At 35.2% G+C, this 144,179-nt stretch overlaps 5 protein-coding genes across 7 annotated transcripts; 3 read left to right on the top strand and 2 right to left on the bottom strand.

Moving 5' to 3' along the window:
* Positions 1 to 40,499: 40,499 nt before the first annotated feature.
* On the bottom strand, positions 40,500 to 70,659 carry LOC128237500 (ras-related protein R-Ras2-like). Its single transcript, XM_052953085.1, has 6 exons — positions 70,521 to 70,659; positions 63,007 to 63,094; positions 56,644 to 56,746; positions 54,570 to 54,678; positions 51,391 to 51,509; positions 40,500 to 47,688 (listed from the first exon to the last, which is right to left on the bottom strand). The coding sequence occupies exons 1-6, from the start codon at positions 70,632 to 70,634 to the stop codon at positions 47,616 to 47,618; spliced, it is 606 nt and encodes a 201-aa protein (XP_052809045.1). The 5' UTR covers positions 70,635 to 70,659; the 3' UTR covers positions 40,500 to 47,615.
* Positions 70,660 to 75,381: 4,722 nt separating this feature from the next.
* LOC128238093 (uncharacterized) lies at positions 75,382 to 79,202 on the top strand. Its single transcript, XM_052953667.1, has 2 exons — positions 75,382 to 75,477; positions 75,987 to 79,202. Exons 1-2 carry the CDS (start codon positions 75,382 to 75,384, stop codon positions 79,200 to 79,202), a joined length of 3,312 nt encoding a protein of 1,103 aa, XP_052809627.1.
* A 693-nt stretch (positions 79,203 to 79,895) lies between these two features.
* On the top strand, positions 79,896 to 81,008 carry LOC128238092 (uncharacterized). Its single transcript, XM_052953666.1, has one exon. It carries the CDS (start codon positions 79,896 to 79,898, stop codon positions 81,006 to 81,008), a length of 1,113 nt encoding a protein of 370 aa, XP_052809626.1.
* Positions 81,009 to 82,689: 1,681 nt separating this feature from the next.
* Positions 82,690 to 83,883, bottom strand: LOC128238091 (uncharacterized). The gene has a single exon (XM_052953665.1). The coding sequence runs from the start codon at positions 83,881 to 83,883 to the stop codon at positions 82,690 to 82,692; it is 1,194 nt and encodes a 397-aa protein (XP_052809625.1).
* Positions 83,884 to 103,097: 19,214 nt separating this feature from the next.
* LOC128239052 (inner centromere protein A-like) lies at positions 103,098 to 120,135 on the top strand. Of its 3 annotated transcripts, none has more exons than XM_052955491.1 (19): positions 103,098 to 103,171; positions 103,377 to 103,534; positions 104,082 to 104,189; positions 104,479 to 104,562; positions 106,760 to 107,525; positions 107,901 to 107,960; positions 108,329 to 108,483; positions 109,353 to 109,492; positions 109,716 to 109,872; positions 111,266 to 111,391; positions 111,653 to 111,830; positions 112,075 to 112,184; positions 113,099 to 113,266; positions 113,586 to 113,661; positions 114,167 to 114,372; positions 116,797 to 116,905; positions 117,243 to 117,448; positions 118,131 to 118,261; positions 118,465 to 120,135. In XM_052955491.1, exons 2-19 carry the CDS (start codon positions 103,389 to 103,391, stop codon positions 118,653 to 118,655), a joined length of 3,117 nt encoding a protein of 1,038 aa, XP_052811451.1. In that variant the 5' UTR covers positions 103,098 to 103,171; positions 103,377 to 103,388; the 3' UTR covers positions 118,656 to 120,135. The 3 variants fall into 3 exon arrangements, with proteins under 3 accessions (XP_052811451.1, XP_052811450.1, XP_052811449.1); XM_052955490.1 differs by having other exon boundaries at positions 104,476 to 104,562; positions 109,719 to 109,872; XM_052955489.1 differs by having other exon boundaries at positions 104,476 to 104,562.
* The last annotated feature ends 24,044 nt before the right edge of the window (positions 120,136 to 144,179 follow it).

Here is a 144,179-nt window from a genome sequence, read left to right as displayed (position 1 = left end):
CAGAATGTCTTCCTGTTTCAATGGCCAGGTGATGCGAAGATCATCTAATATTAGCCATACATCTTCGAAACTTATTCACAGTAATACATTTCACATATTTATTTACACTTAAACACGATTTTACATGCACATAAAATTTATTAAGTTTCTTTTTTTCTGAACAGTTATGATTCCATGTTTGAAGATGTTGATCTCTTAATCTTGTACCATATTCAGCAAGAAAAATACATTGATTGTATACATACTGGTCTTCCTAAATATAACCAAAACCTTTTCTGTACAAATTCATGCGTTATATACTAACCCAGTTTTTATAAATAAACTATCATACAATTTCAACATATCGTTACATAACTTAACATATCTATCATCAGTTTTTAATTTTTAAAACAATATTTAACACATCGTTAAGAAGCACATATGTGTAAAGGAAAACGCTCTAGATCACCCCAAATCGCATCATTGCATGCTTTAAATGATACTTTCAATTACCTTTTACAAGCATATACGTGCACATTTTGAATAACATTCATTGGAGGCATGCCCCAAAGTTCAGCACCATATAGCATAATCGGTGATATTTTTGTATCAAACATTTTAAAAACACATTAGAGTTTACTAAAGATAAAGAATCAATGCCTTTAAGAAGGCAATGTAGAGCTTTCTTAGCTTTAAGAGCGGAGCTCTGAGGCATTTTGAACAATGGCAATGTACTACTTAAATATATTCCCTCATACGTAAACCCTGACACTACCTCTATGACTTCATTATTATAGTTCTACTGTTTTAATCATTCAACTCATTTATAAAAAGTGAAAACAAAATAGGGCTTAAATTACAACCTTGTTTTAAACCAATTGGATAACTAAACGGCTCAGTAACGCCTTCCTTGCATCTAATACACATTTTAACATCAGTATAAATTGCTTGAATGGCGTCTAATAACCTTTCTGTAATGTTTTGTCTGAATAAATATGGATATAACTTATACATATCTACAAAATAAAACGCTTTCGTAAAATTCACAAAGCAACATATATTTTTTTACCCTTTGTACATTAGTATTTGCTTACAAAATTAAAGAAAAAAGCATTATCCTGCGTGGGACTCTTTTATAGTGTTAATTGCTTGTGTATAAAATGTAAGTCTTCTATTCAGAATACTAATATATATTTTGCAAAAAACTTCTACAAGGACTAAGCTTATATAATTATCTGGAGTATCAATACTTCCCTTCTTATGTACTGGTATTATGAAAGACAGGGTGCAGCCTTTTAGAAATTGCCCAGACATTGAAATATGATTAAAATTATGTATAATATATGGTAACAAATAATATAATCCATATTTAAAATGACCCGCTTGTAGCTCTTCGACTGAAGCCTTTTTAACTTTAATTAATTATTTCATAGGCTTCAATTTTTAAATTCTATATGATGTTACCTATGCTATCAACATCATTGTTAGAGTTTTTGACAATACGCGTATCATTAGATGCTTCAGTCTCAGGTTGAAATAGATTTTTGAAATTGTTTAGCTATTCCTCACCACTTATATCCGGATCAGGCATTTGTCGTCCGGTTAAAAGTCTTATTTAACTCCAAAATAACTTTGGATTAGTCATTGATATAAGTCAATATACGAGAAATAGAATGCTTAACAACAGTCTTACCAAAACCCCTCGATATGGACTCGATCCAGCCTGTATATTTGAGGGCTATTGTTCGACATAATGTATAGAACACAACATACTTGGTCCAAATTCACTAACGTCCTGATTTTGTGTTTGAGACTTAAACGCAGAACATCAACATTTTAATTTTGTATTTAAACTGCTATTATCGGAGCAAAGAGGTTAAAATATTATGAAGGCGTTTCAAATAATCTGTTCTACAAATACGCACACATTATTTGGTAAACATGAGGTATACTATGGATATTTTGAAACATGTCTGATTTTTAAGCTTGAGTGTAAAACTCAGACTCAAGACAATAGTCAAAACGGACCCTAATGCACTCAAACAACAATTTCCAATTGTTAAAGGTAGTACCATTATCGGTGTTTAAGGTGTCGGTATCCACCCTCTACTGTCAGGTCAGAGAGGAGAACAGCTCCTGACGTTTTCAAGGCGTTTACCTTATTCATTCGAAGATGTTCTTCCGTCATGGACTCAGTTTGGTACTGTTCTTCTCGCCTAACAAAAACTACGACTCCCTAGGTAGTACAAATATAGAAAAAAAAATATCACTCAATAATTATCATTGTGTTATAAACACCAGATACTAACTGTTTCGTTTAAAGTCACAACATACAGAAGCCATCGCAGATTTCCATATAAGACGATTTTATGTTGCAGCAGTGGAAAATAAGATTGACGTTACGTCATCATTAAATTTGTAAATTAAATGATGACGAGCATCTTATTTTATCTGTGTTTAGTGACGAAGGTTTTAAGAATGTTTTTCAAATCAATAGGACATATCACGTTTTCCTCTTATGAATAAAAAGACAACTTTACTGATTTATTCAAATAACTCTTTTTAAAACAAAGTGAGAAATATCCGTATGACTTGTTGAAATATAAGCAATTATTGTTTCCACTTAAATTGTTTGCAAACATGCGGAGTGCAATTGTTAAATTGCACATAACGGAATTGTGTGATAAAGAAAAAATATGTGATCGCTTTGTCAAATCGGAAACAAGGAAAATACAATAGTAAGATGATCTGAAGTGAATTCGTACTGATTAAAAATGGGCACAAAATCTGACGCAGGCAGTTGGTATTGCACCATTGGCAGTAGGCGGAACCCGCGAAAGTTGAAATTCTTGATTAAGTCTAGTATTTAAAGATTGCCAATCTACAATGTCATTGGCTGAAAACTTAGGTTCTATTCTCAAACGTGATAAAAGCAATTGAAATATATCTTTCATGAAGAAAATAGTTTGATGCTTTTCGATGAAATGGGGTTTTAACAGTGAAATAACAACAGTGAAAATATCAATTTGATATTTTCACTACAAAATAAGGATTGAACATATCAACTTTCAGAACTACTTTTAAATTTCTCTGTAGTTACTTTCCCTTGATCAATACAGAACACTTCACCTTGAACCAGTAAATGTTGGCAAAAAATGTTTATAATTTACAGAAATGTTTTATAAATTTATATAAATATATATATGGAAATAAACAAGTTAACGTTTATTACCGGTTATCCCGTTTTTCGAACGTTTTATTGATATTGAAGCTGAATGTTCGAACATTTGCTTTCATTCCAAACAAATAACAGACGAAAACAACTGTTCGAACATTAATAAAATTGTTTATCATCGTTCAAATGTATTTTGAACTGTTTGCCGTTGTAATACGTAAAACGAGCTTCCCGGAAAATTCACTCAACAATTTACAGATAATGTGATATTTTTTACCCCACCCTCGCATCAAAATTTGAAAATAAACTAGCGTGGCATTCACTCTTTACCTGGAAAACAAACCTTTTTCAAGCGACTGGTCTCTGACAGTAAGATGACTTAACGTTTATGTATCATGAATGCAGTCTTAAACTTAGAAAAATGTTTAAAATCCAATGAGTATCCGCATTTTTTTGCTAACACATTTGCCCCTCCAAATTTTCATTCATTAAATGGCTGCGTAATAATTTGGTTATGTAGTCATGCCCCACTTAAAATAAAAGTGTTTTCGTTATATTTTGGAACATATGTGCACTTATAAAACTTTATTGATTACTGTTCATAAAAGCTTTGCACTAAAAAACGAGCGAATAATAAACTATAAGAATGAATAGCAGAGAACTTTTTCTCAACAAACTGGAAATAGAAAAGTTGACAGATATAATTTTGCGTTAGGGGCGACCCACGGGTAGCGGAGTAAATAGCACCCTTTTCAAAAAAGGGGGTAATTAAGAAATGAATTAAAAAAAGTAATAAAACTCCGAAAATAAGCATTAAAGAAACAGAAAATGAGTTAATTTCAGTGTATTTTATTTCAGTGTAAACATATTTTCACGAGTCTTTATCTTTTGAATCATAATATGTCCAGGGGCCGTATTCAATAAGCATCTTAGTAACAATTTTCAACTTTGTGAAAATTGCCTTTTTTCTAATTTGAATTTTAAGAAAAGGAACAATGTTAGTACACCAACAAGCTGGTATTTGAAATAATCGATGTAAAAAAATTATGAAATTTTCACTAAGATGAAAATATTCACTGAGATGCTTATTGAAAACATTCCAATAAAACAGCAATATTTGACGTCGAGAAAGAAACCTTAGAAATTCTAAAATCAGTAAAAATACGATTTATTTTTCATTTGTTGAAGTCATTATAAAGGCGTGTAAAAGTTCTTTAATATAAAAATACGCTTCCCTTATAGATAAACAGACGGATATAGCAGTTCAAACGTCACACAGGTAACGATTTCCTTTAAGTTTCAAAATTTGATATGTCATAAAATTCTCCTGTAAGCCCTGATTTGTTCATAAATTTCGAAACATGAATTGTGACAGGAAAAAACAAACAAATGTGCTTTTAGATCAGAGTTTGCCCGGTGTTCTTAAAAGCCGCAAATGCAAGAAATATATCATTTTTTGTATGTCTTAAAATTGTCCACTAGCGTCAAATTCTTGAATTTCAGTGGCAAAAGTTCACAAAAGGTAGTATCATTATAACTTTTCTTAGACGGCTGTCCCTCTGTGAACAGTACATTATTATTCATTTTAGGGAGTAACACTAGTTATAATCTACGCTGCAAAACTGCTACATATTTGTACAATGAGTCAATTTTCTCGCTATTTTGTGATGACATTTTTAAAACAGCAGTAAATATTTGCTTCTAAACAACAGTAAACATATAATAATCTGATCGAAGAATAAAGAAAATGACTTTGTTATCAAATCGGAATATTGTTATGTAAGTCATTTTTAATATGTTTAGTTTACAAAAAACACGGTCTATGAATGATATTTCTTCCAGTGAATACAGAATATGTAAAAAGTTGAGTTTTCATAGTATTTTTGATGCATTTCAACGACTCTATCAATTCACAATATTTTTTGCGTCTTACTAGTCAATTATTTTCACAGTTGCTTACTAGTCCAAAAAAGTACGTGGACTGATTGTTTACGATTTTTTATATCGCAAAACATTTATGTTAGGGATTGGAAGAATCCCATTTTGAACGTCTATTATTTTAGACTGAAGTTACGTGCGTACTAAAGACAAAAGATTTCAGCTTTTGAGACACGAAGCAAGGATATTTTTATAACACTTATACAGATAGCATATTATGTTCATAAACCAATATCATAACCGCCATTCTTTTGAGCATATAATAAAATAATATTTTATACCTATTGGAAGCAAATTTTACAACGTATCTGTATTACAAAAGCATCTAATTCCGACAATACAAACGCATTTAACACTTAATATATTCGTTAATGCATAATTTCGACAATAGGGGTGGGAAAGTATCTAAATAAAAATATAATAAATGTGTCTGTAAGCCAAGATGTAAATATCGAAGACCAATAGGAATGCTGACAGAGTCCACGTGGGTAAACCTGTTAATAAATCAGATGAAAACTGACACAAGTTGCGTATATAAGCCTTAACAATTAATTCCATATGTACCATTGCGCAAATCTAGAGCAGAGCAAAAGCTATATTGATAAAACATAAGAAAAACTGACAACTGTTTTTATCTCGGGAACTATGCGTGCAGTCCGGAATCGAATGCCTTCGGGCGTGGTTTACATGGATTCAGCCAACACCGTAGAATCAATGTGCTTTGGTGAGGAGTGGACTAGCGCCTCCAGCTTAGGCAGCTCCGGGAACAAATTCGGCAGCGACAGCTCCGTACCGGGAGCGTCTATGTTCAAAATGCTCACAGACACCGAGCTGCGATCAATGTTTGATAATAAGTTTGGTCGAGAAACGAGCGATAGCGAACAGCTTGATATTCCGGTGCCAAATTACAAGAATGAACAAATACTCCAGCCGGTCAGCGCTTTAACTAAACGTGGCAATAAGAACAAATTTATGGCCCCTCTTCCTGTGGAAATACAAACACAACTGCAGCGAGTGAGGAATAACAGGCAAATGAAGAATCACACACCAAACATGTTTAAAGACAATTCAAACAGCGCGAGTACAAAGAAAGTTTCATACACAGACAGGGTGTATAAAAGACTAGTTCCCGCACATAAACTTCAATCAAGAGCGCAGCCATACTACTGGTTAAGTTTTTCTTACATGCGAAGTAACAGATCCAGCATCGACATGCGAGTACGTCAGACTGGGGCTCGACCGGACCTTGCAATGTCGGCAATATTCTCTAAATTAACGCTCGAAATGACCGTTTACCCAAGTCCAAACAGTACTATCAAAAAGACAGTGACTCTAAAGAAATCCTCGACGGACAACTCTTTTCGAACGAGTTTCACAACTTTCCCTTTGTCAATGGACGGTGAAGCGAACCAAGATGGACCATTCCGGGTACGGTATCGCGTCATCGTGCATAGGTGGCTGGTAAACAGAGAGGTGGTGGCACAATGGACGGACACTCTGAAAGTCGGTTGTGTCGAAGAAATCATCACACAGTGGCATCGAGTAGACTTTAAATGAACAACACTTTTACACTGATATGAACGTTTAATTTGTTATACTTTTATTAGATATCATTGTGGAAACCTTGTAAAATACCATCTATGTGAAATAAAATCATCAAAATACGTTCTTCTTCTTATTATTTTTTATGTCTTTTTCATTTGTATAAAATTTGGAAGAAATAAGTGTAAGAAGTATTTCGTAGTTCAGATAATAGTTGTTGTCAGATAATGTATTTGTATATGTGCCAATTGGTTTTTCAATTGTTTATATATCTGTTTGAAAAGAACGTAGTTTCCTTCAACATCAACCACTGTGTCAACACGTAATACTGGTGTTATGAAATCTCAACTTGTAACGGTTTTGAGACAACATTGGCACGGTTAGCCCTCGAAGCATCACACATTAATCCTAAAAATGGCAATAAATGCAATTTAAAACATAATTATAAATTCTAAATTTGAAGAATAGTAAAACTAATTACTGTAATATCAAACTATCTTGTTCATCTGCAGCCAATTGTATAAACGTGGATAAGTCCTAACCAGCGGTTAAATCTAACCAACTTTTATACAATTGGCTGTCTGGTTATTTTCAATTGAAAAGTGTCCGGCTTATTTAACGCACCTCAAGACCGCCCGTTTAGAACTTAGATATCAAAATATATCACGATATGATTTTCAATATTGGTATATGACATATTAAAACGAATGAAATATGTTAATACATTGCTATTAACAGTCTGTAGAAATTTGTTGTTTTGTTTATGATAAGTTTCTGGATATTTTCTGGATATTTGCTAATGGTCACGTATACAATATCATATTTACCTAAGATATGTACAAACAAATAAAATGTTATTAGCACTGTTGATTCAGATGTATGAGTATACAATAACTGTTTGAAATGCTTTCCAATAATTACGTTTACAAGACAGCATTTAACCTCAATGACAGTAAATACAAACACAATTATATTAAAACATCTATGTAAAATATATGTGCATGTATACAATGACATTTCTAATAATAATTCACTAAATGTATACGTATACAATTAACATTTAAAAGGACACAATAAAATTTCATGATTTTTTTAAATATTGCCTTTCTTAATGTTATCTTTTTTAAATTATTAGCTACGTGGCCCAATTCCCCAGTTGAAAAAACGCCAAAAAATCGCTATCTTTTATCTCCACACAAATCATATGCTGTTTTTTTTTGTTTTGATCATTTAAATCAAATGAGTTAAATATACTAATTTCAAAATTAAAAAAGGTTCAGCCTACATTGTGCCCCGTTAATTGTTTTGCTCAGGGTCACGTATTCAAGACCACAGTTCAAAGCTTGCCTAAAAATTAAGCAACATTAAATTTCTGTTTCATTTTTTGGAACTAAGCTTCATCTTTGTTGAAGTACCAACACTTAACGACGACTCTTATCCTTTGTGTAGTGTGTGTATGTAGATGTTTAAGGGTTAGATGGATGCCTTTTGTCATCGGGAGACTAATAAGGGCACCCTTCTGCCTTTATAGAATGAAATGCTAAAGACTGTCAATGTTTTTAACCAAAACATTATAGTTATTATAAATGAAAAGAAACTACAATGTATACACATATGGCAGTCAAAACCTTCAATTGAACACACTACCAGGTACGTTCTCGTTCCTCACAGCCCTAACAATGTGCGCTTATTATCCTCAGCACTGTTCTTTTCCTGCAGTACCCTGCCCTTTTACTGCAGCTTCTTTGTTTAAAAACTGCTGCACCCTGCCCCTTTACTGCAACACCTTGCCCTTTTTCCGCAGCACACTGTCCCTTTTCCATAGCATCCTGCCCATTTAGAAACCTAGCTAAAACCCTTGTGTGTATGGTGTTGTTGATATGTTTTAATATGGACCTTTTTTCTGCAGCACCCTGCCCTTTTTCTGCAGCACCCTGCCCTTTTTTTCTGCAGCACCCTGCCCTTTTTTTCCTACAGCACCATGCCCTTTTTCTGCAGCACAATGCCCGTTTTGCACCACAATGCCTTTTTTCTGCAGCACCCTGCCCTTTTTTCTACAGCACCATGCCCTTTTTCTGCAGCACCCTGCCCTTTTTTTCTGCAGCACCCTGCCCTTTTTTTCCTACAGCACCATGCCCTTTTTCTGCAGCACAATGCCCGTTTTGCACCACAATGCCTTTTTCCGCAGCACCCTTCCCTTTTAAAAACCTGGCTTAAACCCTTGTGTATATGGTGTTGTTGATATGTTTTAGTATGGCCTATAAACCGGATTGCAGATTATTTGTAGCTACTAGGCTACTAGCATCTTGAGTAAAAAACATGAGACAGAAAAAAGTCATTGTGATATAAAATTGCTAATTTTATGAAAAGCTTATCGTTGATGAAATTTAAAACTTTTTACTTTAATAAAGTCATTGTTTCAAATTGTTTCGATAGAAATGATGTTTTGTAAAAAAATAAACTTTGATTGTCTGAGTCTAATACACAGATCAAAGACGTCTGTGAATAATTGTGCTATGGGGTTGCCCAATTCATTTTATACAGTCAAAATAAAGCAAAACAAAAACAGAGATAAAACAAGTAGCGAAAGTTGTTTGTTTTGATTTCAGAGCTAACCATCTCCCCTGTTTTCTTCCAGACAATCCTGTCCCAACAGTTAGACGTTCCATAGTTTCATAAAAACTGTCCTGGCGATGTGAATATCTGCCGAATCACCGCACCTGCAACGGGAATGTCGGTAAGTTCGTAAGCTAACATATCCATCCCTGAGTTAATACAAGGCTTAATATTTTTTTAGTTGAGTAAGAAAAAAAAGTTTGCTTGGGAATGATTGTGGAGATGATTTTTTTTGCAAGTATTAGTTCAATGATAATAGTCTGAAGGCAGTGGTTAATTTACAACAGAATATACAATTTGTATAAAACTATAATAAAAAAAACAGGAATAGAATGTGATAAAAGCAATGAACATTTATTTTATAAAAAAAATGTATCTTTTGAAATAAAATATGTCCAGGACTTTTATGGACGTCATTGCTATATAATTCTAATGAAACAGCCATGTTGGACGTCGTGAAAGAAACCGTGTAGATTCTGACACAAGTAAAAACGATATATTTCTCTTTTGTTGGAATTTCGGAAAGAATATTAAATTTTGTCATAATTAAGGATTGTAAAAGTTCTTGAATATCAGAAAACGTTTTCCTTACACATTTACTGGCGGAACCGTCAATAATGTAACGAACTCCTTTCAAGTTCAAAATTCGGTATTTCATAAAATTATCTTGTAAGCCCTGATTTCTTCACAAAATTAGAAACAGGAATTTATAAAGCCTTGATGGTGTGACACAAAATAATATTATACAGAAAAGCAAATGCTTTTTTTGCCGTTTGGACGGGATATTGTATCTTAAACGCCGCAAATGCAAGAAAGATATTTGAGTTTTTGTGTCATAAAAACTGTCCACTATCGTAAAATTCTTGAATTTCATCGGCAAACGTTCAGAAATGGTAGTCTCATAATAGCTTTAACTAGACGGCTGTCCCTCTTTGAACTTAACACAATTATTCATTATAGAGAGTTAAACTATTTAAAAGTCTACGCTGTAAAATTGCTTCATATTTATACAAGGAGTCAATTTCTCGCTAAAACATATTATGAAAATTTTCAAAATATCAATCAATATTTGCTTCAAATCAACAGTAAACATATACATATAATCTGAGCACAAAAGTAAGTAAATGAGCTTGTCAACATATCTGCATATGGGTAAGCGAGTTTTCCTTGAGTAACCTCTAATATATCTTGTATTTTTGTTGCATTTCAACAGTCTATATATCCTATGTTTGGCGACTGACGAGTTCATTTATTCACAGTTATTTACTAGTCAAAAAATACGTGGACGGTTTTTTTACGATTTCTATTACGACAAATCCTTCACGATGTTTCGAGATTGGAAGAATCCTATGTAAAGCGTCCATTTTTTAAACTAAATTTATTTACGTGCACCCATAGGCATTTTCTCTTTACATATTTCAGTTTCTTAGACACGAAGAATGGTATTTTATATCACTATTCTATTTATTATATTATGTTTCATTATTACCCGATACCATAAACATACCCATTACTATATTGACTATACCTTTAATAAAACTGTATATTAATTGGAAGCAACAATTACCACGTAACTATATTATAAACGCATTTAACACTCAATGGGGCAATTGTTCAGCACTTTGTTAAAGTTAGCAATGTTGTTAACTTTATCTTTGCGAACTTTCAAATAATTACAGTTCTGGAAGTTTAATGGATAAACTGGTGAACATATCAACAACGGTAACAGGAGCCGGAAAGCATCTAAATCAAAGAATAATAAATATGTATGTAATCCCAGATGTAAATATCGAAGACCAATAGGAATGCTGACAGTGTCCACGTGGGTAAACCTGTTAATAAATCAGATGAAAACTGACATAAGTTGAGTATATATAAGACTCAACATTTCATTCCACATGTACCATTGCGCAAAGATAGAGCAAAGCAAAAGCTATATCGATATTATATAAACCAACTATTTGACAACTGTTTTATCATTGGAACTATGCGTGCTGTCCGGAGACGAATCCTTTCAGGCGTGGTTAATATTGATTCCTCGAGCTCCGTTGAATCAATGTGCTTTGGTGAGGAGTGGACTAGTGCCTCCAGCTTAGGCAGCTCCGTGAACAAATTCGGCAGCGACAGCTCCGTACCGGGAGCGTCTATGTTCAAAATGCTCACAGACACCGAGCTGCGATTACTGTTTGATAATAAGTTTGGTCGAGAAACGAGCGATAGCGAACAGCTTGATATTCCGGTGCCAAATTACAAGAATGAACAAATACTCCAGCCGGTCAGCGCTTTAACTAAACGTGGTAATAAGAACAAACTTATGGCCCCTCTTCCTGTGGAAATACAAGCACAACTGCAGCGAGTGAGGAATAACAGGCAAATGAAGAATCACACACTAAACATGTTTAAAGACAATTCAAACAGCGCGAGTACAAAGAAAGTTTCATATACAGACAGGGTGTATAAAAGACTAGTTCCCGCACCTAAACTTCAATCTAGAGCGCAGCAATCCTACTGGTTAAGTTTTTCTTACATGCGAAGTAACAGATCCAGCATCGACATGCGAGTACGTCAGACTGGGGCTCGACCGGACCTTGCAATGTCGGCAATATTCTCTAAATTAACGCTCGAAATGACCGTTTACCCAAGTCCAAACAGTGCTATCAAAAAGACAGTGACTCTAAAGAAATCCGCGACGGACAACTCTTTTCGAACGAGTTTCACAACTTTCCCTTTGTCAATGGACGGTGAAGCGAACCAAGATGGACCATTCCGGGTACGGTATCGCGTCATCGTGCATAGGTGGCTGGTAAACAGAGACGTGGTGGCACAATGGACGGACAATCTGAAAGTCGGTTGTGTCGAAGAAATAATCACACAGTGGCATCGAGTAGACTTTAAATGAACAACACTTTTACACTGATATGAACGTTTAATTTGTTATACTTTTATCAGATATCATTGTGGAAACCTTGTAAAATACCATCTATGTGAAATAAAATCATCAAAATACGTTCTTCTTATTATTATTTTTATGTCTTTTTCATTTGTATAAAATTTGGAAGAAATAAGTGTAAGAAGTATTTCGTAGTTCAGATACTAGAAGTTGTCAGATAATGTATTTGTATATGTGCCAATTGGTTTTTCAATTGTTTATATATCTATTTGAAAAGGACGTAGTTGTCTTCAACATCAACCACTGTGTCGACACGTAATACTGGTGTTCTGAAATCTCAACTTGTAACGGGTTTGAGACAACATTGGCACGGTTAGCCCTCGGAGCATCACACATTAATCCTCAAAATGGCAATAAATGCAATTTAAAACATAATTATATAATTTGAAGGATAGTAAAACTAATTACTGTAATATCAAACGATCTTGTTCATCTGGTTATTTTCAATTCAAAAGTGTCCGGTTTATTTAACGCACCTCAAGACCGCCCGTTTAGAACTTAAATATTAAAATATATCACTATATGATTTTCATGATATTGGTATATGACATATTGAAACGAATGAAATGTGTTAATACATTCCTATTAACAGTCTGTAGAAATTAGTTGATTTGTTTATGATAAGTTTCTGGAAATATTTGCTAATGGTCACGTGTACAATATCATATTTACCTAAGATATGTACTAACAATTTCAATGTTTTTAGCACTGTTGATACAGATGTATGAGTATACAATAACTGTTTGAAATGCTTTCTAATAATTACGTTTACAAGACAGCATTTAACCTCAATGACAGTGAAATACAAACACAATTATATTAAAACATCTAAGTAAAATATATGTGCATGTATACAATGACATTTTTAATAATAATTCACTAAATGTATACGTATACAATTAACATTTAAAAGGACACAATAAAGTTTCATGATTTTTTTAAATATATATATCTTAGTGTTATCTTTTTTTAAAATTTATAGCTACGTGACCCAATTCCCCAGTTGAAAAAACGCCAAAATATTGCTATCTTTTATCTCCACACAAATCATATGCTGTTTTTTGTTTGGATCATTAAGGTCAAATGAGTTAAACATACTAGTTTCAAAATAAAAAAATAAAAAAGGTTCAACCTACATTGTGCCCCGTTAATTGTTTTGCTCAGGGTCACGTATTCAATACCACAGTTCAAAGCTTGCCTAGAAATTAAGCAACATTGAATTTGTTTTTCATTTCTTGGAACTAAGTTTTACATGTACATTCAAATGTTTTTGACAATACACGTTAGAAAGGATGTTTATTTCAATTTTTAGGACATCTGTTTCTTTCTCAAATAGAGTTGGGTATTGCGATACCTTGGTTTCGTTGGCATCAGCTTCATCTTTGTTGAAGTACCAACACTTAACGACGACTCTTATCCTTTGTGTAGTGTGTGTATGTAGATGTTTAAGGGTTAGATGGATGCCTTCTGCCCTCGGGGGACTAAAAAAATGACGTGCGGCAGGTATAGGACGTTGACGTAACTTCCTGTTTATATTGTTTGTTTATATCTACTGATGAAGGCGTTAGGCCAAAACTTTTAAGATAATAAACTTTACGTGTTTGGGTGGTTTATTTTATTCATGTCTATAGAATAAGCATTTTTGTTGGCATGCCAATCACTATCTCCCTTGAATGATATTTTCGCCTAAGTAATGAACCCAAAACTATACACATGAATGGTGTCAATATTCTTGAAGTGTCTGTTATAATACCACAATCACACTAGGCCACGTTCCCAATACGTCCTAAAAAATCTGGCAGGACGTAATCAGAACATGGTCAACGTAAGAGAAACGTAGTAGACACCGATAAGGACGAGGTATGGTCTTTATGGACGTGATGGACGTGAGCGGACTTCGAACATGTTAAAAAAACGTACTGAGGACGTGGTCCAACCAGGACGTAGTAAAAACTTAATGAGAACGTATGAACGACGGCAAGGACGTAGTGACGGCGAAACTTAAACCTAGTAGGAACTTGATTGAAATGCCTGGCAGGGACGCAGTAAGGACGTAGTATGAACTTGAGGAAAGCATTTTTTTTAAGAATTTGACCGCGTCCTCGCTGCGTTCGTCGAAATTGCCAGGACGTAGTGCGGTCTTCATGGACTTCGTCTAGTGTGATGGGGCTATTATTAAGAATGATGAAAAAAATGCATAGCAACAAAAAGCACCTTTCATTTCATGCTTATAATCAAAGGCCTCCGGCCCAAAATACATACTATTATATATATATATATATATATATATATATATATATATATATATATATATATATATATATATATATATATATATATATATATATATATATATATATATATATATATATATATCATTAATTACAATACAGTGGTGTCATTGCTTAATACAAATTGTATACAAAGTTCAATATTAATCCGCCATTTTTAACAAATAAAAAAATAAATATTGCCACTTGTCTAATAACAAAACCATTATCTGACTGTAGGAGTCTGTAAAAGGCATGTAGGTCAGATCGACCGGTGTACCAGCTATATAAAATCTTATTTCTTACAGAAGAGAACCTCGGGCATATGAAAAACGCATGAAATTCATCTTCTAGCAATAGCCTGTTCTCGTTTATTAAGCAGAACGCACATATTCTGTCATTTCTTTCTATGTTAAGATGCCGGTGTTACGTTGTAAACTGACCCCCATAGAATAATGACCCCCCGGTCATTATTTTAAATAGAATAGTGACTATGTGGAGTCATGTGGGGGAGTCACAGCAACTCTTCATTCATACTATGACCGAGGGGTCATAATATTATGACTCCCCCACACGTAGAAAAATGACCCTCACATAGAATTGTGACCCCCTAACCCTAACCCATCTAAGGTACACTTACAACATAATTATCCCCACCGATAAGCATCGGAGGACAATATGGTAATGGCACCCGTCCGTGCGTGCGTACATAACATTTTTGTGACCGCAACTCTTCATTCATTATTGGACGGAATTGATTCAAATTTCAGGGATTACTACTACCGATGCCTAGATGTGCAGGAAGAAAAAAAAATGGATTTGCTCCACCTGTTCGGGAGTTATGGCCCTTAAATTCGAACAACATCTTATTGTCATGGGCGTCATAGGTCATAAAACATGGGACTTCCCCAAAACCGATTTGCATATTTTATGCCTTATATTGATATATTTGTTTACTTTTTCTGCTTAAAAACGCCTGAAAAGTGACACAAATACCCCAAATCCAAAGAAGGATGTCTCTTCAACAATATACTGAAATTTGAATAATTTCTAACGACGAGGAGCGTCACAGGTTATAAAACCACTGGGCTACCCCACACCCGTTTCGCCTATTTTTGAAGGTATGTATGAGTGACATATATGTGACATAAAGAAGGTTAAGGGTATTTGACATCACGTTCAGGGGTGGCATAAAACATTGTGCTTTTCCACGAATGAATTACAATCTTGCACTCCAGAAAGTGAAATTTTACCGTCAATAGCATGTTTTCGTAATGAGCCCGCGAGCCCATGCTATTACGTAATTAGTGCAACATGTATGATGCAATAACGAAATGATGTTTCTTCTAAAATTTCGGACAAAATCACCGTTACTATAAGTTCCAGAATGCTTACACTACATTGTAAAGAAGGTAAATTAATAATTATATACATGTATGCGTAACATAATGCGACGTCACAAAGTTACAAGGCTGTTAAAGGTACTATCTCAACGAATCTTGGTAAAATCTTGGAAAAATGAAACTTAAGCCTGTTGAAATACTTGAAGCATGATACCTTTATAGTTTATAGGTAACAAAAAGATTTAGATCTAAACATGTTCTAAACAAAAAGTAATGCACCTTTAAAGAAAAGGTTACGTGATCTATGTTCCAAGTATGTTGTACCGTGTACCTTGAAAGTTGCAGGGGTTTCAAGATGCAAAAGTATTCCTTAATCTACCTCTATTCTATTAGGTCATCTGTTTCTATAGGCAAAAGTTTGATACGGCGAAACAATATCCCTTTGGTGAGACTTATTCGCTTTAATAGGCAAGCTAGCTGGCGGAACGTCGGTGGTTTTACCCAGGTGCCCGCCCGAGCCCGAAAATTGCCCGGAGAGGCACCTGGGGTCTTCCTCAGCGGGGACTCTTAGTTATATTGCTGTGATGTCAGCTGTAGACGCAGCAGCAGCAGCAGCAGTAACAACAACAACAACAAATATAAACAATAGAAACACGAAAGTGACTTGAATTGTAAAGAGTATGTTAGTAAAAGGTTAGGTGGGGGTCAATATTTTTATAGATTAAATCGAGGGGTCATTATTTTATAAGGGGTGTCAGTATTTCATAGAAAGGGGTCATTATTCTATATAAAATTATGACCGGGGTCATTATTCTATGGGGGTCAGTTTACAACGTTACACCGGCCAACTTCGGTATTTAACCGGTGACTTGAAGACCTAAATCGCGCGAGCGCACGAACAAATTTATGTGACAAGTTTATGGAAATATTTCTCTACCTTTTGTTACCCAATTTGTTCTTCCAATATCGTCTTGACGTTTTAACATAACGTAACAATGTTTAGGGTAGCTATGGATTTGCATATGCAGAATTTTACAACGAGAAAAGTTTTACATAACGAACTTTGAGCTCGTTCGAGTTCAGGGGCGTAACTACAACCCCAGATCTCCGCTCCAAAATGGGGACCACCATAGAGTCAAACAGTTTTAAAAGTTCTTTGAAATTAAAGCGACCAAATGGTCTTTTTTAAGATTTGATAGCGAAAACTGCTTTTCTGGCCTTCAATGTTAACTGGTGTTTTGCATATGACCAAGAAAGTTGCGGGGGGGGGGGTTAAAAAGTAGACCCATATATTTATACATAGAGGTTGCCTTAACATTTTGACCTTTGTATAACCATGTTTTATAATTACTCAACGGGCCACCGTTTCGAAATACAAATGATTTCAGTTTTCATTAAGTTAACAGTCATTTCTGCGTTATCACAATACAATATGTATTCCGATATACGGTTAGGTTGCAATTGTAATTTCAGCAACATCGTCTGCGAATATCAGACATATAATGTCGGGAATATCATTTGTTATGAAAATTCCTCTATTAAAATTTTCCCTTTAATAAGAACAGAGGTCGTTTATATATAGACTAAAAATTATCGGCGAACTCAAATCTCCTTGTCTGGTACATATGCTGCAAATAAAGACTTCTGATAAATTCCTCTTTTCTACTCTAACGCGCGCGGTCAAATTTGCATACATTGATACAAGAACATTTCATATTTTGCCACGAATGCCTTAACTCATCAAACTAGCAAACATGTTTTGGTGAACTAACGAATCAAATGCCTTTTTTAAAGTCGACAAACAATACGTAAAACCTCCCCCCAGGCTTTGATGTATATTTCGTTATCATTGATTGCAAACAGAAAATATTATCTATAGTAGAATAACCCGTGCGAAAACCCGCCTGCGCCTTTTCAATAACGTCGAACTCCTCCGCTCAACGTGTTAGCCGATCATTTATTATACCAGAAAATATTTTGTACATGGTTTTGATGAGAGAAATGCTCCTATAATTAGCTGGATCGTTTCTCGAGCCTGACTTAAATATAGGCACCAAAATCATCATAATAAACGTGGAATGACAGTCAGTTCAACAATGGCTTATTTAAGGTGTTAGTGACAGAAATACTAGAACAAGCCAATTATATAATACCAAACTGTTTGGCAAAGTCTGTAGAATATAGGAATATAGAACTGGTGGCATAAGTTACCAACACGTCGTGCAGACAGAGAAGTACAAGATGGCTTCCGAAGATGGCCCCCATAAATTACCAATTCAGCAAAAATGTTTGAATATGACACTACATGTTCATATTATATTTACATGGATATACTTCTCTTAAAATGTTCTTCAAATTGACACACAACATTAACCATGTTAAGGTCAAATTATAAAAGGTCACTTCATTGACAGGGTATAAAAAAACTACATTAAATATTTACCATATGATTTAATCTTTTATTTCTAATTCCAGGGGCAAATGTTGGGCATGTAATCGCAAGATATATCTATGGGCGTGATTAGGCCAATTGGTATATCCCAGGCGTTATGCAACACGGTTGTAACTCGATATGGAATAGAATGTGTTGAAGCAATCTTGCCAAAACCCCTTGATATAAAGTGGAAGTCGAGGATGTATGTTTGAGGATATTAATCAACTTGATGTATATAACTCAACATACAGATGCACTAAAACAGGTGTGAATATCTATATGAAAAACTACAGAAACAAGCTCAGTAGCCAAATGTTTAAACATAAACCCCGTTTAATGGCACAGGGTTAACGATAAAGATACAGAACACACAAACAAAAAAAATACAAACAAGAAGCACAGAAGTTTTCACGTGTTTAAGGTACATGTAGTACCATTATCGGTCCTGATAGCTGCACGTGTTTTAGATGGTGTCGTAACCGCCCTGATATTTTAGGTCAGACAGGTCCTGGCGTTTCCAAGGCGATTAAAAAAACTGTCGTTACTGTCACAGTTTGTGCGGCAACACCTTTTTTTTGAGTTATGTGTGAATCTGTGCACCAATAAACAAGGTTGGAGTGGTGTCGGTATACGCCCTGTTATGTCAGGTCAGAGAGTACAGATCCCGGCATTTCCAAGGCGATTAAAAAGAACGATGTCGTCACTGTCACATTTGATTGTTTGTGTTATGTGCGTATCTGTGTCCCAATTAATAGGATTGGAGTGGTGTTAGTATACGCCCTGAAATACCCACCTGTGAATCTGTGACCCAATTAACAATGCTGGACAGGTGTAAGTATACGCCCTGTACGTACTGAAATACTCACCATGTTTTAGTTTATCGTTTATGATAAAACATTATAATAATTATTCTTTAAACAATCAGGGGGTCCAACGTGTTTTGTGTAGTGCGAGAAAGTTTTATGCGGTTTTTGTGTGATGCTGAATCAAAATTAGCGTGCGTTAATAGAATTGTAATTAAGACATGGGCTGTTAGACAGGTTAAATTTTATAACAAAATGCATTTTGTTATCCAACAAGCAAATTCGTTGAATTGATATACCCCGCCTGATTTGGCTAAGTCAAGGAATGGAAATCAATTGTTGGTGATATATATATATATATATATATATATGAGTTTGAGTTTGATTGCAACTGTTTGAAAAAAATAATTTTGTATATAATGGAGCATTTTTAATTGACCAAGACACCTAGTTTATGACTCCATGTTACCCAGTTCCAAACTAATCTATGATTTTATCAAGGCAAACAAACTGATCAAGTTTCATGCAGATTGGTCCAGATATATTGCAAACATATAGCCTCTAGAGCGTCCACAAGGTTTTTTTAAGATTTGACCCAGTGACATCATTTTTGACCCCACATGACCTACTAGTTTCAAACTATTCCCAGATTTTATCGAGGCAAACATTCTGATTAAGTTTCATGGAAATTAGAGCAGATGTATTGCCTCTAGAGTGTTCCCAAGGTTTCTGTATGATATGACCTTCTGACCCCATGTGACCCAGTTTCGAAACATTCAATAACAATCAAGGAAAACAGTCTGATTAAGTTTCATGAATATTAGATTGCCTCTAGTGTGTGCTCAATATTGTTTCTAAGATTTGACCTATTGACCTATATGACCCACTTTAAAAACTGAGTCGAAATTTAACCCAAGAGAACATTCTGACCATGTTTGAACATAATCCGACCAATCACCACCATATAATAGTTTCGGACAAGATTTTTGAAAGATTTGACCTAGTGACCTATTTTTTATCACATGTGACCCAGTTTAAAACATGTCCAAGAGTTCATCAAGGAAAATATTCTTATCAAGTTTCATGAATATTAGACCATACAGTATGCCTCTAATGTGTTTCAAAGATATTTGACATAGTGACCTAGTTTTTTACGCCATGTGCCCCACTTTTACAAGCGGTCCATATTGTATCAAGGGGTACATCATGACCAAGTTTGAACATAATCCAACCAATCATTTCCATTCCGAACAAAAAATCTAAGATTTGACCTAGTGACCTAATTTTCAGTCATATGTGATCCAGATTTAAATAAGTCCAAGCTTTCATTAAGGAAAACATTCTGATTAAATTTTATGATTATTTGACCATGTATAATGCCTCTATTATGTTCCAAAGATTTTTCTAAGATTTGACCTATTGACCTAGTTTTTGACCCCATGTGACCCACTTTTTTAAGTGGTCCATATTTCATCAAGGACTACATCATGACCAATTTTGAACATAACTTGACCAATCATTATCATGATATGGTTCTGGACAAGATTTTTCTAAGATTTCACCTAGTGACCTATTTTTCGATCATATGTGACCAAGTTTTATTTACGACCAAGAGTTCATCAAGGAAAACATTTTGATTAAGTTTCATGAATATTTGACCATGTATAATGCCTCTAGTATGTTCTAGTTGAAATGTTACTATGTCGAATGGATTAAAATTGGCCTTTAAAACAGAAATATATCATAAAATGAATTGGGAGTCCATAGTCCATTGTGTTTATTGAACTGCATGTATTAAAAAGTGTAATGATTTCATGCATTATCACTAAAATTACTCTCATATATAGCGATATACATCACATATATTTCTATTTCAATTGTGAAACTTTTGGTTATCGAGGCAATTTGTACCCTTCATTTAATACTGCTGGAAAAGAAAAACACATGAATTGAGTTTTTTGATAAAGGAGGTCTTTATACAGATATAGGGTTTATATGAATGCAATAACAGTGAAAACAATTTCATTGAAATTCTGACACGTCATGACTTTTGACCTTCTTAATAATAATATGTGACCATGACCCTGTTGAAATACATTTTGAACTAAAATGAAAACTTATTTGCCACTATTGAAAATGTATAGCAATTTCCATATAGTTCATGTTTTATTATGTTTTAAGAATTTTTATCAGAATTTGAACCTTAAAAAATAACTTAAATGAAAAGTTCTGACAAGTAATTTTAGTTTATTTCGCGGATGTATTTGCAATAAAACTCCACCTGATCTTGGATTATTAGAATTATAACTGAACGGACTAATATTGTTTTTTCATATGTAAACAACAACAATATCAATACAAACATGGTACATTATATACATATTTTTTTTTAAATATCATAAGACATAATGCTTTATCTGTGATAAGCTTATTTTTTGTCACTCTTTCCATTTTAGATATTGAATTGTTGTGCTTAATTTCAGTATAAAAGGTGGGGGCAAGTGCATAAAAAAGATTCTGAGGGATAAACTGGTATTTTATATTTGGTTGTTTTTGTTGTTGTTTTTTAACGATAAAAAATATATATATTTATGTAAATGGATATTTTTATGATGACCTTTTCACGTTCAATATATACACGTATGTGTAAGTACCTTTTAAAGTTACGAAAGTTTGGTATCACTTGTCGATATTTTGAACAGAAATTGAAATATTTCATCAATAGAATAAAGTATGTGTGTAGCTGTGTTTACTCTAAATAAAACTGTTAATAGATTAAGTTCAACAAGTATACCTTAAGTCTGAAAATAGGTCTTTAGGTTATTCCACAGATCTTGTATTATAATGCACTCCTAAAACATGTGATTTATTGTTTCTTCATTGCTGGACTACATGGCTGGAGTTAGATTTTTTGCATTTGAACACATATCTGTTTGTAGGAATGATTCTATTTATTATTTTGAATTGAAATGCTTGGATACATGTATCAATTGTAGCTATGTAAGGCATTATGTAAATTTCCTTCCAATTTAATTCGTTATGAAAAAAACGGTTACTCATTTTCATTTGTACTTTAATTCTATATTATTATTTTTATCTGTGTATTTAATAGCATTTTTGATATTTTGATTTGATTTGTTCAAGTATTTTGACATATATTCTGATGAAATTGTAACATTTGAAGATTTGAGATTATTTCTTTTTATATTTTGTGTTATACTATAAGTCAATTGTAAATATATTTTTAAAAATCACCGTTAGGAATTTGGTAAAGAAATTACATGTTATCATATAAGTAGAATTATTTCTTTTCTCTCAAGTCAAAAATGTGTTCGAGGTAAAGTAGTATTCCCTTTTCATGCCATTCTTTATAATATAAAGACTTATAATTACATTTTATAGATAAATTGTTCCAGATGATGAATTTTCTGATATCAAGAATGTTACATGAGTGCAGGGTATTGTGCAAAAAATACGTTATGACCTCATATGTTCTTTATGTCTTTTTCCTAAAGTTTACATTCAAATATAACACTTCCACCGTTTTTTTCTAATAGCTTGTGAACATTTTTTTTTCCATTTACCATATCTTTATTTTTATCAATGAGTCTTTTTACCCAGCTTGCTTTGATAGCATGTAAGAGATGTCTATCGTTTAGAAGGTTAAGTCCACCGTTTTCCCTGGAACAATATATTTGTTTCCGTTAGATTTTATCAGGTTTATTATCCCAAATAAGGCAAACAGATTTTATGATATCGTCTATCATTTAATCTGGTGGATTTGGTAGCATAGTGAAAAGGAAAACTATTTTTTAAAGCGCGAACGTTTTAACTACAGAGACTTTTCCAAGCAGGGTTATTATTTTTCTGTGTTGCCACTGTTTTAGACATTTTTGAATTCTTGCACTTTAGGTATAATATTATTGACAAAACACTAATGAATTATTGTTTGTAAATGTTATTCCTGGTGTTTTTGCTGATGTCGAGGTCCATGCAAAACGACTTCTATCACTGAGTTTTATTTTATTTTATTTTAAACTTCCGACTTAAAGTACCGCTGTTTTGAAGAATTTACGTTTTAAGCCCGGCGTAACACCAAACTCGTAAATTGAATGTATTAACTTTTTGTATGAGGTTCAACTACATTGTTGAAAAAATGTAACATCGACTGGAACAAAAGTTTGTTTTATTTGAGTGTTTTTACTTCGATTGCTGGGCAGAAATCAGTGAAATTTGAGAGTATTTTGATACACATGAGAACCAGAAATGACGACAATGTGTAACCTTGTCGTACCTCGTTCTATTGCAAACTTTCAGAAAGGTGACCATTATTTAGAAAAAATTCTCTGATATCAATGTAAAATAATTTTATCCAGTTGATAAGTTCATTTCATAGATTGAATTGTTTAAGACATATTATTATAACTCGTGTTCAACGCTGTCAAAAATTCGACTGTTAACACATCTCAATCAGGACTTTTATTTAAGTTCATATCTTTTAATGCACCTGTGCATTCAGATTCAGTTAACAAACCTTCACATTTCATTTTTTCTTCATTGTGTAATGTTTATAGCATCAACGCAGTTGCGCCTGTTTTTTTTTGTATAAATGTTACACAGTTAAAATATCTTTAATATCGGTTAATATAGTTTGGTTTGCTCTAATTTTTGTAATCGTTTTTTTGTTCATAGTGACGTTTTCAAGACAAGCAAAAATACTATTGTTTTCGTTATGGTCTACGTATTGAGCTTTTGATCGTAGTATCATTGAATTAATTGTTTCTGTTGTAATACTATTTAATTTCTGATTTAGCAAACTTATTTCATCAACAACACTGTAATTTTTATTCGAGCGTGCATTTTCTTTTTTTCTTTTTCCGATTAATTCATTTTCTTTCTTCTTTTTCGGCTTAATGTAAGTAGGGTATATAATAAAAATGTTTCTTATGGTTCATTTGATTAGTCACAAAAGGGTATAGCGGTTATACTTATTGTTAATTTCTACAGTTTTCCTAATTGCAGTTTTTATCTATTTTTGGTACTTCGTGTGATTACTGATATTATTGTTTGTCTTTAAGTAACCTGGTCTTTATTTTTCAAACTTCGATCATATTATTAGGCATTGTATTGCGTAGATATTTGGAGGTAAGAAAATAGTCTAGACAAGAGTAAATTATTGACTTAATATTAGAATGCGAGGTTAATGGGTTCAAGTCTGGATTATTTTCGCGTCAAATTTCGATCATATTACAGTTTGAACTCATTGTATTTAGTGTTGATGAACATTTGTTTTATTAGTATCTGTCCAACCATTTTTTATCGATAAACGGATTAAGTACATTGTTGAAATCATCGCCTATTATAAGTTTTTGTTCATTATTGTTAGCTACACAATTTTCTAGTTGATCGAATGAAGATGTCTTGTCATCGTTTGGCAATATACATTTACTATGGTTATATCTTTATTATTAACTTGTATATCTAGAGTAATTAACCCAGCTACAAACTCATTAAAGTTTGCAATTAATATTATGCTGCTTTTATATGAGCCACATTTGTTGTGGCGTTAATTTTCCCTAAGTATTCTTTGGACACATTATTTAATACATTGTGTTTGATATTATAGCATTCCATTGTGATACGTATATGAGACTCGAAATTATACCAAACATACAAACACAATAGAAAACTCAGACTCAAGTATTGGTATTAGCACATTTCAGTTTGTTTAGAATATGTTTGCCGAGCAATTTTGACGAATATTGGAATGATCACCTAACGCAACAGAGAAAGAAGACATGAACACGCTTTAATTAACAACTAAAATTTAATAACGAGCAAAGTAATTTCAATTTTGTAATATAAAAAAAAAATTAGTACCCTGAATAATGTCGAAAATTCACTAAATATCTTCATTTTTAAAAGACTTGATAACTTTTCTAAGGAACTTAAAATTTACCACAGATCCCATATCAGTTTGCCCTTATATAAACAAATGAAAATGTTCCAAAATATTCAAAAATAACTTAAGGAATTCTATGAATAGTTTGTTGTTCGTCATAAAGGGAAAACAACGTTTAATTTAGTTATTTTAACGAATTTAGTACAGTTGTCTATCATTGAATATAACATTTAATTATGATATTCTTCAGAATTGAAGGATATGGTAGTCAGAAATTAATGACATTAAATGGGAAATTTTAAAAGTTTACGTTATTATTAATAATTTAATTACCAGTCTTTATTAAATATTATTAGCCAGTAAAAGAACAAATTATATTTATGATTATATTGTAAATGCTATTATTTTGTATAAGACAAAGTCTTTTGGGTTGTACATATGAAATATTTGAAGATATCATAATGTTATTATGTCCGTTCATTACTTGTTATTTATTGCATATCTTTTATGTATTGAAATGTTCTAATCATGTATCATATTGATCTAATTTGAACAAAATAATAATGTGTATAATATCATTTCTGAATAAAACTTCTTCTTCTATAACAGCGTAAAACAAAATAACCTAGGTGCAAATTTTCCAACTTCGGTAAATTCGAACCAGGGGTAAATGTTAAGTATGTAAACGCAACATATATCTATGGACGTGTCCGATTAGCGTGCTTAGGTCAATTGGCATATCGCTTAATCGCTTAATGCAAGACGGGTGTTAGTCAATTTAAATTCAAACATTTATTGCATGAAGGCCTCCAGCCCATATACACATATGCATGAAGACTAGGACTAGTATTTTGTTGGTATAAAAACTTCTCGTATAATCTTATTCAATGGACATTTGATAACAAAATGGTATTCATCCTCTACATGGTTTTTACATAATAAACAAAATCTTACATCTCTAGCAATACCAGAATGTCTGCCTGTTTCAATGTTCAGGTGATGCGAAGAGCATCTAAAATAAGCCATACATCTTCGAAACTTGTTCACAGTAATACTGTTCACATAATAATTTACATTTAAACACGATTTTACATGCACATAAAATTTATTAAGTTTCATATTTTCTGAACAGTGATGGTTACATGTTTGAAGATGTTGATCACTTTATCTAGTAACATATTCAGCAAGAAAAATATACATTTTCTACATACTGGTCTTCCTAAATATAACAAAAACCTGTTCTATACAAATTCATGCGTAATATACTGACCCAGTTTTTATACCCTAACTATCATACAATTTCAATATATTGTAACAACTAAACATATCCATCACCAGGAAGTTTTAAAACTTAAACTAATATTTAAGACATCGTTTAGAAGCATATATGTGTAAAGGAAAACGCCCTAGATTTTCCAAAACCGCATCAATGCATGCTTTAAATGAAACATTCAAATACCTTTTACAAGCATACACGTGCACATTTTCAATAACATTCATTGGAGTCATGCCCCAAAGTTCAGCACCATATAGCATAATCGGTGATATTTTAGTATCAAATATTTTAAAAATCACATTAGACTTAACAAAAGATAAAGAATCAATGCCTTTGAGGAGGCAATGTAGAGCTTTCTTGCAGAGCTCTCAGACATTTTAAACAATGACAATGTACTACTAAAATATATTCCCACATATGTAAACCCTGATACATGTACTACCTCATTATTATAGTTCCACTTTTCTTTTCGGGATAACTGCCCTCCTCTTTTAAATAAAAATTTGTTGTCTTATCAATATGGACTTGCACTTTATTAACAGAACAGAATAAATCAAGGGAGTTCAACTGCCTTTGTAGACCGATAACAGTATCCGACAATAGAGCAACATCATCTGCAAACATAATAAGGAGCACTTCTATATCGGACGGGAACAGCTTAACACCATGTGCTCCACATCTTTCTATATAATCATTCGACTCATTTATAAAAAGTGAAAACAAAATAGGGCTTACAACCTTGTCTTAAACCAATTGGACAACTAAACGGCTCACTAACGCCTTCCTTGGATCTAATACACATTTTAACATCAGTAAAAATTGCTTGAATAGCGTCTTATAACCTTTCTGTAATGTTTTGTCTAAATAAACATAAATATAACTTATATCCATCTACAAAATCATACGCTTTCTTAAAATCCACAAAAGCACCATATATAATTTGTTACCCTTTTTACATAAGTATTTGCTTACAACAGATTATAAGACAAAAACATTAGCAACTGTGCTGTAACCACATCTTAATTCTGCTTGATACTCTTTTATAGTGTTAATAACTTGTGTATAAAATGTAAATCTTCTATTCAGAATACTAATATATATTTTGCTGTCTACAAGGGCTATGCCTCTATAATTATCGGGATTATCATGACTTCCCTTCTTATGTACTGTTATTATGATAGACAGGGTCCAGCTTTTTGGAAATTGCCTAGACATAAATATATGATTAAAAATATGTAACATATATGGTAACAAATAATATAATCCATATTTAAAATGCTCCGCTTGTAGCTGTCCAGCTGAAGCCTCATTTAACTTTAAATCATTTACTGCCTCTATTATTTCATAGGCTTCAATTTTGGAATTCAATATGATGTTACCCATGCTATCAACAGCATTGTTAGAGTTGTTGACAATACGCGTATCATTGAATGCTTCAGTCTCAGGTTGAAATATTTTTTTGAAATTGTTTAGCCATTCCTCACCACTTATATCCAGATCTGGCGACATGATTACGAACAGTCTCAAGTCCAAGGTTAGACTCAGACTCAGAAAAGCTTTTTTATTCAAGAACAAAAAATATATTTATTCCATTTCTTTTACATTTCTTTGGTAAATAATAGTAAAACATTCAAAAAATAATATATTTCAGCAAATTTCACCATCAACGCTTTGATAGAAGGAAAATCACAATGAAATGAAGTTTTGCCGTATTGAGTCTCGAGTCTGAACTCCGACTTGAGACTGTTCGTAATAACTGCCCCAGACATTTGTCTTCCTCTTAAAAGTTTTAATTTACTCCAAAATAACTTTGGATTAGTCATTGATGTAAGTCAATATAGAAATAGAATGCTTAACAACAGTCTTACCAAAACCCCTCGATATGGACTCGATCCAGCCTGTATATTTGAGAGCTATTGTTTGACATGATGTATAGAACTCAATATACTTGGTCCAAATTCACTAACGTCCTGATTTTGTGTTTGGGACTTAAACGCAGAACGTCAACATTTTAATTTTGTAATTAAACTGGTATTATAGGAGAAAAGAGGTTACAATAGTATGTAGGCGTTACAAAAAATCTGTTTTACAACTACGCACACATCATTTGGTAAACATGAGGTATACCATGGATATTTTGAAACATTTAAGTTTTATAAGCTTGAGTGTAAAACTCAGACTCAAGACATAAGTAAAACCGGACCCTGATGCACTCAAACACGTTAACAATTTCCACATGTTAAAGTATATTACCATTATCGGTGTTTAAGGTGTCGGTATCAACCCTATACTGTCAGGTCAGAGATAACTGCTCCTGGCGTCTCCAGGGCGTTTACACTATTTATTCGACGGCGTTCTTGCGTTATGGTCTCAGTTTAGTACTGTTCTTCTCGCCTAACAACAAACACCGACTCCTTAGGTACTGCAAACATAAAAAAATAGTATCACTCCAAATTATCATCGTGTTATAAACACCAGATACACACTGTTTCGTTGAAGGCACCAACATACATAGACGATCGCAGATTTCCATAAAAGACGATTTTTTGTTGCAGCATTGGAAAATGAGAGTTAAATTTGTAAATTTAATGACGACGAGCATCTTATTATATCTGTGTTAAGTGACGAAGGTTTTAAGAATGTTTTTCATGTAATCAAAAGGAAATATCACGTTTTCCTCTTATGAACAAAATGACAACTTTACTGATTTATTCAAATAACTCTTTAAAATAAAGTGAGAAATAAACGAATGACTTGTTGAAATATAAGCAATTATTGTTTCCAGTTAAGTTGTTTGAAAACATGCGGAGTGTTATTGTTAAATTACACATAACGAAATTGTGTGATAAAGAAACATACGTAATCGCTTTGTCAAATCGGAAACAAGGAATATACAATAGTAAGATGATCTTGAGTAAATTCTTACTGATTAAGAATGGGCGGAGTGAGCATATACAACCTCATTGGTCCACACACAATCTGGTATCGGATCATTGGCAGTAGGCGGACACCCGCGAAAGTTGAAATTCTTTAAGATTAAGTCTAGTACTTAATGATTGCCAATCTGCAATGTCATTGGCTGAAAATTTAGGTCTCTAAATGTTTGTTTTTTTCCATTTAGCTTAAGATGTAGTGAATGCAGAATACGTAAAAAGTATGAGTTTGCATTGTATTTTGGATGCATTTCAACAGTCTATAAATTCACAATATTTTTTGCGACTTACGAGTTCATTATTTTCGCAGTTATTTACTAGTCCAAAAAAGTACGTGGACTGCTTTTTTACGACATTTTATATGGCAAAACATTTACGATGTTTAGGGATATGAAGAATCCAATTTTGAACGTCTATCATTTTAGACTAAGTTATTTACGTGGTGACGTAAGAAAAATATATTTTCTGATTTCAGCTTCTTAGACACGAAGCAAGTTTTTTTTATATCACTTATGTAGTATATTATGTTCATAAACCAATACCATCATCATAACCATAATTATTTAAAGCATATCTTTCATATTATTGTATATTATTTGGAAGCAATATTTACAACGTAGCTATATTGCAATCTAATTCCGACAACGGTAACAGGGACCGGAAAGTATCTAAATCAAAGAATAATAAATATGACTGTAAGCCCAGAGGTAAATATCGAAGACCAATAGGAATGATGAAAGTGTCCACGTTGGTAAATCTGTTAATAAATCAGATGAAAACTGACATAAGTTGCGTATATAAGCCCCAACATTTTATTCCACATGTACCATTGCGCAAAGCTAGAGCAGAGCAAAAGCAATATCGATAACATATAAGAAAAACTGACAACTGTTTTATCACGGAAATTATGCTTGCAGTCCGGAGACAATTGCTTTCGGACGTGGTTAACATGGATTTCTCGAACACTTTAGAATCAACGTGCTTTGGTGAGGAGTGGACTAGTGCCTCCAGCTTGGGCAGCTCTGTGAACACTAACGGCAGCGACAGCTCCGTAGTGGGAGCGTCTATGTACAACATGCTCACAGACGCCGAGTTGCGGTCACTGTTTGATAATATGTTTGGTCGAGAAACGAGCGAAAGCGAACGGCTTGATGTTCCGGTGACGAATTACAAGAAAGAACAAACACTCAAGCCGATCAGCGCTTTAACTACACGTGGCAATAAGAACAAACTTATGGCGCCTCTTCCTGCGGAATTACAAACAAAACTGCAACGAGTGAGGAATAACAGGCAAATGATGAATCACACACCAAACATGTGTGAAGACAATTCAAACATTGAGAGTAACAAGAGAGTTTCATATACAGACAGGGTGTATAAAAGACAAGTTCACGCACCCAAATGTCAATCTACAGGGCAGCAATCCTACTGGTTAAGTTTTTCTTACATGCGAAGTAACAGATCCAGCCTCGACATGCGAGTACGACAGTTTGGGGCTCGACCTGACCTTGCAATGTCGGCTATATTCTCGAAATTAACGCTCGAAATGACCGTTTACCCAAACAGTCCAAACAGTGCTAGCAAAAAGACAGTGACCTTAAAAAAGTCCGCAACGGATAACTCTTTCCGAACCAGTTTCACAACGTTCCCTTTGTCAATGAACGGTGAAGCGGACAAAGATGGGCCATTGCGGGTACGGTATCGCGTCATTGTGCATAGGTGGTTGGTAAACAGAGAGGTGGTGGCACAATGGACGGACAATCTGAAAGTCGGTTGTGACGAAGAAATAATCACACAGTGGCATCGAGTAGACTTTAAATGAACTATACCTCTACACTGAAATAAACGTTTGATTTGTTATAATTTTATCAGATATCAATACAGATACCTCGTAAAATATTATTTATGTTAAACAAAATGATCAATATATGTTCGTATTATTATTTTATGTCTTTATCTTTTCTATAAAGGTTGGACGAAATAAGTACAAGTATTTCGCGCTTCAGAAAAATACCGGTGTTATGAGATGTCAGCTTGTTACAGTTTGTGACGGGAAAAGTATCGTGTAATGCAACATATGATATACAGAATTGCAAATACGTACAGCAGCCTTCTTTGTTAAAGTCTAAGCGCAAACATAAACGTTCGGTAAACACAGCTATTTTAAAATGCAGACAAATTAAATGATAAAATGATAAATGCAAGAAGTTCATACTGTGTAGGCGTTTTTTATTAATTCAACCAGCAGAGTTATTACAATTATTTTCGGGAACTGTCGATTTTCAGTTGATAATGCTGTAAAAAAACTATAACTAATTGAGTATGTGTTACGTGTTTTACTTCACACTGTTGAAATACATTTTCAACTTGAATGAAAACTAATTAGTCAATATTTAAAATGAATATCGAATACATATTTAAAAACAAGAGGCCAAGACTCTCATCCGTCCCCGTCTAATGATAGGCTCACCAAGCAAGGCAAATTAGATAGTACATATTAAATTTGATATTCCCTTATATTACTAAATGGCTTATCGCATAGGCTCATTGAATGTTAACGGAATACGGAATAAAATTAAGCGTGAGAAAATATTTCACTATCTCAAGCAGAAGTCTTATGATATTGTATCTTTGCAAGAAACGCACTGTGCGAATGAATCCGAAGCTTCTCTATGGGCTAAATCATGGGAGGGAAATATTATTTGGAATAATGGCAGTAGCCAATCAAGAGGTGTCGCAATTTTAATTAAAAAAAATAATATTGACCTACATATAGTTGAAAATAGTATCTATAATGACGAGCACGGTAGAATTATATCGTTAAGAGCAACTCTCTCGGAAGGCTCTTATTATCAACTTACTTATGTATATACGCCAAATGCCGGCAATGATCGGAAATGTTTTTTCAATAAATTAAAGCACTCGTTAGGAAACAATTGTAACCATATTATTGGAGGCGATTTTAACTGTACTTTCGAAAATAGCCTCGATCGGAAAGGAGCTGCAACTGTCGATGTAAAAGCAAATGAAGGGTGTCAAGAATTAAAAGCCCTGTGCAATAAACTTAATTTAGAAGACGTTTGGCGTCGAAGAAATCAGGGCACCAAGTGCTTCACCTTTATAAGAAATAATGCAAAGTCCCGTAAAGACTTCTTTCTCAGTTCAAAAAGTATTGATGACGAAATTGAACAATGCAAAATTGTACCTTATATTTTTACAGACCACAATACAATTGAAATTAAAATAAATACCGAAAATGTAGCTCGCGGACCGGGACTATGGATGTTCAATACAAGGTTATAAAACGACACAGATTAGCTTCTCTAATCAAAACATTTTGGTCATCATGGAAACATAATAAAACGTCACATGCTAGTTGCAGTGAATGGTGGGAAATGTCAAAAATTAAAATTAGAGCTATCACTTTAGAATATTCCCAGTCAAAAAGCCGCTCCAAAACAAATATTAAAAAACTAGAACAAACACTCTCGGAATTACTATCTGAAGACCTCACTCCCGAAATAATTGAGAAAATATCAAACATTAAGCAGCTCATAGCGGACTATTATGATTCAAAGTTAGAAGCCCATAAATTACGCTCGAAAGCTAATTTAATTCAGCACAACGAAACGTCGTCAGACTTCTTTTTTAGTTTAGAGAAACAACGCGGCAAAAATAAACTATGGCATCACATTAAAACAGACTCGGGGACGATTAAATATGGTATAGATTCGATATTAGAAGAACAAACAAAATACTATAAAAAGCTATCAAATTCTGAAGGCACTGATTCCGTCTGAATGGGCAGACTTATAAACAAATTACCAACAAAACTTTCTGAATCAGATAAAGATAAACTAGAATCAAATTTAGCTTGAGCTTGACAACGTAATTAAAACTTTTAAACGTGGGAAATCCCCCGGGGAGGATGGAATCACTGCCGAATGGTACCAATTTTTCTGGGATATTATAAGAGAAGATTTCCTGATGGTAGTTAATGAAATATGTGATAATAAAAAACTTACTGACTCTCAATATAAAGGTAGTATATCATTAATTTATAAAAACGGCGATAGAGACTTGCTTAAAAATTGGCGGCCGATAACATTGCTTAACGTTGACTATAAAATAATTTCAAAATGTCTTTCAGAGCGCCTTAAGCCGATGCTTCCAAATCTTGTTCACACCGATCAGAAAGGTTATGTAAAAGACAGGTATATTAGTGAGGCGAACAGATTTATACAAGATGTAATAAAATACGTCGATGAATCTAATGAAGAAGGCATTATAATCTTTCTCGATCAAACCAAAGCCTTCGACCGGGCTGAGTGGTTATGGGTGGAAAAATGCCTAGAAAAATTCAATTTTGGCGAAAAGTTTAGGTCATACATCAAAATGATGGTATACGGCTCTAAAGCTGCAATAAAAACCAACGGTTTCATTTCCGAGTTTTTCAGTCTATCTCGTTCTATTAAGCAGGGGTGCCCGATCGCCCCCCTGATCTATATCCTCCAAGCGGAAGCCATGGCAACTGCGATCCGCCAGGATAACAATATTGAGGGTATAAAACTTCCCTTCCGCAATACGGATAACAGAGAAGCGCGAATCAGCCAATTTGTAGATGATACTCTGGTTTCTGTTTTTTATTGCCCAAATGTTCATTCATACAAACATTTATAAATGACATATATATGTATACCATTTAATACAATCGTTATACTAAATAATATCAATGTGAACAAATAAATATTGATCTAACTCTTTGTTTGAAAACTCCTATTAGCGTTTGGGACTTGTTTTCTAAAAAAAAAGGTAGACAAAAAAAATAAAAAAAATGGAAGAGGTGGTGTGTATTTGATGTTTCGGAATAGTGTTCCTAACATAAATGTTAAATTTAAAAATGAAAAAAAAACTACTAACTTTAAAAAACCTACTTACTTTAAAAAAATCTTATAAAGTACAGTTCATTGGTGGATATTTCTTTCAAATGCGCTTTACAATACTACTATATACTGGAGCTGTTTTACTAAGATAATAAGTGTTCTAATTGTTGCCATCGTCTATTTTAGGTGTTGATTTTATTCTTCATTGTTGCTATTGTTTTCTCTATTTTTAGTCGTTTATTGAGATATTGGACAAACATGGCACATGTTGGTATCTTTCCTTCACATTTTGATTTAAAAATGAAATATTTTCCTAGAAGTATCATAAAATTTATTTGATAACCAAATTTTTCTTTGTTTGGCATTAAATCACAAAAGCTTATGGTTTTATATGATAGTTCTCTAAAGCTCACTTCATTGAAAGAATTTGTTATGAATGTTCTAAATTCACCCCAAAACGTCTGCGAAATATGACATTCCCAAAACATATGGATGTTTGAGTCGATGTTCATTACACAAAAATCACATAACCTTGATGCAACAATATTGTACGTGTAAAGCTTATCATTGTTTGGAAGGATAATCATTATGTATTTATATTGGAATTCCCGAAGTTTCGTATCTATTGTTAGTTTGAGCGCCTGTGTGTACACATTTTTCCATTGTATAGAGTCAAGATCAAATTGAGATTCCCAGTTTTCTTCTCGAGTTCTATTTTCAGGTTTAAGTTGTATAATAAGATTCTTGTAGACTATTATACTAATTTTTGTATTTTCCTCCATTTTATCTAAAAGTAAGTTGGTGTGTTATATGATATGCCTTCATTTTTCAACCGGGTTTTCCAGTCATCAGGAATACTGCTGATTAAAGCATGGTATATCAAAAAATCATGTGTACCAAGATCGTATAGTCTCGATAAGTCGTTAAAGTCATAAAAAGTTTTTTTTCTGTAGTCATACAAATGTTCGACATATTTTAGACCCCTATTATGCCATTCTTTGTAAAAAAAATATTATTAGGGAGTTTTATTTTGCTGTTGTTCCATATAATTTCTTTTGCTACGATCGCAGTATCCGTCTTGTATGTAAACGATGCCCATGATTGTATGACTTCTAGAAGAAAAACAGATTTTAATTTAAGATTTTGAGTGCTTTTCGGATCCAAACAACTTTTAAAAATTAGATCTTCTCCAAACTGTTTGGTCATTTGCATATACAATTTAACCCATATAGATTGTTTGTTTAAAACAATTCTTTTTACCCACCTTGCTTTAATTGCTTTGACAAAAATAGATATATTCAGCAATTTTAAACCACCATTTTCATATTCTTGAATTATTTGATTTCTTGATATTTTATCGGGTTTTCCATTCCATAAGAATTTGTACATTTTGTTTTGTATCATTTTTAAACATGTTTCAGATGGTGTTTCCAAAACAGTAAGTGGGAACAGAAGTTTTGGGAACGCAAACGTTTCCATCTCAACTGTGCCGTTGGTAAATGTTATGCCTAGCGCAGATGTGTGGGTGATTTGCCAATTATATTTCTTACAATACGGTATGTCAGCGTATTTAAGTGGACCTAATCGTAAAACTGCACATTTAGCGTTATTTAATATTAACCCTGAAACTTTTCCAAAATCGTTTAGACTAATCATAAGTTCTTCGAAAGATTTTTATGTTCCATCAATAAGGAAACTGGCATCATCAGCAAGTAAGGTTTGTTTCAGTTCTGTATTATGTACATTTATACCTTTAATATTTTTGTTTGTATTGAGTTCAACAGCAAGCGCTTCTATACAAATAAGGAATAAGTACGGAGATAATGGGCATCCTTGGCGTACACCTTTCTTAATGTTGAAAAAGTCAGAAAGATAACCGTTGTTGGTAACACAAGCCATTGTATTTTTATAAAATAATCGAACCCATTTAATTATATTTTCACTGAAATTAAATTTTCTAAGACATTCAAACATAAATTTGTGATCTAAGCTGTCGAATGCTTTGTTAAAGTCTGAAAAAAATATGAGGCCATGTATATCATTTTCATTTACAAAATTAATAGCTTCTTGTAAAATACGAACATTTTCCGCAATATATCTTCCTTTTATAAATCCTGTTTGTTCAGTACCAATTATATTATTTAGCAGGGGTTTTATCCTATTAGCAATTGCTTTTGAAGCTATTTTATAGTCAATGTTTAATAAGGAAATAGGTCTCCAGTTATTGATGTTACTTGTGTCCTTGTCTTTTTTTGGAAGAAGTGTTATGACGCTTTGTTTTTGTATCTGAGTAAGATTGTCGTTGTCTAATGAAAAAATTGAGTGAGTCTTTTAGATAAGTTTTTATTTCATTCCAAAACATTTTGTAAAATTCTGCAGTCAAACCGTCAGACCCTGGGCTTTTATCAAGTTTTTTTTATCTTTAAGAGCATTATAGCATTCAGTTTCTGATAAATGTTCAGGATGCATGTTTTCTTCAGTAATAGTATTTGTAATGTTTGTCAGAAATCGTGAATTAATAGATTCTTCTATATTTTCGTCCTGTCTGTATAAAGATTCATAATACGACTTTACATACTCTAATATTTTATGTTTATCAGTTTCTGATACTCAACTTTTTTGCAGAAATGAAAAATCTCTTCGGCATATATTTCACAATTTATCGGACTATGAAAAGGCATCCGGATCTAAACTAAATAAATCGAAAAAAACCGGTCTGCTTATAGGTAGATTAAAAAAAAACTCACCGAAGTTTAAGGACATATCGTGGACAAAAAACAACGTTAAAACCCTTGGAATTCACCATGGATATAACTTTAACCACGATCTTATTTATGATTCTTTCATCGCTAAAATAAAATCTTGTATTAACATTTGGAAATCACGCAACTTAACGCTGCAAGGGAAAGTATTGATAGTAAAAACGTTTGTTATATCTCAGCTTCTTTATGAAATCGAAATAAACGGTATACCGGACAAGTATTCGCAAATGATTGATAAAATTATTTCGGATTTTATATGGGAAAATAAACAACCGTTAATAAACAAAACTACTTGTCAATTACAACGCGATCAAGGCGGCTTGAACATGCCAAGTATAACCGTTATTTGTAAGGCATTAAATGTTAAATCTATTTACAGATTAATTCAATCTGAACCACAAAATTGGAACACAATAGGCAAATTTTATCTGCAATCAGAAGATGACAGATACGAAGATAACTATTTTTTATGTAAATGCTCGTCATTAAAAAACATGAGATTGTCACTCGGGAATAATCCCTTCTATATAAAGGCTATTAGTGACTGGTGTGATTTTGTCCACTTATTGACAAATAATGACTCAAACATGAATACACGGCTGTTCGGAAATCATTTAATAACCTTTCGCAATAATCCGTTATTTTTCTCATCCTTCGCAAAGAGTAAATTAATAAATCTCGAACATATCTGGAGTACTGAACAGGAAAAATTTCTAGATGATAAAGATTTATACACGCAATTAAAATACAAACGAAACTGGATATCAGAATGGACCACAGTTAAAACGGCAGTTACAAAATGTTTACAAGCCGATAAAGCTAAACATACTACAAACATACAAATAAAAATATCTGACAACATCCAACTACGCCGAAAAACAGGCAAAGATATAGACTACTACGATTTAAAATTAAAGGACATCCACCAACTGTTTAATAGTAAAACTTCAAAGTTAGGAAGTGAACGAAAATGGGATAATATTTTAAATATTTCCCTTCCGTGGACCAAAATTTGGAGTTGTCTTTACAAATCAAAAGCGTCATTAAAAGCAAAACAGTTGCAATTCAAAATATTACACCAAACGATTTTCACGCAGCAAAAACTTAGCAAAATGAATTATTCAGACGGACTATGTAAAATCTGCAACAGTGAACAAGAAAATTTAATTCATCTGTTCTGGAAATGTAAGCACGCGCAAAACCTTTGGCAGAAAATAATTCCGATTGTCGAAAATATAGCCTTAAACACATTTGAAATAGAAAAAAACAAACCAACTATCAACAGCCTTGCTTGGACTCTTTATTTTTCCAACAAAATGCAAAATAATAAACACTATACTGTTAGAAACAAAGTGGCGTATGTGGAAAAGTAGAAACGGCATAAACTATGAACAGAAATACACAGATATTAAGCTGATATTACTGGACATTAAAATGTCTACTATAGACCAATTAAAATGGTCTGACAATAACCGGTCAGTAGAACTAGTTAAAGAGTACTTTATTATTTGATCTCTCATTTTAGCTCTTTTTTCAGAATGTATGACACCACGGACCTATAAACCATGGTTAATAGGTCCGTGATGACACTTAGTCAGACACCTTAAGGACTGTTGTCATGTGTAAACCTGTATAAGTGTTTACCAGCTTTACTATTAAGCTTTAGCTGTTATTTATTTATAATTTGTTGATAAACATCCGTTGCCTTATTTTACTCATTTTGCTTTCGAGAGTAAAATAATATCTTATTTCGGATAAGAAAAACAAAATCATACGAGTACAATGTACATTTTTATATTGATCTCAATCATTAAAAAGGCACTTTTGAAGTGCATTGTACCTGCTGCTATGCTTTTACCACTTTTGCTTTCGAAGGTAAAAACATTTCAAACTCAGATTTATTAAACATATGCAATATATAGTACTGCTATTCTAAATATCTAAACATTTTTGTTAAAACTGTAACTTGATAAATGCATGCACTTTGAATATTACTGTTTTTGAATGTTGTAAGGGCCCATGGGGATGGCCCCGACCCCATGGTCCCTATTACGGGGCAAATAAAAGGGGTCCTCGAGACCTCAAAAAGAAAAAAAAAACAAGAGGCCAATGCGGCAACGCCGCATTAGATGCGGAGTTTTTATTTGACTATGCAATTTTGCAAACCTAACATTTGAGCTAGTGACCTATTTTTTTAATCAAAAAGACCAATATTTATACTTATCAGAGGAATGTTCAAATAAATAACCTGATCAAATTTCAGGAAGATCAATAGAAACCAATTCACATTTTACCCCATATGACTCACATTCACTATAGCCTAATATACAATGCAGACGACTTTTCGGAACAAGATTCATAACAATTGGAAAAATATTTCTTCAAATTTGACCTAGTGACTTAGTTTTTGACCTGAGGTGACCCATATTCACAAATGTTCAAGACAACATGTAGACAAGTATTTTGACAAAGTTTCATAACAATTGGATAACACCTAAGATTTGACTTAGTGACAATTTTATTTAACCTGAGGTAACCCATATTCAAAAATGTTCAAGACAACATACAAACAAGTATTTTTCGAAATAAATAATATTCTAATTGTCCAAAATAACTTGAAGTGACAACGAACACTTAAGCTAATCCCAAAACTACTATCCTGAAACCGTTTTTATTTCAAAACTATTTCTAGTTCCACTCGCATCTAAAATCTTACGGCGCCAAACAAGAGTTCCAGACCAGAAGATATAAAAAATAAATGGCATTTTATAAGCTCTAAAAGTATTCTCAATACCATGGGAACACTTAATTCTGCCTCTCCAGCTAACATGCCAAATTACAGTGTCATCTTGCCTACAGGACCATATAGTACTTACAGTACTTTGATTACAGTATTTGATCATTAATTTATCCTTAGTAAGTGAAGCTTGTACAATACTTGACCATCATTATATCCTTAGTTTCTAAACAGATGAGGCTAGTCCTGAACAATGTTCGCAAGTTTGGCAAAGCAACGGTCAAGTTAGAGAGGAAATTTACAGGTCATTTTGATCAAATATTGAAAAAAAAGTGACTGAAGCAATCAGGCTGGTAATCAAGCTTATCCACATTAGTATGCCTGTAAACATGGTACTAAAGTTTGGTAAAGATAGGATAACAAATGGCAGGGAGCAGTCATGGGTGGTCATTTCTTGTCACATTTTGACTATTAAAATGCTAAAACTCAACAGTCACAAGTAGTTTAAACTTATTTATTTAACAATGATTGTGAAACAAGTTATTACAACATTAATCACTCACTTTGGCACGATGTAACGCAATAGTGTGGTCTTGTGTTGTGGGGGAAACCGAAGAACCCGGAGGAAACCCACTTGTCCAACCTGGTGATCACAAACCAAACTCACATGCGCCCAGGCCAAGAATCGAACCCAGGTCGTCTAGGTGAGAAGCGAGTGCGCTTACCTCTGCGCTAACTGAACAAACTAATGATGCTACTGTGCTAACCGGACAACCAAGTGACAGTTACTGAAGGTTGGTCATTAGACTTATCATTATAATTATTTTAGCCATAATATTGTGGCTAAGTGTCATGGGGAATGAACAATTAATGTTAAAATAACTAAACGGCTTCTTTGGGTGATGCCATAGTACTAGTATGTTCTTTTTTCAAACGGTCATATAAAAATGACTAGGTTTTCATTTCATAATTATGTGTTTATTCTTGTCATAAATAATAAATACAATACTTAAATATTACAGGAAATGGAATAAAATAGCACAAAGCAGACCTGGGTGTTCTACTGAAGCACTCCATGGCTATCATATCACTATAAAAATATCAAACATAATAGAGACACCACAGAGAACAGTGAGCATTTTTTAATTATTTTCAATTGTATTGTCCCAAGTTGCAGAAATTATACAATACTGTAATCAATCAAATGTACAATTTGTGTTGTACTTTTTATAAGAATATGATTACTTTAATGTATCAAACTCAAAAATTAACTTTCAAAAATATAATCTTTGCCTCGCTGCACACAGCTAATGGGTTGAAAATTAGGTTAAAGGGACTAAACACCGGATGGTCCCAAAATTGTTTATATGTAAAAGTCACGTGATAAGAACTTATAAATATATCGATGAGTTTTTTTTAATTAACTGGGATTGACATGGACAAAGTAAGTTTTTAATTTCGAATTTGAAAAATATGCAAAACCTTTGAAAGATACATGAATCGTAGGCAATATTATACATCAGTAAGTAAGATTCAATCAATTTTATTTAAGTTTTTGACAATTTTATTTTTTTCTTGCAATGGTATCATCTGGTGTCTAGTCCCTTTAAGTCTATGTTATCATATATATACAGAGATTTGTAGATAAACAACAAAACAATTTACACATTTGAAAAATTGTATTTCAATTAAAAAATCATGTTAACTTACTGAAAAAACTTGAGAATATAATTATTATATATCAGGAAAAGTATCATTAAACAGACTCATTTATGTTGTTTTGGGTCTGTCTGAATCCAAGGCATCTAAAAATATGTTAGTGTGAAATGTGAACAAAAGGCTAGTGTCAGAGATAAAACATCACCAAATGTTAAAATTAGAGCTCTATAATTAATCCGAAATGTTCTGCTTTGCCAAAAAGCATAAGTAACGTTATTGAATTATTTCAGTGATGGATTTACAAAATTGTTCTTAAATGCATCAACAGCTAGTGATCTTGTGTAGAAAAACAATGTTATTAATTGATGTATTAGAAACAATTTTATCAGTATGACCACAAGTAGAAAATAAATATTACTTACTGATTTCCTAGAAACAATTTTATCATAATGACCACAAGTAGAAAATAAATATTACTTACTGATTTCCTAGAAACAATTTTATCAGGATAACCTTGTAAAAAAATTTTTTCACAACTGTTTTCTAAGAAACAATTTTATCAGAATGACCACAAGTAGAAAATTAATGTTACTTACTGATTTCCTACTAACAATTTTATAAGGATGACCTTGTGAAGAAAAATAATGTTAATAACTGTTGTGTTTGAAACAATTTTTTTTATTTCATGAGTAGAAAATTAATGTTACTAAAGGCAACATTACAAACATTTTATAAGGATGGCATTGTGTAAAAAAATAATGTTACTTACTATTGTGTTAGAAACAGACAACAACCTTTCGATTGAATTTATTTGTTACTGCATAATCAAATTTTAAATGAAAATGACAAGGTACGCGGACCATCTCACTGCCCATGACAGTACCCGATGACTAGATAATGTAATACAAAATGTAGACTCCAGTATAGAAATCTACTGGCCCGTAAATTTTGATCCACTAAGAAATTAAACCTAAAAGCAGGTTCGCAAATGCATCTATTCACAGGATTTCACCCTTGCATTCAATCTCAAACATTTAACATATTCAAAAAATAATAGCAGTTTCCATAAGGGACTCAAAATTAGTCCTTCCATTAAAAGAAGGTATATCCAGAAAAGCTGCAGTCACTGCCTATTGTTTTCCTTCATTGCCTAGCAACACTTGCATTGAGACTGTGATTTTCTCTTAAATTTAAGATCAATTTCTTGCCAAGACAACATTCTTTGACTGGCGTAAATAACATAAAACAATTACTATTGTTAACATGTATGTAGGCTTCAGCTGTCCTTGTCCTTCACCTGTCAATAGTTAAAGCTACAAGGACAAAGAATTCAAAACTCTATATGAAATGTATTAGCTGTCCTGCAAAATATGCAAAAGTATTAAAAAAATAACATTTATGCAAATTCTTAATCAGTCTATTCAATTGCTAAAGTATAGTATTGTAAAAAAGAATAAACGTGGACATTACGTTATAAAATCTAGGACTCGTTATAAAATCTAGGACTCATTATAAAATCTAGGACTCAAAATAAAATCTAGGACTTGATTCCTGTCCAACTATTGTTACATATAAGGCATGTCATGTAATACTCTAGCTTAAATATTTGATGAAAAAAGCAAAATGGCGGAAATTGAGATGTTCATGTAATGGTAAAAGTATACGAGCATGAAACTTACCGTATTACTGTGGTATTATGTTCTACCAATTTTGTATGATTATTTCAAAAGAATTGTAAAATGTTTAGATAACAGTTAACTATTCTATTGTAACTATAATTTATGTTCATATGGTTTTATTAACGATTGATTCTTTCTTTTCAAGCATTCATATACTGCATAAATGCTCGGCGTCTACATTTTGCAAATTCATAAAGCTCGTTAGCGTTTCTTTAAAAATTTGCAAAAATGCGGCTGAGTGTTATACTGTATGAACACACAAACAAGAAACAATTTTTATAATTACCTTTTTTGCTTGATTAACAATTCAGGTTGTAATAATTTTCCCTTTTATCAAGAAAATTATGAAGAATTTTTTAATTCATGTTTTACATATGCATGACCCAGGTCTTTCTTGCAAAACTCAGCCTACAGAGGTCATGAAAACTCAACCCTTTAATGCAAAATGAATGCAAAATTTATCGAACAGAAAATCAAGTGCGAATATAAGTATTGCAACACTCACAGAAGCCGAATACACGTACATGTACATCTAAGCTCAACAGTCGCATCTTTCGGAAAACAAGCATAATTTCATCTCAATAGAATGAACAAAATCTGATGCAAAAAAGGCGCAAATTAAATCATGGAATGGTTGCAGACACACTCAGTTTAGACAGCACATGTGTACATGAAATAATACAATACATTAGTGATAAAAAAAAACATAAAGAAGATACGAAATAAAAAAAAAATGAAACAGATTTTTTGTTATTGAAAGGGCAATAACTTTGATCATGCATCTAAATATGGGTTAAGATAATTTGATCTTACATTTTTAATGCAAAAAAAAATGAATATTAGTATAAATAAAATTGACATGAAAAACAAGATACATGTTACTGTCTTATTTTCACGTGATATAACATCAAAGCTTTAAAGCATAAATTTGCTGAAATCTGATACAATCCTAATTATTTGAATATATTTCTGTCACATAAATTGTTTTTTGGTTTCATATTTCTCTATCTTGTAATTTACTGCATACATGTCAACAGAATGCTCATGTTAAAATATCAATCATTTTCAAGGAAAAATGCAATAATTGTTGAAATTTGTTTTTAAAAACCAACGGTTAAACAGCGAGGTAAAGACCTCAACATTTCATAGAAACATGTGGGACAACAAATACATCTAACTAAGGAGGCAAGAGTCTAGTTTATAATATCATTAAATATAATACTGGTTATGTCTGGTTACTGAAGAAATAATCAATAAATAAAATAAATAAGTTAGTTTTAAACCAGTCGTTAATGAGAACAAGAGCTCTTTAAGCAGGTACAGGGGAATGTCTGTTTTTCTCCGTCCGTCAAAGGCCATAGCTTGAAGCGTATCTTCGGCACAGTAATACGGTATTTGTTTTGTGTATGTGTGTTATGTCATAGCAAACAGTTGTTTCATATAACTGGCTTTCACCGCGTTAATGGGATTCAAGGTTTTCCAAGCCTTCAATTACAACAAAAAGCCTATGACATTCCCTTAATTGTTTTCCTATGGAAAGCAGTATGATTTTAAAACACTGAATAGAATAGCAGTAGAATGTTAAACAAGGATGCCAAATAGTGAATTCCAAAAGTCGTCTATTTTTTTAAATTTGAAGAAGGTGCATAGCTGGTTTAATTATCAAAGTCGAAGTTATGGGCCTTGCAATACATGTGCAACATCTTTAAATGATGACATTTGAATATCTTGAATGGTATCGGGGATGGCTAAGGTTTAAGGTTTAGCACGCCTCTGAAGTCACCAAGGCTATAACAATACCGCGACTTTCAACTTTGAAAAAAGATAAGCTAAAAATTATTATTAAAAAGTTTAAACACTTAATGTTAAGAATCAACACACTTCATGCTGCCTATGCTACAGGCTAGTCATGCGTTATTGCTTACATTGATACGAGTATTATTTAGTCTTCATATACAGTCGAACCTCCTTTCCTCAAACTCACTTGGCTCTATTTCCTCATTGGCTCGAACCTGATCAAAAGGACCAATTTCTTTATACTAAATGTAAGCATTCCCGCTTTGCTAGAACTCCATGAGGCTCAAGGTATTTTCGCCAGTCCCTTGGAGTTTGAAGAAAAGGGGGTTTGACTGTATATGCATAATTGAACACATTATTTAACTAGATCAATAAACAAACAGGGGGGATTTGTTTGTTTCAGTGTAAGATCACAATATATTTCACTGAGTGAGCACCAAAAGCTATATTTTATCAAATGTTTATTTTGGTGTTCCACGAGGTGCAATTCATTGTGATTTTACACAGAAACAAACACTTCTTTTTTGTTTCATTATATACTTAAAAGGATATAAAAGGATATAAAATGAAATATATATATTTTTAGAAAAATGTGCACACTTGTATTAATTTGAATGTAATGAAATAAACATCATTGAAATTATATCCAAGCCCTGTTCCTGCTGATGTCTTCATTTGAAAGAAGAGTTTTACATTTCAAAACAGCAATCAAAATGATATCTTCACAGCTAGACATTGTTAATAATTCACTGATTAATCTCTGTAAACATCGGAAATCTATAGTAAATGGAGTACAATCTATCCAGTCATGTTTTGACCTATTGTGCGCTTATTATTCAATTGTAGAGCTAAATACTAATAAACGTAAAACAAAAATAATATGTATGCTTGTTTAAACACTTAAATTTTTATGAAAATTTAACAATATTAAATCTTTTTCAGTCTACCAGGAAAGAAATGTAGACCTGAATTGAGATCAATATTATATACCTTGTCCAGATGACTGTGTTTAACATATAAAGGGTATATTGTTCTTCAATATACTAACGATAATAATCACTCTTACCAAAGCACATATCATACATATCAAATAGCTGGTTTTGTAATTTTATAAATCTTATTTGGGGTCACTGCTCTCAGATTCCTCGCCTTCTTGATCGGCAACAATGAGTTCAAATTCATCAGAATAATGTTTAACTACAACAGTGTCAAATTTGTTCCTAATTAAACATATAATTTGTAATTATCAGTAAAAGGCATCTCAAAACAGATTTTGTCATATACATAATTATGAAATATTTCTGAATAACAAACAAAACTAAAAGTGAGCAATTTCAATTCATATAAAGACTATCGTAAATACAGTGCAAATACTCTATAGCAAATGTCATGTATCCGTTAAATAAAACCCTTAATTTTTGTTAGTTAATAGCAATGATTGTATAAATAACAACATAAAAAGCTATAGTAAAACAAAATACAATGCATTTACACATTCAAAGTAGTGATATAAATTGTGTACAACAGAACTTTACGGTCAGAAACATTACAAGGAGCTGACATATTCAGTAGTTTCAGGCAACATCTTCTGCCTATACAAACAATGAGCCGTTTGTGTCAGAACTTTGTTAAAGTTAAAGTGGTGTTGGCGTCATTGTTGCCAACTTTCAAATCATTTTACTGCTCTGGAAAATTTGTTGGATATACATATGTGGATCTGCTGTATTTCTTACGATATTTAAGACAACTCTTTCAGCTGAACTTGTTTATATCTGGGTATGTGAGTCCATCATCATGTCCATCAGTTCACGTTAAAAAGTTAACAACGATGTCTTTAACTCCATTTTTAGATTTAACAAAGTTTTGAACAATTAGCCAAGTATTGATTGCGCTTACTTAAGTATAATACACATAGAAGTTTCTAAATTAACTTCTCCCATACACAAATGAGCTTGAGTCATCATATTTCATTTCCTAGAGGCAATAGCCTTGCCTTTCTGGGATCGTCTTTTGTCTGGACATCTTCCTCTGATACAGAGCTAAATTTCTGTTTCCAGTTTGACAGCATTGTTTCCACAGCTTTTCTCTGCAGTTCCAGGGCATTGATCTGTGAAAACTCTAGCACTTTTCGCTGCTCATTCAAATACAATAAGCCTCTAAACAATTGTCCCATCGGAAAATAATAAACCAGGATAACTTTTTTCCTTGAGCAAATACATTCTTTATTCTTGCTCGGACTTCAACATGCTTTCTCAGGACTGATAGCAGATTGAACTGAAAATTCTAAACCTAAAATGAAGTTAGAGGCCTCAAGCAGGGCCAAAGGGCTTTGACCCTTGTTGAATTGTTTCCTTAGTATTTTATGATCATTTTTAAAAATTTAAATTCTTACTATATAGATGTTTAATGCAAATGTGAAATTGACAGCTCTCAATTCTGATATTAAGATTTATCCTGAGCTAAAACATCCCTGTTATTACAAAGATTTGTTAAAAGGGCTTGTTGAATTGATATTATATGAAATAAAATACATTTAACAAACTATCAGTATTTTTTCTTCTTGATAACATTTGGACTAATATTATAGATTACCCTTAAAAGAAATATGGTACTCGCTTAAACTAAACGTAATTGAAGAAAGTAAAAAATGATTCAGTTAAAAGATTCAGTTAAAAGAGAAATACAGGTATAAGAGGATAATATTTCAGCAGATATATGATTTTTAAAGTCATCCCTAGCTGAATAGTCAATGTTCAATAGCTTTAGCCTTTGACCATGCACTTCAAATGCCTTATATCCAAAGTTCAGCACATAGGAAATATGTTATCCTGGTGAACCATTGTAACCTAAAGGACCTTGTTTTAGCACATATAAATATACTGGCACTTCAATGACATTTTATAATTGTCTTTAATTTAACACAGTTCCTTGTTACTGTTATAATATAGCACATCGGGACTTGGATTTCGTCTTCACTTTTACTGGGGGACCTTCATTGTACTCAAATTGTCTGAAATTATAAAAATGACCATTGGGTTTATTTTTTCATTCAAGATTAAACATGTATGTTTATAAGTAAAGGTGACATGAAAAAGAGTGTAAATATTGGATGTATGGTCTGTAAATCTGAGCCATTTGGTCCATTGATCTGAGCCATTTGGTCCGTTGATCTGAGTCATATGGTCCATTGATCTGAGCCATTTGGTCCGTTGATCTGAGCCATTTGGTCTGTTGATCTGAGCCATATGGTCCATTGATCTGAGCCATATGGTCCATAAATCTGAGCCATTTGGTCCATTGATCTGAGCCATTTGGTCCATTGATCTGAGCCATTTGGTCCGTTGATCTGAGCCATTTGGTCCGTTGATCTGAGCCATTTGGTCCGTTAATCTGAGTCATATGGTCCGTTGATCTGCGCCATATGGTCCATTGATCTGAGCCATATGGTCCATTGATCTGAGCCATATGGTCCATTGATCTGAGCCATTTGGTCCATTGATCTGAGCCATTTGGTCCGTTGATCTGAGCCATATGGTCCATTGATCTGAGCCATATGGTCCGTTGATCTGAGCCATATGGTCCATTGATCTGAGCCATATAGTCCGTTGATCTGAGCCATTTGGTCCATTGATCTGAGCCATTTGGTCCGTTGATATGAGCCATATAGTCCATTGATCTGAGCCATATGGTCCGTTGATCTGAGCCATATAGTCCGTTTGATCTGAGCCATATGGTCCGTTAATCTGAGCCATATGGTCCATTGATCTGAGCCATATGGTCCATTGATCTGAGTCATATGGTCCGTTGATCTGAGCCATATGGTCCATTGATCTGAGCCATATAGTCCGTTGATCTGAGCCATTTGGTCCATTGATCTGAGCCATTTGGTCCGTTGATATGAGCCATATAGTCCATTGATCTGAGCCATATGGTCCATTGATCTGAGCCATATGGTCCATTGATCTAAGCCATATGGTCCATAAATCTGAGCCATTTGGTCAATTGATCTGAGCCATTTGGTCCATTGATCTGAGCCATTTGGTCCATTGATCTGAGCCATTTGGTCCATTGATCTGAGCCATTTGGTCAATTGATCTGAGCCATTTGGTCAATTGATCTGAGCCATATGGTCCATTGATCTAAGCCATATGGTCCATAAATCTGAGCCATTTGGTCAATTGATCTGAGCCATTTGGTCAATTGATCTGAGCCATTTGGTCCATTGATCTAAGCCATATGGTCCATAAATCTGAGCCATTTGGTCCGTTGATCTGCGCCATATGGTCCGTTGATCTGAGCCATTTGGTCCGTTGATCTGCGCCATATGGTCCGTTGATCTGAGCCATATGGTCCATTGATCTGAGCCATATGGTCCATTGATCTGAGCCATTTGGTCAATTGATCTGAGCCATTTGGTCAATTGATCTGAGCCATTTGGTCCATTGATCTGAGCCATATGGTCCATTGATCTGAGCCATATGGTCCATTGATCTAAGCCATATGGTCCATAAATCTGAGCCATTTGGTCCATTGATCTGAGCCATATGGTCCGTTGATCTGAGCCATATGGTCCATAAATCTGAGCCATATGGTCCATAAATCTGAGCCATATGGTCCATTGATCTGAGCCATATGGTCCATTGATCTAAGCCATATGGTCCATAAATCTGAGCCATATGGTCCATTGATCTGAGCCATATGGTCCATTGATCTGAGCCATATGGTCCATTGATCTGAGCCATTTGGTCCATTGATCTGAGCCATTTGGTCCATTGATCTGAGCCATTTGGTCCATTGATCTGAGCCATATGGTCCATTGATCTGAGCCATTTGGTCCATTGATCTGAGCCATTTGGTCCATTGATCTGAGCCATTTGGTCCATTGATCTGAGCCATTTGGTCCATTGATCTGAGCCATTTGGTCCATTGATCTGAGCCATATGGTCCATAAATCTGAGCCATTTGGTCCATTGATCTGAGCCATATGGTCCATTGATCTGAGCCATATGGTCCATAAATCTGAGCCATTTGGTCCATTGATCTGAGCCATATGGTCCATTGATCTGAGCCATATGGTCCATTGATCTGAGCCATATGGTCCATAAATCTGAGCCATTTGGTCCGTTGATCTAAGCCATATGGTCCATTGATCTGAGCCATATGGTCCATTGATCTGAGCCATATAGTCCATTGATCTGAGCCATATGGTCCATTGATCTAAGCCATATGGTCCATTGATCTGCGCCATTTGGTCCATTGATATGAGCCATATGGTCCATTGATCTGCGCCATTTGGTCCATTGATATGAGCCATTTGGTCCATTGATCTGCGCCATTTGGTCCATTGATCTGAGCCATATGGTCCATTGATCTGAGCCATATGGTCCATAAATCTGAGCCATTTGGTCCATTGATCTGAGCCATATGGTCCATTGATCTGAGCCATATGGTCCATAAATCTGAGCCATTTGGTCCATTGATCTGAGCCATATGGTCCATTGATCTGAGCCATATGGTCCATTGATCTGAGCCATATGGTCCATAAATCTGAGCCATTTGGTCCGTTGATCTAAGCCATATGGTCCATTGATCTGAGCCATATGGTCCATAAATCTGAGCCATTTGGTCCATTGATCTGAGCCATATGGTCCATTGATATGAGCCATATGGTCCATTGATCTGAGCCATATGGTCCATAAATCTGAGCCATTTGGTCCATTGATCTGAGCCATATGGTCCATTGATCTAAGCCATATGGTCCATAAATCTGAGCCATTTGGTCAATTGATCTGAGCCATATGGTCCATTGATCTGAGCCATTTGGTCCATTGATCTGAGCCATAAATTATGGTCCATTGATCTGAGCCATTTGATCCATTGATCTGAGCCATTTGGTCCATTGATCTGAGCCATAAATTATGGTCCATTGATCTGAGCCATTTGGTCCATTGATTTGAGCCATTTGGTCCGTTGATCTGAGCCATATGGTCCGTTGATCTGAGCCATATAGTCCGTTGATCTGAGCCATATGGTCCGTTGATCTGAGCCATATGGTCCGTTGATCAGAACCATATTTATCATTGATCTGAGCCATGGGGATGCACACAAGTCTGCCATTTGAATTTAAGACACTTGGCTTCAAACAGCTAACAAAAAAGCTAAGTCGCTTAAATGCATTAAACTTGTTGTGATAAAGACAATCCTTTATAGAAAAAGCGACATACTGTCCCTCACAGCAGTGAACTAGTACCTGTAATCTGTTTCTCATTGTTGTGTCACTCAAGGGCAATTCAATATCTTACTGTCTATGTGATTTAAGTAAGTTTTTCATAAACAAAGTCAATCCTGCTTATTTTTTAATAAAACCTTCCTATGATTAACAAAGTTTTACAGTTTTCGTAAGATTTTCTAATATGTTATTATCACTGTGATTTTTGTATGAAGGCTGATGACAAGCCTTATTGTGCCCACACAAATAAATATAATGATGGCATAACTAAGCGGAATGCAAGACAATAACTTCTAACTTTTCAAAGCTAACGCCACTTTTCCACGTACAAGCAATAAGCCTACACACGGTCAGATTAGTGATAGTGTTGACAAATTGATATGGTCTAGAAATGGAAACTATACTGCTAGTGTGTTGGCTTATTGCTTGTACGTGGATAAACAGCGTTAACTTCGAAAAGTTAGCATGTTAAGGTGTAATTACCTGACTTTCCTGACTAGATCATAGAAGGCCTGGTCAACATTCATCCTCATTTTGGCACTGGCCTCTATGTGGCTGATAGACAATTGATGGGCTAGCTCCTGTCCCTCCTCAAGTTTAATCTGAACATGGAAACAGAGAAATTTAGTTTACAATGAAATATTTACATTCACCTAGTCATTTGTTTAACTTGATGATTATATTGTTTAACCCACAAGGATGTGATGACGTCATTGTTAATTTCAATTTTGCGCTCTGATTGGATAAGGGCAAGTCATTTTATCAAATGTATATAAAGTTAAATTATCGGCTATTTTTTTTATACAAACAGGCTTGGAATAAAATTTACTAAAATAGATTATTATTATTATTGTGAAACTCATGACAATTTAATTTTTGTGTTAATATCTTTTTGATAAATAAGTCAAATGCATTTACTTAGAATCCAATTCTTTGTCTCTGTTGCTTTCGAAGTACAGAGAATGCTACATGACTGATATTTATAGCAAGAAAATATTAAACAAGAGCCGTCGTAAGACAGCGCGCTCGACTATGCCGCTTTGCCTTAGAATACAATAACGATGTAATAATACCAAGTTTGGTCTCTTTATGTCAAACCTAACTAAAATTATTCCATACATAAGGTGACTTTGATGCTGCCCTCCCACCAGCCTGCCCAAACAATGACGCAAGTCATTCAAATAACTTGATTTCCCATTATGAAAATGTGGTTAAGAATATACAAATATGCCTTTCAAAGGAAATTTAAAAAAAAATAAAAAATTCAAGGGCCATAATTTGTATTTAGGCTTAAAACGGAGTTATGTTTCTTGTTGTAAGATGGTCGTAAAGAATTTTGAATTTTATCAAGTGCATTTAATGAACGGTATAGAAGTTTTTTTTATTAAAATCCCAACTTGCCCTTAACTTTTACTTGCCTAAAACTTTAACCTACGACAATCAGGGGCCATAACTTGTACTAAGGATATGGAGTTATGTAACCTCATTGGGTGATGGTCCTGAACAATTGTGTGAAGTATTAAGTCAATTGAATGAAGGGTATAGAAGTTATTAAACAATATCCCAACCTGCCCTAAAACTTTAACCTAAGTTCCATAGTCAATCAGGGGCCATAATTTGTATAAAAGATAATATGGAGTTATCTAACCTCATTATGTGATGGCTCTGAACATCTGTGTGAAGTATTAAGTCAATTGAATGAATGGTATTGGAGTATTAAGTGAAAATCCCAACTTGCCCTAAAACTTTAACCTGCCCTAGAACTTTAACCTAAGTCAATCAGGGGCCATAACTTGTATTTAGGATAATATGGAGTTATGTAACCTCATTGTGTGATGGTCCTGAACAACTGTGTGAAGTATTAAGTCAATTGAACAAAGGCTATAGAAGTTATTAATAAATATTCCAAGTTGCCCTAAAACTTTAACCTTAGTTCCATAATCAATCAGGGGCCATAATATGTGTAAAGAATAATATGGAGTTATCATCATGTGATGGCCCTGAACAACTGCGTGAAGTATTAAGTCAATTGAATGTAGGGTATTGGACTTATAAGTGTAAATCCCAACTTGCCCTAAAACTTTAACTGGACGCCGACGCTGGGGCGAGTAGTATAGCCCACCTATTCTTCGAATAGTTGAGCTAAAAATTCAAGTTTGGGATCAAAATATCCCATTTATCAAATTATATTATTATTATTTGGCTTGTGCATAATTCTGCAATCTTTAGAAATGTATGTGTAATTTGTAATAAAACATGTATAAACATCTAGACTTATATATGGTTTTGACATATAAATAAGAAAACATAATACGACAAAAAACAGTATTTCATATGACAAGCAGTCACTTTTCTTTATGGATTCTTTTTAAAATATATAAAATTACAGAGCAAAACCCTACCATGTATGAAATTATAAAGCTCAGTTTTGCTTTTAATGGGTTAAACATGATTTCACATGATAAGAGGAAAATCAAATGAAAAAATCATTGTGTTTTTTAAGTTCTATTCTGTTGTCAACAGTTTAATTCATGTAAGGAATCTCTGACATACACAGTCAGGTCCATAATGTAGGAGGAAAATACCGCTTTTTAATGTTTAAAATTACATTTTTTGTCCAATTGGATGGCAATATTTTTCAAAATTGCTGTATATTGATTTCGGTAAATCACCATGAATTGTTTATTATTTCTTTAACCTGGTAATACAACTGTTTTAAACCTTTCATTATTTTGTACTACTGCACATGTGCAGAGGCGTGGCTAGTCTGGAGATTTACAGAATCTGGAAGCACGGGATTTCAACATGTTTGGGTGGGTAAACGAACAGCCATTACTATTACGAAATCTTATAGGTGGAATAAGTTCCAACACCGTCAACTTCAAAACTTTTTGCAACGTTCTGTGAGTTCTTGCCATGGCAGGTAACCCTACATTTACCAATGACAATATATTGTTTAATGTTTTTTGTCTTTAGCATTGTACGTCTCTTGTTTGGTGTATGTTTGGATCTTGGTTCAATGTAAGGCAACTGGGCTTGTCCATGTGGTTTACATTGTCTAACTTTGATAGATTTTCAGAGGGGGGGGGGGGGGGGGGGGGGGAATGAATCCCCAACTTGATCTTGAAATGCACTACATGTAAGTGCACCTGATTGCCTTTCCAGGACTTCATGTACAACGTACAATTATCAACACCACTGCTATGACGATACCTTGACTCTCAACGAGAAACAAAGAAATAAAGGTTTGTAATAATATTCACTGTCAGAAAACTACATTAACAATTAATGATTTACATAGATATACAGTTTCCGTTTATTAGCAATTATAATCTACAATATCATAATTTGAGATCATTGAATATTTTGATACATTTATGTAAATGATTTTATCAAAAGGAAATAATTTTGTAAGATATCTGTCTAAATATATTTACAATGCTATGTAAGACGTTCAATCAGCATTGATCTAGTTGCTAAATGTAATCATTTATGAAATACTTCATAGAATATTTTGTTTTGTGCATTATGTAATAGTCAAGAGCATTTTGTATTTGTTACTTTACAACTTGTGTACATTGTTCTGAGTTTTTTTAAATGGCTAACATATTGCAGAAATTGCCAATATAACTTGAAAGTTGTCCATAAGAAAGTGAGGTTACCTGTCTTTGGTGATCGAGGTCAGATTTGTTGCCGACGAGAATCATGGGAAACTCCTCCCGGTCCTTCACACGCAATATCTGCTTGTGGAATTTGTAGATCTCGTCAAAACTAAAAAAAAAACTATTATGAAATATTTAAGTAAATAAAATCATGAAAGTAGTGTTGTGTTGATAAATACTAACAGTAAGTATCTTGCCAGCTTCATACTCTTTGGATCTTTTTTTTTAAAAGCTTGTTGCAGAGTTTATTCAAAGATTGTTTAATGCAATTCTATAACTTAAATAGTATTTACTCCTGAAAGATAGAATTAACACCAATAAACAAATCACTATTTTTTAACTCATTTCAGATTAAAATGATAATCAAAAGCAATAAATCTATGTAAGGAATATTGAAAAATAATTATAACAAGTTACAAAATGATATACAAACAATTAAAGGCCATGATTAAAAAAATCTGTAATCAGTAGAAGGTTTATTGTACCTTTATTTATTATGCAGGAAAAAAACAAAAACCCATATTTTTATAGAATTTTATGGAAGATTAATTTGATATGCCATATGGATGAGCTATTAAAATGCCATAATTTCAACACTCGAAAACCATTCAAACAGGAGGAGAGTGTTTAATGATGTTGATTGAGGATGAGGTTGAAAATGGATATTGTATTTCTGATAAAATCTATAACTAAAATGGAAACATTAGACTGCATGTGAAATAGATATTTGTAAAAGATATCCACACTTTTGACATCATTTTTTTTATATATCATTTGAGGACATATTAGGCTTTAAAACCTCAGTCTTCATCGTAACTGGGTTGTCCGAAGCCCGGGACAAGTAAATACTGTTTCGGACAAGTTAAAATTCCTAGGTAGTTGCCCGAATGGGCAAGTGCATTTTTCCGAAATTTAGATCTCTCTGTTTTCATGATAATTTCTTCAGCAACAATTCACAAATCCTGATTGGACGTTATTATTATATTGAAATATTGGCTTTCGTATATTTATGCATGAATTGGATATTTTGGGCAAGTAAAACTATTTTTGGGCAAGTGGTTTCTTAAATTACTTGCCCAAAAAGACAATTGCTGAAAAAAATTAAGGCAAAGACTGAAACCTGTTAATGATAATAAATACACACTATGAAGACATGCACTCGAAATATTATGCGACAGTTATACATATATGTCATATTTCTGAGAGGCTTCCCAGGGGATTTTGGTCTGAATTCCAGGGGATTTTGATATTACACCAGGGGATTTTTACACGGCGAAATTTTGCGCAATATCAACATTAATAATATAAGAATAAATACAGACAAACACTCTCATTACAAGAATTTTTGGACTAAGTCATCATGGTCCTTCATGGAATTTCACACTCATAATATTATGGATGCTTTCCACTGTGAACCTTTAGCAAGTTTAAAAAAAATTAAAAAAAAATAATTGTAAATTCCAGGGGATATGGATCCCCCGGCGGGGGACTAGGGGATTGGCGGAATTCCGGGGGATTTTTCCCCCCACCGGGGGATATGGCATGTATGGTTATATAAATTTATATCACTCTGATACTTGGTATGTACACACATTTGTAATATCATCGTGATGGGTAGTAGTGATTAACCTAATTTTTATTATATTTACCGGAGTCAACTATTTTTTAGCCCAGTGAATTTTTGGGGAATTATTTTTACTGCCTGTACCTTGCAAATTGGGAAAAAAGTTGACTTTGGGAAAAATACAAAATCAGGCCAAAATAGCTAATATAATGGCAAATATACATGTTTTAACTCTTTTTATGCATACATTACCCCCGGTATGCTGTGAAAGAGTAAGTCTTGTCAAGATTTTGTTTATATTTCAAGAAATTCATTGCTTTTTTAATCATGAATGACATTTGCATTTATCAATTGGGATAAAATTATAAAAAATTTGGGAAAATGGACAGTTTTTCACAAGGGGAAACAGCCTTTAGAAGGCAGTAAATTATATAAAAAAATCACTGTAGCCCATCTGTTTTTTGAAAAAGATTCGCTATTGTCATTGCTGTTTTTGACACGTTATGTTACCTGCTCCTGTCTGTGACGGAGTACACCAGGAGAAATCCCATACCAGACCTCATGTACTGTTCTCTCATAGCACTGAACTCCTCTTGGCCAGCTGTATCGAGGACTGAAACACACAGATAATATACCTGAATTTATGTCTTAATTCATAATTTTACTTTTATTTTAAAATAATAAATATAACATATTTAAATAACATATAACAAAAACATGGTGGGCATTCATTGGAGCCATAACATTTTGTTATGCGTTGAAAATGCTCCAATGCATTTTCAATAATAATTTCCAGTGGGTAATGGATGTAAAAGTATATATAAAAATCTAAATCTGAGAGTAAAATAGTAAAAATCTGGATTTGTATAAGCATTCACAAAGTTGAGCCTATTGCACCAAGTATAGACAATAAAGTTCTGAAATTTTTATATCGAGGCAACCTAGCTTTTGTCAATGAAAAACTACCTTATAACCAAAGCTTTTAACAGAGCCATACATCAACACTAACAAGCTTTGTTATAAATAATATACTTTAATGATCAGAAGCAGTGTCCGACATTGTCAAGGTTTTTTAATATCATCCCTATAGAGATGGGAACGACTAGTAAAATTGGTACTACAAGAGTACTCAGACAATCTTCCGATCGAGTACTCATGCTAACTCAACACCAAACAGCGTACATTTACACAACTTGCTGCCTGCTTCTCGTTTGAAGTACATGTAATTCCAGTCATCAAAATTATACTTTTGGATGAACAAGCCCGAATTCTTATACTATTGCTTGGCATCAATTTTTTTAACAAGCCTGCTATATAAAATTTAGAATTCGAGCAAGCCAGGAAGACATTTTACCAGTGCAGGGCTTGCGGCCTATAGCTAATATCGACCACTGTAATTCCACGCTGCGGACTATGCGGGCCGCATAATTAATTGCATATATGTTTAGTTATTTACTCTACAAAATATTATTTCAGAATGACAGTTCTTCATACTGTAATATTGTATTTTACCTCATTAATACTTATAATTCCTCATTTAAGATATCCACCAATCAATTGTGATGATGCAAAAATACGCCCATTTACGAATCAATGCTCGTTACTAATTTGCTCATCAGCGTCCATTGTTTGGTGAAAACCCTCTAATTGGTAAACAATATAATTGTGTAGGAGATGTACTGCTATCAAAACTTCGCTAATTGGCATCAGTGCTAATTGCAAATTAGGGCCCTTTGTTTACAGTTTGTATACTCTCACAACTACTGTTATTTAATTTGTTTGGGTCAATTGGTCCATTGTGTACATAGAGGGGATAAGAGGGACCATACATTGTCTTGTTGGCAACGCACCAGTACCGTTACATAGTCTGTACATCTTCTGTATATCATGTATTTGCTGACTTCTCTGACATTTCTTTTTCGAATACTTGAGTAGTGAATTAGTATTTGGGTACTCTAACGATCGATAGTGTATTTGGGTACTTGTTTCCATTCCTAATTTTCTCATAAGAACTATTTAAAGAACAATTTGACTATTTACATAATCTGAATCACTGTGCAAAAATTATTTTTCGATTCTTCAAATAGTCGAGGTTGAAATATGTGAAAGAAGAAAATTACAATTGCCGGCAACTTTCCACAGGCCACAGCATGCCTATGTAATAAAACACCAAACAAGAAAATGAGGTTCCCGGGTGTTCTTCATTTCTTTCCTTAAAACCTTCATACGTTTTTGTCCAAGAACCCAAATTAAAGGGGCATTCCGAATGATTTGGACAATAATCGTTCATATAATAGTCTGTCTGTTTTTCTGATTAATTGTTTTATCATATTTGCCAAGTAACAGCAAGTAATGGTTGTTAAGTGTTTACTTACAAAAATGAATGGTTTGATGCCACACAGTTGCATAACCATTTCATCTTGTGTTATTCAGTACATACTAACAACCTTTTACTTTTTTTAGTGCTCTACATGATATTAAATCAACCCACTAAGTGTACCAGTCACTGTTTATATAAATTGCTTTGCATCATTTAAATTTTCCTCTGGGTACTCCAGTTTCCCCACAACACAAGACCACACTCTCGCGCAACATTGTGCGCATCATAGTGCCAATGAGAGTGATGAATATAAGTTGCAATAGCTTTTTTCACAATCGTTGTAATATTAAGTAAGTTTAAACTAAACTCAACCAATATAACCGCTGACTGATGATTTACTGAAATAAATGTATTGGAAATCTTGAGAAATACTGCCTTCTCATTGGACAAAAGAAAACATTGAACACTAAACAAGATAACAAGGTCCCTGGTTTCTTTTAATCTTTCTTCCGCATACTTAATATCCAGGAACACCAAAATCTGGTGCTTTCCCCCCGGGGTTGGGCTATAAATAGTTAAATAGTTCCTGGTGAGCCTATTTTTCTGATTTATTTTGGTATTAACTTCATGTCTTCATACTTTTCAATTGAGGAATTTCATCAAAACATTAAAATAAATGTAAATGACATATTGACTGCATCCGCTTTAAACACATCTTAAGTTTCCAACATCTGTACAAAACATTGACAATGATTGTGAAATAATCTAGCCATCATTAATGTACTAACTTTACCTGTAAACAGATATGCGTGAAACAATTACAGTACTCTTTAGAATCATGAGTGTACCCAAAACTAGGAAGTGATAAACACTTATTGCAAACAGTAAATAAATCACATTAGTATAAGTATTAACACATTCACAATGATGTTACCTCTCTGGCAGTCAACTGTTATTTTGATAATGGATAATAATTGCTCATAATGGGAAATAAACATAGTTGTAAAGTATGCCCCATCCCCATGCTTGTATTTACATAGTATCTTAACCTTGTGTCAATAAACTTTACTGCACAAAAAATAATTTGTCATGTCAAAAATGTTGGTCATCAAGAAAACAAGAGCACCCCTGATCCAACGTAAAGGTTCATCCGTTTTTTTTTGGTAAAAAGGGCATAACTCAACATTTTCAATCATTAAAGCCTGAGTCATGGACTTCAATTTCCTTTAATTAAATTCCATCCAGTACTTTTCAAGTTATGCTCCACAAAAAAGTAACAAAGGGCAATAACCCTGAACACAGATGAAATAAAGTTAAGGTTCTTGTATGCTGCACTTCTGCTCTCATTGTGCTTTACCATTGTATGAAGTTTAATTAAATTCCATCCAGTAATTTTAAAGTTATGCTCCTGACAAGTGAAATTGCAATGGACATTTCGACCGACCAACCACAGGGAGACTCCAACATACGGTACCCCCTTAAACTTTCTTTGTCTGGAGAATAATAAGCCTGAATTCTACAACTATTGTTTAGTGTCAAAAACTTTCAACAAGCCCTATTATATAAAATCAAGAATTTGAGCAGGCCCGGAAAGCATTGTACACGTGCAGGGCTTGTGCTAATTTCAATCACCGTGGTTATGCACAATTCTCGTATTACTTTTGTACTGCAGTTAAATAGGAATGGCTCTGGACTTTTCCCCTTTCTTAAAGTTCAATTACTATTGTGTAACTTTCCTACTCACTTGACATAATTTTCCTTGAAGCAGGCCTGCTTGAAGGAGCATATTTAAAAAAAATCAAAATAACTAACAGGTTGAATAAGGTCTTTTGAAATCTTCTCTGTATCCATGAACTTATTACCAAAACATGGCCACAAAAAGATAACTTCATTTGGAGCATCTTCCCACATCCAACAATAGTTTTCAAAACAATAACAATAAACATTCAACTGTTGACAACGTCTGTTTCAATGTTGACATTTTTGACATTGAATCTATATGTTGCCGAACACTGATCAAAAGCATCTGTCAACCCTAGTACAGTGGATAAGGTCCCCGTCTGCAGACTGGGTTTCAACCCCATTTGTCGGCCAATTTTTTTTTCTATGTTTTATTTTCTAATTTTCTATTTTATTATCACAGTTATAAAATTGATTCAATATTTTAACTTTAAGAAAAGTATAAAATTTGAATACATGATAAAAGCTTACATTATAATGTCCATTTAATATCTGTCCAGCAGTAACTAAGTTAGGACTACAGACAGGACGGAAATAAGGATGCTCGGAGGGGCGGACAATTGTAAACTGTGTGGTACTTCAGTTAGTTAGTTCCAATGCATTGTATACATCATACAACATTTTTCTCTTTTTTTCGCTGTTTTATCATACGGAGTAAAGTCCCTTTAAAACCTTCAGTTTGGCGTGGGATAAAACAGTATTTTATTCGTTATGAGTGATAACAAGACAAGTGGACAATTTAATATTAGTAACAATGATCTTTGGATGCGAAGTGGCAATTTCCTGTGTTGGCCAGCCACAACCAACACCAAGTGTCTTTAAGTGGCTCAACCACATGTCACTACCGCTTTCAACACTTTTGATATATGATCTAGTACTTTATTGCCGGTTTATTTTTCAGAAAAAAGAAGAAGTTAAATACACTCAAGCCTTATTCCTAGCCAGTGACTGTGATGACCAGAACTTTATAATTCAGCATACTTAAAAGCATTTTCAAAATGTTTTAGGTTAAATGTATTCTATGATTTATCATTTATAGCATTACATGAGATATTTCAATTTGGTATTGAGAGTGCTCTAGTGGTAAATGTGTCTGCCTATCACCCAATAGGTTGAGGGATTGAATCCCAAAACGTCAAATTTTATTCCTAATTTTGGGGACCTGGTTTATATGTCAGGGCATACTGGTGTATGCCTAGGTATGCCCCTGCTTTATATGTCAGGGTATACTGGTGTATGCCTAGGTACACCCTGGTTTATATGACAGGGCATACTGGTGTATGCCTAGGTACACCCTGGGTTATATGACAGGGCATACTTGTGTATGCCTAGGTACGACCCTAGTTTATATGACAGGGCATACAGGTGTATGCCTAGGTACACCCTGGGTTATATGACAGGGCATACTTGTGTATGCCTAGGTACGACCCTGGTTTATATGTCAGGGCATACTGGTGTATGCCTAAGTACACCCTGGGTTATATGACAGGGCATACTGGTGTATGCCTAGGTACGACCCTGGTTTATATGTCAGGGCATACTGGTGTATGCCTAGGTACACCCTAGTTTATATGTCAGGGCATACTGGTGTATGCCTAGGTACACCCTGGTTTATATGTCAGGGCATACTGGTGTATGCTTAGGTACGACCCTGGTTTATATGACAGGGCATACTGGTGTATGCCTAGGTACGACCCTGGTTTATATGACAGGGCATACAGGTGTATGCCTAGGTACGACCCTGGTTTGTATGTCAGGGCATACTGGTGTATGCCTAGGTACGACCCTGGTTTATATGACAGGGCATACTGGTGTATGCCTAGGTACGACCTGGTTTATATGACAGGGCATACAGTTGTATGCCTAGGTACACCCTGAGTTATATGACAGGGCATACTGGTGTATGCCTAGGTACAACCCTGGTTTATATGACAGGGCATACTGGTGTATGCCTAGGTACACCCTGGTTTATATGTCAGGGCATACTGGTGTATGCCTAGGTACACCCTGGTTTATATGTCAGGGCATACTGGTGTATGCCTAGGTACACCCTGGTTTATATGACAGGGCATACTGGTGTATGCCTAGGTACGACCCTGGTTTATATGACAGGGCATACTGGTGTATGCCTAGGTATGACCCTGGTTTATATGACAGGGCATACTGGTGTATGCCTAGGTACACCCTGGTTTATATGTCAGGGCATACTGGTGTATGCCTAGGTATGCCCCTGGTTTATATGTAAAGGCATACAGGTCTATGCCTAGGTACACCCTGGTTTATATGTCAGGGCATACTGGTGTATGCCTAGGTACACCCTGGTTTATATGTCAGGGCATTCTGGAGACTGCCTATGATTTAATTGTCAGGGCATACTGGAGGATGCCTTAAGGGATGCCCCTGATTTGAAAAGGGTTAACCATTTTTCTTGCTGTTTAAGTAATAGTTAAAGAATCTTCAACCCAAGCTATTGAAATTATACATACCAAAATAACACTATGGATATAATATTATGTTTAATAGTAGTTACTGCAGTGTACAGTTTCTAGTGTTGCCAGAAAGAATTGACTGCCGTTATGGACGGTTCAAATGGCAATTGGGCCAGTTCAAATTTTAATAAAGTACAATAAATAGTATCGGATCGGTTTCTCTATCATTTGATAAGGTTCAACCTGAACTTTTTAGAAGCCTGAGTTTTGAATATAATGTGACAAGCCACTTTTGGAGGCAAAATAAAGTAAACTCAGCATTTACTTCTGAAACAGGTCTTCCTGTTTGTATTACAATATAATTCTGACAAATCCAACACTTACTGTCCAGCCGTGCCACATCTCCATCAATGACACACTGCTTGGCGTATGAATCCTCAATGGTAGGGTCATAGTCTGTCACAAAATATGACTGAAAAAAAGAACAAAAAAACGATGTCATATACGGTAATTTGCAGTTATACCGAAAAAAGAAATATAAAAGTAAAATTACCGGTAGTGATATTTAAACATTGTATGGTTCAGTAAAGCGCAAATATATCAACAAAAACTACCACTTATTGAGAGCAGTAATTGTTGTATATTTCAACTTAAGTTTTATTTTAGGCAAGTGCTGTTCAACTTTCCAAAACAAGAGTGCTTTCCAACACTTTTAAAATGCACTACCTTGTATTTCAGCTTAAATCAGCTGCTTGATGGTCAAAAAGTGTAATAACTTGTATAGGAAGGTTGTCATGGAAGGCAGTATCAAGGCCTAAAATAGCTGCTTGATAGTCACACAGTGTAACAAACTGTACAGGGGGGCTGTCAAGATGGCAGTATTTAGGTCTAAATCAGCTGCTTGATAGTCACACAGTGTAACAAACTGTACAGGGGGGGCTGTCAAGATGGCAGTATTTAGGTCTAAATCAGCTGCTTGACCATCACACAGTGTAACAAACTGTACAGGGGGGCTGTCAAGATGGCAGTATTTAGGTCTAAATCAGCTGCTTGACAGTCACACAGTGTAACAAACTGTACAGGGGGGCTGTCAAGATGGCAGTATTTAGGTCTAAATCAGCTGCTTGACAGTCACAGAGTGTAACAAACTGTACAGGGGGGCTGTCAAGATGGCAGTATTTAGGTCTAAATCAGCTGCTTGATAGTCACACAGTGTAACAAACTGTACAGGGGGGCTGTCAAGATGGCAGTATTTAGGTCTAAATCAGCTGCTTGACAGTCACACAGTGTAACAAACTGTACAGGGGGGCTGTCAAGATGGCAGTATTTAGGTCTAAATCAGCTGCTTGACAGTCACAGAGTGTAACAAACTGTACAGGGGGGCTGTCATAGAAGGCAGTATTTAGGTCTAAATCAGCTGCTTGACAGTCACACAGTGTAATAAACTGTACAGGAAGGCTGTCAAGGAGGGCAGTATTTAGGCCTAAATAAGCTGCTTGACAGTCACGCAGTGTAACAAACTGTACAGGGGGGCTATCAAGATGGCTATATTAAGGCCTAATTCAGCTGCTTGACAGTCACACAGTGTAATAAACTGTACAGGGGGGCTGTCATGGAAGGTAGTATTTAGGCCTAAATCAGCTGCTTGACAGTCACAGAGTGTAATTAACTGTACAGGAGGGCTGTCATGGAAGGTAGTATTTAGGCCTAAATCAGCTGCTTGACAATCACGCAGTGTAATAAACTGTACAGGGGGGCTGTCATGGAAGGTAGTATTTAGGCCTAAATCAGCTGCTTGACAGTCACAGAGTGTAATTAACTGTACAGGAAGGCTGTCATGGAGGGCAGTATTTAGACCTAAATCAGCTGCTTGACAGTCACACAGTGTAATAAACTGTACAGGAAGGCTGTCAAGGAGGGCAGTATTAAGGCCTAAATCAGCTGCTTGATAGTCACGCAGTGTAATAAACTGTACAGGAGGGCTGTCATGGAAGGCAGTATTTAGGCCTAAATCAGCTGCTTGACAGTCACACAGTGTAATAAACTGTACAGGGGGGCTGTCATGGAAGGCAGTATTTAGGCCTAAATCAGCTGCTTGACAGTCACACAGTGTAATAAACTGTACAGGAAGGCTGTCATGGAAGGCAATATTTAGGCCTAAATCAGCTGCTTGACAGTCACACAGTGTAATAAACTGTACAGGGGGGCTGTCATGGAAGGCAGTATTTAGACCTAAATCAGCTGCTTGACAGTCACACAGTGTAATAAACTGTACAGGGGGGCTGTCATGGAAGGCAATATTTAGGCCTAAATCAGCTGCTTGACAGTCACACAGTGTAATAAACTGTACAGGGGGGCTGTCATGGAAGGCAATATTTAGGCCTAAATCAGCTGCTTGACAGTCACGCAGTGTAATAAACTGTACAGGGGGCTGTCATGGAAGGCAGTATTTAGACCTAAATCAGCTGCTTGACAGTCACGCAGTGTAATAAACTGTACAGGAAGGCTGTCAAGGAGGGCAGTATTAAGGCCTAAATCAGCTGCTTGACAGTCACACAGTGTAACAAACTGTACAGGAAGGCTGTCAAGGAGGGCAGTATTAAGGCCTAAATCAGCTGCTTGACAGTCACACAGTGTAACAAACTGTACAGGAAGGCTGTCAAGGAGGGCAGTATTAAGGCCTAAATCAGCTGCTTGACAGTCACACAGTGTAATAAACTGTACAGGAAGGCTGTCAAGGAGGGCAGTATTAAGGCCTAAATCAGCTGCTTGACAGTCACACAGTGTAATAAACTGTACAGGAAGGCTGTCAAGGAGGGCAGTATTAAGGCCTAAATCAGCTGCTTGACAGTCACACAGTGTAATAAACTGTACAGGAAGGCTGTCAAGGAGGGCAGTATTAAGGCCTAAATCAGCTGCTTGACAGTCACACAGTGTAATAAACTGTACAGGAAGGCTGTCAAGGAGGGCAGTATTTAGGCCTAAATCAGCTGCTTGACAGTCACACAGTGTAATAAACTGTACATGAAGGCTGTCAAGGAGGGCAGTATTTCCACCTAAATCAGCTTCTTGACAGTCACACAGTGTAATAAACTGTACAGGAAGGCTGTCAAGGAGGGCAGTATTAAGGCCTAAATCAGCTGCTTGACAGTCACACAGTGTAATAAACTGTACAGGAAGGCTGTCAAGGAGGGCAGTATTAAGGCCTAAATCAGCTGCTTGACAGTCACACAGTGTAACAAACTGTACAGGGGGGCTGTCAAGATGGCTGTATTAAGGTCTAAATCAGCTGCTTGACAGTCACACAGTGTAATAAACTGTACAGGGGGCTGTCAAGGAGGGCAGTATTTCCACCTAAATCAGCTTCTTGACAGTCACACAGTGTAATAAACTGTACATGAAGGCTGTCAAGGATGGCAGTATTTAGGCCTAAGAGTCTGAGTCCCGGTAATGGTCATTTAGGGATACTTATTTATCAGTTAACATTGGTTTATAAGTATTTCCTGTAACACTGACAACTACCACTTTCATGGACTTAACCTTTCCTGTTCCCATAAAGATCATCATAAAATAAACAGTGTGTGTATACCACGTGATAAATTACGTCATAAATGCTACGTCAGAAGGCAATATTTAGCTTCGAATGACGACATAAAACAAAAAAAACTTCACTTTTTCTTCACCATTTCCGATGAAACATAGCGCAGTCTTCGCCTCTTAAGGAGCCCCTCATTCGGTCTTTTACCAGAGTTTGATTGAGAGTCTAGTTTCTTCAAACACTTCGACAAACCTTATCACAATACGGCAGTCTGATCGGGCACTGTCAAAATATTATGTGACGTCATTTATCACGTGGTATACAAACACTGATAAATAAAACACACAGTGTTGTTGAACTACATTTGTTGGATGTTTATAAATAGAAAATGTGCAGTGTGATTAGAAAACATTTTTGAACGTAAATTTTGTAAAACAAAATTCTGCAGCCAAGTGGTAAATTTAAATAAAATAATTATTACTATAAACTTCATGTACATATGCATTTTTAAAAGGTTGACATTTGGCAAGACATAAACAATCAAGTTTTGAATATAAGTTTGTTTAATTTCAATTCCAATTTAAATCACTTATCTGTATTAAACATCTGTTCATCAAAATTTAGCAAAACGTTTTTAAAATAATACATTATTTTTGAAAGTATTTTTTTCTTAAAAGTGTTCGGGATTTGAATACTCCATACTGTAGGGTTAACTGAAAGGTGGTATACTGTTACCATTTTCCTCATAAATTGAAAAAAAACAATGCTTACATAGATGTTAACTCATTAATCAAAGATGTTTCATATGAAAAGTTAACTAGCTAGGACAAAAAATCTCAAACATAATTGTAAAAATGTGTTCGGATTTGGACTCTCAACCAGTACATACACAAGTAGGATAAGGTCCAACGTGCAAAGTTACAAGCAGGATAAAACCATTGTGAATTTTCTTTACTTCAGGGCAGCCACAATCCTGTCTGAATCCAGGTCAATTTGGCCCAATTACCTATTCAGTCTGGTCCTTTCGGACTCAATTACCATTTCAGTTTTATTACGCTTAAAATATCATTGCCAAGTTTAGTTATGATTAAACAAATTATGTTAAGCAAAAAACATGACACATGTAGCAAACTTAACTACATTAAAGAAGCCATAGATCTAACAAATACTTTACGTATACAATAGCAGTACTCTCTTTCCTCTCCTTCATAACAATGTTAAACATTTTTTTATCTTTACATGTAATAACATGTTTTTTTATATCCTTAAATAATGTTAATTTATACTTATTCTGTAATTCTCTATAGTTGAAATTATGTATTAATGAAATTTTGCCATATTTCTGTTGTTAATGGCCAAAGGCTATTTCATGTGGTTTGCCGATAAACTTTGAATTAATATCCTTTGAAAATTTTCAATTACCAAAGGTGTTTTGGTGCTTACTTTGAACACTTTAAGGGCTCAAAATAATCCTCAAATTAGGTGTAAACAACGGCATTCCACAGGCACGCTTCCTTTCTGAATTGCAACAGGCCGAAAAGGTTATTGGGCTGAGTTGACCCGACACCTCCAGCCCTTAACAGACATCAAAAGAAGGAGCTGTGATGAGAATCTGTGGAGTTGGTTTCACAGGACAACAAAGCTACAGATAATGTATTACCTAAAGTGGATTGTATGCCAATATATGTAATTTTGTAAAGTGTACACCTTGTCTTAATTCAATAAAGTGCAATGGTAATTGTTTAAGTTAATAGGCACATTGAAGTGCAAACATGCATGTACCGTACTTTACATACAAGATCCTAAAAGCAAACTTTAATTAAAGGTTTTAATTTGATATACTTCCCTTTGCTAGTCAAAAGAGATCACTGCAAGTGATTTTACACAGGTTTAGCTGCCATCTTTGGTATGGTCAAAACAGTTGTTCACGAACAGGTGGTAGATTGATCATAGTAATTATGGTACGCTATTGTAACAATCTGAATTCAAGCCTTTTCTTTGATAATCACGTTTTTCGCCTCATTTTGAAAGTTACATATATCAAGGATCAGGTGCTTGAAATGCCTCAGCAGGTAACAACACTTTTCATTTGGCGAGGATTATTTGATGTTAAAAAAAACAAATGTTTCCAGTTGTTTACAAAATTGCATATCACTTCCGCTTGGAATCCAATAAAAAAACTTAAATATAATTATAAAATAAGGACTACAGGCACATAACAAGATTTTGATATTTGGCGCCGGCGAGCTTATACAATTTTACAAGGAAAAGCTAATTTCACAAATGATTTCATGACTGAATGAGTAAGGTACATTGGCCTATTTAATCATGGAGTTATGACAATGCTTATATAATATTATATTTGAATTGTGACTATCCTATTAAACAAGAGCTGTCACAGAGACAGCGGGCTCGACTATTCCGCCGCTTTTCAATGTAAGGATTGAAACGTTTTGGCGAAACAAGCATGGATCACTGTTAGATTAGATTTCAATGCAATACATGGTGTGCTGAGATATTAACATAAATGTGGTTCCATGCAAAATTTTAACGAGAATTTCTAAGTCTTATAATAAAAGGGCCATTATTTGCAAAATACAGTTATCTAACTTGGTTATTCCATTAAGTTGGGTGGTTGAATACCATTGTATAAAGTCTCAATGCAATACATCAAATAGTTGCTGAGATATTATCCTATGTGTGCTAACATGCAAGACCTTAACCAGAATTTTTAAGTCGCATAATAAAGGGGCAAAAAATATATATTATAAAAGATAGAGTTATCTTACATGATTAAATAAGAAGGTTAAATAGATGGGAGCCTGTGTGTAAAGTTTCAATGCAATACATGATGTATTCGCTGAGGTATTGACTTAAATGTGGTTACATGCAAAACCGTAACCAGAATTTCTATGTCGTATAAAAAGGGGCCATTATTTTAATTTAATGCAACCTGAGTTATCTAACTTGGTTATTTAAGTAGATTGGATGGTTGAGTACCATTGTATATAGTCTCAATGCAATCCATCAAGTAATTGCTGAGATATTAACCTTTGTGTGCTTACATGCAAAACCTTAACCAGAATGTCTAAGTCAAATAATAAAGGCCCATAATTTGCATTATATTCAAAAAAGTGTTATCTGGGAATACATATCTAATGTTTCAATGCAATACATGATATATTTGCTGAGATATTGACTTAAATGTGGTTACATGCAAAACCTTAACCAGAATTTCTAAGTCGAATAATAAAGGGCAATTATTTTGCATTAAATGTAAACTAGAGTTATCTAACTTGGTTAATTAAGTAGGTTGGATGATTGACTACCATTGTATAAAGTGTCAATGCAATACCTCAAGTAGTTGCTGAGATATTAACCTATGTGTGCTTACAAGCAAAACCTTAACCAGAATTTTTAAGTCAAATAATAAAGGGCAATTTTTTGCATTAAATGCAAACTAGAGTTATCTAACTTGGTTAATTTAGTAGGTTGGATGGTTGAGTACCATTGTATCAAGTATCAATGCAATACCTCAAGTAGTTGCTGAGATATTAACCTATGTGTGCTTACACGCAAAACCTTAACCAGAATTTCTAAGTCGAATAATAAAGGCCTATTATTTGCATAATATTCAAATAATTGCTATCTAACTTCATTAATTTAGTATGTAAGATAGTTGGGAATACATATCCAAATTTTCGATGCAATAAATGATGTTTTTAATGAGATAATGACAGGTGCTTACATGCAAAACCTTAACCAAGGTGTGACGCCAACGCCGACACCAGGGTGAGTAGCATAGCTCTCCTTATTCTTCGAATAGTTGAGCTAAAAATTGAAAAATTCATGAAATAATACAAGAATAAATAATAAATATTAAATGATCACTCAATTTCAACAGAAGAACTGAAATTTATTATAAAAAAAATTAGATATCGTCCAAATTGCGGTGAACATCTTAAAAAAACTCAAGAAGTGTCTGGGAACTACTCGCCTTCTTGTAACTACACAAACAGATGTTTAATTCATATCATAATTGCACATTTAAAAGCATTACTCACTCCTACAGAAATGACTTAGTTCAATATGATGACACTCGCTTTGAGGGTTAGACTTAAAAGGGCTAGGCATCGAGTTTTAGACAATCTTTTAGAGCAAAAAACATGTCTCTCTAATCCACCGCTAAAGACTCTCCCAGCTTTTAGCAAGTCATTTTTTTTTCTCAAAATCTGAACAAGTTTGGGTTTGTTTGTGTGACTAATTAAACTTTATCATGTGTTTTTGAATTAGCTGTGTTATTTTACACACTTACACTGTTAATGAAATAACTGGCATACATTTACAAGTTCCGGCATACCTGTATAAACTGAATTGTAAGAGCTGATTTTCCCACACCTCCTCCCCCTACTACAACCAGTTTATAATTCTGGTTCACATTCCCAGTTTCCCCTCGATGATGATTCCTTGACATAATTGTCAACTTGTTTACAATCCGTTTGACACATTCGTACACAATCAGGGACTTTTGGTGATAGCTCCGCACGTTTTTGGTCAAAGTAAGCCCGTCAAAACGAATTATGGTTAATTCGTAACCTTTCCATTTCGTAACCGCTCAATGTTGGTTGATTCGTAACCATTGTGTTAGTCAATTTGTAACCGTTAAGAAATCGAATGGTCATATCGTAACCGTTGGCTCATATATGAGGAAATAATTTAATAACATTTGAGTTTACAAAAATAAGTATACTGTAAGTATAAAACATAAAAGTTTGAAGTTAAATCTAGTAGTTTTTCCTGCTTTATTTTTAATATTCTATTATAAACTATGATAAATAAAAAAAATCAAATTAGGTAGTTTTTTATGTTGCGAAGGAAATATTAATTATAAGTAGGCTGAATATTGAATGTTATATGTTTTTAATTCATAGATATTTTACCATTTATATGAATTGTGATATTTCTTTAAGCCAATATTTTTGACCGTAACTTTAGATTTTATTTAGTGTGTGTATTTGATATATTTTATAGTTCATAGCACCCGCGCTTTGATCAATGATGGCATTTTTTTAAATTGCATAGACGTTTTTATATGCTATTTGTATTTCAAATGTGCTGATGTATGATTTTGTATTGTGTTATTGGATGTTAATATCATAACTAAAAAAATTGGCTGTTTTTGTCGGATTCGGTTATAAAGTATGCAGAATGGAAGATGGCTGAGTTGAGAAAAGAACGGAACAAAATTGTGTTCGTTTTAAACAATTCAAACAAATACAGTCAATGAAATAGGTCAAAATGACCCCACATCATTTGAAAACGTAATTGTATTCATAAATAAATCGCGATTAGTCACTTAAGTCGATTAGGTCCAGAGACCTAATGCGTTCGAAAAAACAGCATTGATTTAGGCATATAAACTGGCATTGTCTTCGGTACCGACCATTACTGAGACACATTAATTAGCATTTTATTAAATTAACTGTGTGGTCTCTTGGAGAGTACCAGGGGTATTCTCGAAGAAGGCGAAAGCACATGCACCGTTGATAATAACTGCGATAAAATAGTAGATGGTTCCTGTCGTCACAATATGGGGGTCATCTTGAAAAGCAAAAAATAACCAAAACACACCGTTAACTTCTCTCAACCATGGCTTCAGAAACGGATACTCAATCTTACGAATTGCTACTAGTCGTCACTAATCATCATCTTTTTTCAACCTTGACTTTAACCACCAAGTTTATGCCATTATATTAGACCAACGGTATGTTGGTAGTTTTACAGACATAACTCACTTCTCTTCTTTGTACTTGTTTAAGAACTTGTTGCCGAAATTTAATTTGCTCCAGGCTGTAGACGTGTATTCTAAATTTGGACATACCAAGGCTTTATAGCACATTTCTTTTACATATGGTGGAAAGCTATACGTATTTTCCTTATAAAAATCCTGGGTATTTGCTGTGCTTGTTGTGATATCCATATGTTTATTCCAGGAATGTTTTGATGATCAATTGACTCAAAAGTACTTGGCAGGCTTTATTGATTCTGCATGTTGAATATGAATACTTTATTTTGTTACAAGAGATTTCAATTTTTTAGGACAGGACCTGCGGACTCGACGAATACGTGTTTACACACCGAACTCGACGTGATAAAGGTCACCAGAAGAGCGTCCTATCAAAATATCCCATATATACAAAAGTATTTTAATAATTTTGTTCTACATAAATAATATTTACGATATCTACATTGGAAGATGATATGGTTATGACATATAAATAGTTTATATTAGGATCAAATCCTATTTCAATGAAGGTCTACCCGATGCCATGGTGTGACTATTTCTTCGTCGCCACTGTCTTTCAGGTTGTCTGTAGTCTGTCAGGTTGCCACCACCTACACGATACCGTACCCGAAATGGCCCATCTTTGTTCGCTAGCCGTCCATTGACAACGTTGTGAAAGTGGTTCAGAAATAATTGTATCACATGCTTTCCCCTGTTTTCCGTGTAATATACCCATTACGAATATTTTTATCTCACACATGTGTAAGATAACATATCAGACAATTGTATTGGCTAGACTAATCACAAGCGACCTGGATATCCCTCCGCATTGTTTGTAATATTAAAATGGTTTATAAACGTCAACCAATACTTACCACAATAATGAAGCTGTAGGACTTCCGGGAGACAAATGGCTAACCAATCATATAGTGCCAGAAAGCATCTTGTTAAATAACTTTCTGATAACAATGCTCCGCCAAACCAGATAATGCAGATCACTAGTCACAGAAATATCCAGTCAACACATACAGCCACATTAGTGACAAACAACACGAGAACATTTCAAACATCTCCATCTTGACAAATACAAGCAATCAATGCCATTCGCTTGCCAGTTTAATCAGCTGTCGTTTAAAAAACAAAAAAACAAATAAGAATTCCGCAGCGCACAGGATTCCCAGTATACTGTAAAATGAAACAACAAAACAAAATAAACCAAAGAAAAAGAAAAGCAAAGAAACACAAGAACAGTCAGAAACTACTGAAGAACCATTTGAGCTAACGGACACCACAAGTGCAATCAAATCAATCATGAAACAGCTAGACTCTATTAACAAAAAAACTATCCAACGTGAATACGAAAGATGACAGATACATCAATGATATAGTTGTTTTTCTGCACGTGCTTTTTGTACCGTTAGCCAACGAAACGAGGCGAATTTCCATTCATAAAATATCCAGAGGCAAGTTTAAGGGACTTGTTTTTACTACAGATCTGTGAGCAGATCAACGAGTAGTATACATGCCAAATTCTTAAGCTGTACAACTTTGTATTGCATTGATTTCCTTCATCATGCCTGTTAGCGATTTGTCACTGTACCCGGTGGTAAAATTGCCTCAATTGTTATTTTCCGTCATGTTGTTTACCCAATTGCCTGTATATGTTATAACATGTCTGTTGTAACGATATGTTACCGTGACAAAATAAAATGTGAATGTGTGTGTGTGTGGAAAAAGCTGTTGAAAAAAATGTGCAAAAAATAACTGCAAAAGATGAGAAAGCCATTCAGGAAATTGTTGACAAATGACGAGAAAAAGATAAACAAAATAAAGACAAGCTTTGAAAAACGCGTTGAAGTACTTGAATTGCAGCTTTTTGAAAAATCCGAAGAAAATGACAAACTCAAAAAACAAATAGATAACTTAAACAAAACAATAATTAAAAAAACAAGAAGAAAGAATAGATACAAATATGATGTCAAAACACGAGGGAACGCAGGCAAAGAAAAGATTGAACGAACTTGAACAATACACACGAATCAACAACATCCGTGTGTACGGTCTACCAGACTTGGACGAGCACGAAACTCCATCAAACACAATAGCAACGTTCTTAAAAGAAATTAAGAACTTGCAGCTCGACATAAATGAGACAGATATAGATACAGGGCATCGCCTTGGGAAATATCATATAAACAAGCCCAGACCTATTATCACCAGGTTTATGTCGAGATTGACCAAATAAAGTGCGATGCGACACAAAAAGACACTCGGACAAAGGAAATGTTTTGTCAATGATGACCCCACTCGCCTTAACCAGCAAGTATTTACTTTAATACGTCTTAAAATGCAAGACGAGAATAAGTCGGTGTGGACCAGGAATGGCCGCATTTTATTCAGACGCCACGACGAAACTTTTACGCACGTTGAATTTGAGGACTATGAACACTGGCTAGAATTACCTTAGCAGAATCGCCTACACTCGCATACTAACTTTTTACTGTTTGAATAACTCGTTATGGTAAAGGGGCCATTAACAAGTTTTTAATACATGTGTTGTATTCATATCATAAAGGCATAAAATGTCATTCGTCAAAACGTGTACTCCAAATTATGCATTTAAAGCTTTATCGTTCAACACTACTTGCTCGTTTTTCTACTGTATATGCTAACTCTTTCGTTACATTTTGCGATTTTGTTGCTCAATTGATCGAAGTTGAATCGTATGCTTTGCACCATTTAAAGCATATAGTGGCAATTGTGGCGAAGAATAATTAAACAACTACTTTACGACACATTGATAACAGAACAACTTTTAATTTTAACATTTTTATTTTACCACTTTTTCTTTTTCCACAAGCAGTTTACACTTTTAACAATTACTCCGTTTTAATACCCCGTTATAACTTTCAATAACACATTTCATGTTAATACACCTTTCACTTTTTAGATCCCCCAATAATATAACATTCAGCCTATTTATACCAAGCTAAGTTCCCGCCAATATGGCTTAGAACAAAGAAAGCATAAAAAGCATGAAACACGTGGCATACCTTATGTAAGTATTTTCCCGCCAATATCTGAACGGAGCATGCTTACATAAAGTTATTTGCCGCCAAAAGTAACGGAGAATGAAACAGTTTACTGACAAAGGAGTTTAAAGACTTATGTATCAATATCAACCAATCAAATGTTGACACATATGTAATCCAAGGCTAATCGTGCTTGCACGTGTTAGACTTAGAGCACTTATGCAATAACTTTGAGGCCCTGGAAGGGATGTTAACAAATGAATAATGTTATTTGTATAATGCAAGATGTCAGCTATTACAAATAAGATTTCAATATAATGATAATATAGATGTTTAGAAGAAGTGTTTTAAAAGTGTGTTGTGTTTTTGTGTAGTGCCTTGTTGTGACACAGTGTAATTTCAAAATGGCGACAGTTGCATCCACCAAAGGAGTGAGGACAAGGTATAGGAATACTTTGGACAAGGAACTTAGAGTCGCAAAGGATTTACTGAAACAAGACGTAAGTAGATTTGAATTAGCTGACATGCTTAAACAGATTCAAAAATCAAAATGTTTGTTGAAAACATATTCCGAAAAGTTAATGCTCCAAGTTGACAAGCTGTCTCAGATATTAGATGAAGATGAAGCAGATTTTCTTGAAAAGGCTTTAGATGAAGATTGCCAATTAAATTTCTTAGTTGAAGATTGTTTAATAGAGTTGTACCAGTTTAATGAAAGCCTGTGTCCTAGTGATGTTCGAGCTGCCTCTCAAGATGAACCTTCAAATGCAACAAGGCTTGTAGATATTCAAGAATCAATGAAAGATCTGATGCGTACACAAATAGACCAACAACTTGAACTTTTAAAGAATTTAGACCGTAAAGGGAAAGTGAAGCCAAACTCAGTGAAACTTCCAAAAATAGAATTATACATGTTTTATGGAAACAAGTTACAGTGGCGTGAGTTTTGGGATGTCTTTGAATGCACCGTGCATAAGAATTCTAATTTATCCAACGTGGAGAAATTCAGCTTCAAACCAAACTTGGAGGTGAAGCAAAACGTGCCGTTGCTGGATTGGCAAGGTCAAACGAAAACTATGAGATTGCATTGAGACTCCTTCATGAGAGATACGGAAATCAACAAGAAATTGTAGATTTACATTACAAAGCTCTGATGAACGTACATTCTCCTTTGAATAAGGTGGAGAGCCTTAGAAGTTTCATAGACACCACAGAAAAACACCTCAGAAGCTTAGAGGTACTTGGAGAAAATGTCAATCAACACGTGTTTGTGTCTATGATTCGAACCAAGTTGCCGGAGGAAGTACTACGTCAACTCGAGTTCAACAAAGAAGCAAAGGCTGAATGGACACTAACGAAGTTGAGAGAACAGTTGAAAAACTATGTTGTTGCTTGTGAAAGAGCAGATAAGAAAAAAGTAGAGTATCAAAGTGTTACAAAAGTGAACCCTCTAAGCCATGTGAATGGATTTAAACCACCTTACCGTTATCCTCCTACTACTGGTGGGAATCGATATTCCAACACAGTAATGAAACAAAGTTCAGCTGAGTCATTGTTTGCTAGTGAAAAAGCACAAAGAGTGAAATCTGAAAATAAACCATATGTGTGTAAATATTGTTCAAGGTCACATTGGAGCGACGAGTGCACAGAATATAGAACAGTAGACGAGAGAAAGAGAAAAATCAAAGGTTGTTGCTTCAAATGTTTGAAATCTGGACATATGGCCAATGAGTGTAAAACAAGTAAAGCGTGCGTGTACTGTGGTGAATTCAATCAACATCATAGAAGCCTATGCCTCAAGAAGTTCTCTACAAAAGGTGCTTCAACAAAAACCAACGTCAATCTTACTGAAGAGGTAGGAGCTTGTGTAGAGGACATGACAAATTCTGGAGAGAATGTTATGGTTTCTGTCGGAGAAACAGTGTTCATGCAAACTGCAACAACAGAAGTGAAAAAAGATCTTACAAACACAGATTATGTCAAAACAAGAATTCTTCTAGACTGTGGCTCTCAACGAACTTACATAACCAAGTCTTTAGCAGATAAGCTCGGTTTAAAGCCAAAGAAAACTGAAGAATTAAAAGTTGTTACATTTGGTAGCACTCATTCAAAGAACATCAAAACAGAGTTGACTACATTGTATTTGAAGTTGAAGAATGGACAGTACATTGAAATCAAAGCAAACATTGTCCCAGTGATCAGTGGTAACATTCAAAGGAAAACACTTAACATTAAAGCCATGAGTGACTTAGATCACTTAGTGAACAGTGTGGAACTGGCAGATACTATTCCGAGGAATTGTGAAATGGCAAATGTGGAACTTCTTCTGGGTAATGACTATTACCTGGATATTGTACTTTCTCAGAAGTTGGAAGTGACACCAGGACTGTATTTGTTAAGTTCAAAACTTGGTTGGATCCTAGCTGGACGTACCACCTCTGAAGAAACAGACGACAGTGTACCAAATATGTTAATTCTAACACATGGATCTACGTTCACAAAAACCAATGTGTTTCAATGTGTCGATAGTGTTCTTGAAAGTAAACCTGAATTGGAGGATTTCTGGAGTATTGAAGCCATTGGTGTAAAGAACAAGCCAGATTATTCAGATGATGATACGGCCATGCAAATGTTTAAGAAAAACATCAAATTCCAGGATGGACGCTATCAGGTCACTTGGCCATGGAAAAATGAAATTCAAGAACTCCCGAAGAACCGAGAGCTAGCATATGGTCGACTGAAATCATGTGTGAAGAAACTGAAAGGAAAACCAGACTTTTTACAGAAGTATAACTCTGTCATCCAAGATCAATTTCAGAAAGGCATTATCGAGAAAGTTGAGGAAGCCGAATCAGATGGTCTTCAGCACTACTTACCCCATCATGCTGTTGTCAACCTACACAGAACTAGGACAAAGGTTAGAGTCGTTTTTGATGCTTCGGCAAAACTTACCAAAGACAGCAACAGCCTCAACGATTGTGTATACAGAGGACCTGTTCTACTTCATGATCTGTGTGGACTTTTGATGAGATTTCGTCTACACAAAGTCGCAATGGTATCTGACATTGAAAAGGCATTTTTACAAGTGGGATTGCAGACTAGCCAAAGAGATGTTACCCGATTCTTTTGGATAAAAGATGTTCAAAAACCAGAAGTCACATATGAGAATCTACAAGTGTTCCGTTTCTGCAGAGTACCGTTTGGTGTGATATCGAGTCCTTTCTTGTTAGGTGCTACTGTGGAAAACCATCTGGATTCATATGAGTCAGACGTGTCACAGAAATTGAAAGGTGACATATATGTTGACAACATTGTTACCGGAGCAAACAGTGACAAAGAGGCTATTGATCTATACAAAACAGCAAAGTCAATTTTCAATGATGCGTCCATGAATTTACGCGAATGGCTTACTAACAGTGAAGAAGTCAATAAGTGCATTCCAACAGCCGATCTCGCAGAGCCAAAGGAAATGAAGGTTCTCGGTCACATCTGGGATCACAAATCTGACAAAATTTCTGTGAAAGAACCAAAGGTCATGGACGACGATTGTCCCACAACCAAACGCAACATATTGAAAAGAGTAGCGTCTGTGTTTGACCCTATGGGGTTATTTTCTCCTGTTGTGTTACAAGGGAAAGTGCTTCTTCAAGAATTGTGGTCTAGAGGGTTTGACTGGGATGATTCAATCGATGATGAAAAAGTGAGACAGTGTTGGAGTGAAATAGATTCAGAGTTGAAAGACATTCCAAAGTGCAAAGTTAATCGGTGCCTTGCAAACAGTGATCAAAAGAATATGTCTTGCAGTCTCTTGTGTTTCTGTGACGCTTCAAAATCTTCATATGCGGCAGCTGTGTACCTTCATCAAGAGGGTCAACAAGAATCAAGAACAGATCTGTTATTTGCAAAGACAAGACTTGCTCCGGTCAAAGAGATGACTATACCTAAGCTTGAACTAATGGCTGTGTTGATCGGAGTAAGATGTCTGAAGTTTGTGAAAGAACAACTCAATATGGAAATATCAAAAGATTATTTGTGGAGTGACTCACAAGTTGTACTTGGTTGGTTGAACAGTAATAAAAAGTTACCGGTTTTTGTGAAGAACCGAGTTGATGAAATTAAAGTTAACAAAGACATAGAGATCAGTTATATAAACACAAAGGAAAACCCTGCTGACATAGCAACGAGAGGTTCTACTACATCCATGCTATCTGAGAATCAACTATGATGGAATGGACCAACATGGCTGAGAGACCCATCAAACACATGGATAACTGGTCAGCAGTCATTGTCAGGTAAAAACCCAACAGTGATGTGTGAGGAAAGTTGTTTAGTAGAGGAAAGTTCTCGAGAAAATAGTCAGAGTTCTGACAGTCATAGTGAAAAGAAAATTTGTGCTCCATTTGAAATGGATTGTGAAAGATATTCCTCACTTACCAAACTATTACGTGTTACAGCATATGTTAACAAATTCATCAGAAAACTGAGGAGGAAAGAAGTTGATTCTGATCTAAACAGTGATGATATCAAAGAGGCAGAATTGATTTGGACAAACTATGTTCAGAGGAAAGTTTATTCCAAAGAACTACACGGCCTCAAGACTAACAAAGCAACTAACTTGGAAAGACAACTAGGGTTGTATGTAGATGGTGATGGCCTCCTTCGATGTACAGGCAGACTGGAAAATTCAAATTTAGAAGAAGGAGCAAGACGACCTAGTCTATTACCACCAAGAGAACGGTTCACACAACTTATCATTGAAAAAACACACAGAAATATATTACATTCTGGTGTGTTACAGACACTTGCAAAACTTAGGTACAAGTATTGGATACCACATGGTCGTGCTACAGTAAAGTTAGTTTTACGTTTGTGTCAAGTATGTCGACGACATGAAGGTGGACCGTACAGAATGCCAAAAATGGCACCTTTACCTGCATCCAGAGTTCAAGAGTCAAATGCTTTTGCCAGAACAGGTGTAGACTATCTTGGACCACTGTACGTGAAAGCTCCTGAAGGATCAAAGAAAGTGTGGGTGTGTCTTTTTTCGTGCATGGTGACAAGAGCTATTCACTTGGAATTAGTGCAAGATATGACAACAGAAGAATTTCTTCTTGCTCTCAAACGATTTGTGTCTCAACGTGGTGTTCCAAGTGAAATTCTTAGTGATAACGCTAATCAATTCAAACTTGCAAATAAAACACTCGATGAAATATGGAAGAATGTGACAAACAGCAGTGAAGTTCAATCGTATACATCATCTTCAGGAATAAATTGGCACTTCATTGTAGAACTAGCACCTTGGATGGGTGGTTTTTATGAGCGACTTGTCGGATTAGTGAAAAGATCATTAAGAAAGTCTCTTGGACGAAAGTTGCTCACTACAATTCAATTGCAAACTTTGTTAAAAGAAATAGAATCAGTCGTGAATTCCCGACCACTTGTGTACATCACAGATGACCTGAGCTCAAATATCACTCTTACCCCCAGTCATTTTTTAACACCTAATCCTAAAACAGGAATACCAGAAATAAGTGTTGAAAGTGATGATACAGACTATAGTCCTTATGACAGTTCTTGTGAAAGATTGTTGAATATATGGAAAAAAGGTCAGAAGCTACTAGATGACTTTTGGAGAATTTGGAGAGATGAGTATCAATGTAGTCTTCGTGAGAGGACCCAGACGTTTCTCAAGGCGGGGAGGGTTGTATCACACAATGTACCCAGAATAGGAGATACAGTGTTAATAAAAGACAACACACCAAGAGGTAGTTGGAAAATTGGAAGAGTACAAGAACTTGTTCATAGTAGAGACAATGAAATCAGATCAGCAAAAGTTCAGTTATCGTCAAAGAAAGTTCTAGGTAGACCTTTGAATTCGCTGTATCCAGTTGAGTGCAACGACATATTCAAGCAGACACCGGGTACAGATAGGCCACCGGAGCAAAGAGACAAGATAACCAAACAGTGTACAAAACGACCTGTTAGGCTAGCTGCGGAGGCTGCAAAGCGGAAGATAAAAACTTTAGTGTAATGTGTGGAAGTATGCTGTGAATGCTGTCTGAAATAAATAAATATCAGTACTGTATTCTCCAAACGTATTAACTTCTGTAATTAAATAACAATTTAGCGCCGCAAAGGGTTAAAAGAGTTAAATAGCTGTGTTGTGACCACGTGCTACACACTACACGGTTTATCACCGACGGAGCAAAGGATTATCGTATCTTTTATTTCGCTTTTCTCGTGCAGCAAGGATTAGCAAATCCACGTGTGTAGTGTCATTTCGTAACCAGAGTTTACTGAGAGAAGACGTGTGTTTTTGAGTTGTAAAAATGGTGAACTGCATTTGTGACATTTGTAACAGGAGTTACAAATATAAAAGAAACTTAAAAAGACACATTGAAGAAAAACACTCAGACATAGAACTATGGAACTGTGTAGTTGACAAATGTAAAGTGACATTTAAAAGAAGGAGTTATTTATATTCCCATCTACAACGAGTCCATGGTTTTGGCAGCAACGTTGCAAGACGCCGGGCTTTGTTGGCGAAAAGGGGCAATGATGATAAAGCTACAGCAAGTTATTATGATGATGTGAGTGAGGACGACTCGATTTTAGACTTGCTGACTATGAATGACGTTGAAAGCAGTAGCAACAGTGATTCCGTAAGCAGTAGTAGCAGTAGCAGCAGTGATTCCGTAAGCAGTTGCAGCAGTACCAACAGAGATGACGTCATCAGTAACGGTTGTGATGACGTCGTCAGCAACGTCAGCAGCAGCAGTGGTAGCAGCAGTGATGTAAATGCTAACAGTAAAAGTGTATCTTGTGGATTACGTGATGTTGTGTATAGTGATGTGAGCAGTGTAGACGCTCATTTTAGTGATATACATGATGAAGTTAGTGTTTCAGCAGACATAAGTGAAATTGGTGAGTGTAGTGAAGTAAGTATTTCTGCAGAGTTAAGTGAAATCGGTGAGATTGATGATATAAGTGTATCTGCCGAAAGTTGTGAAGTTCATGAAAGTGAGGATGTTATTCCTGACGATGTCGACAGTGTTCGTGATACAAAAAGTATAGTTAACAGTGATGATAATATAGTCGCCAGACCCGATTCTGAAATCTCTCGAGTGACACAGTATGTAACATTTAGGTGTGAACGTACCTATGTTTATCGAAATGAGGAAATCATTTCCACAGAGGACTTTATAGTACATGACTCGTGGGTGGAGAATAATTAAACTGAAACATTATATACTGTTAAGGTAAACTCATAAACTATTTGCTTTATTTTTTCTCAGTTAAGATAAACTGATTTCATATTTTATTGTGACATTACAGTTACCTTAGTTCATGAGTAATGAACATATCTAACCGTTAATAAGTGGGGAGTGTCGTGAAACTTCACGATTTTGGAATATGATAATTGTTGAAATATATGTACGAGTTTTAAAGACTGTTGTAGTAGTTATATTTACTACAAATATTATCATTATTTGGTACACTGTCGTCTGTTTCTTCAGAGGTGGTACGTCCAGCTAGGATCCAACCAAGTTTTGAACTTAACAAATACAGTCCTGGTGTCACTTCCAACTTCTGAGAAAGTACAATATCCAGGTAATAGTCATTACCCAGAAGAAGTTCCACATTTGCCATTTCACAATTCCTCGGAATAGTATCTGCCAGTTCCACACTGTTCACTAAGTGATCTAAGTCACTCATGGCCGTGTTTTCCTTTGAATGTTACCACTGATCACTGGGACAATGTTTGCTTTGATTTCAATGTACTGTCCATTCTTCAACTTCAAATACAATGTAGTCAACTCTGTTTTGATGTTCTTTGAATGAGTGCTACCAAATGTAACAACTTTTAATTCTTCAGTTTTCTTTGGCTTTAAACCGAGCTTATCTGCTAAAGACTTGGTTATGTAAGTTCGTTGAGAGCCACAGTCTAGAAGAATTCTTGTTTTGACATAATCTGTGTTTGTAAGATCTTTTTTCACTTCTGTTGTTGCAGTTTGCATGAACACTGTTTCTCCGACAGAAACCATAACATTCTCTCCAGAATTTGTCATGTCCTCTACACAAGCTCCTACCTCTTCAGTAAGATTGACGTTGGTTTTTGTTGAAGCACCTTTTGTAGAGAACTTCTTGAGGCATAGGCTTCTATGATGTTGATTGAATTCACCACAGTACACGCACGCTTTACTTGTTTTACACTCATTGGCCATATGTCCAGATTTCAAACATTTGAAGCAACAACCTTTGATTTTTCTCTTTCTCTCGTCTACTGTTCTATATTCTGTGCACTCGTCGCTCCAATGTGACCTTGAACAATATTTACACACATATGGTTTATTTTCAGATTTCACTCTTTGTGCTTTTTCACTAGCAAACAATGACTCAGCTGAACTTTGTTTCATTACTGTGTTGGAATATCGATTCCCACCAGTAGTAGGAGGATAACGGTAAGGTGGTTTAAATCCATTCACATGGCTTAGAGGGTTCACTTTTGTAACACTTTGATACTCTACTTTTTTCTTATCTGCTCTTTCACAAGCAACAACATAGTTTTTCAACTGTTCTCTCAACTTCGTTAGTGTCCATTCAGCCTTTGCTTCTTTGTTGAACTCGAGCTGACGTAGTACTTCCTCCGGCAACTTGGTTCGAATCATAGACACAAACACGTGTTGATTGACATTTTCTCCAAGTACCTCTAAGCTTCTGAGGTGTTTTTCTGTGGTGTCTATGAAACTTCTAAGGCTCTCCACCTTATTCAAAGGAGAATGTACGTTCATCAGAGCTTTGTAATGTAAATCTACAATTTCTTGTTGATTTCCGTATCTCTCATGAAGGAGTCTCAATGCAATCTCATAGTTTTCGTTTGACCTTGCCAATCCAGCAACGAGCATTGAGCATTTTAATATCATATCTGAATAGAAATAATGTGTAACCTTTTTCATATCTTGTAGCTTAACTGAACTACTAGTATGCTGTTTAGTATAGTTTTTTGGGGGGATATGTACTAGATTGTTCACCAAACATGCATATAGTTTCATTGTAAAAAAATATTCAAAAGTATTTTGTTTCATGTATTGGGATCAATATTTATGCAAAAAGCTACAGAAACATGCCCAGTAGCAAAAAAAGTTTAAACATAAACCCGGTTTAGTGGCAATGGGCAAACGCCAAAGACATAGAACACAAAATCACAAACAAAAAACATAGAACAGCACAAAACTCTACAAACAGCACAGTGCATAAATACTATATATATATATATACTATATACTGGTCTTTCGAAATGATTTACTTGTTAACATATGTAAACAATGAGTATCAAGAAATGCACATCAAATGCTAAAGGACTTGGTAATAAACTTAAACGCTTACAAGTATTTAAATATCTAGAAGATAAATCTTATGATATTATATTTTTATAAGAATCTCACTCCGATATATTAACAAGCCTATCCTGGAAACAAGACTGGACAGGTCACTCATTTTTAAGTGGACTCAAATCAAATAAAGAAGGCGTTGCCTTTCTTGTAAACAAACAATCAAACATTGAATGTTCAAATTTTAATGAGTTAATAGTAGGTCGTTTAATAACACTCGATATAAAAGTTAATAACAAAGATGTGACTATTGTTAATGTTTATGGCCCAAATGATGACAATACTTTTGTATTTGACACCAGTGAAAATTTTGTAACTAGCAATAGTGAAAAAATATACTAATAGGTGGTGACTTCAACACTGTGCTTAATCCTTGACAAAATGGTAGATCAGATAAGAATAAAAAAACGCCAAATTGTACTTAACAAACTTATGTCTAATTTAAACATGGTCGATATTTGGCGTGAAAATAAACCAAAATTGCGCCAATACACCTGACATTCCAATACAAAACCAATCATTTATTCCCGTTTGGACTATTTTCTTATTTCTGAATATTTACGCAACACTTTACCTAAATGTAATATTAAACCAGAATTTAAAGCAGACCACTCTTCTGTATAGTACTTTCCCTTAACACACTTGACCAAAAACGAGGGCCTGGTTACTTTAAAATAAATAACAGCATAATAAATGACATAGAAGAAATAGCTACATTAAAACAAGAATTGGATAGATATACGACAGCAAAAATAAACGGAATGGTATAACGTTCAAAAGCTCAACACGAAGAATACAACGAGAAAAACAGTCGATATTTTGCTTATCTCGAAAAACGTCATTACGAACAATAACTAAGCTTAAATCAAATCATACTGTATTAACGGACATAAATGATATTTTAAGAGAACAAAGAAAATTTTATAAAAATCTGTACCAAAAACATAAACAACACAATAGTGATATCAATTTCTTTGAAAGTCCCTCGAGAAAATTAGCAACGAGGAAAAAACAAGTTGTGAGGGCTTAATAAGTGAAAATGAATGTACAAATGCTTTAAACGAAATGAGTGTAAATAAAAGCCCTGGTTCGGATGGATTATCTGTTGAATTTTATAAAGTACTCTGGGATACTTTAAAGCTTTATTCCGTAAAATCTATTAACTATTCATTTGAAACTTAATCACTTACTGAACTGCAAAAGCAAGGTTTAATTTCGCTTATACCAAAGCAAGGTAAGGATCTCGAACAACTTTCAAATTGGCGCCCGATTAGTCTTCTAAATGTAGATTACAAAATCGCAACAAAGACCATAGCAAATAGAATAAAGAAAATAATAGATAAAATAACTTCACCAAATCAAACTGGATTTATAAAAGGGAGATCTATAGGGGAGAACATTAGACTAATTCAAGAGAGTATTGAATATTTGAATAACTCAAATAAATCGGGGCTTCTCATATTTGCTGATTTCGAGAAAGCGTTTGATAGCACAAAACCCATCCATAATTAAATGTCTTAAGCACTTCAATTTCGGTGAAGAGCTTATACAGTGGGTAAAATTGTTCTATATAGACATAAAAGGAATTATTCTAAATAATGGTCACCTCTCGGATAGTTTTACTATAAAACGAGGTGTAAGACAAGGTCCCTTGTCTTCTTTTCTTTTTCTAATATGCATTGAAATGCTTTCAAATTATATTGAATATTGTCCTGAAATCGAAGGTATTAAAATACAAAACTCTCATACAAAACAAACATTATTTGCTGACGATGCTACGTTTTTCAATAATGGATATTAATGGTCATTCAAGATTTTTGAATAACGTCTGGATTGAAAAAAAAATACTCAAAAACGATAGTTTTTCAAGTAGGTGACTTAAATGGAAAAAAAATATACATTTTAGTAGAGGAAGTCGTTTTACCTGGACCTCAACATCTGCAAAAGCACTTGGAATAATATTTTCCAATAATAGAGATTCTTTTTTGACCAATAATATTTTATCAAAAGTACAGGAATTTAACAAATGTCTTAAACAATGGCAACATAGAAAATTAACCCTTCTTGGAAAAGTTAATGTGGTCAAAACATTCGCCCTACCAAAACTATTTTTTCCTTTTACTGTGTTACCAAATCCTCCTGATCAACTGATAAACGAGATAACAAAATCTATTTTTGCTTTATATGGGATAATAAACCTGACAAAATTAAAAGAGAACAGTTATACCTCTCCCGTGAAAATGGGGGATTAGGTCTCCCAAATTTAAAAATATTTATACAAGTTATTAAATCCAGCCGGATTAAAAGATTAATTGATGATAGTAATCAGTGGAAATGGAAAATATTTTTTAATAAAATACTTTACAAAAAGGGTGGAAATATCATATTTGATTGTAATCTGTATGAAAATGATATCAAAATTTTATGTGGTTAAAACATTTTTTTTCAAAACATCTTTACATCTTGGAACATGTTTAAAAAGAAGCAAGCCAACACAAACATAAGAAAAGTCATAATATGGAACAACTCTGAATTAAAATGTAATAATGAAACAATATATTATAAAGAATGGCACGAAAAGGGGATACTCTATCTCGAACATGTCTTCGACTTTAGATTTAAGAAGTTCTATTCATTTGATAACATGCAACTTTTTTTACGAAATCCCCAATGGTGACTATTTAAAGCATCTACAACTTATCAATAATATACCGCAATATATGAACAATGAACTAAAAATATCAGATATTACAAATTAGATGTTGGAAAAAATTAAGACCACATTTTTTTTTACACAGTTTCTGTATAATAAACGTAATTCAAAATAACACTAATTATCCAATTCTAGTTTATGCAACTTGTGTTCCAGCTTTGAGGAAACAATAAACCACATGTTGTGTGGAATGACTTGAAACGCTTTCCCCACTCAAAAAATCTTAGAATTGAACTAAATTTAAAAGATGTTTTATTAGGAAATAAGAAATTATCGCTGCATTAACTTTATAGTTGTACTTCTAAAATACTATATTTTCTGTTCAAAAAACAGGGAAACAATTTCTTAATTGGAAATTTTGAAAAAATACTTATACATTCGAATGAATATTGAACGTGAAATAGCTTTTATGAAAGATAAACTAAATGTCCATTTGCAAAAATGGGCTTTTCTTTCATCAGATATATAATTCATTTTAGAAAGCCAGTCTGTCTCTTTTCTTTTATTTAAATCTTTTTATGGGCATTTTCTTTCTTTTTTTATTATTTTTTTGCCCAATCCCCCCCCCCTTTTTCTATATCAGAAAATCGCAAAACAATTGGTTTCTTCATATGAAATATACTTTTTATATACAAGTACATGTCAAATGTGTTCTACGTATAGCTGTATAAAGTGCTTTTTGTATACGTTTGAATAAAAAACAACAACAAAAAACAACATATTTTCGAAAAACGTGGATCTAAATTCGGTGTAAATGAGCTGCTTGGCATAATTAAACGCCCTCCGCTACGTTACTACAGCTGCCGACACTGCTTGCTGAGCTGCCCATGCTGGAGGCGCCTCCTTCCCTCCTCACCAAAGCACATATAATCTACGGAACTCGCGGAGTTCATGTTATCCAAGCTCGACAGCCTTCGTCTCCGGACTCCGCGCATAGTTCCCATAATAAACCTGTTCTCAATAAGCGGATTCTTTGATATTGTCGATGTACCTACTGTTTTGCGAAAGTTTTGCGCAGTGTTATTTGTGCGATAAAAAGTTTAGTTTGATACACGCTACTTATGTCAGTTTTCATCAGATATAAAGAGGTCAACCGACGTGGACTTTATTTTTACTCCTGTTTGCCTTCGATTTTTATCGAATTTATTTACAGTCTAACCTCAAATAATACTGTTGTTATAATTACTAGAAAAGATAATGCTTAAAATCCACGTAAATAACGTCTTTCAGACCTACTTTTGTTTTATTTCAGATGGGTGAAAACCCCTCCTGGACCAACCACAACCATTGCCCATATGTTTTATATTAGGGATGCAAACGAATATTCGAATATTCGAATATTCGATCGAACGTTTGGTATTCGAATGTCAAAATAGGTATTCGAATATTCGATGTTTTTGTTGAATTAATAAATTAATTAACTTTTTGCCTACAACTGTCATCTTCGTCTGTCTTGTTTTTACAACGATGGACCCCTAATGCCAGAGGTGTGAACTTGATGACACTATACACGCGTCATATCGGATATATCGCCGGGAACTATAAACAGTCCCCGTAATTTTACATTTACTGGTTGTTAAACAAGTGACATCAAACACATTCTAATTATTTTGGGTACATTTAAATGGCCATGCCAATTAGGGTTTAAGAGATCGGCCTTTATACCAATGTTTTGTCTTCACTGCTAATCAAGCTTGGCGATATTGCTAAAATCACCTTGATGATATGAAGGACATGTGCTAGTTATGTGCTTTAAACTGTTTACCAGGTTTTCGATATATCGCTCTTGCGTACAAATTAACTGTATGGTTTAACGTTTAAGGATATATGTCCTGTATTGTTGTACAATACATCAGTCAAAGTCGTTCTCTATAATTATAGATCGTAAACATCAATCCCAGAACGAGGATGCAAATCCGGGAAAATACGCAATTACCTGATCTTATTTTGCATTGTTTACAAAAATGAACGCAGAGGAATTGGTATAATTCGTTTTTTTTTATAAAGATATATCGCTTTTTCTTGGGATATATATCTTGAAAATAGGGAAATTCAGAGGCTAATTTGTGGAACAATAAGGGTCCGTCGCGTGTACCGTATACGACACAGAAGGGTAACAGGGCCCCGGCTATTACGTTAGTGAATACTAGTTTACTACAATTCTTAAAGGTTCATTTTGGTATTCGAATATTCGAATATTCGATCGAAAGAATTACCGAATATTCGAATATCAATTTTGCCATTCGTTTGCATCCCTATTTTATATCATCCATGATACGGGAAGTGAAACATACGACATGTTAAATTTGTTTATAAAATATTTTATAGATTGAAATACATTTTAGTAATGTATTAAAAAATGTTTTTTTGTTAAAAAAACAAAACTAATTTAGTAATTGATTATAAAACTTCAAAAATGACCATTACTTGGCTTCGTATTACATTTCAAAAATGGTCACAATATTATGCGCAAAGCCACATAGTTTAACGTTATTTTTGGCGTGAGTGAATCATCAAACAAATAAAGGAGGTCGGTATCCTGGCCCTGTACTGACAAATCAGAGTTTCTTAAACGGGATTGATTATTTCATGTGTTAAATCACAATCATGTGTTGTTTTTTAAACGAGAGAGTTTTGTTGTGTTTTGCAGTGACTAAAATAAATAAGGTCGGTATCCGGTCCCTGCCCTTTAGGTTTCTTTCACGAAACTGTTTGTACTTTAACCATATTCCCAGGTATCATGTGTTAAAAATACTTGATCATGTTTTTTGAAACGATATACAGTTTGTTGTGTTTTGCAGTTTATAAGAAATCGCGTTTGTTCTAAAGCGAGAAGGGCAGTAACAAACTGGGGACATTTTCTTCTTTTTACTTTATGTCATACCCCGTTACACGTTTATTCCCTGTTATTAACTCATATCCATACCTCATCACAATTTACAATACGATTCATAATACTTTACACTAGCCAATGTCAGGGGGTCCAACGTGTTTTGTGTTTGCCGAATTTTAAGTGAAAGAATTGTGTGAAGCGGAGTAAAATGGCGGTATTCGAAGATATTTTGGTGTTTTGTGAGGGTATTTTCACCTGGTAAGAAAGTGTTATCACGTTTCTCGCAATATAAATACGCCTACCCGGAGGCCAAACGTGTAAGCTTCTCTCAGTTTTTTAAATCTTTCTAGAGGCATTAACAAAAAGGTTATTGAATGTATAAGCTGAGCGATTAGTTGTTTACAAAGTGAAAATAGAAAATTGCGTGACTTGGAACTGTGTTTTTTATTCAAAGTGCACCTTTCTTGTACCTATTTTAGCTATTTTTCGTTGAATATTTGCATTTTTTTTTTATTTTCGACGGTAAGTGCACTTACATGGGCACTATACGGCCAATTGTCTATGTTTAAACACCTTTAATGTTGGGCGAGGAAGTATTATGCAGTTTTGTGTGATGCAGAATCAGAATTAGCGTGCGTTAATAGAGGTGTAATTTAGACACGGGCTGTAAGACATGTTATTATTTATAACAAAATGCAATTTTTTAGCCATTAAGAACAATTACATAATTCCCTCACTTAGAATTCAGCAAACACAAAACACGTTGGACCCCCTGCAATATTGTAACTACTAAACACTTCAATGCACGTAGTTTACCCCAACCATTGCTTTAACATTTTAAAAGCAGCTCGTCAGAACGACACTAACGAGACATTGTATGAGCTACATGTATAAGCTTTCTTCTCAATTCTGTCAATACATAATGTTTGTACTATTTATGTTGTATTGCTTTCATAAATAAATACTGTTTTAGCCAAAAACCGCTTGTATTTTTTAACAATATGAATGACGTTCTCTCTCTCTCTATGTCTCTGTGAAACTCTGAGCCATACTTTGTGTGCGTCTTTAACTTTGTGAATATTTTCAGTGACTAAATCTTTAACTTTGTAAACAATCTAAGTGACTTAATATAGTTGAACTAGAAAATTTAGTACTAGTATTATCGTTTATAAATTCAACTTGTTAATTTATTTATTTCTTTATTTTATTATCTTTTATCAATTTTATTATTATTTAATGAATTTATTAATTGCTGGAATAAACTTGGAAAAGTTTATAGTCTCGCTGCAAGTTCTTTTTTATTGGAGTAACTTATGTCACGTCGTTTTGCTGGTGGGTAAATCACAATGACATATGACCCAAAATTGTCGCATAAAACATACATAAACATGATCATACAGTTGAGCCATTTTCTCCAACATACCAGAATTGAGTTCGGTAAGAGTTATCCGTCGCGGACTTCTTTCGAGTCACAGTCGTTTTGATAGCACTGTTTGGGCTTGGGTAAATGGACATTTCCAGCGTCAATTTCGAGAAAAGAAAAGTCCCATTCTGCCTTACTCGCATGTCGATGCATGTAAGAAAAACTTATCCAATAGGATGGCTGCCAATCGGAACACCTCGGCCAATATCCAACAGGAATTGACCTCGGAAATAATACGGGTTATTAGAAAATAGTCCATCATGGCCGACCAAGGAGATGTTCAAACAGCCAATCGATATGTTAGATCAAAGTCAGAATGAGGGGCGAACAATTACCACTTATGTGTAGTGTTATTTTTATATTTGATATAAAAAAAAATTAAATATAAAATGGTGAAAAAAGTGCCCTAATGAGGATCTAAATGGAAATGTCATTGATTTTTAGTCGGTGGGGTAAGTCTGCTTCCATTTAACAGATGCTCAGATAGTAAATAATAATTTTGGAGCTCCAGTGATCAGTGGCAAATATTAAGAACACAAATACTGTATTTGATTCCTTTGAAATACAGATAAGTCTGAATCTGACTTTACTAAGATTGTTGGTAACAATCGGCTCAATTGAATGGCAAAATTGGATGCAGTTACTGTTCACTAATACAGCTCTCTAAATAAATAAGATCATCATGCTAGTGGTCTGACAAAATGGGTTCGAACACATTCACCAGCACACATTTCCTTCAAGGTTAAATCATAGAATATCAAGTGATGGTGATGCAGAAACATTGAAAAATGCTGACATTTTTGCTGTGCCCATAAATTGCAGACATTTAAATTTTAATCTTGTTGTTATTTACAGAGGGCAGTATGGTACCAGTGGTGTGGCCGACTCTGAATTTCTGGCTTGTTCGAAAGAAAAATGGCAGATGAGGTAATGGTTGTGCTATTTTCGAAATTCGGACAATAATGCAACAAACAAGTACCCTACTGGTTTTATCCAAAATGTACCTGCATGTTTGAACAATTAATCAACAAATAATGGCGGTATTATGATATCAACATTGTAGTGGAATTTCAACACAACACTTTAATTTTACATCAATTCTTTAATTTGGTCCAGGTGGTGGTTTACCATTTGGAAAATAAATGTCTTTCAGAATATTAAAACAAAGCATTAAAACTGCTCCATCACAGATTTCCACATCTTCTTGGTCATTTCACAAAAGCCTTTCAATTGATATCAAAGGAGTAAGGGAGGTGATTCTTTAAATTAAATGTACACACATATATGGCTTTAAGCAAAAGTGAAAAAAATGTTTTTTTCGGCACTTTTCCAAACAATTGCGATCTGTTCTATTATGCTTGACCTTATTTGACTGAATTGAAGGAATATATAAATACCAAATTCAGACCATTCTGAGACATTATTATTTTTTAAAAAATCGTAACTGTCACTCTATGAGTGACTGTCAGTAAAAGCCGGGGGTTTTCTGTGAGACTGTGATCTGATATTATGTCAGCAGTTTAATATCACTGATTTGTAGACATTTGCACAATAATTCACAATTGGCTCATTACAATAAAAAAGGTGTCAATACAGTAAATCTGTGAGGATGCAGCTTTAAATTGGTGTGACACTTAAGAGTTTGCACATACTGTTTCTATGTTATTGTACAGGCTTTAAAAATAATTGATCTACACATCTCATTCCTATTATTTCTGTTGTATTTTATGTTTTCTTTTTTAGGCTCTGAAGTGTTATCAAAAATGCCATTGTACTGAGGATTGACTTACAATACATGGACAACATGTAACACAACTTACTGCAATGCCAATCTGGAAGGGAAAATAAGTGCAAGATGGCATTGACAGACCAAATAAAAGAGAAATAATTCTTGGAAATGCCAATGTTTTGCTTTAGATCTGTTATGGTGAGTGTATGGTTAAGACTGTGACATTCGGTGATTTCATGAATGGGGGTTAAACAACAGAAAGATTGTGAAGTCTCCAAAAATAATCTATGCACTTAAAAGGGCTTGGCACAGAAATGAAATTTAAAAATGGGAGCAGAACCAAAATTATACTCAATATTACTGTGGATTGCATACAGATGGCCCCATTATTGCTTGGCTAATATTAAAAATAAAATTAAGGGACATGTTGATCAATACTGATAATAACTGGAATTATACTTGTTTGCATTTTATGGAGTCGGACATTAAAAAGAGTCATTATGTGTGAACAGTTATCTAAAGGCTTATTATTCAAAACAGGTTGTTTAGAATTATTGGAAAAAGGTCTGGTATACATTGCTGAAAAGCTTAGTAACCTGGCTGAATATTTTGATTTAGGCTTTTATTTACAAAAGTTCAATTAGGTATCTTGTCAGTTTCTGTTTTGGTTGTTTGTTTTTTTAATAAAAAATGACAATTTATTCAAAGATATTAAGACTAACAATTACAGATTAAGTCAAACATATTGTGAATGAAACTTTTAAATGAAAGGTTTATCCAGAGCTGCCTAGGAAGAACAGTGAACTCTATATGAAGCATGATCTGCCGTGAACAAAAACTATTTGAAGACAAGTCAAGTGCTGCCAACGTTTTGGCCGCACTCCCATGCACTTTGTATGGTATTTTACCCATTACACTAACTGAGTGGCTAATCACCACCCCACCCCAACTCCACAGAAGTGATTACAAAAAAAAATGTTCAGTTTGCAGTCCAAACCCAATAACGCTGAATCAAAGGCATGTATGACTATCAACTGATAAAGCTGACTGGGAGCCAAACTCACGCCAACCCAACCACAACCAACAGAGTTCTGCACAATGCAATCAATGTTTTTTTGCAGACTGGTAATGTTGTTTTAATTGCAAGGAAAGCTGAAAAAACGTACAAGCAAACTATGACCTAAAACTCACTTTTCATCGTACGCTGGTTGAGAAAATACTGACATTTACTCCATACATGCATTTAATCCGATGTATCGGTTCATGCATGCCATGAACTATGACCATTTCGTTTACTGTCGAGTACATTTTATGTGTGCTCACGATCTTTCTAGAGGAAACAGTGTGCTTCAGGTATACAAAATATATAAATATTCAAATGCGAACATTCTTTGACATAACAATAAATATTTTCTCTTAAACAAGCACCTTTAATTTAACAATATACATTTTCTTGTTGTTACAATGAGCCTTCTTTACGCGGATTGTAAACGGTGTTAATCGTTTGCGGCCGCGTCACACTTTCTTATGTCCCTACTACTATTAACGATGCCAATCTCGAAGCTTGCCGGAGATGGCCGAGTTGTTTGGATGGCTGCGATCGAGATTGACGTTTAGTTGTCGGAACTGGTCTTTTATAAACACTTTTTGTTTATGAAATTGTTCGACTGTCTTAGAAGACAGTTTGTTTCTTTATCTGCGCGTTAATGACCCCAACCGTTGCAGTTTTTTTTGTATTTCCGGAGATACACAAGCCACCAGTTTGTTCTCTTTGCCACGCTTAGTTGAGGCGGATGCCGACTTGTGTACTTGCTTTTTCATGGAGTCCAACGCCGAAACTGCAATCCGATCGCTAGCACACGCTTCTCGAGCAATCATATTCTCAAATAGTTTAATTGCTTTTCTTCGTGTTACATTTCAAAAATGGTCACAACAATGCGCAACGAAACATAATTTGACGTCAGTTATGGCGTGTATGAATCCCCGAACATAGACATAAGGTCGTTATCCGCCCAGTCAGGTTAGGACAACTACTCCCGGCGAGTTTTAAACGGGAATGTTTGTATCGTGTGCTCATAACACGAGCAAACTGTTGTAGGGAGAGACAGATTGTCGTGTTTTAAAGTTGATGGGGTAAGGTGTTTGTTCTTAAGCGAGAACAGCAGTAACAAACTGTGACCATGCCAAAATAATTATGTTTACAAGTACAGCAATGGACGTCGGTAATGGTACTACTTTTAAGACGTCGGAGTGTGTCTTTAGTTTGAGTTTTATGCATCGTTTTGCAGAAGCTTCAAACATAGATCAGAGTGGATCGAGAATATTCGACTCCAGCTTTATATACTAACTGACCTAACAACACCGATATCAAGCACGCCGAACTATTTAGATGATAGGATGCAATTGCTATTTCAATTTAATACTGATAGTCCAAGAGCTGGTGGGATTTTATCACAAGTTAATTGTTAATTTTGCGGCCCTGTTCTTAGTCCAATGTACATTAGACAAAACGTGATACTCCTAAATGAAAACGACCAAAGCTATAGTACGTCTTCTATTCATGTGTATTCCTGTGAGTGGCAAAAACAAAATATTCGAAAGCGTGGATCTAAATTCGGTGTAAATGAGCTGCTTGGCATATTTAAACGCCCTCCGTTACGTTGCTTCCGATGCCGACACTTTTCGCAGCTGCCCATGCTAGAGGCGTCTCCTTCCCTCCTCACCAAAGCACATTGAATCAAGGGAACTCGAGGAGTTCATGTTATCCTAGCTCGACAGCATTCGTCTCCGGACTCCGCGCATAGTTCCCATAATAAACCAGTTCTCAATAAGCTGATGCTTTGATATTGTCGATGTAGCTACTGTGTTGCTAATGCTTTGCGCAGTGTTATTTGTGGGATAAAAAGTTTAGTCTGATATACGCTACTTATGTCAGTTTTCATCAGATATAAAGAGGTTAACCGACGTGGACTTTGTTTTTATTCCTGTTCGCTTTCGATTGTATTTACAGTCTAACCTCAAATAACACTGTTGTTATACTTACTAAAAAAGGTAATGCTTAAAATCCCCGTAAATTACGTCTTTCAGACCTACTTTTGTTTAATTTTAGATGGGTGTAAACCCCTCCTGGATCAACCACAACCATTGCCCATATGTTTTATATCATCCATGATACGAGAAGTAAAACATACGAGCTATGTACAGATTTACATTGTACGTAGTATACATATATGTTAAATATGTTTACATGATATTTTATAGATTGAAATACATTTTAATAATGTATTGAAAAATGGTTTATTGTAAAAAACAAACTTATTTAGTAATAGATGATAAAACTTCAAATATGACCATTACTTGGCTTCGTATTACATTTCAAAAATGGCCACAATATTATGCGCAAAGCCACATAGTTTAACGTTATTTTTGGCGTGAGTGAATCATCAAACAAATAAAGGAGGTCGGTATCCTGGCCCTGTACTGACAAATCAGAGTTTCTTAAACGGAATTTTTATATCGTGTGTTAAATCACAATCATGTTGCTGTTTTTAAACGAGAGAGTTTTGTTGCGTTTTGCAGTGACTAAAATAAATAAGGTCGGTATCCGGTCCCTGCCCTTTAGGTTTCTTTAACGGAACTGTTTGTACCTTAACCATATTCCCAGGTATCATGTTTTAAAAACATGATCATGTTTTTTGAAACAATATATATACAGTTTGTTGCGTTTTGCAATTTATAAGGAATGGCGTTTGTTCTTAGCGAGAAGGGCAGTAAATATTTTTAGTGACTAAATCTTTAACTTTGTAAACAATCTAAGTGACTTAATATAGTTGAACTAGAAATTTAGTACTAGTATTATCGTTTATAAATTCAACTTGTTAATTTATTTATTTTCTTTATTTTATTATCTTTTATCAATTTTATTATTATTTAATTAATTTATTAATCGCTGGAATAAACTTGGAAAAGTTTATAGTCTCGCTGCAAGTTCTTTTTTATTGGAGTAACTTGATGTGGGTGACTTATGTCACGTCGTTTTGCTGGTGGGTAAATCACAGTTACATATGCCCCAAAATTGTCGTATAAAATATACATAAACATGATCATACAGTTGAGTCATTTTCTCCAACATACCAGAATTGGGTTCGGTAAGAGTTGTTCGGTGCGGACTTCTTTAGAGTCACAGTCGTTTTGGAATAGTATAATTGATTATTTCGAGAATAAGACGTCAATACCATTTCCGAGAGTACTCGCATGATTATATTTGGCATGAAAGAAAGACGGTAAGCAAATAAATAAGGTCGGTATCCGGTCCATATCCTCACAGGTCAGAGCTTCTTAAACGGAAACGTTATGTTAAAACTTGTTAAAAACACGACTTTTTTGTTGAAACCAGAGACAATTTGTTGTGATTTGTACTGAACTGTATTTGAACTGAGGACACACACAACTCCAAGTTTATTGCAATACAAATATAAAAAAACCCAGGCTTATAGCAAATACAACTTAAGCAAAGACATGAATTAAAGCGATATCAGCATGGTTATTTACATGACGGTAAAATAAAATGATCATGGATAAAAGGAAATATAATTACTTCTTTACTAAGTTATTTGCATACCAGATGTATAGGATCTGTCACGAGTCGTCATAAATACAAAAAAATACAATGACTTTGGCGAGCTTACTATCATATTTCTTGGACAAGTTGTGTTTCATATACGTTGATGAGTGTCAGATTATTTTATCATATGCTATTTCCAGTAAAACAAAGCCAAATAACGACCAACCTGTTTCACCTGCTTTTGTTGTGAACCGAAAACCACAAAGCTATGCCATTTCCCGCGCTACATTCATTGCAGAAATGTAGTAACCGAACTCTGTTAAAACCATATATGTTTCTGATCGTTTAAATTTTGTTTATAACTGGAATACATACTAAGAAGATATCAAGACAGACTTAAAACATAAACACTATTCTTTAAACGAAATTTGCTTTAGTTTATAGCATGATCATATCCGGTAAGAAGACGTCATAATTTGGTATATGTCCAGGGCGTCATTTCCTGTTTAAACACATTGAGTATCGAACATCTTTAACAATGTTTTAACGAAAACAATTCCACGCTTTCCTCTTAAGATGTAGATGGAAAATGTGCTACTGTATTCAAATAAATCTTCATCATTAATACAAACTGAGAAATAAACGTATGACTTGTTAAAATATTGCCAATTACGCAATTATTTTTGCTAATACATTGGCCACAAAAATGCGGAGTGATATATTTTCTGACAAACATAAATAGGGCAATGTTATGTTACACATGTGTAATATAGAAAAATACGAGATGGCTACTGGGCAGTTGCCTAATTCCGGATATGCCTAAAAAATCGGAAATCGTTAAAAAAGCGTTTCGGCGCTCGTGATTAATATAGAATGATCACAGTCAATGCAACATACCTCTTTAGCTAAAGAAACAACTCAAAAGTACAGCTTTGTGAGTATAATCACAGAATAAATACCTCTAAAATGTCGCTTTTCCAAATGTCAAAATTAAGTCACGTGCGAATGACGTCATACAGCGCGAGCTTTTATATTTAGGTTTTGCAGGATTATCTTTAAATACTAGAACTAATCGACAAAGTTTGTGACAAATCGTCAATCATCAAACACAATGCGTAAATACAAAGTAAATAAACTGCTGATACCAATGTGTTTGTGCTGTGCATCATTTGATATGAGAACGGAGCAAAATTGAAGCAGATCTTTACTTTTAAAATTTTGCAAATTCGGACAAATTAGTAGTTCGGATACGCCGAGAATACACATACGAATACTTCGGAGAAGTATAAAATTTATATACAGGTTAAACATTTGATACATGATTTTATTTAAAAAGCATTTAAATATTTGTATATTGACTTGATGATGTTTACTTTGTTTTGAAAAAATCCGAATATTTAGGCACTGAATGCATGCTTTTGGACGTCGTTTATATCCTCATTTCGTACTAAATATTATATTATAATTATTTCGATTATTCTTTTTCCATTTTGGTTGATACAGGACCCACCATTTTTATATTAAAATTTCATGCACTTATGTTAAGTAAGTGGGACAATATTTTAAGAAAACTTCAAAATTTATCCGGAATTAGGCAGCTGCCCAGTATATTAAACCGAAAACAACAACGTTTAGCATGTGATAAACTCTTTTACAAATTATTCAGAGATGTTTTGGATTTTTCAGTTTATAAATTTACAATTTTTCGCTTAGTTAATTAGGTTTCGCTTTCGAGCTAGTTTAACTTCAAAAAGTGTGTGGGCATCGTTATGGATAATTCGCCCCCGTATACACTATAGGTCGACCTTCTACGTATTATTAAAGAAGGATGCTAAAGCTGTAATAGAATCTTGTGTAAAAATAAATACAATTTGTCGTGCAGACTCATTTGGCCAATGTATACATATTTAAAAAATAGCACACACCACTGCGTGTCATATGACATTATAAGGACCGGCCAGTCAGCTACCTTAGGGGACTGACTGGCGGATCCTTATATATTATCATGCAATATTGCCCGGAATTGTGTATTACATTTCTTATATTATACCGAGAATTTTATATTACCATTCAAACATTTCAAAGCGCCTTTGATATGTTTTATTGTAGAGAGCAGCTCATGATAACTTTTTATCCGCTGTTGTGAAAATTTCAAGCCTCAAGCCTCATTCACCAGTTTTATGACGTCAGCGGTCCATATTATAAGTTACGGAGTTAGTAGTTTAGTAGGTGACCCGATATGGGATATACGGGGCAAAGGAAACCATATCGGGTGAGAGCGAAGTTTCCTGAGTGCGATAACCACTGTGCTAACCGGACGACCTAATTTGACGATTCTAGGGCGGGGATTCTTTGACTTTTCAATGTTGCCCAATCTGTGTGCCCTGTCAAATAACAAGCTGGTGGTGTCAAGACCAGTGAACCTTTGGTTAACGTATTTTACTAAATTCATGCATTCGCAATCCTCTCTCTGTTCATAGGTTGCTGAGACCGGACCACTTTCGGTCAAGGGGTGGTTCCATCCTTCGCTGCTTTTGTTGTTGCTGGCGCTGTGTTTTCTAGGATGCCCTAGAGTATTATAAGTATCTTCCACGGCCGAGAGTGTAAGGTTCATCCCAACCCGAGCGTAGGGTGTTTTGCGGAAGCAAGGTTTACCGAGTTTCCACAGAACGCTGCGCGAGGGCTTGGATGCGCGAGGGTTTGGATGAACCTTTCTCCCACCCCAGATAAGTAGATCCAATAATTTAACCATGCTAGAAATTCTTATCTTGCCCACGGGCGAAGATAAAATGCCCGTATGGAACTCCTTTTAAATGGTCACCACATTGTAATTACCTCCCTTGTTGAAGACGGTCGTCTGTAGCATCATGGAAGTCTTGTGGCAATATTTAGAACGCTAATTTAATTATTTCTCGCTTCAAATGTCATCATAAAACAGTTTTCACGCACCTTTCAAGAAATAATGCTTCACTCTCCTTAGAACTATTTAAAGACCGATTTGACTATTAACATAATTGAATCACTGCGCGCATATCCATGACAACCACGAACTATCGCATATCCATACGCAATTATTTTCACTAAGCACAAAAGAGTTCCAGCAAAAAATACATTTTTACTTAGTTTTGTCTAACTGAGGTGGGAGAAAAAGCATCTACCATAGCCGCTCGTGTAAGATAGGTTCATCCCGACCCTCGCGCAGGGTGTTTTGTGGAAACTCGGGTCGGAACGAACCTATCCTACCTCGGCCATGGAAGATACTTATAATCTTACACGAGCGGCTGTGGTAGATGCTTTTTTCTCCTACCTCAGTTAAAGAATATAAAGTAAAAATGTATTTTTATTTCGCTGGAACTCTTTTGTGCATAGTGAAAATAATGTGCGCATATATATATATATATATATATATATATATATATATATATATATATATATATATATATATATATATATATATATATATATATATATATATATATATATGCTATTTCGTGCATGGTTGTCATTGATATGCACGCAGTGATTCAGATTATGTAAATAGTCAACTCGTTCTTCAAATAGTTCTGAGGAGAGTGCAGCATCATTTCTTGAATGTAGCGTGCAAACTTTTTATGGTGTCATTTGAAGCGAGAAATAATTAATTAGGCTTTTAAATATTGCCGCTGGACAAAGTTTTCATGATTCTACAGACGACGGTCTTCAACGAGGGCGGTAATTGTGTGATGGCAATAAAAAAGGAGTTCCATACGGTTACTTATGTTATCTTTGCAAGTGCTTAATTTGAACATTGGCGAAACTGACGGAACTTGCTTGTTGCTTATCACTTGTCTTTATTGATTTGATGTCTTCGATGATACTTACAGCCAAAGGCGGTGTTTGAGCACTAGTATTACATCTTCATTAGCTAGAAAAGGTACTTGATGTTGATTTCATATACTGAATACCAAAAGCTGGGAAACTAATGTTATTCAAGTTGCTAAGTATTGGTGTATATTAGCGTAACATTTCGGAACCGCTTGCTATTGGAAATGACTTTTTGCACGTGTGTTCTCTAAGTACATGTACATGCTTACACTTGAGAACTTATTTTCCGAATTATTCAAACCGATTTCCGACTGATCAGCGTGGTCGCTCGTGTGCTGTGTTCATGTACCATCAAACAATGGTTAAATGTCCTTTCGCTTTCTTCTTTTTCAGTTTTTACTTTAAGATTTCCTTTTCGGTGGCGTGAAGTTCGTTGTTTTTTTTTCAAATCAAATATTCAAATTATTCCCAAATGCACTTCCTTTTATGTTCAACTCAAACTGTATCACAGAGCCTAAAATCCATGGCCTCGTGCTGATAGGAAATAACCTACTCATTATATTAACACGTTAAGCAATGAACGCGGATTACTTTTAAGACGTGGAAGTGCAAGTTTTATGCATCATTTTGCAAAAGCTTCAAATACACAACAGAGAGGAGCGAGAATCTTCAGCTTAATGCCCATATATACTTACTAACTTAAAACACGTTGAATTCCGATACGCCCGAAGATTTATACTAAATTGAGTTGCAAACGTTATTTCAATATTAATAGTCGAAGAGCAGACAAGATTTTATTTCATGTGCAGTCGCCAGAAATGTCATGGGCTTTTGAAAAGCGATTTATTTCGGTTCGTTTGACCTGGGACCAATAATCTTACTCCCAGATTTGACCAAATATTCGTGAGCAAATTATACTTAAACGGAATTACATTATTTATTTTAATAATCGCATGACAATGAATCAAATCATGATTATACCACCTCAGACCTTTAACTACTTTTCATCTTTATAGGTTTTAATAGATGAATGTTTTGTGATTTCAAAAACAGGCTGAACATGCTGGATCCATTTCATCTACTTTTTGGTTTACATTTTTACCGCATTGTTTGTACCGATATGCCGGATTTGGTAACTTTATCGAATACACAGTGGTTTCGTTTATTCACGGACATATAAACCATGTCCGTGATTCAACCATTTTTAAGGATCGCAACTTTTTCAAACGTTAGTAAATGTTAAGTACACATGTGGAACTTTCATCCTATTTATTGCAAATGTATATGAAAAATAACCCATATAATTCATTTCAATAGTAAGCATTTTCATTTTTGTGGTCAGCTTTTTTCAACTTGGCCGGCCCTTTCTGTCTATTGTAATATGGTCATACCATATAACTAGTTTTAAAGCGTTCGATACCACGCGTATGAATGCTATATTTTTCAATGACTTTGGTGATTTGAAGTGTTTTGACAAAAACAAATAAAAGCTTACCCAAAGTAATGCAAAACACAAGATATTGTTCATAAATTGTCTAGTTATTTTTGATAATTTATTTTGCATGAACATGTTATATATGTTATATATCTAATAATAAAAATGTTGCGAAACGAAAACTACTACAACTCCGAACCGTTTAATCACGTGATCGCCGCTTCGCCATTTCATTGGTCGAAATTTCAAAAATTGACGTAAGGAATCACGGCGGTAAACAAAATAAAATAGTTTGCAAAAGGTAAGCAACATAATTCATATGAAATCAATAAGATACCATGCTTCTACTAACATTGTTCCTTAACTATTTTTTAAAGATAAAAGAAACTAGGTTTTGTCTTTAAATGCTTCATAAATACATGAAGTCGAACATGTAACTTAATTTCGTGGCATGTTTGTTGATTTACTCATAAAACATTTCATTTTCACCAGTTTTCGGTTTTCAGAAATAATAGAATATGGCAGACTTTTTGGAGCATCGTCTATTTTTTGAGGACTGTAAATACATTCATCATATTGTGCAACAAAGAGTGCGACTCCTCGATGAAAAGGTCTTTGCGTACATGGATGAATGTCTGGCAGATGCAAGGAAAGTGATGTGCATGTAAGTGACTTTTGATTTTACATCTGGTCAGGGCTCTTTTCAGGGTAGCTTCATTTCAACTCTCCCATCTAACTTTTTGAAAGCATTTTCATGTCAGCCTGATAATGGTCAAGGGCTCGGCAGCCACATACTATTAAATGGTGTGGATCTTTTTTAATTTTGCTTAAAAGGGGGTCAGGGTCTTTCATAATTGGGATTTCTTTAAATTGCTTTCAGAACTAAACGAAGACTTAGTCAAGTATTGTGATATTCCGTATGTGTATTCTCCTCTGTTTCTTCTACAAAACATGTCAGTAGATTTTTCTTTCTCAAACCAATTTTTAGACTCTTTCTCAAAAGAATACATTGAAATTTAAAAAAAAAATGCAGGGAATGTGTCAAATTGTGCCCCAATATTGGTAAAAACACACTGTCTTTTTTTCCAAATTTGACTGGTTTTGATGGTTATGTCCAGAATCACAGTAAGATTAAAATATTTTTGATAAATTTATCCTTTTAACGTTTTGCCAGGTTTCACCATTATTTTCTCAAATGTATGATGTTTTAGACAAGACCAGCATATTTTACCTAAAACGCCTTCAATGAAGCAGAGAAGCCGCCGCATAAGAAATAAAACAAAGCACAGTCAAGATGCAGACTCATTGGAACAAGATAGGTATGTTTGTAGATTGTACACACCCAGGTGATTTAAACAAACTACACCTTTTTATTTTTCTTACTCTGATGACCCTAGTATCAAAAATGTTTGACAAAGCCTGGGAATTTAAAATCTGGTCAATCCTATTTTTCCAGCGAATCAGCCAAGGCCTATCGAGGGCCCATCTGCTATGAATCTTCTGACTTAATCCAGACTCACTGTTAGTTGCTGATTTCACTCTTAACCATACAATGAACTATTGCAATGAAAATTTGGTCTTAAAGGTTCTTTGTTGCTTTTTCAGTAGTAAAACTGTATGCAAGACATTGTCTACATTTTCGGATGATGATGACTTTGAAAGTGTTCCACCTTTAACAAACAGTGAAGATCAGTAAGTTTTTTCTGTTCTTTTGGTATTCAAATAACATGGTTTCTCCATATCCATGATGATAATGATTTTGATAATATAATAGAGTTTACATGGATAAGCCCAGTAGCCAAACATTTCAAATAGATATAGTTAAATGCACAATGCTAAAGACTATCAGACAATTACTAGGGAGACGCCCATGCTGTACAGACAACACAGAACATTTTATCCATTTAAATAATTCACTGCTATATACTATGTTTAACATGAATTGAAAACATAACTCAACAACATTATAAAGTAGTGAATTATATGTCTTCTATCCTCACACTTGGAAGGGATGTTGGTAATGACCTTCAATTACATGTACCTCACAGTTAATTTAGAGTCACTTATTGGCTGCAAAATACACTTTTCAGTGAAAATTTGGGTGAAAACATGCATCTTTTAAGTGATTAAACCAGTAATGTATATGACAAAAGGGTTATTAGTAAAATTGCGTTTTGATCCCTAATGTTGTATTTGACTCTTGTAGATTTTTGCAAATTCCACTGCACTAAGCTTGTGCCTCGTGATATCCAAATATATGTAAAAATCCACTCAAGTCGAAATACATTATTTTCTAAATGACTTCTGAAAAACCCCACTTATATGGTACTTTTCTTTTAATTTCTGTGATGAGTTTTAAACTACAAAACAAACTTTAGGAAACTGACTTTCTAAAGGAATGATATAGGAAGTTTAATAAAAAACAAAAATGCCCCTGATTGTGGGACGGACTCTTTGCCAAAAAGATTCAGCATATTTGCTCCTGTAACAGAATTTTTACAACAAAATTGAATTTAAGACTGAATATGGAACCGGGCTCATCTCAGTATTTTATCAAGCACATTTCAAACCTTTTTCTGTGGAAATGAAATTAGATTTTGAGGATGTTTGCCCAGTTTGGCATGATAATCCCCTGCTGTGCATCCCTTGTTTATTGCACTTGTGTCTGTCACAGTATGGGCTAATTTCCTGTGTATTTGTTTATTGGATCAATGCCATTTAGTGTTGACACTTTTAGAATAGATAATCTCATTGTCTCACATATAAACAATATGAAGAATAAACAAATTAGTATAATAAGTTTTTTAAATTGTTATATAACATGGTCAGTTGTTATATCCAAATTGTGAAGCATCATGGTTAAATCATACTAATGGGCTTTTATATATATATATATATATATACTTATTTAATCATTATTTTACTCTATGTAATCGATTTGCAGCAAAAATACAATTGTAGCATAAAAGAAGTATTTTAATTTAATGGGGTTCAAACCCACGCTGGTAAATTCAAGAAAAAATAGAAACAACTGACTAGTCCTAACAGCCACGGGGACTTAAACAAAAGTGGTGGATATGTTGACCTGTTAAGGATATATTGATAACATCACGTGATAATATCAATCAACCAATCACAACACCACAGCCGTAATTAAATTTCAATCGTGTTATTATTGCTAATGAAAATTGTGATCTTCAAAGAAGATACTTGAGCAAATATCAACATTTGCTTAAGGGTTCCAGTTTTTGGTATTTTTGTTTTAATACTCCTTATGATTTGCCACACTTTATTTCGTAATTATAAAAAGAGTGAATTTTACAAACCATGATGGGAGTTACTTTAAACTAGGCCTTTAAACTCATAGTAGGACTCTGGAGATGGCAACAATTTACTATTGTTTTCAAGCATTTCAAGGTTAAGAAGAATTGTATGATTGTTGATTTATGTCCAACTTACAGGGGTAATCCACCAGCTGAATTTTAAAATCAAGAACTACAACTACGGCCTTTCAATATACATTACTTGTCAGAAAGACCGTAATCAGCCATTCAGGCATATACTTTCACCTATTACATTGTTCTAAAGTTCTACCAAAGATATGGGTTCATAAGCTGCAAAGTATTCTGCCATTTGTTTCACTTCTGCAGAATCAATTAAATCGCAGCTTTAAATTACACTCGCGAGAAAAAGATGGCAGTGACAAATGAAACTTATTGAATTGTTGAAACTGGTTGTTTGAAGCCCCTGCTGAGGTTGTATATATTGAATGTCTTAAGTGCAAATTGGCATAGTCACGGAGCTTTGATTAATTGAAAAAATGTCATCATCATTCAAATATATTTTGACTTGACCCTAAAACAAACATGTTTTTTTATGACTTTTCAAGGTCCGGGACTCCTCCAACGGGACAAAGAACACGAGCCAGTAAGCGAGCTGCAACCACATCTCGTGCCAGCAAAACCCGCACAAACAAAACTAAAAAAAAAGCCAAAAGCCAAGAACCAGTTTGCAAGATTCAGGACATTATTACTGATGAAGATAGTGAGGTTGACAATGTAGGTGCTGAGGCTGTAGCCGATGTACAGACAACTCCAACAAACAATGGAAATGTTGAGGAGGAGGAGGAGGAAAATGTGGAGATTATTGAAACGTGGACTCAGCCTGCAGGGGCTGCAACACTTGCACTCCAACACAGACTAGGGGCAGATCTTGACAAAACCCCTGTTAACAAACCAGGCAAACCGATCAATCCAAATTTCTGTAAAATGAATGTGAAAGAAAAGGTAACTGCATATGAGGAAATTATTCTGATCAGTCCTGTAAATGTCAAGCAAAAAAAGTCTGCCTCACCTGTTTCAAGAAGTTCTATACAAAAAACACCAGAACAGGCAGGAAATGTTCCTCAAACGCCGGAGACAGTTGTTCAGATAAAAACCATTAGTGTCACTTCAGCAGAAGAAACCGACAGCACAGAGTCAAAACTAAAACAGAAGAGACCACATAGTGAAAGTGGTGAAGAAGTTATCCCAGTGAAATCTGCTAAGAAGGACACACCTAGATTAAGTTCACACAGGCAGTCGACACGGAAAAGCCTGAGAAAATCCCTGCATACTTTACCTTCAACACAGAAGTTGTCAAAAACCACACAAGAGGTATAGTTTGAGTTAATCGTTTAAATTTAATGATTGGTTGGAAGTTTAAAATGACTCATGCATTTGGTGAACTTTAATTATGTTTCATAATAAATTTTAATATTTTATGAATATTTATGCAGTCATCGAAATTAGACTTTTGGATGAACAAGCCCGAATTCTTATACTATTGCTTGGCATCAAATTTTTTAACAAGCCCTGCTATATAAAATTCAGAATCTGAGCAAGCCCGGAAGACATTTTACCAGTGCAGGGCTTGCGGGCTTGTTCTAATTACAACCACTGTTTATGTAATACTTGTGACTGACCTGGTTTTATGGTGCCCCCTTCATATTCATTTCACATGGAGATGCAATGTATGGCATTATTTTGCAGGTAGAGAAGCCAGTTAGAACACGAACCAGACTCCGATTAAAAAAGAAACAGGAAGATGAAGTAGGAATTTATAATTATTCATCTTCAATCTTTTTTAAACCCAAATACAAATAGTACAATGGGCTAGTTTATCACAGTAAACTCTACTGTCACACTAGTAAATTTATGTATAACACAGAAAGAAGTAAAGGCCTTAAATTAGCTGCTTTAATGGTGTTTGTCAAGTTCAGAATAGTTGTATGATAGTTGAGAAATTTTTAAGGATTGAAAGACTTGAACTTTTATGTTTTGGATAACATTTCCAATATATGTATCATATGACAAGGTAGTTTATACTTTCAATTTCTAATTCTTAATGGAAGCCCCGAATTACATTGTCATTATCAAGATGTTTTACCGTACTATACAGTGAACTGAATTGCTTCCAGGACCCTGGCATGGAGACTGATACAGAATCTGTTGCCAGCCAAGAAGAGTCGAGGCCAGGGTCACCAGAGGTGGTTGCTATAGAAACCATGGAAGTTGAACAGGACGGGGAGGAAGCGGGGCAGGAAGAGGCTGACCAGCAGACCACTGGTAAAAGGTATGTGTAAGCCGTGTGGTGTTCAATTGAAGTAAAATGTAAGATGCAATGTCAGAAGTAATGTCCTCTCAATTAATAATTCCCTTTTATCCGGCAAGGTTATGCTTGTATTTCATTGTAGAATTTTAGCATTTAAGAAGAAAGCAAATCTGAAATTATTGATAAATTCATCATCAGAATGGATAAAAATGCTGAATTGAAGATGATTTTTTTACCAGAAAATAGACAGGGCTTGACATTAACAGTCATCTGACTGGGCCTCAGGCCCTGGCAAGTTGGTTCTGGACGTCCTTCGTCCTTGTATGAATTCTTGTTGTCCAGTAATGAATATGTATATATATAAGCAAAAAAGTTTTTAAGAAATACCTTAAAACTGACTGGACTGTTTTAATTGGCACCAAGAGCTTGTGCAAGAATGTTTCTAAGCCGGACTTGTGTATGTTAAATTGGCAATTGCTTATGTGCTAGAGGAATTTGGCATTTATTTTAAGAGTAACTTTAGGATCCCAGAGTGCAGGGCAAATGATAATTAAAAAGAAAAAAAAACAACATTATATTTCACAACATATGCTCCATTTGTGATTTTTTACATTTTTTCACCTTAACTTAACCAGGTTTAAAAATTCATAGTAGAATGGGCCTGATAAGGATTATCTTAAAGGGAAGATTGCATAAACAAATCTGTTGTAGCAGAAAATGAAGTTGATTTATGATAGTGGTAGGTAAAATTCTGAAGTAGAGTTGAAAGCTAATGCTAAGCCGTAAAATGTTTGTGAAAAAGAAATCTTTAATTAAAAGAGATGGATAAGAATGTCAATCCTACACTCTTATGAAACCATGATCTCTGTTCACCTTATAATTTACTATAGGCGCACAAGGAGTAAAGGAGAGAATTCAGAGGAGGAGACGGAGGTGGTGGAGGTGGTTAGACCAGTCCGGTCTACACGCACAAAGACACGCGCACAGACACAGTCAGACTCTGAGAAATCTGCAGCCTCTGTAGACTCAGGTTTGTATACACAAGATTGTGTTTTGATGGCACATATTGTTAATGATATGCGAGAAATATATGGCATTGGGTTTGTTTTCTTTGAAGACTTAAAAGATTTGGATAACAAAAGGAAAAAGCCATAAAACAATGAGCATTTTTTTTCTGTAATAGAATGATGTTGCTTTTGTGAGAAAAAAGTAGCCCTAGTAATTATTTCTGATAGAACTTCTGATCTTGACAGCAGGTCAGGGAGGAAGTGTGAGCTCTGTAGATGGAGAGAGCAGCCGACCTCGAGTGACCCGCACTAAAACCCGGCAGCCCCAAGTCACGGAGGGAACAGTGAATGAAAAAGAGGACTCTGCCTTTGTGAGTCCAGCATCAACAGCTCCAAGGACCAGGTATAGAGAATATAGAGCTGTCTTTCTGCAATTTTTCATGCCAGTTTAAGATTCGGGAGCGATAAAATAATTTAGAGCTACCGTTATCAATTTCATCCCTAAGTTTTCTAGGCACTGGTCAGTCCCTTGTCACAAATGTTTTAGCAAAATACTACTTTAAAAAATCCCCCTACAAAGGAAACAATACAAACCATTCAATATTTGTAACTTTTTAAGGAGAAGATACAGTTTTCTTTTATGCTTTTCACTAAAACAATGTTATATTATGTTCTTTTCACTGCTCTTATAGATTTTAGTTATTAATTGCTAAATAAAGTTCACTAAGCCAGGTTGAATTTTAAAAAATGATGTCATGTTTCCCATGCGATGTTCAAGTTAATTCCAGTTAAATTGACAAGTTTTTAAATTTCAGCATTAATTGAAAGAAACATTTGTTGTTTTTTGGTGTAAGATTTATTTATTTCACAGAGTTGTTACTGAAAGCAACTTTTTTACAAGTTGCACAACCACTCAAGGTTTATGCAATTTTGTGATCACAAGGCCCCAATTTCTCAAAACTTAATTTAAAGCTTAATAGGCTTAAATCATTTCCAATTAGATAATATACACACTTAAATGTGATTTTGGTGAATAAAACATGGTTTATTGTGATAACCATAACAGTAATTGCTACTTTAAGTCCAATAACTTTTATTGAAGTTGATAATACGCGAATTAAAGACAAAGAAAAATAGTGCGATTAGCTTAATCCTGTTATAAGGGACTTAAAGCAACTGTGCACCAGATGATCAATTTGCAAGAAGAAAAGAAAATTGTCGAAAACTGTCATAAACTTGGGATTAATGTGTACAATGCATTGAAACTTACTAACTGAAGTACCACATAGTTTACAATTTATTTAAGTTTAGCAGTTATTTCGTATTTTTCCATTAAAAAAGATTACTGGGTATGTCTACCTAGTAGAATTCATTCCTTATGTGTGATTGGCTAGTCAGTGTTATCACGTGATATTACCGAGTTAGGTGTATAGCTTAATTATGTCACCTGATTAGAGTAAGCCGTCATAGCTCAGTGGATACGACGCTGGACTGCAATTTTGGCGACACGGGTTCAAACCCGATCTCCGACAGATTTTATTTTTTATTTTGGTACTTTTTTTACATTTATGATATCAAAGCATGACACATTCTATTAAATAATTGTCCTGAGGTTTGTTACAGAAAAATACTTTTTTTTGGTGCCAATCTGGTGTACAGTCCCTTTAAGAAGCTTCGAGAAACTGGGGCCTGCGAAATAAATTTTTCTATTACACTGAAATCAACTATTCTTATTTTCACTCTAAAACAAAATGTTTTTGACAGAATGGAAAAAATAGTATATTTTCTTTTGCAAGAACAAAGACCCGTAAGCGCCAGCATGAGGAGGAGTCAGATGGTGAGAAGGTGGCGAAGCGCTCGTGTGTCAGTGTGTCCAGTGTTGATGACAATAATTCTTTCTCTGAACAACACATGGAGCAAGAGTGAGTTGTGGGGCTTCACACTTTATCATGTAATATCAAGTCTTTTGTGTTTTGTTTATATAAAAGTCACATGGATATTAAGATGTCCCTTGTACATAAATATCTTCTTCTGAAATTCTGTGATAAACCATGAAGCATCGTAGCACCTGTTTGAAAGACAATGTGCTTTTGTCATCACTTAAATTCATAATTAAATCTTTTTCTTTTTCAATTTATTCCACAATCTTTGAAGACTGATTCATTTATTGTGTTTATGTACAGTGATGAAGATTCTCTATCCCCGAAATGTCCGGCCAGCAAGGTAGTTCGCCCCCAACCTCATTCGTTCCTTAACAACCTTAACAAGAACTCGACCAACCCAATCAGACCAGTAAACCTCCACACAGGCCTTGTTCGCTCCTTCATCACCCGCAGTCCAGCTCCTAAAGCCACACATAAGGTATATGCCAACTGATATCTTGGTGACTTTCATTTGCTAACCTTTAAATGTCAGCAGACATGAACTGTATATCAGTAAAAAGTTTAGTAGCAGGCACGTTTGTCTGGGTTTTTTAGCCAGTGTTTATGTCTGATCTATGTTGCCATGCAAAATATGAAATTTGTTCAGCTTACCAATTCTATAGATGGTTATGCCACATGACTGTTTGTCCTACATTATGACCCCCTTGTCCTACTATGTGCAGGAGACGCAGCAGAAGAAGGCCGCCGAGTTACGTCAGAAGGAAGAGCGGGAAAATGAGAGGATGAAGAGGAGAGAGGAGGAACACAAGAAGAAGATTGAGGAAATGAGGAAGTATGACAACCTGTATAATAATACATATACTATAAAGTGCACATTTTAAGCACTTTTCACCAGTTTGATATAATCCTGTCTTTCCTTAAATGAATGGTTTATTCCTAACTTTAAGACACATGAAGGTAAATTGTATGAAAAAGACTGAAGATATGAGATAACAGGTGACTCTTTTAGTGGATATTTGTTAGTTGACAATGAATACAAGTCTTACTGAGCTCAAGATAACAGCATTTTTGAGTAACTTTGCAATTCCAATCACTGAAAAAAAAAACATATTCAAAATGATTTCCAAGTTTTTATAAAAACGCATTCAACACAATTGTTTATGCCTTTGCTTTAAAATTGTAGTGTATGTTTCTAGTTTAATGTGTTCAGGATCTTTTATTTACTGAAATCAACTTATCCTTACTTCACTGTATGTTTAGGGCTTGGAAACCAAAGTGCATTATAAATTGTAAACAGCATCCAGCATCTGCTTATATATATCACCAGAAGGCTTGATGAGAAGTATAAACAGTATTCATAAAAATAAAATATTAAATCAATCACAACAGCTTCCATTTGAGGCAGAACAATTACTCACTTTGGTCCAAAGTGCTTCATACTATAAAGCAGAAACACCTGTTGCAAATGTTGAATAAATGTATGTTTAGAATTTTACCATAGGTTAGAGTTCTGAGTCTTATAGTACTGAAATGATCAAGTGCTATGATTAAAAAAGTAAAGTCAAAATTCATACATAAGCCAGCAAGGATGGCTGACTTTATTCAAGGTTCAAAAGACAAGTTAGCATTTAGGTTTGTTGATCACAATTCAACATCTTTATGACTGTTAAGAAATAAATAATGGAATGGTATTTATTGGTAGAAGGGAAGAAACTGTATTTGAAATTGTCCTTTCCCCTCTTTCAGGAAGCGAGAAGAGAAGATGCGTAAAGTTCAGAGCCTGCGTGAGATACAGCTGGCAAAGGAGAAGCAGTCACGCGTAGAGCTTGAGAAACGACTCAAGGAGAAGAGGGAGAACGGCCTCAAACAACGCGAGGAACGTGTACGTGAGGAGCAGGATAAACAGAAACTCAGGTATTACGTGGAGCTTGTAGCTTTTGGATATTAGTTTGTTAAAAGTGTTCGAAGTATGAGAATGTTGTCCTCTTTACTTGGTTTTGGTATTGACATTATACAGTATATATTTTACAAAATGATAAATTTATAATGTATATTAAAATCTTTAGCATTCAACTTTTCCAACATGGGTTAACTCTGCTCAAGTATACATCAAATAGCATTTTTATCTGTGTATGTTATAAGACAGCTCAACTTAAAACATGTATCATCATTTATTATCTGTGTATGTTAACATTGCTCCAGTGTATGTAATGGCATGATGTTGTGATTTTAGACAACAGAAGCTTGAGGAAGCTGAAGAGAGGAGAAAACGGGAGGAAACTGATCGACAACGTAAACTGCAGGAACAGGTAAAGACATGGGCCACTGAGAGAGTAGCTATCTTTGCTTGATGGAATTTTTACCTTAACAATGATGGCTGCCAATCAGTCTTCAAGTTTATGTTTTTTTGTGAATATTGTTTTTATGTAAAGATGCTTTATTTAGGAAAATGAACATCAGTATTTAAATATGCAAATGAAAATAGGAGAAAATTGAAAGATTTCACAGGAAAGGTCTGGAAATTTCAATCTTATTGCTACTACTACCGGTTCATGCAGAACATTCAGTTATAAACAATGACATGAAAGATACTCTGTAAAGAGAAAAAAGAAATGAATGCGATCTGAATAAATAACAATATGATTGGTCAAATATTAAGATCGCTACATAATAGAACATGCTTGGTCAAATAGTAAGAAAGATACATATCAATAGGACATGTTGGGTTAGTTATAAGAATCTATATATATCGGAACATGCTAAAAAAAGTCTACATATTAACTGGACATTATGAGAATCTCTTTTTATTTTCAGTTGGAGCAAGAGCGTGCCCACGAGCAGATGTTGGCACGGAAACGCGAGCATGAGGAGCAGGAACGGCAGGCGAAGATCCTGCAGGAGAAACGTCGCCTGTCAGAGAAACTGCGGGAGATGGAGGCAGAGCGAGAACGGGATCGGGAAAAGCTGCTGAAACAGGAGGAGGAGAAGCACAAGGAATGGCAGCAGAGGAAAGAGGAGAGGTGAGTGCGTGGTGTGACATGAGCGGGGGGAGGGGTGTTGTGAGTGCAGGCGTGGGCATGGTGTTGCTTCAACCTTTATAATGATGAAAATTTGCTTGACAATACGAACACTCTACAAATCATGCTTATTAACAGGGCAAGGAAGTGGACATTAATCAATGAGTGTTTTGTTGCTTACAGACGAATTAAGGAGTTCATGGTTATACGGAAAGGCTATGATGCTACATTTTGCATATAATACAATGTTTCCTTAAAAAGAGTTTGAATCTGTCAACTTAATCATGCCTTATACAAAAGGTTTAACAAATATTACTACTACTAATAATACTAGGGATGCAAACGAATATTCGAATATTCGAATATTCGATCGAACGTTTAGTATTCGAATTTTAAATCGGTATTCGAATATTCGATTATTTTTTCAAAAAATAATGATATAAACCTTGAGTCTTTAGGGCAGTTGTTGTGTTTAAAATTATATTGTCTTGTTTTTACAACAATACGCATCTTGTGCCTGAGGCGTTAACGAGATGACAATCGAGTGTGCGTCATGTGTCAATTAGGGATCGATCGTAGGGTACTATAAACAGTGTCCATAATTGTAAAATAACTGGCTATTAGGAAGTGACATCAAACAAGTTTAATTGATTTTCAGTTCTTTTAAATGACCATGCCAATTAAGAATTTAAGGAAGCGGCCTTCACACCCTCTTGTCAGTTTGCCTGCCAATTAAGCTGAGCAATATTGCTCAAATCGGTGATTGATATTATACGCTGAAAGTAGATACCACTTCATTCCTTCAGAATATATGTTCGCAAAACATTATAAGTTAAACTTATTATTATTATTATATATTAGATTTGTATTTCTTAACAACGTAAAAGATGCCAGCCACATCTGAAGTATGGACTTATTTCACGCGCTCTGTTGACAAGAAATCTGTCACGTGCAAACTATGCAGTGTGAGGTTGTCGTACATGGGCACGACGACTAATCTCTGGAATCACGTGAAGGCTAAGCATCCGAGTTCTCAAAGTGAAAGCAGTAAACAGCAATCAATGAAAAAGTTTAGCGTTTCTGGTCTTAAACATGATTTGTGTTCTGGGTGCTTTGGGCAAACACTGCAGCTGGCCATCAAGCCGGCATTTGCTCTCCCGGATGTCAACAGGGTCGTCTCCAGATGTCGTAAGCTGGTCGGGCACATCAAACACTCGACTACATTGACGGCCGAAATGCGCAAGCGCCAAGCTACTCTAAAGGTGCCCAAACACGAGCTGGTGCAGGATGTTACAACCCGATGGAACATCACGCATGCTATACTGGCCCGGCTGAACGAGCAACGCCGCGTCCTGTCCGACCTCATGCTGGACACTCGGGTTACCCGGAAGGCCGACCAGCACCTGTCGTTGAAGGACGGCGAGTGGACCGTCGTCTCCGAGCTGAGTGACGTACTCAGTCATTTGACTGAGACGACTGCGTATATGTCAACGGAGAAGAACGTGTCATGCAGTGAAGTTATCTCATCGTGACAAGTCTTTTGGACAACACACTCCGTGCATGCGAGGCTGATTCCCATGTCGTCAAGGAAGTGAAGGGTGTTATTGCTGCTGAGCTTCGTCGCCGCTTCCGACCTTCGAACGATGCCACCGCCACATCCACCCTAGTCCTTGCCGCTCTATTGGACCCCCGCTACAAAGACCTGGACTTCCTGTCAACGGAACAGCGGCGCTACACGGAAGACGCGCTCGAGAGTAGATTGGACGATGTTCCATTTCGGTTGCCAACCCCGACGAGAGTGCGTCAACACCCTCCAAACGACCCCGTCTTAGCTTCATGGTTCCAAAGACGACCAAGACGGCTAACGACGAGCTGCGTCGGTACCGGCACGAACCTTCCGACGAGGAGGCCACTCCACTTGCATGATGGAAAAAGAACGAGGGACGCTTTCCTCGCGTTGCACATGTTGCTCGCCAACTGCTTGGGATACCTGCGACGTCTGTGCCATCAGAAAGAATTTTCTCCTGCGCCGGACTCATTGTTAACAAACTTAGAAACAGACTGTCATGTGATCTTGTTGATAAGATAATATTTCTGAATAAGAACAAGGCCATCATATGTGATGATTTTATTGATGAGTGATTTCATTGAATTGTATGTGCTTGTTATGTGCTAGATATGTATTTCATATGTCGATGTAATAATATTCGACACGCTGCTATGTATTGTATTGTATTACGATAACACTAGAAACATTCGACAAATAAAGAAAAGGGTATCGTGGTTTATAACTAAAATTAATAGATAACTATAACTTTTTAAAGATTCAATTTTTATCGAATATTCGAATATTCGATCGAAAGAATTACCGAATATTCGAATATCGATTTTGCCATTCGTTTGCATCCCTAAATAATACTATTTCAGGGAGCGTCAGGCAGCTGCTGAGCGCGCGGAAAAGGAAAAACAGGAACTTGATAAGAAACGTGTGCGAGAGCTGCAGCAGAAACGTGAAATGGAGAAGGTGAAAGAACAGGTATGGCATAAAGAATCAAGGGGTAGTGATGATGCTGTGTACAAATTACACTAGTGCCCGCAGTTTAACCAAACCAACCGTATCATCGGCTCAGTGCAATAAACTCCATATACAAAAAGTCATTTGTCATTGATATGTTTGAGTGCTTTTAGTTAAATACTGATTACAGATGAACCATTAAGAAATTGGTGTTGTTATTTTGTTTAGTTAGTGAGTTTAGATATCTAAAGCAATACATACACTTACCGCAGGTAATAAGCACTCTCACTGTTCTGTCCATTATTTCATCCACTGTTCCTATCATCAGCAGCATGTGATACTTTCCTCTATTGTGTAGGAACGTCTTCGGCTGGCAGAAGAGGAATCGGTGAAGGATTTACAGCGGAAACAGGAAGAGGAGATGAAAAAGCTGGTGGAGAAACACAACAATCAGCTTCAGACTGCCACCGGGACCGCTGCCCCGACTGCCCAGCCACCCAAACCCAACCTTAACAGGACACACTCCATCGAGAATGCAGCTGTAGCTGGCAACAAGAATGACTCGTATGTTAACCTACATGGAATTGTACTTGTAATGTTAATTTATTTGAAACTTCTCAATATAACCATGTTTTAACTTGTTTTGAAGAAAAAAGTCAAGATAATGTCCAAGTCTTGCGTTGTTATAAGATGTCATCTAGCAACAAAATCTTTGCCATAACTCCAAAAATGTGCAGGCATTATTTACGTGAAACTCAGTACATCACATGTGACCGGAAAAATGTGCACCCACACGGCACTTACCTTTCAAAATACTAGTAGTTGAGGTATGCCCCTTTTTAGACTCAATTACCCATCAGAGAGGCTTTGTAAAACAAGTTGTAATACTCTGAAAGGACTTAACTGATGCTATTTGTTCTGCAATTTTTCACAATTTGGCGCAAGAATAGAAATGAATGCAGCTTTATATTTTGCTCAGAAAATCAGGTAGTTTTTTTAAAGGAAGATGAATGTAATATAAATGTTAACAATGGATCCAAGTTGTTTATATCCCCGTAGCAATGTTTACCTAAGGTCTGTTTCAGTCCCTCTGATTGGTGCTTCATGGGCTTTAAAAATAATAAACAAGATTATTATACATTGACATCCAAATATTGTATATCGGAATTAATTATATATATATATCAATCTTGCCCTGCAGCCTTAAAAATAAATCTCCTATCCTCTTTGTTTCTGGCTATGTCAGGTATGAGATGACACCCAAGCATAATAGTCACAGCGCCTCCCTGGAGAACTACTGCATCGATGATCTCAACTCCGGTGATGACACCGATGATGAAGACCACCCAAGAAAAAAGATTCCCGACTGGGCACAAGGTATGCTAGCAGATGTTATTTCACACATGTATTTTTGAAGAAGTCTTTAAATGTTTACATTTAAGTTGGTAAAAAAAAAAATTCTGTTTAGACCTTGAAAAAACAGCTCTTGCAAGCACACTTATTGAAAAAGTTAGTTTCTTTGATTCGAAAATATGTTTATACATAGAACAATTCTACTTTATAATTTTTTTTTTGCTCAGGGACTCACCTGAAGACCCAGCTTATCAAGCAGTACTACCATCCACCAGACATCCTCAATCTGCTTGGGACCGTAGCAGACCCTGATCTCAACAAGCTCTTCCACAAGAAGAAAGCCCGCTTCAACAAGCGTACAAGCTCTGCCCACTGGGACACGCCCATCTTGAAGCCTGGTCTTCTTGGGCGCAGCTGATCGGGGCATGCAGGCTGGGCATTCATTTGTGATTGTTTCATTTACAGGATGATTACTATGGCTTTTGGCCGGCTTGATGTTTTTAAAAACACTGCCAAGTTAACAGGAATATTGGTCCTTCAGCTCTGACACAGATCTCTCAGACTCTGTGTGAGGACAGTGCTGATCTTCGTATAGGGAGACAAACATTTTATATCTGATTTTGAGAGTGCCAAAGACATGATGGTCTGAAAACGTATCTTAAAAGATATTTGGACATGCCATGATCAGTTTTAGCCAACATAAATGTGATTGTCTGAATGCAGATTTTTAAGCAAAATGATTTTTTTTAGTGTTTTAGGGTTTTATTTCAAATAATAATTTGTACATTTTGTGTCCTTAAATGTAGTTACATATAGCTTTTGCTTAGTAATTGGAACACTATTAACACATGTAAGAGTTTATGTATGTATTTTTTGCACACAGAGTTGCTTCCCTTGATGTGTAATTTATTAAGGATCATTTTTTCAAATAGACTTATTTGGTGTCTATATATATACGCTGATTTTGTTATGTCATTAATGATTGAGTATGTTCGATGTCTGTATTAAACAACTCAGGTCATTTATACAAACATCAGTGTTGTAGTACCTAGGTATATATCTAATTGATTCTCAGTTCATTACAGAGGAAAGTGATACTCATCCTCTTTAAAGTTACAAATAGTGCATATCTGCTCATGTTTGGGGCTGATTGCGATCCAATCCATCTATCTGTTTAAATCCTTAACCTATGTGAGGAAAGTCACAGCTTATACTCAGATATTTGAATTTTGTATTATTTCGAGTTCACTGGGCACATTATTGTAAAATCTAGCCCTTCTTGACATGCCTAATCTATTATCTTATATTTCAACCTTTGTTTCATGACCGAATGCTTGGTAAATGCTCCATTCTTTTCATGGCTATTCCATTTAAACATATAACCCCGGAGGGGGGGGGGCACTTTTAAAGTATACCACCCCCTTACAGAAGCAAATTCACCCTTCCCAGCTCTAAATAAGCGAAAAAAGACACCCACCCATATACCATTTAAATAATTGCCTTCCCCCCGTGGGTTATGTTTTACTGGAATAGCCCTCAGTATTTTTCTTCACATATCCATAGATTTACAGTGGGACTATACACCTTCAATGATTATTCACATTTGTAATTAAAGGTAGTTTTAAATGTGTACACACATTTATTATTTTTGTATTAAAACAATAGTAAGTTGATGAAATAAATATAAAACAATATCTGAGGGTTCTTTGGATTAATCTATTATTCTGTTTTTGTCTCATTTCACAGTAAATATTTGTATTTATTCCTATACTGTATCTCCGTCTGTTTTACTCCAATTTAAATTGTAGGAACAATGTATCTTTGTTGTTGTTTTTTCAATGTAATTTGTCTCTGATATATTGACTTTTTATGACTTAAATAATAAACGTACAATCTTGGTTTTTTATCAGTATGTTACTGTTGGCTTGCGTTTAAAGGATGGATCACCATTAGTATTCTTTTCTTAATAGCAAACCTTTCAATATTTGGTATTATGTTTTAAGTGAAAACTGGTGGATAAATACGTTATATATTTTAAGACTATCTGCGCATGCGCACAGGTAGGCTTAAGACCGCAAACTCCAAAGAACTACTTCTATTCATGTCGTTTTAACCCATTTTTTCACAATGCGCTCTATGTTTAGTAGCAGAATGACGTCGAAACCATAAAAATAGATTATCCGAGTATGAGTCCTTGCTTGTTCGGCTATTTCCGCACTGTATTTCTGTATTCCGGCGTTTTATTTTTGGCAGAATATAACTGTTTATAGATCGTTATATTAATCAGATTAGTGTGGGTCAAAATAATAGATGCTCTGTAGGAAGGTAACCTACTGATATTCACTAGTTCAGCCCAAGATGTTTTAGATATTATTACCGACCGCAAGTGTACCATCGCCTGCAGGGTTTGTTATTATAACCTGGTGTGACCATGAAGCACGCTTATTTGTAAGGGTGTATTTCTAATATAACTTGTATGAGATAAGAAACAAAAATGATTGTCTGAAAGTCGAAATAGTTGTATCCCAGGTTTCGCGTTGCTAATGCTTCAAATACTATGATTTGCTATACAATAACAAAATACTATTCATTCTATGATTTTTAGGCGTATACTTTTTTAATAAGATGTTTAATTTTTTTGCGTAAAAGCTTCGTTGCGGTGTATTCTTGGCATAGTTTTGGACATTAGCCTTTCAATTTATTCTAACACACATGCCCTGATACGACAGTGACTGAGTTATGCATACTTTTGATGAAGCAAAGTAGTTTGGATTTAACCTGTAAAACACCCAAAGAGTGTGAAGCATTCATAACAGCACTAGTATTATTTCTACACAGATACTTACATAAAACATAAATAACATTTATTTATCAATAATACTTGAAAAGGCACAATCATATTCCCATTCTTAGAACAGACAATTTCCGATAATCTAGTATAGATAAGTTATTGATACTTTAATAGTCTAAGTAGAGGTGTCCCGTGCTTATTACTTAGAAAATTTGTTTCTAACATAATTTCATGTTATCGTGATAAAGGGACACTAATCTTTTGGCGTTCGTGCTCAATGAGGACAATGTTATAAACTAATTTGTACGCAGTGATGTTGCCGGAAATTCCTAAGATGCACCCATTTGGCTACCATCTACTGTATTCATAAAGTAACTTGGGTTATATTCTCATCTTATTAGAACGTTTTCTAAGCCGTATTTTAAGAATATATATTATATATATATAATCCTTTAAGTTGGTCCACTGATAAATGGTTAAGTGAAATAATGTTTGATTGTAGGTTAATAAGAACCAACAGAATGACAGACTCACACAATGTTAACCAGGCTTTCACAAAGTGATACCTGGTTATTAGAATGACGAACGTCGCTGTTCAGGCTGCCAGCAAAGTCAAGACTCACCTATGAAACTGAATCATTTCAGAAAGGATTGACATATCTTGACCAAACTTGGTCTATAGGAAGTGTTTATGGATACCTTTTATGGGATTGCATTTGGGGTCCCTATGGTCAAGGTCACTGTTACTAAAAATAGAAAAATGGTTGAAACTATATAACTTTCGTTAGGGTTGACATATCTTGACCAAGCTTGGTCTATTGAGAGTTTATTGATACCTTTCATGGGATTGCGTTTGGGGTCCCTAAGGTCAAGGTCACTGTTACTAAAATAGAAAAACGGTTCAAACTGAATAAATTTAGTTAGGGTTGACATATCATGACCAAACTTGGTCTATAGGAAGAGTTTATAGATACCTTTCATGGAAATGCGTTTGGGGTCCCTTAGGTCAAGGTCAAGGTCACTGTTACACAAAAAAGAAAAACGGTTGAAACTGAATAACTTTAGTTAAGGTTGACATATCTTGACCAAACTTGGTCTATAGGAAGAGTTTATGGATAACTTTCATGGGATTGCGTTTGGGGTCCCTAGGATCAAGGCCAAGGTCACTGCTACTTAAAATAGAAAAACGGTTGAAACTAAATAACTTTAGTTAGGGTTGCCATATCTTGCCCAAACTTGGTCTATAGGAAAATTTTATGGATAATTTTCATGGGATTGCGTTTGGGGTCTCTAGGGTCAAAGTCAAGGTCACTGTTACTAAAAAAAAACAAAAAACGGTTGAAACTAAATAACTTGAGTTAAGGTTGACATTACTTTACCAAAGTTGATCTATAGACTATACCAAAGTTGATCTATAGGAAGAGTTTATAGATACCTTTCATGGTATTGAGTTTGGGATCCCTAGGGCCAAGGTCATTGTTTCTAAAAATAAAAAAAACGATTTGAAACTGAATAACTTTAGTTAGGGTTGACATATCTTGATCAAACTTGGTCTATAGGAAGAGTTGATGGGATGCCTTTCATGGGCTTATGTTAGGGGCTCCTAGGGTCAAGGTCACTGTTACTTAAAATAGAAAAACGGTTGAATCTTAATAACTTAAATGAGGATTGACATATATTGACCCAACTTGGTATAAAGGAAGAGTTTATTGATACCTTTCATGGGTTTGCGATTGGGGCTTCAAGGGTCAGGGTCAAGGTCACTGTTACTAAAAATAGAAAAACGGTTGAAACTGAATAACTTTAGTCAGGGTCCACATATCTTGACCAAACTTGGTATAATAGAAGAGTTTATTGAGACCTGTCATTGGATTGTGTTTGGGGCCCCTAGGATCAAGGTCCCTGTTACTAAAAGTAGAACAATGGTTGAAACTAAATAACTTTAGCCAGGGTTCACATATCTTGACCAACCTTGGTCTATAGGAAGAGTTTATGGATACCTTTCATGGGATTGTGTTTGGGGTCCCTAGATTCAAGGCCAAGGTCACTTTACTAAAAATAGAAAAACAGTTGAAACTGAATAACTTTAGTTAGGGTTGACATATCTTGACCCAACTTGGTATAAAGGAAGAGTTTATGGATACCTTTTATGTGATTGTGTTTAGGTTCCCTATGGTCAAGGTCACTGTTACTAAAATCGAAAAACAGACACAGGCTGAAGTTCTTCTGTCAATCATTGAAAACCGGGTTTCGTCGCATTAAGACGTTTCTTGTTTATTATTGAGATCTTAATTCATATTCAGTCTCTCAACCTGTATATTAACTATAAAAATACAATGAAAACTACAGGGGCAAGCCAATTAGCCAAAACGTAAACAGATACCGTCTTTAGAGGCAGAGGCTAAGGTCTAAAACTCACTGAACGAGAGACACTGAACGGACAGTCCATACATGCATCACAATGTTGTAAATGGCGTCCAATAGCCGATCTTGTACAATTAAAAGCTAGCAATATTGATATTGCACAGTAATGAATCAGTGAAACGCCAATTTCAGAATTGAATTATTCAGGAAAATCAATTTCTTGAATCTTTTCAATTTGAAAAACAAATTGAAATGTACAACATGCACTTTGAAGGAAGGCGGAATTTGTTCCAAATAGCAAATGCCGCACTTTCTCTCGAGCATTTTAGGTTTTAGAGAGGGCACTTTTGTTTCGAACTGTTTTGAAATTTTAGAACTTCAAGACAACTAAAAAAGAACGGATTTGTCAAATCAGGGCTGACAAAGAAGAATATACCGCTGATTGCCATAACTAAAGGTATTTAACTTGGCAAGCTTTTAAAAAGCCGAGATATACATGTATGCATTGACGAATTTAATTCGAATTTAAACGATAATTATTGTACTTAATCTTAAGTTCACAGTGACTTGAGGTTAGCGGACTAGCGGCATGAAGTTGGCGGCCATGCAGCTTAGCGGCCTAAAATTGTTTCTTTTTCAGAGCATTTTTAATGCTTTTTCTTACAAATCAACGCTATTATGCAGAAATTAATATCCTATGCGATTATCAGCAATTTTCTTAAATGACATCCCCCATGGTGCACATTATTTCTTTGTGTAAAAGCACACTATTTCTTTTAAATTATTTTCAGCACCTAATTGACAATGGGAAAGATATATTTTAATTCCAAGCAGTTTTGAAAACATAAAAATGTCGAAGAAGCAGTCGAATGGTCTGGTGGCCTACGGTGTGGAGTTTGCGGACTAGCGGCCTAAAACTACTTTCTATTTCAAAGCATTTTATACGTTTTCTTCGAACAAAATAATACATTTAACTTTATATGCATAAATTAACATCCTGTAGCAAGTATTCTTATGAAGTCATTTCCCATGTTGCATAAAAGGTTTTTGTGTTTCAATCGAAAAATAAGTAAAAACTGCCATTATACAGCTCCTAATGGACAATGGGACAGACATATTTTCATTTCAAGCGGTTTTGAATATTTTCATCTTTCAATTTGCACTCTGTGGTTCTCAAAATGTTCCTTCAAGAAGATGTTTGCAGAGTCCACATCATTCCAAATGTTTATCAGGGGCCATTTTACTGACCGTTAATGTATTTTTACTCAAATGCATGCACTACTCCATGATCTAGCCGCACACCAGGCCCCAATATCACGAAGACAACTTAAGTCAAATCTCAATCTCAACTCATTTTACCACGTAGCATCAAAGGTTATTAACACTAACTTATTTTACACCTTTGAAAAGGCATTTTATCATGCAATATGGTGATTTATGCCTTTGAGATTTCAAAGGAATTATCCGAATAATATCCTATAGCAAAAAATGTACGTGAGTACAATCTCTTTTTTTGAACAATTACAAGTCTAATTGTCCCCTATGTTCGATAGTTTGCGGCGACAAGCGGGCTTGAGTTCTTCTTTACTGAAGTTATGTACCACAATGTAGTTAGGCAGCTCTTCAAAATACAAAGAATAAATGTGAATCATGTTGGAACAGTATTTGTACACACTGAATGTTAAGGAACAAAATATCCACCTGCAAAATTGGTATCACCTACGTAGTAGTACCAATCCTTATATCGTTCTATACATCTTTCCGATGACGCGCAATCTCCAATCGAACAGAAAGCAAAAACCAGTATTTGAAAGAATTAAAAAATGTATTTGAAGGTCTTCATTTTGCAGGTGCTCCGACTTCGAATCGTCGGGATTCGTTAAAAGCATGACCGCCAGTGGGCCCGGCGGGTTACACGATTGTTTCACAGCAACAAAGAGATCAAGATGGTGTTCAGTCGTTGATAATTCAATCTCAAACCGAGAGCATTGAATCGATTGCATTCATTATTTTCGAGACAGACTTTTCTCAAGATATCATGACTTCCCCTATAACAGTTTCTTTTTACAGGAAATAACATTTTTGATTTAACAAATGACCCAATCAATCACGCTCCATGAAGTAAATCTTCTCCTAGCGAGCAATTGATTTGATAAGATTAAACCTTGTAATTGTTTAGGAAGCGTCTCATGCAGAAAGAAGTTGTCTTAAACTGATCGATTTTTTTTTCAGATTACTTCAAGACAGTAATCTTTAGAAGATTAAATATCTACTATAACTGCGTACTTAAATGTTTGTGAAAGTGTTCTAGTGGCCAAGGTGTCTCCCACTCAAGATGTTGTGTGTGCAATCCCCACCAGGGTTAGAGTGGACTTGTGGCCAAGGCGTCCGCCTCTCACCCTGAGAATGTGAGTTCAATCCCCACCAGGGTAAGAGTGATCTTGTGGCCAAGGCGTCCGCCTCTCACCATGAGAATGTTAGTTTAATCCCCACCAGGGTTAGAGTGATCATGTGGCCAAGGCGTCCGCCTCTCACCATGAGAATGTTAGTTTAATCCCCACCAGGGTAAGAGTGATCTTGTGGCCAAGGCGTCCGCCTCTCACCATGAGAATGTTAGTTTAATCCCCACCAGGGTTAGAGTGATCTTGTGGCCAAGGCGTCCGCCTCTCACCATGAGGCTGTGAGTTCAATCCCCACCAGGGTTAGAGTGGTCTTGTGGCCTAGACGTCCGCCTCTCACCCTGAGAATGTGAGTTCAATCCCCACCAGGGTTAGAGTGATCTTGTGGCCAAGGCGTCCGCCTCTCACCATGGGAATGTGAGCTCAATCCCCACAAGGGTTAGAGTGATCATGTGGCCAAGGCGTCCGCCTCTCACCATGAGAATGTGAGTTCGATCCCCACCAGGGTTAGAGTGATCATGTGGCCAAGGCGTCCGCCTCTCACCATGAGGCTGTGAGTTCAATCCCCACAAGGGTTAGAGTGATCATGTGGCCAAGGCGTCCGCCTCTCACCCTGAGAATGTGAGTTCGATCCCCACCAGGGTTAGAGTGATCTTGTGGCCAAGGCGTCCGCCTCTCACCCTGAGAATGTGAGTTCAATCCCCACCAGGTTTGGAGTGATCATGTGGCCAAGGCGTCCGCCTCTCACCATGAGAACGTGAGTTCGATCCCCACCAGGGTTAGAGTGATCATGTGGCCAAGGCGTCCGCCTCTCACCATGAGGATGTGAGTTCAATCCCCACAAGGGTTAGAGTGATCATGTGGCCAAGGCGTCCGCCTCTCACCATGAGAATGTGAGTTCGATCCCCACCAGGGTTAGAGTGATCATGTGGCCAAGGCGTCCGCCTCTCACCATGAGGCTGTGAGTTCAATCCCCACAAGGGTTAGAGTGATCATGTGGCCAAGGCGTCCGCCTCTCACCATGAGAATGTGAGTTCGATCCCCACCAGGGTTAGAGTGATCTTGTGGCCAAGGCGTCCGCCTCTCACCATGAGAATGTGAGTTCGATCCCCACCAGGGTTAGAGTGATCATGTGGCCAAGGCGTCCGCCTCTCACCATGAGGCTGTGAGTTCAATCCCCACAAGGGCTAGAGTGATCATGTGGCCAAGGCGTCCGCCTCTCACCATGAGAATGTGAGTTCAATCCTCACCAGGGTTAGAGTGATCATGTGGCCAACGTGTTCGCCTCTCACCGTGAGGTTATGAGTTCAATCCCCACCAGGGTTAGAGGGCTCTTGTGGCCAAGGCGTCCGCCTTTCACCATGAGAATGTGAGTTCAATCCCCACTAGGGTTAGAGTGGTCTTGTGGCCAAGGCGTCCGCCTCTCACCCTGAGAATGTGAGTTCAATCCCCACCAGGGTTAGAGTGGTCTTGTAGCCAAGGTTTACGCCTCTTACCAGGAGGTTGTGGGCTCAATCCCCACCAGGGTTAGAGTTGTCTACTGGTTTAGGTATCCGCCTCTCAACCAAGATATCTTGGTCTCGATAAACCCCAGGTTTAGTTGCAAATACAATGTATGTCCACTTTTCACCATAAAAGCTGTTGTTTCAATAACCACCAGAGTGAGATTGGTGTAGTTGTATAGGTTCCGTCTCTCACCCAAAAGATCATGGTCTCGATCGTCACAAGTATAAAAGTGGTGTTGTGGTATACGTATCCGCCTGTCAAACAAGAAATTGTGGGTTCGAACACCACATGAATGGTATAAAGACCTTGGTGTCTTCCTCTCACCCAAGAGGTTGTGAGTTCGATCTCCACCAAACAGAGAGTGATCTAGTGGCATAGTTGACCACTTCGCTCCTAAGAGGTTTTCAGTTCGATCTCCACCAGGCAGAGAGTGGTCTAGTGGCATAGGTGTCCACCTCTCTCCTAAGAGGTTGTGAGTTCGATCTCCACCAAGCAGAGAGTGGTCTAGTGGCATAGGTGACCACTTCTCTCCTAAGGGGTTGTGAGTTCGATTACCACCAGGCAGAGAGTGGTCTAGTGGCTTAGTTGAGCACTCCTCTCACAAGGATTCTTGCATAAACTGTGTGGTTATCTAACCTTTAAGCCTTTTATTGAAAAGCGCTTTCAAAAATCGAGGACTTCAAAGGCAATATTTGACAATATATCAACATTTTACGAAGGGTTCAAGACGTTAATATTCTAATTTTAACACTCTTAATGATTTGCCATATTTATTTCGTCAAAAAAGTGAATTTTACAAAACATGAGCGACCATGCGTTTTTTTTTTATGTATAACAGATATTTAATATATAGAGGATCGTTGAATTCAGTGTAAGATCGTATTTAATTCCACGAGTGGTCACAGAAAAAATAAATTCTGTGGCTACTCTTGACTTCAAAGGCATTATTTTTCTGTGACCACTCGTGAAATAAAATACGATCTAACAATGAATACAACAATTTTCTTTTTATTTCATGCATTTATCGTGTGTTTTCAATATGTTTTCCCGCTGGAGTAAATTTTGTTTGATGACAATCCCTTTCTGTGGCCTCTTTGCGAGGGGAAGTAACTGCGGCCTAACCGCTATGTCAAGGTTACCTCCTTTTCGCGCGAGCAGTCCGTCCACTAAAAAAGAAGTTCCACACTTTATGGAAATAGCTGTTGGAATAGAAATTATTTTTAGATAATACACTACTTCCATCAACGGAACCTATCATTTTTAAGATTTATTGAGGCACAAAAGAAGTATTTAATCAAAAGGATTTCGGAAATAAAAAATATACCGCGTAGAAATACAATCAAATGAAACTTGAGCTTGTGGCATTTTTTTGTACATTCAAGAACAATTTCAACAGATTTACATTAACAAAGATAGACTTATAAAAGTGTGTATTCGTAAAAGCAACGGAAGTCTGTGTTTTGTGTTTTTCGTAGTGTATATCTATTCACTGTCGCTCTCAGACTCTGGATCTTACGGTATTTTTGTCGGGTTGAATTCATGCTCAGTGCAGCCGAAGGATGTTTTGTTGAGACAGCGAATAAGTTTCATATCTATTAAAGTTGAATGTCACGTTTCCGTTAAATTCTGTGTTTATGAAAATCCCTAAGAAATGTAGAGGATGTGCCTGAAGATGCTTTTCAGACGGATGGAGCGCAGCCTTTGAAAGTTTTCTCGACAATATGTCGGAAAACACCATGGCCTAGTAAGGCTAGTTGGGTTTCAATCTGCTTTAATTGTTGAAATGTTTAGGTTTTTATGGCCGATGATCTGAGCTATTTGATAAGGCTGGACTCCTTTATCGTTCAGCTTTTGGACAAGCCTTTTCTGAGCATTATTTTAAAAAGATAAATGAATTGTTGAACTGATGAGATAAACAATTGAAGGAAATTGGTCAAATTCAAAATGCTTGTGCATACATGTAAGCGGTTAGAGTTTGTAGGATGAAAATGATCTATCAACTCTATTACAAGCACATGTGGCCAAGTAAATGTTCAACCGATACCTACTAAGCGGGTTAATTGTAACAGTATGTTCCATGAAATAGTTCATACATACATTGATAAGTTTGTTCTTTTTTAATAGTTATAATCAATTGCAAAAATGTTTGTTTTATTAAAACTATTGCATAATTTGATTTTGAGAATTCTATACGATTTGGTCAATTTGTCTATTACTGCACTACAGACGTCAATAAACATGTTCTCAACTTGTTACACACATGTACTTTTCCAAGTCAAGGGAAGCAAATCTTTTAAAATATGGAAAAAATAGTCCCGAGTTGTCTGTACAGAATGGAATGATCAAATGTTATCATTTCTCTCGAGCCAGAGTGAAATGATCAAGTTATCATTCACCAATATTCCTCATTCTTTCACCGATATGCATGAAATAAATAGAGGGTATTTGTTAAATTCAGTGTAAGATCGTATTCTATTTCACTCGTGTTCACAGAAAAATAATATTTTTTTCTGTGACCACTCGTGAAATAAAATAGATCTTACACTGAATTCAACAAATTTTCTTTTTATTTCATGCATTTATCGTGATTTTTCTATATATTTTCCCGCTGGAGTAAATTTTGTTTGACGACAGTCCCTTTCTGTGGCCTCTTCGTGAAGGGAAGTAACTGCAGCCTAACCGCTATGTCAAGGTTTCCTCCTTTTCGCGCGAGCAGTCCCTCCACTAAATTGAAATTAATTTAATATAGAACACTTAAACAGTCAATGAAACTTCATTTTTTTAAATATTTGTTCAGGCACTTAACACGTATTTAAGCAAAAGCATTTCAGAAGAAAAAAACACTTATCGCGAGGAAAATACAAGTCAAATAAACTGGAACATGTGACATAATTCACAAACAATTTTGACAGAATTTAACTAATAAATATGGACATTTAAAAGTTTGTTTGGCAAAAATCATCGGGATTTTTTTTCAGTGTTTTGTGGTGCTTATTTAATCACTGTCGCTCTCAGACTCCGGAATCACCTGGATCCTACGGTACTTCGTCGGTGGCGAATTTAAGGCGCTGTGCAGGGTGTTTTGTTGTTGAAGTTAAATGTTACGTTCCCGTTGAATGTGGGGTAAACGAAAAAAAACGGTGGAAATGTCGATGATGGACCAGAAGATGTTTTTTGGAGGGATGGAGCGCATACATTGCAAGGTGTATTCGAAGACAAGTTGTTGGATATCGCCATGGCCTGGTTACAGTTCAATCTGCTATAATTGAGTGTTCAGATTTTTATGGCCGCTGATCTGAACGGTTTGATTTGGCGGGACCCTGTTGTCGTTTAGCTTCTGAACAAGCCTTTTCCGAGCACTACAATAGTTTGAAAAGAACACTGAATTTATGGACTGAAGGTAAACACTTACTTTCAAATAAATGCTTGTGCATACATGTATGTGGTTATAGTTTGTAAGTAAAAATGATGTACAATTCTAGTACTAGCACATGTAGTCAAGTAAATATTCCACCGATACCTACCAAGAGGGTTAATTGTTGAATTTTCCATGAAATGATTCATACGTTGGTAAGTTCCTTCTTTTTTACAGTAATTATCATTCAAAAATGTTTGTTTTATTAAAATTAAAAATAAGGGCACCCTAAAATAATACACAAGGACAATAAATACCTGTACGGCGTGATGCGTAGGACCTCTATGCCAGCATCTGCCTTCATAGTGTTCATTATGCTGTAGATCGAGTTTCCATGGCATAAAAATAATCTGATATATATATATATATATTCTCTTTTTTAAAATTTAATTCACTTTTAAATGAACCAGTGTGTTTCTGAATTGCAATTATAATAACAATTATAATGTATCTCTATTTATTTCAATGTTAAGACATTAGAACTGCATTTCAATATCATTTTTAACAATAAGAAACTCATCTTACCTAACATTTCGAGCGTTTTCAGCCGTCCTTGTTTTGGTTTGGCGCTCAGTTTTGAATTCAATTAACTCGCGCCCAGTTCCAGGGTCCAAAACCAGGTGAACGTCAACCCAACTCATGTTTAGTATTTCAGCCCTAGTCCTCATACTAAAAAATATAGTACATGTGTACCGCATTGAATGGATAAGGGCACGTGCACTTGCATCACCACGATGTCTCTCGACAGAGCTCACAAAGCTTCTAAGGCTTGTTGGCTCACACTCCTCACCATTTTGTTTTCTAACAGATATGAGAAACTGACAGATAAATATCCTTTCAGTATTCATTTTGCATACTTATTTTATACGAAATTAAAACCATCTGATATATATCTTGTTTTAGATTATTCCGGGTTACTGCATTTCTGCAATGCATGTAGCGAGGGAAATGACATTGCTTTGTTAGGCTAGGGTATTCGGCTCCTCACCAGCGCAGCTGAAACAGGTAGGTCTCGTTTTTTTTACCGAGAAAAAGATATGACATTGAAAGATAAAGAAGAATGTGCAACTATTTAGTGACTCACTAAACATAAACCAGGGTAAGACTAGAAATGACATTGAAAGATAAATGTGTCATTGAACATATGCCAAGGGAAGGCTAGAAATGACCTTGAAAGATAAATGTGTCATTGAACATATGCCAGGGTAAGACTAGAAATGACCTTGAAAGATAAATGTGTCATTGAACATATGCCAGGGTAAGACTAGAAATGACATTGAAAGATAAATGTGTCATCAAACATATTCCAGGGGAAGACTAAAAATGACATTGAAAGATAAATATGTCATCGAACATATGCCAGGGTAAGACTAGAAATGACATTGAAAGAAAAATGTGTCATCAAACATATTCCAGGGGAAGACTAAAAATGACATTGAAAGATAAATGTGTCATCAAACATATTCCAGGGTAAGACAAAAATGCCTTTGAAAGATAAATGTGTCATCGAACATATGCCAGGGGTAGAATAGAAATGAACTTGAAAGATAAAGGTGTCATCGAACATATGCCAGGGGAAGACTAGAAATGACATTGAAAGATAAACGTGTCATCAAACATATGCCAGGTTAAGACTAGAAATGACCTTGAAAGATAAATGTGTCATTGAACATATGCCAGGGTAAGACTAGAAATGACATTGAAAGATAAATGTGTCATTGAACATATGCCAGGGTAAGACTAGAAATGACATTGAAATTTAAATATGTCATCGAACATATGCCAGGGTAAGACTAGAAATGACCTTGAAAGATAAATGTGTCATCAAACATATTCCAGGGTAAGACAAAAATGCCTTTGAAAGATAAATGTGTCATCAAACATATGCCAGGGGTAGAATAGAAATGAACTTGAAAGATAAAGGTGTCATCGAACATATGCCAGGGGAAGACTAGAAATGACCTTGAAAGATAAACGTGTCATCAAACATATGCCAGAGTAAGACTAGAAATGACCTTGAAAGATAAATGTGTTATCAACCATATACCAGGGGAGGACTAGAAATGACCTTGAAAGATAAATCTGTCATCAGACATATGCCAGGGGAGGACTAGAAATGATCTTGAAAGATAAATGTGTCATCAGACATATGCCAGGGGAAGGCTAGAAATGACATTGAAAGATAAACGTTTCATCAGACATATGCCAGGGTTAGACTAGAAATGACCTTGAAAGATAAATGTGTCATTGAACATATGCCAGGGTAAGACTAGAAATGACATTGAAAGATAAATGTGTCATTGAACATATGCCAGGGTAAGACTAGAAATGACATTGAAAGATAAATATGTCATCGAACATATGCCAGGGTAAGACTAGAAATGACCTTTAAAGATAAATGTGTCATTGAACATATGCCAGGGTAAGACTAGAAATGACATTGAAAGATAAATGTGTCATTGAACATATGCCAGGGTAAGACTAGAAATGACATTGAAAGATAAATGTGTCATCAAACATATTCCAGGGGAAGACTAAAAATGACATTGAAAGATAAATGTGTCATCAAACATATTCCAGGGTAAGACAAAAATGCCTTTGAAAGATAAATGTGTCATCAAACATATGCCAGGGGTAGAATAGAAATGAACTTGAAAGATAAAGGTGTCATCGAACATATGCCAGGGGAAGACTAGAAATGACCTTGAAAGATAAACGTGTCATCAAACATATCCCAGAGTAAGACTAGAAATGACCTTGAAAGATAAATGTGTCATCAAACATATCCCAGAGTAAGACTAGAAATGACCTTGAAAAATAAATGTGTCATCAGACATATGCCAGGGGAGGACTAGAAATGATCTTGAAAGATAAATGTGTCATCAGACATATGCCAGGGGAAGGCTAGAAATGACATTGAAAGATAAACGTGTCATCAGACATATGCCAGGGGAAGACTAGAAATGACATTGAAAGATAAACGTGTCATCAGACATATGCCAGGGGAAGGCTAGAAATGACATTGAAAGATAAACGTGTCATCAGACATATGCCAGGGGAAGACTAGAAATGACATTGAAAGATAAACGTGTCATCAGACATATGCCAGGGGAAGACTAGAAATGACATTGAAAGATAAATGTGTCATCAAACATATGCCAGAGTAAGACTAGAAATGACATTGAAAGATAAATGTGTCATCAAACATATGCCAGGGGAAAACTAGAAATGACATTGAAAGATAAATGTGTCATCAGACATATGCCAGGGGAAGACTAGGAATGACATTGAAAGATAAATATGTCATCGAACATTTGCCAGGGGAAAACTAGAAATGACATTGAAAGATAAATGTGTCATCAGACATATGTCAGGGGAAGACTAGAAATGACCTTGAAAGATAAATATGTCATCAAAAATATGCCAGGGAAAGACTAGAAATGACATTGAAAGATAAATGTGTCATCGAACATATGCCAGGGAAAGACTAGAAATGACATTGAAAGATAAATGTGTCATCGAACATATGCCAGGGGAAGACTAGAAATGACCTTGGAAAATAAATGTGTCATTAAGCATTTTCATATACCAGGGGCAGACTATTTTGAGTTTATTTAATGGTAAGACGGAATACAAGCTCCTTTGTGCGGGGGGGGGATAGATTTTTGGGTAACAACAAAGGGGTGTTGTGTACATATTTACCATATATCTGAACTTCTGTTAGTACCCAGCCATGATTATTAATCCCATGGCCGGTTTCGACTCAGGTTATATGGAGCCCTGTCTTGCTCAGTGTTATGACCTTTTAACTGCTATACTGTTACTTTTTACATTGTTTTTGTATGTTCTGGAAATAAGAAATACATAACAACAATAATATGAGCTCTTATTTATTTCGCAACATCATGTAGCATATACTGATAAATGTCTGTAATAAAGGCATGTTTCATTCTTAGAAATGTTAATATCTAGTGTTTCAGTTGCACTTCTGCCAAAATAAAAATGCAATTCCTCTCTGCAATGCAAATTTGAAAATGATTAATTCAACTGGATGTCGGGTGTTTTATGGTTTAATCTATAACTATCTCTCTTAACATTGTTCTCGTATTGAATTTATCTGCATACAGTCGTCTACGTTTTTAAGGTTATTAGTACCACGTTTTGATCCGGGAGGTTGTAATCGACTCGAGTTGATTTTTGCAGATTCGGATTCTGCAAAAATCCACGAGAGTCGAATACGACATTCCGGATCAAAATGCAGTACTAATAACTTTTTTATTATATAAATTACTGGTTAGATCACTTAAAAGCCACAGGTTTTCATAATAAATGTCATTTAAACGATGCACTATTTTGTTTTATGACGTCATTTTAACCTCGCGCAACGAAACCAGTTCTTAATTTAACACAGCTTTATCTACGTATGTACATAACTTTCTGAGTTTAGAAATATTATTACTTCGGAAAACAAACTTTTGTCATTCACATATGCATCTTTTACATAAATAATTATACCACCGGAATCACGTTTAAAGTTTTTACTTCTTTCCCTATGTAAACAAAAATGCTGAAAATTTTGTACATTTGAATCAATAGATTCATTAGACCATGTCTCAAGAAGCATAACTATATCATTATTATCAAATATGGAAATAATTTCAGGACAATGCAGTTTATTACGATATTTAGACACTAAACACTGTACATTTAGAATGGCTTATTTAAGTTTTATCATCTCCTGCCATTCCTACCATTCCTATATATCAATATGCAATCATCTTGTTGGAAAATAAGGGAATTAAACAAGAAAATATTTAATTTTCATCCCGCAGATTGGGCGTCCGCAGAATCATGTAAGCGATTTCAAATATATGTAAAAACCTTTGTTATCATTTAATGGCATTCATGTTCACACCATATAAAAGTTAACACTTATAAATAAATTTAATAGATTAAGAATAGAATGGGAGAAGTTTTGTACATTCAAATAAGGACATATATGTGAATGTACTTCATTGCTTATAAGATTAAGCCATTCTAGGAAAGTAGCCTTATCTAAAGTCAGTTCTCCGGAGAAAGTACAATGCTGTTTTGCATAATCAGGTTTGACCCTTGGACCTTTTAAGTATGCTGACTTCATTATCAAGTGCAGAAATGGCCATAGCGTCTTAAGAGCTAACGGGGGACTTTCTGTCAATTAGAGTGTGTTTATTTTGGTTGTCACATTATTCAGAAGAAATTATGGAAAATCCGCAACAAAACGCACAGTTACGTGTTAGAAATGACAATTATGTAAAATTCCCCACAAAACACACAGTTACGTGTTAGAAATGACAATTATGTAAAATCGCCCACAAAACTCACAGCTACGTGTTATAAATGATAATGATGATGCTGATATCCAAAACGTATTTGAAAAATTAACCTGAAATGACAAGGAATACCATAACCATGTTGTCATTTAAGAAAACTATTAAAACAAATATGCTGTTTTTCAAACCGTTGAGTTCTACCGGGAGTGCACATTATGCAATATAATATAACGGACACGCTCAGAAGCTAATAATTAACAGATACCCTGTTTAATACCCATGTATAGAAGGAATGTTTGTGCCATTTATGGATCTTATATCTTTATCTGTTTTATATTACCTTTTAACTGTACATGTAATACCGTTTTAATATGGAAATAATACGATAAGTAATATTTTTATGTGTATTATTTTTATATTTGAAATATCAACAAATATAAAATAAGTGAGTATGCCTGCCATTTTAAGTACTGCTTTGGATTAATCAGAGAATAAATCTTTCAAAACAGGTTTGCTGAAATTGGTCTACAAGGTTAGATTTCACAAGTTTACTGACATGTTTTACAGGTACTCTTGTTTGGTTATGCCAAACGTATGAATAACCCGTTGAATCAAGTATTGACTTGATGTAACTGGCCCAGACTGAAATATTACTATGTACAACGCCTTTATATATCAAAAAACTTATTTTCGAGTCATGGGATACAACGAGTTTACTCCAGTAACTAATCATTCTGGTATTAACTATGGTGTTAAGGGGGTATCTACCCAGTTCCGAGTAGAGCATGTAACGTGGAGTGCTCTTTCTAGTATATGTAATCCGTCGCAAAAAATTACAGTGAAGTTGCTCCAACAGATCAAGGTTTTCAAAACCCCAGACTTCACATCCGTACGTTAGAATCGGGACAATGGTAGAATCAAAAAGCTTCAGTTGTATGTCCAAAGGCAAGCCTAGGTTATTAATTCTAAGAAATAGAGCATACATTGCTTTGTGAGCCTGGCTTATTAAATATTTACGGCAGTATAAAAAGCTACCGGTGGACGAGAAATATACACCTAGGTATTTGTATTCCTTGACTACCTCTAGCGCTTGGTTAGCAATGCTAAAGTTAAATTTCTTCAGATTTCTGGCACCAAAGACAATTATTTTAGTCTTTGAGAGGTTAATATTTAGTTTCCATTGCAAACAATAATCTTGGAAACAGTTAAGACTTTTTTGAAAATCGCGTTCATTGTCTGCAAAGAGTACAGTGTCATCGGCATACAAGAGAATAAGTAACTGAAGGTACATAATTGTCTCATTAGCATCTACTTCTATAGAAACACTAGAACATGTTCTTTTAAGGAATTCTTCTAAATCGTTTAGGTAAATAGAAAATAAAATCGGAGAAAGATTTTCTCCCTGACGAACTCCACAAAAGCTTGGGAACATAGGAGACAGATGCCCATTGATGGAAACGCATGATTTTATATCATTAAACATGTTTTTTATGACTGTGAGAATTTTACCTTGTAAGCCAGTTTGCATTAGCTTATGCCACAAGCCAGCTCGCCAGACAGAGTCAAACGCGGCAGAAAAATCAATAAATGAGCAAAACAGTTTCTTTTTCTGGGCCCTTAGTTTACTTATAAGGAAATGCAATGTAAGAATATGATCGCAGGTTGAATAATTTGCGCGAAATCCGGCTTGGTTCTCGTTTAATAAGTTATTATTATAGAGGAATGTGTTGATGCGTTCATTAAGGAAAGACGTGAATAATTTGCCTAGACAACAAAGAATGGTAATCGGCCTATACTTTTTGGGGGTCGGTAGGAGAACCCTTGTTTTTAAAAATTGGCTTTATTGTCCCGATTAGCCATACATCCGGGAGAATACCAGTGTCAAGTATTATATTGAAAAGTGTACAGAAGGTTGGGACCATATTGGCGCGCGAGGCTTTAAAGTATTCATTGATAATATTATCAAACTGCGACGATGTTTTTCCATTCTTACTTTTCAGTATCATTTTTTTTTTAATTTCGTCATGTTCTATTGGCCTATTTAATAGATCGGTTTCGGCGCTAGAGAAGCTCGGTTGGTTATTATCCGATATATGATCTTCGCGTCAACGACGTCATTGATTTTTTTGAAATAATGATAAAATTCGTCTATAGCGGGTGACTTATGTATAGATACGTTGGTAACCTTGTTCAAGTGGTTCCAGTAATCTTTAGGATGTTTTGAATGAAGTTCTCGAAGTTTGTATTCTGCTGTATGCTTGTGTTTTGCCACATACGTATTCATTGTAACTTTATAATGCTTACTCGCAGTATGTAATTTTTCTTTGTACATTGATTAGACGTAAATAAACTATAAAATGATTATAATTGATACCTCCATCAATAAATGTGCTTAATTATTCGTAGTTAGATATCATACTGACGCAAACAAATTGAAGTCAATATTTCATGTTCAATCCCTCAACGAGGATATTTTCTCAATTCATTTATTCAAACTATCAAAGCCAACAACCGAATCAGATTCTTACAGGAAATTACTTTTGGGGTTAAAGAAATGAAGCAATAAATCACGCCGCATCCGAGCGGGACATTGCTTTGATGATACAGAATAGGGTTTTGTAATCTTTCAGAAAAAAATCTTAAACTGAGGGAAATTATCTTAACCTTGCTTTCTATATCATTGCAATTGAATAAAAAAAACTGTCCCCATCAATGAGAATACTGAATGTACCATAATTGCGTTTGAACTGTCATTCAACAGGAAATCTCTTCTACTTGCAGCAAACCCTCTCACAAATCACAAACTAACACAAATTCCATTTGGCAGGCAATATGGGCACGAAAACTTGATTAAAGTGCCTGGTTTTAGTTTGGACAATGCTCTATATTCTTGTCATATTACATGCAATTTATTACTTGTTCTGTTATTTGCACTTTAGTAGTTCTACAGCAATGAGTGCGAAACAGTGGCTTCAGCTATTTTCTCCTTTCGTTTGTAAACATGCGTGACTCATCTTACATAGGGTATAAGACGGGGTTTTCAAGCACTGGTCACCATTCGGAACTCCTCGGCCATTTTTATCGAAAACATCCTCGGATGTATGCATTTTAGAATTGTACTTATTGATCTAAGTTTACATTGTTTGCCAGTAAAGTGTATTATTGCAAACATAATTACGATTCCCAAGAGTTAACTCTTAAAGTTTAACTGCTAAATAAAATTACTACGCGATTTACCTGCATCGGACTTAAACGTACCGCTTTTTAAGTATGCAAACCGTCCAAATACATCCGAGGTTGTTTTCAATAAAAATGGCCGAAGAGTTCCGAATGCACTGGTCACATGACCTGAAACACACGTCCGGTATACTCGTGTATGAGGACAAAACAATGCGGTGAAAATGTAAATAATAAAAAGTAGATCAAATGAATCCAGCATTGTCAGCCTTTTTTGAAATCATAAACCATTCAGCTTTAAACCCTATAAATGTGGAAGGTAGCCAATGGTCTGAGATGGTATAACATGCTTTGATTCACTGTGATTCGTCAATTGAATGAAATAAGGCATGTAACAACGAGTAGGCACATCCGAATTGGTAAAATTTGCCCTATATGATGTATTGCATTTTTTATGGTCTATCATGGTTGAAATACTTTCGTAGAAATAACATATCTAGTTCTCAAAAAGTATCGGAATACGCTGGAAATACGTTCTAATGAGAAAGAGGTCGTGTTATTCTAGATACTCTCAAGAAACACTGTGCAATACCACGTGGTAAATTGCGTCATAAATGCTTCGTCGGAAGGCAATATTTTGCTTCGAATGAAGGCTTTAAACAAAGATAACCAGAGTTTGATTGAGACTTTTGTTTCTTAAAACACTTCGATAAAACTTTTCACAATAGAGCCGTCTGACGGAGCATTGTCAAAACATTATTTTGGAAACAGGTTTGACGAAGTGTTTGATGAAACTAATCACCTTATCAAACTTCGGTAACAAAACGAAGGCGGGGCTCTTTTAGCGGCATGGACTGCCCTTTGTTTTATTTAAAATAGTGTAGTAAAAGAAAATGTATCTTTGATTTAAGTCTTTATTTTTAGCTGAATGTTTCCTTCCGACGTAGCATATATGACGTAATTTATCACGTGGTATATATACACATTGAAGATAGCTTTTACTATTTCTTCAATTCAATTTAAATGAAACAACGCGCAGTTTACGTCGCATACGGAACCCCGTCTTCGGAGCACTGTTAAAACATGTTTTTGAAAACAGGTTTGTCGAAGTGGTTCAAGAAACTTATAACATAATCAAACTCCGATAATAAATAAAAGGCGGGGGTTAAGACAGAACTAGGCATTCCATTTGGAGATATAAGCTTTCAATATGTGTTCGATTTTGTCGCTTTGTTTTGCATTATTTTGTAACTTTATCACTGATTATGTTATTTAATGTACGTTACAAGAATCACTTATTTGTACATTATCAGTTCAATAAAAGCATAAGCACTTGGCTGTCTTTAAGTTGAAGCTGACTCCAATTATTGTTTATATGTTTGTTTTCACAATGTTTGTTACAGGTTTGGACAAGTGTTGTTTGTTATAAAAAAAGGCTAGTTTTAACCCAAATTTCCTTGATCGTTCCGTTACGATGACCCGCTTATTTCTACTGATATTTTGATGCATGTGTTGTCTGTATCAGTTATTTGGACGAGGGACGTTTTATTAGTAGTGGCAATATAGCTGCAAATTTACGGTTTTCTCGTGTGTATACATACACAAATCATATTTACACCTCAACTAACATTCCTTAAATGAACTGCCTTTCGGCAACTGCGGTTATCATCCGATGAACGCAACATCTTCGGATATGTTCGGATCGCAATTCATCACATAACAATATACATGGAAATTGATGATTTTATTTTTGCTTGTATTGTGTCAGCAAGTCCCGTAAAATATAAATGAGCATTTTAGAAAGTGTAAATTTATGATATATCAATTGTATTGTTGCCATAAGGGGTTCAATTTTACGTTTAAAAGTGATTTCAAGAGGTTGATCTTTTCCCACGTTATTGTGACGTCATTTGATAAAATGTTCCGGTAACAGCCGGGTCATTCTATTTACAGAATGGGTAAGAACATATTGCTGAAAAGTTTTCTAAATTAAAATGAAGTATTTTTTAACAATTCTTGAATAAAAGAATGAACCTTCGGACTCCACACACTTTAACCAGCCCAACTGCGTTCATACTCAGATAATAACATCAATCCCGCAATTCATTCCTTAAATATTAAAAATAAAACTGCATTTTTATCAAAATGTGCATTTTGAAGGTGATTTCAGTAAGCAAAATAAACCTTTCCATAACCCTTTCGTAGAGCAAATATACAAAACTCCGCTGAATCGGTCAAATAGTATCAACGTGTACTTGTAAACGTTACACAAATGATATTGTTATAATAATTATAATATAATGTAACTAATTTTTCAAAGCAGCGTTACGCTTAATTAGTAAGGATAAACCTCATTACAATCTATAACATACTATGGATAATTGTGTTTATTCAAACACAAACTACATCAAGAAAGATCCATACCGAAGGGTCACAAACGCAAATTAGTTGACTCCATTAATTTGGCCTTATGTAGCCATTTCAACAAATCAACATAAGTATCCCAGAGGCAACATTTGAGTTCTAAATTGAAATAGAGCTAAGAACCTCCCCCCCATCCCCTGCCTACGAGAGCAAAAACCTATGGCTGGCAGCCACTACTTTAGTATCAACTCGATTAACCACCAATATACCAATCATTAAGTAATTTTCTGCTGAGATGAAGGCATATAAATCCATCTATAAAGAATTGAGGTATTCTGTTTATTCGAAATTAGAATAAGTATGGAAACTAAAAGGGCAGAGCCAAGCGTTTTTGTCGCCGAACCTCGGTAAGAAAGCTAGCATTGCACGTAGTTAAATCGACCATACAATAACCTATATTGGTGATTTTGTTATCTTCATTTTCATTCCTTTTTTACATATCTACTTTGTCTCAAAACGTTTTCGTTTGAATATGTTTAACAAGCTTCATTTATTCGTCAGTCTTGATGACGTTAATATCACAATGAAAACTACTGAGACACTAAAAGTATCAACGAATACCCTGTTTAGTGACAAATGGTTCAATTTGGTCTTACATACATACATTTAGAGACAAATGGTTCTAATGGGCCTTACACACAATTACTGAGCGATAACTGTTCCAAATAGGCCTTACACACACACTCAATGAGAGACAACTGGTCCAAATAGGCCTTAAATACACTCACTAAGAGACAACTGGTCCAAATAGGCCTTACAGACACTCACAGAGAGACAACTATACCAAATAGGCCTTACATACACTCACTGAGCGACAAATGGTCCAAATAGGCCTTACATACACTCACTGAGAGACAACTGGTCCAAATAGGGCTAACATACACTCACTGAGAGACAACTGGTCCAAATAGGCCTTACACACACACTCAATGAGAGACAACTGGTCCAAATAGGCCTTAAATCCACTCACTGAGAGACAACTGGTCCAAATAGGCCTTACAGACACTCACTGAGAGACAACTGGTCCAAATAGGGCTAACATACACTCACTGAGCCATAACTGTTCCAAATAGGCCTTACACACACACTCAATGAGAGACAACTGGTCCAAATAGGCCTTAATACACTCACTGAGAGACAACTGGTCCAAATAGGCCTTAAATACACTCACTGAGAGACAATTGGTCCAAATAGGGCTAACATACACTCACTGAGCGATAACTGTTCCAAATAGGCCTTACACACACACTCAATGAAAGACAACTGGTCCAAATAGGCCTTAAATACACTCACTGAGAGAAAACTGGTCCAAATAGGCCTTACAGACATTCACAGAGAGAAAACTGTACCAAATAGGCCTTACATACACTCACTGAGCGACAAATGGTCCAAATAGGCCTTACATACAATCACTGAGTGACAACTGGTCCAAATAGGCCTTACATACACTCACTGAGAGACAACTGGTCGAAATAGGCCTTAAATACACTCACTGAGAGACAACTGGTCCAAATAGGCCTTACAGACACTCACAGAGAGACAACTGTACCAAATAAGCCTTACATACACTCACTGAGCGACAAATGGTCCAAATAGGCCTTACAGACACTCACTGAGAGACAACTGGTCCAAATAGGCCTAACATACACTCACTGAGAGACAACTGGTCCAAATAGGCCTTACATACACCCACTGAGATACAACTGTTCCAAATAGGCCTTACATACACTCACAGAGAGACAAATGGTCCAAAAAGGCCTTACATACACTCACTGAGAAACAACTGGTCCAAATAGGCCTTACAGACACCCACTGAGAGACAACTGGTCCAAAATAGACCTTACATACACTCATTTAGAGACAAATGGTCCGAAAAGGCCTTATAGACACTCACTGAGAGGCAATTGGTCCCGAAAGGCCTTACACACACCCACTGAGAGACAACCGTTCCAAATAGGCCTAACATACACTCACTGAGAGACAACTGGTCCAAATAGGCCTTACAGACACTCACCGGGAGACAACTAGTCCAAATAGGTCTTACAAACACTCACTGAAAGACAACTGGTTCAAATAGGCCTTACATACACTCACTGAGAGACAAATAGTCCAAATAGGCCTTACAGACACTCACTGAGAGACAACTGGTCCAAATAGGCCTTACATACACTCACTGAGAGGCAATTGGTCCCAAAAGGCCTTACACACACCCACTGAGAGACAACCGTTCCAAATAGGCCTAACATACACTCACTGAGAGACAACTGGTCCAAATAGGCCTTACAGACACTCATCGGGAGACAACTGGTCCAAATAGGTCTTACAAACACTCACTGAGAGACAACTGGTTCAAATAGGCCTTACATACACTCACTGAGAGACAAATAGTCCAAATAGGCCTTACAGACACTCCCTGAGAGACAAATGGTCCAAATAGACCTTGCATACACCCACTGAGAGGCAACTGGTCCAAAAAGGTCTTACAGACACTCACTGAGAGACAACTGGTCAAAATAGGCCTTACAGACACTCACCGAGAGACAACTGGTCCAAA

Source organism: Mya arenaria, chromosome 6 (assembly GCF_026914265.1).
Source record: "Mya arenaria isolate MELC-2E11 chromosome 6, ASM2691426v1".
NCBI lineage: Eukaryota > Metazoa > Mollusca > Bivalvia > Myida > Myidae > Mya > Mya arenaria.
The sequence above is the reverse complement of the archived record's forward strand: the minus strand, read 5'-3'. Positions and strand labels throughout refer to the sequence as shown.

Bases quoted from the DNA above. Each gene is read 5' to 3' on its own strand.
- LOC128237500 (XM_052953085.1), bottom strand. From the start codon at position 70,634: ATGTCAAGGAATCATCATCGAGGGGAAACTGGGAATGTGAACCAGAAT. The intron at 54,679-56,643 runs GTAACATAACGT...TTTTTTTTTTAG, and splicing joins TCCGTCACAGACAGGAGCAG to TTTTGACGAGATCTACAAAT. The intron at 47,689-51,390 runs GTAATTACACCT...TTATAATTTCAG, and splicing joins GATCTAGTCAGGAAAGTCAG to ACAATTTGAGTACAATGAAG.
- LOC128238093 (XM_052953667.1), top strand. From the start codon at position 75,382: ATGGCGACAGTTGCATCCACCAAAGGAGTGAGGACAAGGTATAGGAAT. The intron at 75,478-75,986 runs GTAAGTAGATTT...GGAGAAATTCAG, and splicing joins AGGATTTACTGAAACAAGAC to CTTCAAACCAAACTTGGAGG.
- LOC128238092 (XM_052953666.1), top strand. From the start codon at position 79,896: ATGGCACCTTTACCTGCATCCAGAGTTCAAGAGTCAAATGCTTTTGCC.
- LOC128238091 (XM_052953665.1), bottom strand. From the start codon at position 83,883: ATGCTCGTTGCTGGATTGGCAAGGTCAAACGAAAACTATGAGATTGCA.
- LOC128239052 (XM_052955489.1), top strand. From the start codon at position 103,389: ATGGCAGACTTTTTGGAGCATCGTCTATTTTTTGAGGACTGTAAATAC. The intron at 109,493-109,715 runs GTTTGTATACAC...TGATCTTGACAG, and splicing joins TGCAGCCTCTGTAGACTCAG to CAGGTCAGGGAGGAAGTGTG. The intron at 118,262-118,464 runs GTATGCTAGCAG...TTTTTTGCTCAG, and splicing joins GATTCCCGACTGGGCACAAG to GGACTCACCTGAAGACCCAG.